This window comes from Brachyhypopomus gauderio, chromosome 14 (genome assembly GCF_052324685.1).
Source record: "Brachyhypopomus gauderio isolate BG-103 chromosome 14, BGAUD_0.2, whole genome shotgun sequence".
NCBI lineage: Eukaryota > Metazoa > Chordata > Actinopteri > Gymnotiformes > Hypopomidae > Brachyhypopomus > Brachyhypopomus gauderio.
Window position 1 is genome coordinate 15,151,266 of NC_135224.1, and position 120,431 is coordinate 15,271,696.

At 44.5% G+C, this 120,431-nt stretch overlaps 3 protein-coding genes across 5 annotated transcripts; 1 reads left to right on the top strand and 2 right to left on the bottom strand.

The window, feature by feature from the left end:
• Positions 1-22,099: 22,099 nt before the first annotated feature.
• Positions 22,100-66,998, bottom strand: arhgap21b (Rho GTPase activating protein 21b). 3 transcript variants are annotated; one of them, XM_076973750.1, is made up of 25 exons: positions 66,784-66,998; positions 65,772-65,888; positions 54,407-54,583; positions 53,922-53,943; positions 50,867-50,959; positions 50,695-50,773; positions 50,556-50,610; positions 39,522-40,998; positions 34,544-34,690; positions 32,982-33,081; positions 32,850-32,886; positions 32,545-32,670; positions 32,072-32,371; positions 31,268-31,329; positions 31,039-31,178; positions 30,677-30,819; positions 30,424-30,582; positions 30,176-30,254; positions 29,844-29,917; positions 28,863-28,952; positions 28,611-28,736; positions 28,473-28,514; positions 28,120-28,219; positions 25,437-25,468; positions 22,100-25,048 (listed from the first exon to the last, which is right to left on the bottom strand). In XM_076973750.1, the coding sequence occupies exons 2-25, from the start codon at positions 65,844-65,846 to the stop codon at positions 23,564-23,566; spliced, it is 5,220 nt and encodes a 1,739-aa protein (XP_076829865.1). In that variant the 5' UTR covers positions 65,847-65,888; positions 66,784-66,998; the 3' UTR covers positions 22,100-23,563. The 3 variants fall into 3 exon arrangements, with proteins under 3 accessions (XP_076829865.1, XP_076829864.1, XP_076829866.1); XM_076973749.1 differs by having other exon boundaries at positions 22,100-25,051; XM_076973751.1 differs by lacking the exons at positions 50,556-50,610; positions 50,695-50,773; positions 50,867-50,959; ... (2 more) ...; positions 65,772-65,888; positions 66,784-66,998 and adding an exon at positions 41,980-42,807 and having other exon boundaries at positions 22,100-25,051.
• Positions 66,999-70,934: 3,936 nt separating this feature from the next.
• prtfdc1b (phosphoribosyl transferase domain containing 1b) lies at positions 70,935-81,863 on the bottom strand. The gene is made up of 9 exons (XM_076972531.1): positions 81,425-81,863; positions 80,364-80,470; positions 79,380-79,563; positions 76,778-76,843; positions 74,445-74,462; positions 73,270-73,352; positions 73,114-73,160; positions 72,848-72,924; positions 70,935-71,394 (listed from the first exon to the last, which is right to left on the bottom strand). The coding sequence occupies exons 1-9, from the start codon at positions 81,479-81,481 to the stop codon at positions 71,347-71,349; spliced, it is 687 nt and encodes a 228-aa protein (XP_076828646.1). The 5' UTR covers positions 81,482-81,863; the 3' UTR covers positions 70,935-71,346.
• A 4,220-nt stretch (positions 81,864-86,083) lies between these two features.
• Positions 86,084-116,019, top strand: gpr158b (G protein-coupled receptor 158b). The gene is made up of 11 exons (XM_076972472.1): positions 86,084-87,511; positions 94,023-94,128; positions 102,787-102,889; positions 104,583-104,794; positions 105,956-106,024; positions 108,253-108,362; positions 109,281-109,519; positions 111,386-111,524; positions 112,942-113,047; positions 113,199-113,345; positions 113,570-116,019. Exons 1-11 carry the CDS (start codon positions 86,646-86,648, stop codon positions 115,331-115,333), a joined length of 3,861 nt encoding a protein of 1,286 aa, XP_076828587.1. The 5' UTR covers positions 86,084-86,645; the 3' UTR covers positions 115,334-116,019.
• Positions 116,020-120,431: the final 4,412 nt, after the last annotated feature.

The following is a 120,431-nucleotide window of genomic DNA, read 5'->3' on the forward strand; positions in this document are numbered from 1 at the left end:
AGATCATACTGTCTGTACACTGTGCTACAATAACGTTGTGTGCCAAATGTCCAGTATTAAGAGGCATTTCGAATCTAAACATGACAAAACGTATAAAGACCCGGCTGAAAGAGCCGAAGCCGTTAAACGTGCCGTGGCTAGTTATGCCAAACAGTCTAGCTCGCTAAAAGTATTTGTGAACAACCAAGGCCGAGTCACAGAAGCCAGTTATAATCTGGCTAGTTGTATAGCTAAGCATGGGAAGCCGTTTACTGATGGGGAGTATGTAAAGGAGGCCTTTCTCAGCTGTGCAGAGACTCTTTTTGATGACTTGCCCAATAAAGGCAACATCAAAACACGGATAAAGGACATGCCCACGTCAGCTTGTACTGTTCAGCGACGCATTGATGAAATGGCAGGTGCTGATTGACAGATGCTAGTGTTTTTAGCCTAGCCCTAGATTAGTGTGTTGACATGAATGACCTCCTGCGATTGGCCGTCATGGCAAGATACTGTGATACTACAACCGCGAGAGAAGAACTCTGCTGTTTACAGCCCATGCCGGACACAACCAGAGGCGACGGCATAGCCACAGTGATTATGCAAAATTTTGAGGAGAGGGGAGTTGTTATGAGGAAGGTGTTTGCTGTAACTACAGATGGTTGCATCGATGCCATCAAGGTGATTCTGGTTGAGAAAGGACAACACTATCCGCAACTGGAGGACGAGAAGTGGATTGTGAAACTTATTTCTTGTGGACATCACTGGGCACCTCAACAAGCTCAATCTCAGGCTGCAAGGCGCAGGGCAAACTGTTTTGTGATGGTTAGCGCCACTAAAAGTGCTCTGCATTTCTCTTGGTTAAGGTTTGTAGTTGAAGTGTCGCCAAGATGACAGAGTGATGGTGATTGCAAGATGTGCTGTTTGAGTATTGGAGTTAGATGAGTTATGATAAGCTGCCAGTGTTTGGCTGATTTGTATGTGCTGATTTGAGATTTTGCTTGAACAGCTTGTAACAAAGTTTACGTCAACATATATACCAGACCAAGATGGTGGCGCGAACACATCACGCGACCTTGCGTCTCCACCAGATTCTGCGATTTTGCACTATTTTTCTACTTATCTCGAGTCTGTTTGCACATAACAGTCTCGCATTTACATCATACACCCAGCAGGAACTTCTGGACATTGGTTTGCGTTACTCTGACAGCTTTGTCACCGACCTTCGACACATCCCGACGGAGATCCTTAGAACACCGGGAGCTGCATACTCTACCCAGCTGGGCGGAAGTAATCACAGGCGGCGTCGGGACCATAAACAAAGTCGAGGGAAGCGCGGAGGAGTGAGGGCCAGGCTAAAGCTAACACCACACCGGCTTTCGCTACCCAGCATCTTTCTCGCTAATGTGAGGTCCCTTGTGAATAAAATGGATGAGATACGACTCCGCATGACTTGCAGGAAGACACTTCTGGACTGTAATGTCAGGATTTTTACGGAACCGTGGCTAAATTCCAGCGTTCCAGACAATGCTATCGAGCTAGCCGGACGCTACACACTCCGGGCAGACAGAACAGCAGATGACTCCGGTAAGACCAGAGGAGGGAGATTGTGCATTTATATTAACAAGGCTTGGTGCACAAACGTTACCATTGTGGAGAAACACTGCTCAGCTGATCTTGAATTCCTCATGATCAAGTGTAGACCGTTCTATCTGCCGAGAGAATTCACTTCCACTATAATCACTGCAGTATATATACCACCGGATGCTAATGCCAAGCTGGCTATAAAAGAACTTTATACAGCCATTAGCAAACAACAGACTGTTCACCCGAAGGCTGCCTTTATAGCTGCAGGGGATTTTAATCACGCAAACCTAAAGACTGCGCTTCCAAAATTTCACCAGCATGTTTCCTGCAGTACAAGAGGAAACAAAACACTGGATCATGTATACACAAATATTGCTGGAGCTTATACCGTGACCCCCTTCCCCTATCTGGGGAAGTCGGATCACATCTCTTTATTCCTCATCCCAAAGTACTCTCCACTAATCCAAAGCGTGAAGCCGTCAGTAACAACTGTCAAGATTTGGCCAGCAGAGACAGACTCTATACTTCAGAACAGGTTTCGTCACACTGACTGGAGTATGTTTGCTTCACAGGCTACTTGTGGCTCTCACACAGACATTAACACATACACCTCCACTGTACTGGACTACATCAAAACCAGCATTGACGGAGTTACATCACAAAGGCAGATAATCACAAACCCTAACCAGAAACCATGGATGAACAAGGTGCGTCTTCTGCTGAAGGCCCGCGACTGCGCATTCAAATCGGGTGACGCACAGGCCTATAGTAAATCCAGGTCAAATCTGAGGAGGGGCATCAGAAAGGCCAAGTACTGTCACAAGCTAAAGGTGGAGGAGCACTTCTCCAACTACGATCCCAGACGCATGTGGCAGTGAGTACCAACAATCCCACCATAGTAAATGCAGACGTCTCCCTTCTCAACGAGCTAAGTAACTTCTATGCTTGCTTTGACAAAGACAACAGGGAGACGAGCACCATCATCAGACCATCAGCAGATCTCCAGCCCCTAACACTCACCTCTACAGATGTCTACAATGCACTGAACCAGATCAATGCATGCAAGGCCGCTGGCCCTGACGGCATTCCTAGGCATGTGTTGAGAGCATGTGCAGAGCAGCTCACCACAGTCTACACCCCCCATACTCAAATAGCTGCCCGCGGGCCACATCCAGCCCGCGGGCTATCTATTTCTGGCCCGCGAGCTATTTTGAAAAGTGTTTTTTTTTTTTTTTTGGAATCTTTTTTTTTCAATCGCGCTATCCGCTCCTACTTTGAAATCATGCGATCTCAAGACGCTGCCGGGGATTGCAACAACAAACACGTAGCAGACGCCCAAATGCGTTCGCCACTACACCCCCCCCGTCTACAGTTTACGTTCGCCACCCGTAACCGTCCCCTTCAGTGATTGAAAAAATAAAATGTGGCCCGCCATCATTTCTATTTGAGTATCCCTGGTCTACACTGACATCTTCAACCTGTCCCTCGCCCAGGCAGCTGTACCAACATGCTTTAAATCCACAGCCATTGTACCAGTGTCGAAACACTCCAACCCAATGTGTCTGAATGACTACCGCCCTGTAGCACTCACACCCATCATAGCAAAGTGCTTTGAGCGACTAGTCCTGGCACAATTGAAAGACTGCCTCCCACCCACACTGGACTCTCATCAGTTTGCATACCGCAGAAATAGGAGCACGGAGGATGCTGTCTCTATTGCGGTGCATTCTGTGCTCTCACATCAGGACAATAGCAACACCTATGCACGAATGCTGTTCGTCGATTTTAGCTCAGCATTTAACACTGTGATCCCAGCCAAGTTAATCAACAAACTTGGAGATCTGGGGATTGGCTCCTCCCTCTGCCTTTGGATTAAGGATTTCCTGACCAATAGGCCTCAGCAGGTTAGGTCAGGCCACATACTCTCAAAAACCATCTCACTCAGCACAGGAATACCACAAGGTTGTGTACTGAGTCCGTATCTCTACTCTCTCTTCACACACGACTGTTGAACTGTTCATGATTCCAACTCTATGATCAAGTTTGCCGATGACACCACGGTGATTGGTCTCATCACCAACAATGATGAGACAGCCTACAGAGAAGAAGTGGAACATCTGGCCGGGTGGTGTGCTGATAACAACTTGCTCCTGAACACTAAAAAAACAAAGGAACTGATCATAGACTTCAGGAAGGGGAAAGGTAACACACACCAACCCATCTACATCAGTGGAAAGGCCGTTAAACGGGTTGCCAGTTTCAAATTCCTGGGTATACATATCTCAGAGGATCTGTCTTGGACCACTAACACCTCCAGCCTGGTCAAGAAGGCTCACCAGCGCCTCTTTTTCTTGAGGACTCTAAGGAGACAACACATGTCTTCATTCATCTTGATGAACTTCTATCGCTGTGTGATCCAACTGTCCTGTCCAACTGTCCTGTCCAACTGTATTACAGTCTGGTATGGAAACTGCACTGTCGCAGAATGTAAGAGTCTACAAAGGGTGGTGAAAACAGCCCAAAAGATCATAGGAACTCCACTCCCATCAATAGAGGTCATCCAGAAAAAACACTGTCTGCGACAAGCTCGCAGCATCCTTAAGGACCTCTGGCAGACGCTTCAGGAGCTTACGGTCCAGGACGAGCAGACTAAGGAACAGCTTCTTCCCCAGAACTGTCTCCTTACTAAACTCTGTCCAACACTAACACTCACATACCTACACTCTGGACTTTAGCTGGACACATTATCTGTATCATCTGTTGTCACTTTGCACAATCCGTATTCTTGATCCCCACATACTCTCTATATTTGCACAAATGCACTGAATTACACACTTTCCTGTAAATTACTCTACCTGTGTATATGTATATATATATATATATATGTTTATAGTAACATATCCCTTCTGTACATCATGTTTATAACAACTTATATTATCTGTATATCTGGTCTACAGCATTGACATTGGCATATCCCATCTGTATATAGTGTTTATACATATTTCATCTGTATATATTGTTTATAATATTTATAGTACCCACTGCTTATCACTCTTCTGGTCAGATGCTAGACCACATTTCGTTGCCTGTACTCGTACATGTGCAATGACAATAATTTGAATCTCATCTCAACATACTCACGAAAAATAAAAATGCAACTTTTGACATTGGTTCCAGATAGCTGGACAAATGAAAGGGTACAGCAACCGTTTCCTGGTGCTAGCAAGTACATGGTACGCCAAGCTAGAGCCTTAAAGGAATTTGGTGTGCTTGCTGAGCCACCAAAGAAAACTGGAAAGGCTATCAGTGAAGTAATAAAACAAGAAGTGCTCAACATTTTCAGTGCAGATGACATTTCACTGCTGTGTCCAGTGGTGCTAGACAATATCAATTGGACAATGAAAATCTGATCGATATCTCGGCCAAGTTTAATGCTTATGCTGCAACACATTTCTAGTGTATAAATAACAAACTGCATAATTACTTTTGTTGATGTGTAACTTAATATGCATCTGGCGCCTTTGTGTAAATGACTTTTTTGTGTAAATATTGCATTTTAATTAATTGGTATTATTATTAATATAAAATTAATATTGAATTTAAGCACAACAAATTTTGTTTTGCTTCTCTTTTTTGAATGTTATTTTTCCATGATATTGGGAGATTTTCAGTGGTGAATAAAACCACTATATCAAAAAAGGCTATTCCAATTTTTCTACCACAATCAGCACATATCAAAGTATATAACAGAACAAAAAAATTGAAAAAAATAAATATAGGTATTTTGGGAATCGGTGTCCAAACAAGGGTACCGTACGTGTGAATTCAGATATTTGACAGCAAATTGTGCAAAAACTGGACCACATACAGGCAACTTAATTATTACTTCAACATTGCCACTGGAAGTACTTTGAAACATAAAACATAGATCAGGCTTCTTCTACTCCATCCATGAGATAATGACAGGTGAAAATGACTTTTTTGATTCTTTTTTTTCAACTTTGGGAATTTTTTCTATTGACAACACACAACTTACAGCACCAGTACATAAATTACAAGTATACAAGTTTCTAAACATACAAAAAAAATAATGCCTTCTAGCTGTACGTTTTAGAGATATTCACATCCAAATATTGCTATTTAGCCACTGTCGCAAAAGATGCATCTGAGGGTGGGGTTACAAAAACGGCTGTAACTCTTGAAATATTGAACATGGAACATAAATACTTTGGACTTTTCCATGAAACATATCTGCCTACAAATGGGGAAAGTTTGAAGCGATTTTGAGATGGTCAGGTGGGGACCATTGGTTGAGTTTATATGGAATGACCCTATATATTTTATTTTTTAAGAATATTTAAGGCCCTCACGGTTCCCCACTGCTCATTTATAAGTGTGACGACGGGTGTACAAAAACCAGTACACACCGCGTCAGAAAATGAAGGAGTAGACCCAAGTGCTGCCTAACACAGGCAGGATAATATGCCAGTAAAATAAGGCTGTGTACGTGACAAAACACACACATGGGCAAACAGATACCATGACAGAGAATCTAAATTGCATGCACGTAAACACACACATACAGAAGCAAAAACACGCAAAACTAAATTCAACCGTAATATTGGAGAAAAATCCAACAGAAAACAACGTGGAATACTCAACATATGAAAAGGCAAAAGAAAACTCAACCGTCTAAGCACGGGAGAAAAATAAAGGTAACTCAAAGAACATGGAATAAATACAACGCGTTGTGACAGAAATTGTCACTCTTGATTAGGTCATCCTTGCTCATGTCATTTAGATTATAAGAGATCATTATGAACTTTATGATTTAGTACATGTCATTCTGATTAAGCAGAAGGACTACAAAAATGAAGTAGTGTGATTCAGTGTAATCATGTACTTATGTTCAGTTCACGTTATACTGTGACCCAGGTCAGGGGGAGTGCAAAGGGTAAAGGCACTTTGTTAACTGGTTGTCACTAGTCTATTTTACTTGGGTGATTTAGCTGTCTCTGCGTTCAACTGATACATCACTTTCTCCCGCTAATCCTAGGGAAGTTCCATATTAGGACATATACATATGTGAGACAAAGCAGTCTGCTGGGTCCCTATGTTTTGGAACATACTGTGCTTAAGATAACCCGCTTGCTAGAATTGCTTAATTGTGTTTAGGATTGTATATAACAGTAGCGAACCGTAACCATTAAACCTGGGCCCGCTCCCATCCCCCCTGAAAAAAATTGTTTCCTCTCCTAATTAACTGCAATAAAGAAAAATAATAATAATTGAGACGACAGTACAGCTTTAGACATGAAATAAACAGATAACTTCTTAAGCAAAATAAGGTTTCACAGATCCATGTTCCTCAGGAGCGGAATATGTAAACAACGCGCACGAGGGCATCAAAGGAATGAATCGAAACTAGCTAGCGGTGGTACCCTAACGCTAGCTAGCGGTGGTACGCTAACGCTAGCTAGCGGTGGTATGCTAACGCTAGCTAGCGGTGGTGCGCTAACGCTAGCTAGCAGTGGTGCGCTAACGCTAGCTAGCGTCGCCACAGCAGGCGGAAATCATCATACAGTTAAGCCCGCCCACTAAGAGGAAAGATATGATTGGTCAATTTTACTGTCATTTGAAACTGGTATTGCACTGAATTATAACTGCCTGGCCCTCTGTAAATGACCAGCGGGACCACCAATCACCAACATTCTGCGGAGGCATCACAGTCCTGATAGGCGGAGACACAGGCTTCCACTTAACCCCTCACCTTCCAACACAGATTTAATAGACACGGTTGAATAATTTATTTGCTTATATTTTTGTAATTGTTTAGATTGTAATTGTCGATTGTCAAACTGTAAGTAGATAAAATATAATTGGATAAATTATATTGTATATATTTGTTTTAAGAATATTTTAGGCCCTCTGAGAGGGCGTAGAGGGTATATAAGCAGGGGGACTGCCACCTTGCTTTCAGAGTTGTCATGCTTAGATGAGACTCATGTCTGTGTCTGTCTTTTGTCCTTTTTAATGTTTTTATATCTTTAAATAAATTAATAATTTTAACCACGTCCGAGTCCTCATCCATTTTCAGAACATTTCAACGACAGCGTGAAAATGACACTAAGGACACCAGGTGAAGTAACTGGCAGCAGGTGAATGCCGCAACAAAATAAACCCCTTCCCAAAATAAATGAGTAAAGGATAGGAAGAGATATAGCTTGTGGAAAACTTGAGATAGGCCAGAGAGCGGCGCAGGAGAAAGATACTCGATTAAGTAAAAGTACAAAGGGAAGGGGGGAGAGAATGAGAGAAAAAAAAACAAGGTTTCGAGACACCTTTAACTTGAGAACGCAACTAGACTGAGAGACAATAAAAAGGGCTGAGAACGTAACGGTGAGCCAAAACAATTCAGCAGTGATCCGTTTCACCAAGCTTTCTCTATCATCGTGCTGCAGATGTCTATGCATATAAGGTGTATTTTTACATCTACACCTGATCTGCAATTTGACAGCTTAGATTCCGTGACTTTGACATATGATCACAACACGCAAAAAGTTATGTCCATCTAATAATATGGTGGTGAAAAGCAGTTAAGTTGAATGAATGTTCAACTTAATATAGCGCCTTTCTAGATACCCACGGTCGCTTTACACATTTTAACACAGGTACAACTTTTACACAACCAATCACACACCGCCGAGAAGCAGCGGTATTGTAGCAGCAAAACACCATGATTGAAGGCAGTTATCGCTATAAACCCTTTATTAACTCGCACTTCAGACAGAACCACAGCGCGTTACTGCAGTATCACCAGTTCATACAAGTGACATGAAGGAAGTATGAAATTTAGTAATGACGCTTGTTGATTAAACAATATTATTTAGCTATCTGATATTGTGCAAACACTATCCGGGCAGCCATTTTTTAAATTCCTCACATTCTTGTCATAGTTCACTTTAAAACTAGATATCTCAAGTTGTACATATAGGAAAATTATCACTTAGGTCTCAAACTGAAGTAGACAGTTGGGGCAATATATTGATTCACTTCAGGCTTATATTCCCATAATTTGGTTTTATCTGAGGGCCTCTATTACAGAATTCCAAATGTCCGAAAGATAAAAAAGCAGTTTTGACCTTGAACTTGATCAGTATTTATATTCACATAGTTATTCAATGCAGGTTCTAGAATATAACATAATTCACTAGGGTCTTTTCTGACAACATAGAAAAAATTGAGCACTTACATGCAAGTATTGAAAAGTTATTCAACTTTGTTCCAAGGTATGTCCAGTGCGCCACACCCATGTTCAAATATGACACACCCCGTACACACCCTTAGCCAACTAAGTTAACATGCTAACTAATTCCTTACACGAAACTGAGGAGCTATTACAAACAACAACGTTGGACATCTTAAGCTGGGGGTACACTGCGATTTTTGGCCCATTTTCAGCCGATTTTTCACTCGTGCGACTATTTTTGAGATCGGGCCGAGTTTTGGCTCAATCGCGTGTCGTGCATCGTATAGTTTACACAGGTAAACGAGGAGCGATTCACACCTCACGACCAACTCCCGATCAGAAATCGCAGCATCGCAAGAATATCAAACATGTTTGAAATTCAAATTGCTCCTCATGAGCGTATCGCACTGTTGAAGCAGCTCCACGAGCCGACTCTCCGCAACCTCTCACACTGCGCATGCGCGAACGGCAGAAGAGGACGTAAAATCAAGCAGACGGAGCAGCATGGCAGCGCAAAGACCGCATTTGGACCGCAGCAATGGAGGCTGAACTCTGGCAGGCTCACTCGAGCCTCTACGACATGACCGCACAGTGTTACCATGACCACAACATTCAGGAAAATAGCTGGAAGGAGATTGCTGCTCAACTGCAGCTACCTGGTATGTTTTTGTCAAGACTAGCAAAGTTGACATGTAGCTAAACTGTGTGTATGTGGTAGTTACAATTATGAAACTGCTATTAATAATTTTAAACCAACATTATCACTGCCAGAGCAGTATATGACACTGTCACAGGGTTTAGTATACTGCTGCTCTAGCCAAAGGTATGGTGAGTGTCATTTGAACATTTGAAATAGTATAAACAATATGATATTCAAACTTTTAACTGATTTTTGTCATAACTACATAACACAGTACATTTACATTTACTTGCAATAATTAAGTACTCGTGTCAGTTTTATTAGTGCTTGTACTTTTACTCAAGTCTGGGTCTCTAGTACTTTATGCAGGTCTGCTGATAACACGGTTACCAACCTAAAATTTGTCTAGATTGCAAAGATGTGCGCGCGCTAGGGCTGCCATGATTAGTCGACTAGTCACGACTGGTATCATGGCTACCCGGCTACGGGACTCAAAAGTGTGGGATCATTTTCCGTAGCCACGTTCCGAAACGGGTGCAATATCTGCAAGGCAGAACTTGCCTTCCACGGCAGCACAACCATGCTGTACGAGCACCTAAAGCATTGTGACAATGATGAAGAGGGACCGTCGTCTCTGTAATCTAAATCGCTAGCTGCTAAAGTTACCGTAAACAGAGCGTTAACTTTGTACTTACTTATCGTGGTAGCTGTAAAAGTTAACATTAGTGATGGCGATTTGTTTCTTTAGCCTTAGCACGCATTCCTGTGTTTTCTGTAACGTCAGTGAGACCAAAACTTTATTTTTGTGAATAATTCCTTATTCAGGTACCTACCTAATTTGATTTAAATGTAGCTACGTTTGATGCCAGAGACAAATGAAAAAGAAAAACCTAAAAAAAATAATTTTTTTATTAAAGCTAAACTTGGTTTTTATTTTAGAAATAAATCCTGTTTTACATACCGTGCTAAAAGAAACTTGTAGAAGCTACTTTTCTGTCTGTGATTGATTATGGTGATATATTGTATATGCATGCAGCATCCCACATGGAAAGGTGGATTCAGTGTATAATGACATTTGTGTACAAATTGTTAAGCCCAATTTCTTTAATTAATTCAAAACACAATACTTGTACTTTTACTTTCAGTACTCGAGTAATACATTTTAGAATAAACTACTTGCAGTACTTAAGTACAAAAAATGCTGAATACTTCTGTACTTCTAAGTAAAGTTTTTAAAGAACACTTCAACTCGTCATTTTTTTGATAGAGTATGGGTCTCTAATACTTTATACAACACTGGTTAACACACAACGCATTTGGGGAAAAACAGTCAAATACCATGAAACTGATAATTTTGAAAAATACCGTGATATAGAATTTGTCATACCGCCCAGTACTACACAATCGTCTGTAAGTCCCAAATTGCACACAGTCTGCAAATTTTAAAAAGTTGCCAGGAAGGGAGGACGAACCAGTGGTGGGATTTCCCAACAGTATGAAGAGAAGAGGAGAAGGCAGGGATCCACAGCTCCCATTCATAACCAGGTGGACTGCTTAGACAATACCTCACACTGGCCAATAATGTATGAAAAGAAGGGAAGGTGGAGGGTTCCTGGGTGCACAGGAACACCCAAAGTGATGTGCAAAAAATGTAATGTACATCTCTGTTTCACAGCAGAGAAGAACTGCTTTCTAAAGTTTTAAAGTCTCATTACACAAATGTAATCTGGCAAAAACCAGTTTTTGTGGCTTTATACTGCTCTCTGAGCACCATTCTATATGTGAATTAAAAATTTCCTCTTTAATTTTGTACCATTGTGGCAAAAAATATATATATATTAAAAAGTGATGTGGAATATTTTTTATCATGCATCACCAACATGTGTGCAGTAGAGGGTTAATGGCTCATACGATCTCGCTGCTTGTGTATTTCATAGCTTTAATATAGGGAGGAAGAAGAATATAAAATCTAACTTTAAATGTAATTTAATGTAAGAAGGTTCGATTCCAAATGCCACATTTAGGTACGTTCTGATGCAGCATTTTAGCTATACTGTACGTACAAGTCTGGAATGCAGCGTATGAACGTCATTTTGGAATCTGTTGGAAAAAAGAAACTTAAAGGTGAAGCGAAACAATGTTTTGCTAGCGTTTTAGCATTAATTAACTGCTTAGCATGTAAGAGCCTCTTAGAGACAATAAAGTGTTAACGGATATATTAGTGTACACAGAGAAGCAGCAACTTGCAGTGTAGGATGTGGGAGAAATAAACAAGATGCCTGAAAGACTGTGGAAGAGCAGAAGTGAGGAGGCCTTGAGAACAGAATGAGCCCTTTCAGTGCAAAATGCAAGGCAAGCCGTTTTGAGATAAGCAGGCACACAACTAGAGAGGAGCCAGGGGGGTTTCGAGTGAGAGCAGCAAAGGTGGGGGGAGTTATCGAAACTTGGGAGAGAAATAGAAACTTGGGGAGAGAAAGAGTATGAAAGGGAGGACATCGCCTAGCATGGGAACTTTTTGCTCGGACGCTGCCGAGATCCACTTGGGTTAGGTAGAGTTCTAGGCAACTAGCACCAGTGCACTGGAGAGTTTGTACCACGTATAATTTGGCTATATTGTACTCATTTATATTTTCATATAAATTGATCTAAAAGAACTTTTGGTGTTAAGACTTTGCTTGGGTAACTCAGTCAAAACCAATCGGTTCATCGGGGCAGTGTTGGGGCCTATCTGGGTCAAGAAAAAATATCCCAACACATCCAAGCATGACGTCCATCCAAGCAGGCGCGATTATGACGCGGGAGGAAAACTTGAGGGGCCAGGGAGCGGCGCAGGAGGTAAGTACTCGAACAAGACAGAGAAATAAACAAAACAACTGAAATAAGCAAGAGGCAGGGTGGTGAGACACCGAGCAAAGACAATTGCGAGAAAACAGGCTGAAGGTTGACAACATTAAAGCAAACAACTGTCATCCTTATAAACACAGGATAACAGGTGCATGCCATCACTGCTGATTAGCCTGTGGTCTGACTCGCGGGCTCCTCCTGGTGGCGACTGGAGGAGCCGTCCTGGGGCCAGCCCTGACAGATGGTGCAGGCTCAAGGCTCTTCTATAATATAACAAAATAAATTTTCCTGAATTCTAATGTATTCTTGAGTTGAGGCTTACAATCCAAGATGGCTGACAGTAGCATGAATGCATCAAATGTCCCAGGCATATCTGTACAGAGTTTCTACTCAAAAAGGCCTAATGAGGTAAAAACAGACTCTATTGCCCATATTTAGATTTAGTAAAACTATTTTTCCTTAAAATCTAAGTTTTTTTTTTTACCTCATAAACCAACTGTCCTCATATGTGGACGTTATGCAAAAATGGCAATAGGTTGAATGATATATCATCTCATAGATTTTTAAGCCATTTATATAAATAATAGTAGTACATTTGTACAAAATAGGTTGTTCCTGTAAAAGAATATGTATAATTTGAAAATCAAATTATTGAACAGAAATAAATTTTCCATTTATTTCTTAAAGAGAAATCAAATCTAAGGAAGAAGGGTTTTTTGTTATACATTATGTGTTGTTTTTCAACCAGAGGTAGTATAGATCATCAACAACACAAGGTTATTGAGGATATTTCTGAAGACAGTGGGTCAGAGTACAGCGACATCAGTGAAGGGGAATATGAACCAGTTTTGGATAAGTCTAGTTCTGAGGCAAGATGTGAGACGGAGTGAAAATGAGAGCGAAGAAGAAAATGAGGAAGGTGTAAATAAACGTCAAAGAAAACAGAATGTCAGAGGCAGGAACAGAATTTGGAGATGCAAAGATAATCATTACCAAGGGGTCCCACCTGTGTTCATGGGTAATTTTGAGGTGAAAGCACAGGGTGTGGAACCCATTGAGTTGTTCTCCAGTCTGTTTCCAGACACACTAATTGATGAGATTGTGTACCAAACAAACCTTTATGCATTACAGAAAGGAAAAGAAAATCTTAACCTTACTAATTCAAAGCTGAAAGTCTTCCTTGGCATTATTTTGACAATGACGTGCATACACTATCCCAGAATTCGAATGTATTGGTATTCCAATCCAGATGCAATGCCAGTCAACCGATTTGAGGAAATTCAACGATACCTTCACTTTGTTGACAACAATATAATTGCTGAGGGAGACAAGTTTTTCAAAGTCAGACCTGTACTTGATGAATTACAGGCATGATTCATTTTCAGCTGTAAAACCAGAAAAATTCCAAGCAGTAGATGAGATCATCCCATTCAAAGGCAAACACTCAACAAAACAATACACACCAAAGAAACCTAAACCATGGGGTTTCAATTATGTGCAAAGTTTTCAAAACTCTCCACCTTGGAAGGCGTTTTCAAAAAACTCAGTTTTCGGTGACCGAAAATGGGCTGAGGCCCTGTCCACACGACACCGGAGATTTTTAAAAACGGAGGTTTTTATCTCCGTTTCAGCCTACCGTCCAAACGATAACGCCGTTTTCGGTCACCGAAAACTGAGGTTTTTGAAAACGCCTTCCAAGTTGGAGACTTTTGAAAACTCCGGTCTCGGCATATTCGTGTGGACAGGGAAAACGCATGTTTAGGAAACCGCTGATGTCACATAGTGAGTCTGTGCATGTCTTTTTTTGTTTACATTCGCTCAGCTTGTTCAGCATGGATACGCAGCGGATACGCAGCTGATACGCAGCCGTGTGGACGGAGATATTTTTGAAAACGGAGACAAAAACCTCAGTTTTTAAAAATCTCCGGCGTCGTGTGGACAGGGCCTCATAACTGCAGAGTACTTGTTTGCACAGTAAGTATCAGTGATTACTAATTATATGTACTATGTAAATAAGCTACTTAAAAGGTTTCTGCATCTTAAAATAGATGGCTGAATTGGAAGTCAGAAGCATCAAAACTGCAAATGAGACTCTCTTTCAAAAGCAGTTGCTTTACCTGTGAAGATATCATGCAGCTGCATTAGCAGCAGAAGCTATTCTGCCGGTATGTTTATGGTTTGTTTAGTTATAAAACCAGCATCTTTTAAAATGTCAGTCTGTCACCCAGTAAAAATACATTATTTTAACGATTATTACAGAGACATGCAGCACATGATACAGATGTGCTGGAATGTCTGGAAAAAAGCTAGGTACATTCTGCATACTAATCAACATTTATTTTTCATTCAAATGTATAAATCAAGCCATTATTCTGACAAATTAAATTTAATTGTTGTGAACTTAATTAGATCCCTATATCCAGATGTCTCCACATTCAACTGGGTACAGTGTGAAACTTGCGAAAAGTGGCTGCATACAGACTGTGCTGGGGTGCAGCAAGAAAATCTCCAGAACACAAGTTTTAAATGTGGATGTGACATGCCTTCCCCTTTCCCATACACAAATAAGCGAAGGAGCCAATTACGATAATGGGAAATTGTACCAACCATGTTACTGTTGGAACAGCCATTTATTGAAGATACTTGTTTCATTCCAGTCTCCTTTCAGTTCTGAGTCAGAAAGGTGTAGGATGTTTGATCAGCGAAGAAGAAATTCAGGTAATAACCACACTTCCAATTATTCTTTTTCTAATGTTTTCTTCTGCTATGACTTGTATGTACAAGTCTTTAGTTATGCTTTTCTTTCTTCTTACTATGCCTCCATCGTTTTATTTTTCTAACCGAGAACTAATCATAAGTCAACATCATTACTGACCTCACTAATGCTCTTGTGGCTGACTGCAGCTAAATGCTCACACAAATGTTAACATGAAGTTTAAAGTCTTTCCAGCTTAGAGACACTCACTGCAGTAAAGGAGGGACAAACCTGTCAATACCTTAAATTTTGCACGAAACATTGTTTCAAACACATTACTCTATTTCTTTTTCCAGCTGTGAATGTTGTCAAGCTTTTCACACCTTTATGACTATATTCATAACTTGAAAGCACTGCCATTCCTTCAGGCACTGCATACATTTCAGGTTATTTAACATAATACAATTCATTCTCAATAGGAGTTACATAGGCAACTGTTCAGTGGCGAAAAGAAGTCGGCGCAAATGTTTCTCTGGAACCATCCCAACAAATGTATGAAGCTTCGGACCATTCTTAGGCCTAGAGTGTCTAAATTTAGCACTGACCGTTTAAGTCTGTTTTGGATAGGTTGTTTATTGAGGTTCAACATTGTTCCATGTTCATCATGTACAATTGAATACAATGTGAATAAAATTTGTGGTGTTTTTTGTGGTGTTTTGTGTTTTTTCCCTCCCCCAGATTGATGAGCTGTATGGAACAATTCTGGCAGTTCTGAGTTTGGACAAAATGGAACTCAGAAATGTTGATTATATTCTCGATGTTATGCTGCCAGAGGTAGGAAAATTCAATGATGACAGTATGTTTCATCAAAATAGAACTTTTATATTAACAGTACTCTTAACACTACCCTGCAAAATGTTTTATTAACTGCTAATGATTTTATGTCTACTACCACTGCAGGTGACTAGTGATACTGCACAGGCATGAAGGTTTTAACCGGTACCAAGGAGAGCTATCTTTGGCTACTTCAGGCATCATTGTTTGAAGATTATAAAAGGCAGTTTTTTTTTTGTTTGTATGTTTTTTTCCATTCCTCTTCTTTATCATATTATTATGACATAATTTGAAAATTCCTGTATAATGTTCATTTATTCACAACACTTTATTTTTTGTCTTATTTTACTGTACTTGTGATGCTGCAGACACACGAGCAGGAGACTAGGGTGGTAGCGGGCCGTATTTATTATCCATAGTGGGATGCGCTATAAACGCGAAAACCAAAACCTGGAGGTACAAAACAGGATTACTGATTTAGACAGTTAACTTAAACTCATTCAAGTTCAGGATTGTCCTAAAGGAATGTTCCTCAGCTCATTGCACAACCATAACTTGAGTTTTAAATTATCTAGTTAAACTGAGAAATCACCTATACTGAGCTATATTGTTAGCTAATAACCTCTCCTTCCTTGAGCTAAAAGGTGAGCAGAGCAGATGAAAACACAAGAACATACGGTACAGAAGGTGACCTACAGGGCAAAGTACAACAGCTTGTCTATTATCCATGTCTCTTTAAAAGATCGTCATAAACAGTTTGTACGTCCCATAAATAAAACTATTTTTTATAACACTGACCATATGCCGATGTTCTGCTGTGTGTACCGGGACACGAGCCGCTGTTCTGCTGTGTGTACAGGTGTTACACCAGATTCTGTGACCATCGAGTTTTGTTTTTGTGGAAGGGCTTACCACAATGTGTGCGTTAGTTGTAACTTCAATGCATCACCTATAAGTGTCGCTAATTGACGAAAACACATTAGAAACATGCGTACACCTGAGGTCTCACGTTCAAATCACATTTCGTACATCTGACCGTTTGCGTGAAACATGGCGTACGCGTTCGTACATGATGTCCCAGGTGTCAGTTGAGATAAAGACTGAACTCTCATGTGCTATATGGCACACCAGGTAAACAGTTTGACAACAGTGCTTAAAATGTATTTCTAAACTCCCCGTTGCAATACGTGCAAGCAACGGAATATCAAAGCCTTCCTAAACTCAGAGCAGCTCATACCAACCAAAGTTCTTAGTTAACCACTACTAACAAGCCAGCTAACTAGATAAAGTTCCCCCGCGTTATAACGCAACCACCGTTACGTAACGCAACGCATCAAATTTGGCGTGTAGCGCGTTGATTATTTCCCATAACTATAAATAATTAGCCGAATACGTGAATCTGAAGAACTTTGGATGCACTTACCTCGTTGGGCTCCATTAGTTCTCTCCGCCAGACCGCCAAAAACGCGACTGAGCAATACTTCGCCGCCATAGACGTGAACGAGAGTGAGGCAGCGCTGTGATTGGTTAAATGCGTTCGATTGCTAAAAGGTCCAAGTATGTCTCGCTGCAGCCTGCAGGAAGGCGGAGTTGGACATCCAACCCCGCCCACATCCAACTCCACCCTCTAATGCGCTCTCGTGCGCCAACCCACTACTTCTCCATTCGAGAACTGTGGCACTTGAAAATATGCATAATAACTCACAAGTGTTCAAGAGGCACGTCGTTGCGCTTAATTTACACATACCTCGTTTACTTTGTGTATCGTTCCACGTATGTTATTCATTATTTTTATTTATTGGGTGGCGAACGTAAAATGTTGACGGGGGGATGTAAAATGGACACAAATTAAGTATTATATCGCGATGATCGATCGCCGGTGGTTGGCGTCAGAGCGAACTAGTAACTCATTGAATCATATATGTGGATCTGAGGTAAATAAACTAGATTTTTTTCGGCGTGAGAAATCGGATGTGTGGTGTGAGAGCGTGTGAAGACGGTCAAATGCGTGTGTCTCACACTCGATGCGTGAGAGTTGGCAACTCTGCTACTATAAGTACACAATTAAAATGGTAATGTTTACTGTTTACTGATAATGTTGGTAATGTTGGTAATGGAGAAGGGGTGTAATCAGGGCTTAATTTGAGCCGGATCAGGATCCGGGAACTCTTTCATTTTGAAGGGTGCGTTCCGGGAACTGTCTGCCTCAATCCGATAACTTTCAAGCCTACTAATTATAAGTTATGAATAAATATGTCTGCGTTGAACCAATTAATTGAACAAATAATTCTATAAAAGACATTTTAAACACAAGATCCACATTCCTAAATCACATAAGAGCTCTCCTTTTTAGCGATGCCTTTCCATGTCTCCCCTATAAAGCTAGTTATACTTTTGTGAGTGACCATAGCGCGCGACTCCGCACACCTCGCGCGCGTCACATTCTTTGCAGTGTCCTCCTGAAACGATATGTGGTAGTATAAAGAAACACCCCTCAAACACAGGGGAAGGAACATTTACCTGACCAATTTTAATGTTGCTTTGTGTTTCAGATTTGAAAAGTGCTGGAATTTAGGCTAAAGTACTTGAAAATGCACTTAAAATGCACGTCGGCACTTAAAACAATTACAAAACACACGTAAATAATTTAAAAGTAATTTATATATATACGAATTGGCTTGTTATTTTGACATTTGTGCGCCTAAGCGTTGCGTTTTGTGTGCGATCCGGTGACATTGTTGGCCTCAGTGACCCCAATAGTATACGGCGCGAGACTGGGAGACTCTCACCATGGCTCTCTCATCCTGGCTGCACCGCGCTGGTGAAGTTCAAGTCTCGCGTGATAGGAATTTCTAAATAAAAGTAATAAATGCAAATTTACCGTTTCTACATAAATAACTACATATACTACTTATACCTTCACTCTTTGTATTTACGAAACATCCTACATGGCATTATAAGGATGTTTGCAAAGGATTTGAAAACTTCAATGCACATTAAACTTAATGTTTTGCAGATAAAATTCAGGTAGAAATACATGAAAACACACAAACAAAATATTTCCATTTAGAACTTTATTTTTGCAAAAGCCGCATGGCTTCCCCTCTTTAAACACTGTTCAATTTACAGTTGATTGGTATTCCCAATTTGTCAAGCATTGTTCATTGTTCCCATGCGAAGTTTACAATGCAGAGAACTTAACAGGCTATTCTTAAATGTTTTCCTCTCCATAAAGTAACTTTATGAACATATACACTGCCAATACAAGACTAGAATGTAAGATTCGTTTGTCTACAAAAACGAGGTATTTTAACTTACACTAAACGCTGGCGTCGGCCATCGTTTTGCACACGAACGAGCATGCGCGAGATCAGGAACGCGTTTGTACCACGGCCAGGCAGCCACGCACACGCAGCCACGGGGAGGTGGTCTCTTGACCCTGTGTCTCATGCCGCTGTTTGCGTTCCGGCATCGTTTGATTTACAAATTAAGCACTGGGTGTAATAGTAATGTTGGTGTTTAGTGTACTCAAGCAGCCCAGCCCACTTTCGCAAATGGTGACACACCTGAGCAACTCTAGTGATATGGCAGTGTTGTAGAGACCAAGAGTGGCACGATGAACACTATTCTGACCAGGCCCGTTGACAGTCTTGCTGGGGCCCGGGACAAGAAAGTTTCATGTGCCCCCCCCCCCCCCCCCCCCCCCCCCCGCGCACGTCATTTGAATTTCCTCTGTAGCAGACAATCCTTCTGTTAGGTCATATAGTATATAATATAGCCACACATCAAAGCTGTTTCTGACAGCTGACTGGTTTATACTTGACGCGTCGCCAGCGGCGCGAGGGTTCGCGCGAAAATGACGTAATCGCAGTGGCTCCGCCCGTACGCGAGGGCCTCGCGCGCTGTCGGTTCGCGTGCACCTCTCGAATTTTGTAACTTCGCGCGAGCCGCGCTTCAGCGCCATGAACAAAGTCATGTTTGTAGGGTTCATACACCTTTACAAGGTGGAATTCAAGCACGTGTACGTCACTTTAAAGGTCCATTTCAATATTTTCTAGCACGTTAAACTTAATTAAGTTAAATATTTATACATATACTCGAAATGATTCGAAATAATTCGCTTTTTATCACATTATTTAATGGTTGTTTATTTTCAAAACGCCCAATCTTAACGTCTTCACGAGAACTATTCAGTCAGACAGCTATTTGTTGTGAAACGAAGTAGTTACAATTTCAAGCATTTTTAAGTACTTTAGCCTAAATTCCAGCACTTTTCAAACCTGGAACACAATGCAACTTTAAAATTCGTCAGGTAAATGTTTTTCCTTTCTTTTCTGCGCTCCAGATTTCTGTATTTACTTTAACTATCCACCACTGTATTTCCCGCTGTTGGGCCAGTACCAGCCGGCTACGGTCGGTGCTGGATCAAACTATTTTCCAGTGGGAGGCGGGGGTGTATGCACTTAATGGAAAATATGCAGATAGGTAAAAAACATATATATTTGAGCCATTGAGCTTATTATGAGTACATAATTTTTTATTAATAAAAGATTTCAAGATTATTAAAAAATTATAGACTTTAAATAAAAAATAAATTGCTGGGCTCTTTAATGGGCCCCCCTGGCCCTAAGACCCGGGACAACAGACCCGGTTGTCCCCCCCTGTCGACGGGGCTGATTCTGACTAAAGCCTGGTTAAAATCAATCGAAATAATTCGCTTTTTTATCACATTATTTAATGGTTGTTTATTTTCAAAACGCCCAATCTTAACGTCTTCACGTTCTCTCATGTTTCGTCCTGGAATTACAAGAGGCTCGTATTTGTTAACGTAATTTCAACATTTTAATGTACTTTAGCCTAAATTCCAGCACTTTTCAAACCTGAAACACAAAGCAACATTAAAATGCGTCAGGTAAATGTTCATTCCCTTTTTTTTGAGGGGTGTTTCTTTATACTACCACATATAGTTTCGGACAACATTGCAAAGTCATATTTATGTTTGATGCCTGGTGTAAATATACGGTCTCTGGTCAGGTAAAATGTTCTTTCACCGGTTTTGCAGGGGTTTTTTATTCTCCACTGCCACCTATCGCCACCTATCGTTTCGGAGAACACTGCAGCGACGCTCGCGACGTTCGCGAAAGTATAAACGCCTACACCGCTCGCGCAGGGTCGCGCGAGGTGGGCGGAGTCGCGCGCTACGGTCGCTCGCGAAAGTATAAACCAGGCTTTAATGTGCTTAGCCGTTACTGTCTTATCATGTGCCTTTCCCTGTGCCTTGTTTTAGTAAAGTTGTAAAGGAACTTTACAACCACTGCTGCTACATTAATATTTATTTTATTGCTGTACCTTTGGGTAAGAGAGTAATGTAATTTAAATCATTTGTATGTCCTGTACATATTCAGAACTGACAATTAAACTATTCAAGAAAAATCTAAAAAGATTGTACTAAGACTTAAATTATTCATGTGGGATAATAAAGAAAAACATACATTTTGGTCAATAACATGTGAGTGTTTTTCTTGGCATCTGTTAAACTAATTAAAATCTGTAAGTTCTGTTTACTGGGAGCAAAAACAGTCCGAGTTTCGAACGTAACATGGGCGTGGCTTCGGACTTGAGAAGAGGGTGAAGTTGGATGTGGGCGGGGTTGGATGTCCAACTCCGCCTTCCTGCAGGCTGCAGCGAGAGGCTTCTCAAAAGGTTTACTTTCCCTGAGAAGCCTGGATGTTTAATCACAGGTCTGAATCTGTATTTCTGAGTTTTGAATCAGAGCGATTTGAATTTAAGGATCTGAATTTTTTTTTATGTGAAAAATGCAAGTTGTAATCTTAAAATGTATTTTTTTCCAACAGCAAAGTTCACCATCTCGCAAGTTCAAAACATAAAAAAGCATTGTTAAAATTCAAATTTATGAATTATGCCATTAAATATTAATATAAGTTTATTAAATGTATTGAAAATATAATACAAATATACAAAATTCAGATTCAAATACTTAGCTCCATACATGAATGCCCGTGCGCACTCACAGTAACTCTATTGCACCATCTAAAGGCAAAAAATGACCAGCTCTACTAGACTGTGTAAATGCCAAGCTTCATAGAGGTCTAAAAATACCCACTTGATAATGTTTAGATCACTTCAGCCACCATAAACAATCCCTATTCTGTAAGGTCTGTGTAAAAATGATGATTGTGTTAAGATTTTCCATGAAGTAATCACATTCAGAAGCAAAGCAGGACTGACTAAAGAAAATTCCACACTCTGGTTCATTGTCAGACATATAGCTTTTTATTTTTCCAGTGTTTTGAAAATACCTCCACTTTCTGGAGTGGACACAGCATGATACAAACAGTCGAGGAAGCTTTCCCCCCACACAGACACACGCACAGAAGGGGGAACCATGTCCCCTCCGAGATGGTTGGTATAGTCCAGTCCTGTCATCCTAGCCGGTCCCCTATCTACACGCTTGTATCATACAATACTTACAGAAGAAACTGAAATAATGAACATGATGGAAGAAATATGATAAAAGATGGAATAGATATGTACATTTAAGTTATTTTTTTACAGGACTATTTAAAATTCAAGTCAGATTAAAATACCAATTGCAAAAAAATGAAATTAAAACGGTACAAAATATGTTAAGACAAAAGTGGAATGCCAATGGAAAGGAAGATCCTTGTGACCCCTGCCCCTCCCCCATCTGTTAGGCCTGGAAACCCCACTGAGGTGAACTAGGAATCTCTCATCCTTTCACAGTACTTTAGTGAATAAGAAAGATATGGCACTCGTTGACTCAGGACCACAGAGATCCACGTCTTTGATATCACTGCCTTATGCCAACGTTTTTGCATGAGCTCATGGTAGGAACACATAGGAGACCTAGACCTGCATGTTGCATGAGAGGCGTTTGGCACTCCTTCAGGTCTGTATGAAAACGGGAGGAACTCTTTTCATCATAAAAATAAACACTATCCCACATCACAGCACACAAAGCGGTCCAGATCACAGGTCCAGAAACAGCCAGTGAGAGCGAGCAAACCATTCAAGTACAGGGGAGAGGGAGCTATATACACTTACAAATGATAACACGTACAATTACGCTTTTTTTTTGTAAGTATTACAGCAAGCAGATAAGATACATTCTTCATTTTGGTTACAGGAGGACCAATCATGATTGAGACCTCCTTACACTTTCAACAACAACAAAAAAAAGGCTTGAGCAATACTTTGACACTACAGTCCGTCTTTCCAACATCTCCTTCAGCCCTGCTGTGACCTACATCGTCATGTGCCTCTGAGAACTTTCTTTTGCCATTTTGTCTCTCTCTCTTTCTGTTTCACATTGACTTTCCAACATGACTCTACCCTCTCACAGCCTATTTTGAACATTAAGTCTTTCAGCAATACTGGGGATTCACCAGGTCTAAATTGAGACCCTGTGTCAGTAAGTCATTTCATTATGGGGAGGAAAAGTCGCTGGTCTTAAAAGCAGACCCTGGAGGTCAGCGGGAGTGAGTGTGAAAAATGTCACGACACTCCTCCTGACAGGCGTCACATTGGTGTGGTCCCTGGCAGTTTGCTTTGCTTTCCATGTATAAACATCAGCCTCCATGACGAGGATTACAAAGGCACCCAGTTGCAAACACACAGTTCGCAGCCCATGGTGAGGACCCTAGGAACACATGCCTGCTGCTTCCCCATTTCCCCCAGCAGAGGGCGCCCACAGTCACAGATACTGATAGAAACGGGAGCGCACCACCTGGGTGCCGGAGAGTTTATGAGGGTGGGCGTCGGACACCAAGCCGAGGCTCCTGCCCTGAGAGGCCGCCACCGGCGCCTCTCCATTGAGCATGTGTGCCGGATTGGAGCAGGAGGGCACGAGGGCGGAGTCCAGCTCCAAACCTTGCCTGCCGGGTTGATCCGCGGCGGCCAGGCTCACCTCGGGGTTGCTGGTGCGATGGCGCTCGCGCGCAATCCACTCCGTGATGGAGAAGTCTTGTGAGCCACATCTGGGTTTCAGGCGGTCCACGGCAGAGAGCTCAGTGCCGCGGGCTGGCCAGCCGCACGCGACCGACAGTTCGGCGAAGTCCTGCTGGCCACCCATGGTGTGGCGGCGGCGTATGTTGGTCTTCGTCTTGCGGCGTGACTCCGGGGACCTGGTGCGCTGCGCCCCCACGCCGAACATGTCATCTGCGGAGGCGCGGAGACGGCACTTGAGCCGATCTGTGATCTTGATCCGCCAGGTGGGCTCGGAGCGTTCCGATTCGCTGCGGGCCAGCCGCGGGCTGGCGGGCTCCTCATCGGCATGGGCGGCGTCGGTTGATGACTCGCTGTCCGTCTTCCGCCGGCCAGCTCTCTTGCGGGCAAGGGTGTCTCCGGCGACGATGCGGTGGCAGGGGAGGAGGGGGGCAGGGTTTTCGGGAGGGGGCGCAGTGCAGCCCACAGACGGGCTACTCTCGTCGGCAAGCCCGCCCTCTCGGCCCACGGCGAATACTGAGAGGTCGCTCTCGCTGTCCGTCTCCACATGCCGGCCCTCACTGACCAGCTCGCTCCTCTCGTCATCTGCCTCGTCGCCGCGGCTCTCTGCCACGGACCGCACCTCCGGGCTCAGGACACTTGACTCCACGCCCGTCAAGAAGGTCATGGAGGACGTGGTGGAGTAGTCAGAGGTAATGGAGCAGACCTCGGCCCCTAGCCCCGCCCCCTCCGGCCAGGGCCCCGCCGTCCTGCCTTGCCTGATTCTAGGGATGGAAGCACGGGAGCTGGTGCTGTTCAACGTGCCCAGGTCCGACACGCAGCCTTCGTCGTAGTTGGAGGGGTGATCCGAGAGCGAGTTCTGCCGGGCCGTCCGTGCGTGATAGCTCGGCCTGGGGGATTCGCTAGGTTTGGTGTGCTGCACGTTCCTCTGAGGAGGGAGCTCGGTCTGCTGACCATTGGCAGCTGCGGTCACCAGCCTCTTTCCTGCATCCCCATCCTCTGACCTTTGGTGGCGATCGCCATCACCAACCTCGGCCTCCGCCTGCTCGGGTTGGTTGTCGGTGGGCCAGATCGGGTCCGCCTCCTCCTGGAGGTCCTTCTTGGAGAAGACGGCGTCCAGGTCGTCGTCTGAGCTGCTTGGCTGGGGCTTGTTGGCTTTTTTGCGTTTGCGGCTGGCAAAGATGGAGGTGCGCAGTAGCTCTTTGCTATACTGCTCCTTACCAGACCAGGAGCCCTGCTGCACAGGCAACAGCACACAAACCACACGTCACATGTACTCTGGCTTTGGAAGGGCAGAAAACGCTTCCTAAAAGTTACACCTGAATTTTTTTTAACGATTATTAAATGACAGGCCTGTCTAGTGGCATTTGTGCAGCTCTGTGCTATAGCAACAAATTTTAATCTGAGCATGATTTACCAGGAACTGATGAGAGTAGCAGTATGACGTAACTTATAGAATAGAGATGGAAATAGTGAAAGTAGTATTTGTGAATGAAAGTCAGGATATACATAGGATCTCTGCTGAACTACTGATCATCTGAGCTAAACCTAATGTAAATAGAACTCTGGACTTGAACTAATGTATGTAATGGATTATAACATCCTTGTCGATACATACTCACCTTTGATTTGGCAGAGTCACTGGCGGTTGAATCTGATGTTGGCACGAACAAACAAACAAACAAACAAAACAGAGAACGTAAGTGTGTACATCAATGAAAGTGTGATAGCGGGCCAAAACCCGCACTACAGACAGAAAGCTACATAGCGAATCTTTGAGCACAAGAACAGCACAGACACACAGGAATCGAGGGACATGGACAACGCAGTGAAGCCATCACATGCAGAAGAACAGAGACGGTGATGCTTGGGAGGGAAGTGAGAAAGAAGAGAGACGACAGGAGGATGAACCCCGTAGCTGTGCCAAGACAGGAAGCAGCTCATGCATACACTCTCACAGACGGCATGTCAAAAGTTCAATCGCATATCACACACACGCTCGCCTTTTCAAAGACATTCTTTCCCAAATCGGAGGAACCACGGAGGCAAAGATGAACACCTGCACAGCTACACAGCAAGCGGGTGGGTGGTTTCATCAGAAGTGCTTGTGTTTTGCTATAGCAGACTGTACGCTGGAGTATGTGGGCACAGGAGGGGTTTAAACCTCTGCTAGCCTGTAGTGTGTCGCGTGGTCTGACTGTGAGCAAACCATATTCGCGGCACGCTCATCCCCTGTGTGTCTTCATGCTAGTTCAACACGGCAGCGCCATTAAAGGAACAGTTCAGCAGAAAGAAAACATGATGGAAACGCTCATACTGTGCTCCAACCCCGATGCAGTAAGTCGGCCGCGGGTTGCTCGTTTTGGCCAGGAGCTACAAGGCTAATGTTGATAGCCATTTCACCCAAACTTCTTACGGGTCCAAATCTTCACTCATATCTGACCACAACCAAGTAATGTAACAGGCTTGCCAACATAGTTTAGGGTGAATAAGAACCACTCTTGAGCTGAATAGTGTGACTTCATGTAGGCAGCCATTCCAAACAAATGGGTTTATTTTAAAATGACATAGCTTAATAGGGCTTGTATGAAGGATTTGAAGATTTGTATGTCTCTCTGAAAATGGGGAAATGGCGTTCGGTAATTGCTGGTTACAATTGCTCAGTAGCTTTAGTGCAAAACGCGTAGAATTGTATGATGGGTTACATTTGAGATGGAAAACTCCATTTGACCTTGTGTGTACCATTCCTTTAATGGCAGAGGTGTGTAGTGACCATATCCAAGCTGATAAAAGTGTATACTGTTAAAAGTCACTGCACTGTAAACCATGACTGTATAATCTGATCCAAAGTATGAATGTGACGACGCTCAAAATGTAGGGCTAATTATGGGGGGAAATGGACAAGGGGCAAATATTACTGGGGCTAATGATGTAAAGGAACAGACTGTGAGGTCCTGGTTGGCTGGCTAATGCCCCTTGCCTTCACTATTAGTCTGTGCTGGTGTGAGCGCTACAGCGTGCCGTGTGCCGCTTGTGCCAATCGCATGATTGGGTATTCTGTGATCATGTGATTGGTTAATCTGAGTTTGAGCCCACCCACCCCACAACCCTTTAGACACCATGACAACGATGCCACATGAGTGGAAGAAAAGCATGGAGGCCATACCATGCTAGAGCTCCTTACGGTCAGCTTCAGAGACAACGAGAGACAGCAAAGAGGCTTTTCAGACACATGACACCATCACCGCTCTGTATCCTCTCTGTTAATAATAGTCTTATAAGATATGAAACGTGCAACACCACGATGACAAATATCGACTTCTCTGACATTCATTCGGGGATTGTTTTCTGCTTTTCCTTTTTTGTTCGCTTTTGCGTTTTGTTCATTCTGTCGGGGGAGGGGGACAGGTCCCGGATTCGGATTCAATTTACAAGAACCGGGGGTTTCTGCAGACTAGGCAGCTACACTGGGGACAACACTCCTTCTTCCTACAGTCCCAGGTGTCCATCACAGACATAACAGAGTCCATCAGTGACATCACCGAGTGATAGACGCCGCCCACTTGGCCTGTGTCAAGATTGGGTAATGTGTGAGCAGGGCTGGATGGGCACAAGGGAGAAAGACTGCAGACAAGACGGGTCAGACGGGTGAGCCACATTTCGCTTCGCAGTTCAGCCGCAGTTTGCTTATTTGGGGCGGGTTTTCCCTCAAGTTTGCTTTTTGGGAAAAAACATGCCAGGTTAGTGTGAGGAAGGGGGTGGTGGGAGGGAGGAAGGAAAAGAACTGAGGGAAAAGGAGTGGAGTCGTAACGCAGGCTAAAGGAGGAATGGCATGAGCAAGGGATGAATAGGAAGAAAAGCAAGAACCGGGGCAAGCAAACCAAGGGGGTGGTGAAGAAAACCGCATTTCAACAGAAGACAAACGACGCAGCAAAAACCATGAGAAAGAGGACAAACCAAAGGAGGAGGAAAAGAAAACAAATCAAACAAAAACAATTCAGAAGCTTCACATATATACAGGAACTATTTTATCCAATTTGTTTAACTTAACCAGGGCAAAATTGTTAAAATAGTTCACGTTTACATAGGCACCAAGACATTCCTTATAAGCTTACTTAGTGTAAACATTGAGAAAATCAATGAAAAGCATGTGTAGCTGCCAATCGTGTGGGCTACTCAAGAAAAACCAAAGACCCAGAGCAGACGGGAACGCGTCGACGTGGGCGGGGCTGCCTCGCCGAGCGCGCCTGCCGTCCTGACCCCTCACTGGCGTGTGCCTGGCGCGGCCATGAGAGCGGGTCCTACCTGAGGCGTCTCCCGCCGCCGTGCGGCCGATGTTGCTCAGCAGGTGGTCGATGTTGGGGACGGGCTGAGACTGCACCGTGCTGTCCTGCTGGGCAGCAGCCTGTGGGGAGGAGAAGGGGGGTGGACGGGTGACGGCGGGGGGGAGAAGGGTGGAGAGATAAAGGTACAGAGACTAAAGGGGTCAGCGCGGAGATCAAAGCGTTTCAGTTGCTCGCGATCAGACCGGCTACAGCCAGCCGTTTAGTTAACTGCCCCTAATGACGGGGACGCTGTGGCTGTCATTCCTGACACAGACAGTAAGGGCTGTGGAGGCACTTCTCACGTGGCATACAGTCTTTAACAGGGATACTCACTACAGGGTCCTCATCTCCTTCTTCGGTGAAGAACCAGTCATACTGTAAGAGAATCGGATTTTGGTGAACATTTCTGAAATGATCAAAGTCGCTCTTAAAAACGCAGGCGGTCAGGCAAGCAGACGGCCCTGCTCTGACCTGCTGAATGAGGGTCTCCACAATCTTGTACTGGTCAGGCATGTGGGTGACCATGTGGGTCATGTTGTCTTCAGAGGTTCTGACCAGCGTCGGCCCAAACACGATCGCCAGGTTACGGGGCTCCATCTGAGAAACCAATACGGAGTAAATCCTCACCCCTCCGTACACTCAACTCCAGCACATAAAACCTCTCTAAAATTTAATTGTGCCCTACAACACATTGTTATGATATGTCCAAATAACTGGGCCTACCTTATTCTTCTCACAGTTCTCAGAGACGGTTTTCAGGTGACCGGAGAGGAACTTAAGGGTTTCGTAGTGATGGTCGGGCAGCTCGCGGATCTGCAGAGGAAGAGAATGTAGCAGGTATTAGGGATGCACCGAAATGAAAATTCCTAGCCGAAACCGAAAACCGAAAATGAGGAAACCAAGGCCGAAAGCCGAAAACCGAAACACCGAAACACATTATGCCAATTATTAGTAACATTGGATTTATGGCTAACCTCACTAAAATCAAGGCATTGCTATTCAAAGAATAAATCAACTACAAATACAAATAACTACAAAATATTTATTTAGCACTGACATTACAGTAATGCATATTATAAGATAAAATTAGTGGTGGGCCGTTAACGGCGATACCGCTGACAACGGCCGACCACTAATTAAATTAAACTCGCTTGCAGACCGTTTTTATCTGAGAGGATAAATATGTATTTTATACGAGTTAAATTTAATTATAACTGACTGGCCTGAAAGATAAATATAAATTCTCTCATAAAAACGTGACGCGAGTTGCAACAACATTAAACAGCTCAGGTAAACACACTTCTGAGAAATGTCGTCTGCTCGGTAAAACATAACGGGGCTCAATGTGCTCTATTAGCCTACGAAATCCCTACGACAGAGAACGGCTGATCGTCTAAGGCAACGAGTTCCATAATTTTTGGTGTAATGTCCTTTGCCTCGGCGCCATCACTGGAAAACTTTTTTGCTAGCTTTATCCAAATAAGCGCGTGCAGGTGGCGATTCTTGCTTGCGTCATCACAGCACATTGTTTCGGCCGTGTTGTTTCGGTGATGAAAGTATTTCGGCCGAAAACCGAAAATGCAAATTTAAGCCATTTCGGCCGAAAATTTTCGGTGGCCGAATTTTCGGTGCATCCCTAGCAGGTATGGTGCTTTCTGCTCACAGAGCCTGACACAGAGTCTGATCGTTGGTTAAACTGCTCACCAGACGCTTCAGGGTCTTCAGACGCTCCACGTTATCTTCCCTTCGATTGGCCTCGATGAAGTCGGAGTACTTTTCTGTAAACAGACAAGAAACCTGAACTAACTGTACAACAAAGCCCAGGCCATAAGCCAAACAGTCAGAAAAGGGAGGGATATAATAAAAACAACTTCCATTACCAACTGTGTCCTCTAGGTGCCGCCCTTACTCTGCATTAAAACTGAAGCATAAGGATGTTCAACTGCTTCAAAAGGGGAAATCCCATTAATTTCCCCAACTCTTAACTTAGGGCATGTTAACAAAACACAGAAAGAATTTATGTGTCCGTTTCATACCATTAGTAAACAGAGGATCTGGGAGTTTCCTAAAGAAGGACTTGAGCAAGCTGCTGATTACGTTGAGATCTCGCCATTTCTATGAGAAATACAAAGAGAAGAAGTGAGTGAGGGTGAGTGTGTGTATACAGCACAAGTGTGGACCACTGCACATTTATGCTGCAATTTCTGCACTGCCCGAGTGAAAGGCCACGGCTCACAACGATGATTCGGCCACTGTCACTGATGATTCGGGCGGGTCCACTCACATCTTCGTCCGTGTCGATGTCAGTGATGCCCTTGGTGTCCAGCTCCTCCTGCATGCTGGAGATGGCGGCGTTGTTGCCCGGGACCCTGTAGATGCCCGTGTACTCTAGGCCTCTCTCTTCAACCAGCTTACAGCACACCTCCACGATCAAAGGCACACACTGCACACACGCGCACACACGCACACACGTGAAAAACAAAGCAAGCGGACAGAGAAGCTTCCGTGTCGTACCAAACAGACTACGGGGCTCTTACCCTGTTGTTGTGTGCTGGGGGGCAGCTGTCCAGCCGTACGCCGAACGTGACCCCCGCCGGGCTCTTCTTCTCCTGGGGCTTCTTCTTCAGCCCTGGAAGGCCTCTCTTCCACGCTGCCTTGTCCCGCGGCGGACTGCTGTCATCTGGGACACAGTGGTATAAGATGACAACTTAAGAGGTCTGCAGAGGCACTGCTGTTTGTATACCCCTGAAAACCTGTCCCAGACTTCTGAAATGTATAAAAGTTGACCATATCCCATAGTGACATCAGTATAAATGTGTGTGTACCTCTGCTGTTCCCCTTCTGTCTGTATGTATGTATGTGTGTGTGTGTGTGTGTGTGTGTGTGTGTGTGTGTGTACCTTTGCTGTTCTTCTCCGGCTCAGTCCTGGGAGAGTGTGTACTTTGGCCTTTGCCGTCCGTGACCCCAAGCAGAGTATGTTTAATGCTGAGAGACTGTCGCAAGGCTTTGGGGGAAGGCTCGGTCTTGCTGGGGGGAGCACTGCCACACACACACACAAAAATTTGAGATGTGCGTGTGTGTGTGTGTGTGTATTATATATATATATAAACCTGCCAGCATGGCCTTACCTCATGGAAATGTACTCTTTGATCTTCCTGTTGATCAGGTCAGCGCTGGTCACGGCCGCGTTCTGTGGTGGGGACAGAGAGATGGTAAGGTAAGGAAAGGTAAGGAGGCAGTTGTGCCTGGCCTCGGAGAGAGGGAGACCGACAGGACGTCCTGATCATGGCCGCGGGGGCCTGTTGTTAAGGCTCACACCTTCAGCAAACAATGTCTGACTGCTCTTTAATGCCGTGCTGATCGATGACAAAAGCATTGTGCCTTGCAGAGGCGTGAGCCCGATTTACATGGAGAGCAATCTGATACCTAAAAGCTGTGTATTTCTCATAAGGATCTGAAAGAGACTGTTATCTCCCCTTAACCTGTAGACACGGTCTGCTTCTCTGGCTAAAGAAGCACTTGTCGGAGCCTTTACAAAACTCTCTTCATCATCCCACAGAGCAGAAAGGGGCCAAACCACTGCAACACAGTAGCTGTCTGAAGCGTAGTGCAGCATTAATATGGTATCATGGCATTAAGTCCAAATACTCAATAAATTACAAAACTGGAGTAACACTGGATCCAGAGGTTGAAGCACCACTTCTCCAGTATCTGGGACCATCAGCTGTATTTCAGCTGGAGAAGAAGCGGGTGAAACATGACTTTGAGAAGAAGAACTTCCAGAACTGTCTGGTGACTCACACGTAATCTGCGCTGTGCTTAAAAACATCATCAACATCACCACCAGCAGCTCCTGTCTGTCCCCGAGATGAATCACGCCACATCCCGGGACTGCCAGTCTCTAAACGCCCACGGAGACGGCGGACGCCTACCTCCTCGTCCAGGTTGCTGCTCTCCTGGATGACGCGGATCCAGGACAGCATGTCGTCGCGTCCCTCAGCCTGAAACAGGTACTCGCAGTCGGACGTGGTGAGGCGCAGCACGTTCTTGCGCTTGGTGTCGCTGTAGGAGATGTCGATCAGGCAGGCCTTGACGCTCACTGGCTGAGGCTCCTCCTCCAATTGACAGTTGACGTGCGCCAGCCCCTCCCTCCTGTCCTTATATAGGTAGAGGGCGTGGCCCCGCAGCACGGCGTACATTTGTTTCCACGGCCGCATGCCCCTACCCACGCGCTGCGGAGAGGGAGGAGGGAGGGTCCGACATGAAAGTTGCGCACGGCATCGTCAATCATATGATGGAGGGGGTGGGGGTGACTCTGGGATGGATGATATCTGACTGGTGCGAGTCTCCGTGAGAACAGAGCTGGAGACAAGTGAGAAGACGCGGAGAAGAATGTCCTACGTACTTTGTTTTTGTCCGTGTTGAGCTGTCTGAAGTGCAGCCATCCCTCCTTGGAGGAGTCGGTGAAGATGTCTGAGGAGGAATCTCGCCTGGAGCTGGAGTCGTCGGAGGACTTGTGTCCGTCCAGAGCCTGCAGCCACAAAGCAGGAGTCAGCGGAAAACCCAACCAGTAGGGTGGTTCGTAATTGGCAGCGTTAAGAAAATAGCGTGTGTAAACTACATGCATTCTTTAGCATATTAAAGATGAGTGGATTGCAGAGATGAGGGAGGTTGTTCGAGTGCTGTGCTGGATGGATAAGGCCATCTCACCTTCTTAAAGACCTTAAGACTTGTCTTGCTCGTACGCCTAAAACACAGAAACACAAGGTAAGGGTGGCCATGCAGTCCACTGCCTTCCTGAACATCTTGTAGATGAATCGCAGGTTGTGGTTATGGACTCACCCTCCTCCCTCCTCCCTGTAGTTGTCTAAACCCTCATCATAAGATTTGGAGCGTTCTGTTTTGGTTCCGCTTTGTTCCAGAATAGCATTCCTGAGGGACTCTGTGCACAGATACACAAACCCAGGAGAGATCAAACGTACGAACACGAGCGCACACACACACACAGAGGCAGAGAGGATATGTGCTATCTAGGGTTGCAACGGTATGAGATTTTCACGGTATGATAACCGTCTCAGAAAATACCGCGGTATCACGGTTATCACGGTATCACAGTTAGTTTGTATATTATTAAAAGATACACCGACCCTTAAAGAAATTACAAGTTATTTTTGTTCAATTAACTATTTATTGTAGAAACCTGGAACTATTGTATACAAAATGTGTCCTTTAAAAAAATAAGCTGTACACATGTTTATATAAATACTGCAAAATTAGAGAAACCTAAATCATGGATTTCAGTACAATTATTTAAGTTTAAATTATTTAATATCTGATAAACTCAGCCTGGGTCAGTGTCTGATCAACAACTGTTGTAAACGTCCGTTGTACTGCCAAGTTGGAATATAACCAGATACTGCAGGAAGAGAGGATTTATTTCTGACATCATCACAATAGAGATTTCTATTTTAAGGTTTTCACACCGAGTCTGGTTTTAACATATCAAAAACAGGTACGTTAGAATTTGAACGCATGTAAATTAATAGCGTCTTTCACATCCAGTGAAAGCAATGACCATAAAAAGCTAGGTTTATACTTTCACTAGTGACCGTAGCACGCGACTCCGCACAGTTCTTTTGTCTTACGTTAACAAATACGAGCCTCTTTTAATTCCAGGACAAAACATGAGAGAACGTGAAGACGTTAAGATTGGGCGTTTTGGAAATAAACAACCATTAAATAATGTGATGAAAAAGCGAATTATTTCGAGTATATGTATAAATATTTAACTTAATTAAGTTTAAGGTGCTGGGAAATATTGAAACGGACCTTTAAAGTGACGTACAAGTGTTTTAATTCCACCTTTTAAACGTGTATGAATCCTGCAAACGTGACTTTGTTCATTGCGCTGAGGCGCAGCGCGCAAAGTTACAAAATTCGAGAGGTGTACGACCTCGCGAATCGACAGCGCGCGAGACCCTCGCGCACGGGCGGAGCCACCGCGATTACGTCATTTTCGCCACTGATTTTAGTTTAGCTTTTTTTTTGTAAAAAAATGTGTTAAGTCTGATGCACTTTCTGCCATTCTCACTGCTGTGTGCTGAGTAGCTGAACCGGAGCGGAGTTGCGCATGCGCGGGTCAGTTTCTCCGCTGGCTTGCTTTTTACCGGTAATAAGCAAACGCACACGGTATGATAACCGTGCATTTTAATACCGTGGTATACCGTGAAACCGGTTACCGCTGCAACCCTAGTGCTATCACAATAACGAATGTATACACCTGTGCGTTTTCATTGTAAAGATTACTGTGTGAGACTACACGCCACGCCCCACACACACACACACACACACACACACACACACACACACACACACACACACACACACAGCACATCTTTGGTCACCCTGGTCGTGGGAGAGCTGCCGGCGCATGTGGGGGCTGGGTGTTTTTGGACTCGGGGTGTCTGCAGCTCCGGCCGGAGCCGTCGAGATGACAGCTGATGCGGGAATGTGGGCGGCGCCGCGGTCCACGCTCGGACTGGCGGGCTCATCTGCAAACAGCACAACGACAGGAGCAGCTAAGAAGCAAAACGAGGATTGCGCACACACATTTCTGTGAACTGTAAAAACATCTGTTAAACTAGCTGATCTCCATGCAATTGATGAACATTCCACATATGAACCTTCGGCCTGCTCTACTGTACGCCGGGGTCCCAGTCGGTTCGCCGCTGGCCCGGGTTTGTTAGAGTTCAGCAAAGATCATTAAGTAGCCAAGGAAACTGAATCTGAAACTTCCATGAAACCAACTAGCAGTTGTACTGATGATAACTTGGCAAAGTGAGAGTCTTGCTGCTTTTCTCCGAACATAGAACAAGAATTGAACGCAAATAACGACGGCTGCACACTGACGCAAATTGGAAAACAGTAACGTGGTTGTGGTTTCCTTACTAACAGCTAAGCTTTTTATTTTTTCTAACAGGTACAATGAACCCTGCGAAATTGGCATGGTGTGGCTGAGTGGACAGACAGCTATGATTTAACCGCACGCCCCCAGAACTCTCAGCAACAGTCACACTGGGAACGTCGAAGCTTTCCAGTGTGAAGCACTCAAAATTCCTGTGAATTGTACGGGAAAGCATTCGATGATTAACTCGAAAGTAATGTAGTGGCAACAGCGTTATACAAAATCTACTGACTCAATCCATTAACAGTTGATGAACTGCACGAGCTGCTTCAGGAAATGCTCAGGAAACTACTGTTTCTTAGGTTTGACGATATTGTTTTGGGGATTGCAGTCAATCGGAACGAGACCGATACTCGACGCGGTATCAGCCATACGCTAGCGATGCTCAAAGATGACCCAGTTTCTGGTACGGATGTACGCGTCTGGGCCTAAATTGCAAGCATGGCGTATGGGGCCAACGAACAGAAAGTTTCCTAGGAACGAGGGCGGTTTAATCTGTCCCATTTGAGAGAGCTAAAAAACTCTCGAGGTCCTGTGAAGTCCTGAGTTCTGAAAAAGCCCAGAGTGCAGAGCTGCTCTGTGCTGCCATGGGGCGGGAGCTGCTAAAATTAAAGAGCGTGCCCTAGTTCCAGCCTCCGCCTGGCTCCCGAACAGGGCCAAGGGGAAGGTGTTTAAGCACCCTGTGGGGCTTAGTCACAGAAACCCACCAAGCCCTAGAGCGCCGCCTATGGGCAAACCCTGGGACCCTGGCCTTTTGGTTTTGGGCTAGCGACTTGGCCAGCACTGCTAAGCTTGCCACCTGATCACAAAATCCAAGTAAATCAGTCACGTGCATAAATGTTATCATATTCGACTGATCCATGCGCTAAAAAACACACAACATTAAAATTTGCATTCATAGCTGAAGGATACATCTGCAGACAAATTATGCTTACAAATATTCACACCAGCAGAATATAAAAACGTTGAACGGATTCTACAGAAGGAGTTGGTATCAAGGACCTGAGGGCAAGCCACTGAATGACTAGCCACTGTTCAGAGGATGTCTGCCAAAGATGGCTGACTGGAATCTTCCAGAACATTGCAGCATTTCACATAATGTTCTCCAGTAGTCTGCCGGTTCAGTTCTTTGGCCATGTTCTTAGCCAATCAGGGATCAGCATGTTCCAGTGAGCTTAAGGGGTGGCTCAGCTGGGGTACATACAGAAACTGGGTGTGGGGGAAAAGATGAAGAACCTCAACAATGGAAAGAGGACTTCAAATTCTCCCGTACAGAAATAGCAGCTTGTTCTGAAGGCATGCCCTGATGCAGAAGGTTTGCTGTTCTCCCAGTGAGACCTGGTTTCACCAGCCTGCTGACTGGTGATGTCTCTGTGCACAAACCTCACTAACATCCAATTCCCACACTTTGGGAAGCCATGAGGGGTTCTGCCTGTTTGGGTTTTATCCATGCGGGTGACAAAAGTGGTGACACTTTTAAAAATTAAGACAATTAAAACAATATACTGTTCTATTCAAGCAATACCTACAGTACACAAAAGAACAGTGTGGAACAGGCCTAACCCTTCTCTGTCTGCTCTGGAGGACCCACGAAGTTCAGACACGTGTGAGAGAAAAAAAGCATTAAGGTAGTGACACCATTATAAGTTCAAAGCTGAAAACACAATCTTTATCGGAGTACAGCATGGAACATTTGCTGTTTCTTATACACATGCAAAGAATGGCAGTTTTCACACAGCTTCTCACCTCATCCAATTAATGTGCACAATGTATGCAACAGTTATATATTGTGATTACATCATTACTGCGATATGTCTTCCAATATATTGAAACATGGCAGTGAATGCTACTTAAGATTTGGTTAAAAACCAAACTAGATTATTTTGAGCAATATTGTTTACATTCGTTGAGTTATATGAATACTGTGATTCATCAAAACAGCCACAGGCCTGCTCAGGAAGCTCTCGGCATAACAGACATGTGCGATGAGTCCACGTTCGTGGAGTCACGCGCCATTCTACACTCCCTGAAGCCGCATGACTGAGGTGGAGTTCAGATCGGATAGAAACCTTCTACTGTGCCACTACATTGGTTAGTCCACATCGAAGGAGCGCAAGTTAGAAAGCAATCTGTAGCCTCGTTCATTCAACAACTTTGCCAAGACAACCGATACACGCTCCAGAACTGTCAGAAGCAGCAAGCATGACCATTCTTGAGCAATGAACTGTGACAGAATCCTTTGATAACCATCATGGGCGATTACCTTTCACATAAACAAATGAACATCTTACAGCTTACACAGGACTTTCTGCTTTAGTGCTGTACTAAGCAGTCATTCAAAATGTAAGGAGTATCCACACTGGGGTTCCAACTGACCATCCTGCTCCAACCGCAAGTAGAACCTCTGACATTCTTCACAGGGCACGCACAGGCCTGCCTCGCCCATCCAGACCCAGGGCCACCACAGTCTCTCCACCAGTAACATGCCTCCCATGTTCAGATGGGGAATCGTAGAAACCAGTGCATATCTGCGCTCTCCGCAATGACCCGGTCCATTCAGTCATGTGCGGAATATGGACTAGACTAGACAGCTAAACCCACAAACGCTAAACACGCATCCGCTGTCTCCGCTAACACGCACCGCTTAACGTCCAAATAAACCTGACAAAATCATAGGAAAAGGACGAGGCGCTTCTGAAAGACCGAATCCGCCAGAGACCGCAGAGCCAGGAGTGCTTGAGGGCAGCAGTCCTGGCGGAGCGGACCCGCCTTCCAGCGGAGATGATGAATGGAGCTCCAATCGTCCGCGGCGAGAAGCGACATGACGGGCCGGGACTTCAGAGTCCGCTGAAACGAGCCATTGATGGCGGCGTGGGCAGCTGAATCGGGGGCTGTGTTCTCGGGCTGCTGGGTGATGGATGGTGTTGCTGGGGCTGGCTGAGACATGGCATTGTGTACACCTGCTACCAGGGCACCAACCACTACGGAGCCCACAGATCTGACCATCAGATCAGCAGCAATACGTCTCCATTGTTTTACATTTATGGGTCAAACTAGTGTTTTTTACTGGGAATTGCAGTTGCATTTAAAAGACCAAAGATATCACATATGGTCTTATATGCAATGTTATATAATTCACACAATGTTGTAACTTAATACAAACCACTTTAATAGCTGGCTGGTTCTTAATGCTATGCATATTTACCTCCACGGTTAACCATAAAGAGGAGACACCTGCCTGCCTTAATACTTATACTTCCAAGATGTCATACAATCTTGGAATGTCACTTCTAATGCATGATCACAAATTTAAAAGACAAGAATCAAGAGCGAGTGAAAGCCGAGTACTTGTATATGTACTCATTCACTCATGCTTGGGATGGGTGTTGTCTGTCCCTTTTTAGGTTGTCTTTTGGTTTTCTTAATTCCATCTTGTCTGGACTCTGGAATTCTATCCTCCGTGTCCACATCTCTAAATCATCGACACTAAGCATCATTATGATGTCAGAGCAGAAAAACAGGTATTATGATATCATGATGTTCCATTGCTAGGATGGAAGAAACATGCATCTGCTATGAGCAGTAACACACAAATTATTTAAAATCATACACTGATTGATTGATTGGGATTTTTAGATTATGTCTCTCGCAGTGGACATGCACCTAAGATGAAAATTTCAGACCCCTCCATGATTTCTAAGTGGGAGAACTTGCAAAGGGTGTTCAAATACATATTTTCCTCACTCTTTACACACACACACACACACACACACACACACACACACACACACACACACACACACACACACACACATACACAAAATCTATTTTGTTATGTTTTATAGCATATATTATAGCGCATGTTATAGCAACAAAAAAATTACAACAAAGCCCCTATGGACTATCAGGCAGCGGAGCGGTTATTGATCTACAAACACTCAACTCCTGGAGCTGCCACAGCTGTATCATCATAGGGACCTAACGGTACATGTGCGATCAATTAGCACGAACCAAACTGCTCAGCCTACACATAGGGTCTCCGAGCATGTGTGGCTGGACGATCTTGCGCTAGTCACACACACTCCTACTCGCCGATGCTCAAGCCTGAGTTTGTCTCACCTGCGTTTCCCTTTCCTTCAACCTGCCCTGCAAATGTTTACACAGCAACAGCAAATACTCAAAGCCTCTCATTTAGAGCACAAATGAAAGACTGCGATTATGTGCATGTGTGGGTTTGGATACATTCAAATCTGTATTAACGTACTACATCTGTCTGGCTGTCTCCCCTGCCTCACCGACTACATCCACCCAATTACTCTTGCGCAAACCAGCGCATGTGTTGCACTTGCGTAGCACTACATCACTGGCTGAAGCTCGTTGCCTGGCGCCGTTGCCATGGTGACACAGGCTGCACTTACCGATGAAGGGGATGGAGTCGAGCGACTCGTCCAGGTTGCTGGAACAGGCGGAGGAGTCGCGCCGGTCGTCCAGCCGCCTCATGTGCATCTCGCGGCGAGTGTCATTGGGTAGCCAGCACACGGCGCCCCCTGCTGGCTCGGACGCGTCAACGTCGTTCACAGCCAGGATGTAGGAGGGGTGGCGCAGAGGTTGGGCACCGTTCTTCCCCGCCGGCTTGTCCCGCAAGACCACGCCTGCCGCTGCGGCGTGCCCGTTCACCGGTAAACCCTTGAGGTCCCGCGGCAACGGCCTCTGCGGAGGAGTCCCTGCGTGCTGCTTCTGAGCAGGAGGGGCGGAGCAGGAGGTGGACCTCTGCCCCACCGACGCCTCCCTCCCAGTCTCCGGGCTCTGCATCGACTCCGCTCGGACCCTGGACCGTTGTCCAACTGCGGGCGTGGGAATGTGATTGCTCGCGGCAGCTCTTTGGTCCTTCGGCTGGGGCTCTTTGGCCTGGATTTTTCCAACACGTGACAGTCTCTCGGAGGGAACAGGAGGGGGTGGGACGTCCGTTCTGGAGCTAAGCTGGTGTGGAGCAGCCCTGCTCCTGACGCTGCTGGAGTACGTGACGGCATGCGGGTAAAGCAGGGCTCTCTGGGGCAGGGCCTGGCGGCTGGGCCGCCCCCCTCGCTCCGCCCCGCCGTAGCCCCTGCGTTCCCCGTGCCGATGGTCTCCGTGCTCGCCGTAACCCGGACTCAGCACGCGGTTCTTCCGGAGGAGGCCGTCGGAGGAGGCGCTGCGGGGGGCCCAGTCTTGCGTCCTGACAGTCCCGCACGCCCGGTCCTGCGAGGAGCTGCGTGGGGGGAGTGCGGGCGGCCCTGCGCACCAGCGCTCGTGGGAGGTGCTCCTGCGTCGGAGCCTCCCGGGCCAGGCGAGCGGGGGCGGGCACAGCGCAGCTCCGCGGTTGCTCTGGGCCGTGGCCCGCAAGCTGTCCAGCCGTTCCTGGATGGTCCGGCTGTACGCATGGAGGCCTTTGTGGTCGATGTATTCCCTGTATGTCTGGTACGTCCGCCAGTCGATGTTCTGCTGGGCAGCGGGAGAGATGTGGACAGGTGGTGCGGCGTACGGGTCTACGGGGTAACCCGGCGGGAAAGCGTCGGCCTTGCGGGGGTGGAGGCGCGGAGGTCTGCCGCCGGCCCCCATGTGCCCCGGGTGGATGTCGCGGGGCGGCACCACCACTGTCCGCACGCTGTCGTTACACACGTATACGGCCGTCTGCGGAAGGGGCGCACGGGGCAGGGGTGGCGGAGGCACGGGCATCTCGACGCAGTAACCCACGTCAGGTGCCAGGGCCCCTGGGGGCGGCATCTCCACAGCCTCAGACATGCCGAGGGGTTTACAGTCTACTCGCTGGTAGCATATGGACGGCGGCTCCGGGATGTGACGAGCATGTCCGCTGTAGGCGTCGTGTCCTTTAAGGTAGGCATCCTGAGAGTACGCCTGTGGAAGAGAGAGAGGGGCTCATGTCAAAGACAGAGTCAAAACACACACACACACACACACGCTGCCGGAATACTCGCCACTCATCTTTGAAGATAACCAGAACCAACAGATCACTGCAAGCGCTCCAGTGCGGGGGAGGTTCGTACTGCAGCTTGTGTGTGGGAGTCTGACAGGTCATGAGTGTGAGCAGCAGCGCTTTGCCAAGCTGAGGAATTCTACACCACTCGCATTCTAACCAGCAACTCAATTTTTCACAAGCACTAAAGCGCTAATCAAGCGGAGAACTCGCGCACTCCCAAACCGCAAGGCAACTTGAACAGCTGGAAGACTTGTAGATTCTGCAGATTGAAGCAAGTTATGGGGGAGGAGGGGGAAAACGTTACTAAAACAAAAATCTGTCAGCCATTACTGCAACACAACACACTGTTGCTATCTAATCATTCTGGGGATTCAAACAGGTAGCCACTTCCGCATAAATCCCACGGTGGTGGTGGTCAGATGATTCGAGTGTTAGCCTCCATTTCATGTTTCACAGCCTCAACTGCCAAGCCCACAAACAGAAAGCACTGGTCGAAGCCCAAACTAAGCCCACAGCTTTTGCTGAATGTTCTTTGTTTGTTTGTGTACCCACCGGTCGGCTCACCGCCCGCGTACGGAGGCACACAGATGACAGGGATGGCCGGACACTTCTGCTAGCCACTGCGCTAAATCGGACCTCGGTTATCATGACTTAAGAGCTACAGCTGATGCCCACATGCCACTGCCAACAGTGGAGTAGCCTGCTAAATCCAGCCAAAGCGTTAGAAATAGGACAGAATAACCAAGTTACAGTATCCATTTAAATGCGGTTGGTGTTATCACAAGCTTCCTCTGTCCCTTGTGGCGCTGGCTACCAAGCGAGTGTGGTGGACTTTCACCTGGCATACCTGTAGGGGCACGTTCCACTTGTTATGTACACCTGAGCAAGTTGAAACAGACCTGATTGGCGGAGAGTCCCGGGCCCCTCCCTCGGAGAGGCGCCGCGGGAGTTCCAGAGGTCGAAGTTCGGCAGCGAGCAGCGACAGGTGAACGTGGGGCGAGGTTCTGGAAACACGCCCGTCAACGCCAGCTGAGCAATGCTGCCTGGCCCTACGGCAAACAGGTACTATGGGTCGTGCGCAGCTGCAGGCAAGACGTGGCAGGAGGTGCAGGCGAGGAGCGGAGCGGCGGCACAGGAGGAGGCGGCGAGGAGAGGCTAACGCGCGCGCGACACGCGTGGACGGGGCGACGGCGTCTCGTCCGTTTACGGCGCTAATCTCCCGTGAAAACTGCAGCCATTACATCACGGAGCGGCACGAGTTGGGGGGGGGAGGAGACAGGGAGGGAACAGCGACAGAGGCACACACACATCAAAAGATGGCTAATCCAAAAAAGGAGTTAGTCCGAGTCCAGCCTCTCGATCTCCGTCTCTCCGCTTTGTTGGAAGGTTCTGGGCGAGGCGGTAAAAACGCAGCGTGGCGGCGTGGCGGGCTGGCGGCGAGGAGAGGCGTGGGGAGGCGCGAGCGTCGGCGCCAGGGCGGAGGTGGCCGAAGGCGGGCTCCGGGAGGAGCGGTGGTGGCGACCGTCGCCTCCCCATCTCTCTCTCGCTCTCGTGCCCTGCTCTGCCCGCAGCCGGATTACGGTCGGCGCTCGCGCACGCTCGGGAGCCCCGTGCCGTCGGTCGCCGTCTCCGGCTCTGCGCGCTGGAAGCTCACTCTCCTGCTCCTCGGAGAGCTGCAACCATTCACATGACGGAGGCAGCAGCTTGATTATACATTCTGTTCAGATGGAACGGATCCCCCCTCCTCTACTGCCTTCCCGCCCCTCTCTCTCTCTCCCTCTCTCTCTCTCTCGCCTCAGTCACACACCAACACGTTTGCGCGCGCACACACAGAGAACAATCAGCTGATCCAGGCTGCACTACCATGCCTCTCTCCCCTTTCCTCCTAGTGAAAATGCTCACGTCTTCTCACACACTCTGTGAGTGTCAGCCCCTCCCTCCCTCCCACGGCCACGCGCGCATCACAGAACTACACCACGGCAACAGCTGTGAGCGAGCAGGAGAGAGACGGTAGAAGGAGAGGCCATATTTACAGTGGCTGGCTCATCACTGGATGTGCAATTGGCTATTATAAGTACAATTGCTTTGCCTTAATAGTCAATTGCAGAGAGAACACACTAAAGGCCTGCGTTTTGTCCAGTTTACATACAATATCTCGCCCAAATAATAATAGCAATAATAATAATAATAATAATCATGTTTTACTGAGGGAACTGATGTCAGACTTGCACTGAGCAGTGTAAGTAAATTCAGCTGTATGGTCAGAAGTATGAGGGCCGCCTCATTCTCAACAGGTGTTTGAAATGTGCAGACAGAGACAGGCATTAGAGTGGGTTGTCCTGAAGACAGCAGCACCACCTACTGCAATGAGTCAACGGTGGTGTAAAGGTGGAGAGGGGCCGATGGTGTAGGCCTGATTCTCAGGGTTTGGGGAGACCATACAGTATTTATTACACATCACTGGTCCGCATGAAATGTAGAAATTGCATCTTCTTATCTTCTAAGAAAGATTATAAACCAGTGTGAATGTCCTTCTAAATTTGAAAGACAATGGGCAGAATGGAAAGTGTGTTGGGGAAGCTACTCTGTTGTGTGGAAGATATTGTGCTTACAAAAAAAGCAGGCTGGGATCTAGAAATAACAAAATAAAAAAAATACACAATATAAAAAAAAAATCTGTTTCTAATATAGCATCATGCAGTTGCTGCAGATTTGTCGGCTGCACTTGCATGATTCGAATCGCCCGTTCGATCACATCCCAAAGGTGATCTTTTGGATTGAGATCTGGTGACTGTGGAGTTAGGGGTGGGCGATATGGGGAAAAAAATAGTATCATGATTTTTTTCATAAAATCACGATTTCGATTTTTTATCACGATCTTCCATCCAAAAAAAAAAACAAAAAAAAAATTGGGGCTACAAAGCTTTCTTTTTAAGCAGATTTAAATGAATGATATTGCAATTTTCCATGTGCAAACATTGTAAACAAAAAATGTAAACAACACACGTGACACTGTGTCACATAGGGCTACGCCCCCCTCTCCTAGCTGTCACTCCGGTTTCCCTGTTCCTCATGTCTGTTGTTCCCTGCTCCTTGAGCCCGCCTTGTTGTGTGTTTCTATGGTTTCCCCACGTCTGCCACGCCCATGTTGTTATTGTCTTCACCTGTTGCCATAGTTGCCAGGTTTGCGGTTTTCACGCCAAATTGGGCTTGTTTGAAAATCCAGCCGTGGGTAAAAATTCTGGGGTCGCGGGGTGTGGTTCTTTGGGCTACTTTTGAGTTGGGCCACCACGGGGGTTACAAGTCAACACAAAGAATCGATCGCGATATAATACTTAATTTGTCTCCATTTTAAACACTCGCGCCCCCCGTCAACTACTTTGGGCTTTGGGCTTGTTTAGGCTGCTGAAGGGCGGGTTTTACAATGACTTTGTGCGGGATATTTTTGTAGGACCTGGCAACCCTGCCTGTTTCTAGTCTAGTTCAATGTATTTATATTTCCGTGTCTCCCATGTCGGTATCGGTCATTTTGTGCTACTTACCTGTTAATTCTCTTGCCTCGTTCGTGCTCTAGTGGATTTAACTGTTTCCGTTTCGTCTTCGTCGTAAGTGCTGTTCAGCCTAGTCTTCCCCTGCCTTGTTTTGTTCTTTGTGCCACCATGCCCGTTTATATTTCATGTTCGGACTGCCTACCTGTTATGACCCCTGCCTGGTATTACGATTCTGTCCATTCAATAAATCTCGCTCTCCTCAACGAAGTAGTTACAATTTCAACCATTTTCAAGTACTTTAGCCTAAATTCCAGCACTTTTCAAACCTGAAACACAAATCAACTTTAAACTTCGTCAGGAAAATGTTCCTTCCCCTGTTTTTGAGGGATGTTTCTTTATACTACCACATATAGTTTGCGCGAGGTGTGGCGGAGTCGCGCGCTATGGTCACGTGTGAGGCGGCTGCCCGCATTGCTTCACTTTCGGCATATTACTTGGGATGTCTACGTCTCAAGTGATTTAATAAATTTGTTGTACTGGCATCGGACGTTTTCACGTGTTCTTTGCACATTTTACATATCGCTGTAGTTTGGTCTTGGTCAGTGGAAGAAAATCCGAATCAGTTTCAGATTACAGAGGTGGATTTCCTCTTCTTTACCAGCTCCTCGGTTTTTACCATATACAGTCAATGGTTTTTACAAACACAACATGGAGGCGTGGAAGACGCACAGTTCGCTGTGATTGGTCAGTCATACGCCCTACGTCTGACGCATCGGTGGGAACCAGCATAAAAAAGTCATTGCGCTGATTGGCAAAGGCGATCTATATGATTTCTCTAATTTGGTAGATCGCCTGCGATTCTCCACTCATTATCGCCATTCACGATTTTATATCGTCATATCGTGCACCCCTATGTGGAGTACAGTGAACTCATTGTTGTGTTCAAGAAACCTGTCTGAGATGATTCGCGCTTTATGACAATAGCCATCAGAAGATGAGTACACTGTGGGCATAAAGGGATGGACATGGTCAGCAACAATACTTAGGTAGGTGTATGCACTGACACTAATAGGCCCAAAGTGTGCCAGGAAAATAACCCCCACACCATTGCACCACCACCACCAGCCTGAACCAAGGCAGCATAGATCCAAATTCTGACCCTACCATCAAAATGTCGCAGCAGAAATCGAGACTCATCAGACCAGGCAATGTTTTTCCAATCTTCAATTTGTCCAATCTTGGTGAGCCTGTGTGAATTGTAGCCTCAGTTTCCTGCTCTTAGCTAACCGGAGTAGTACCCGGTGTGGTCCTCTGCTGCTGTAGCCCATCCGCGTCAAGGTTTAATGTGTTATGTGTTCAGAGATGCTCTTCTGCATGCCTTTGTTGTAACTGGTTCTATCAGCATGAACCAGTCTGGCCATTCTCTTCTGACATCAACAAGGCATTTGCACCCACAGAACTGCTGCTCACTGGGTATTTTCTCTTTTTCTGACAATTTTCTGTAAACCCTAGAGATGGTTGTGCGTGAAAATCCCAGTAGATCAGAAGTTTCTGAAATACTCAGACCACCTTTCTTGCCTACTTTGATGCTCCATTTGAACTGCTGTAGACTGTCTTAGCCATGTGTGCATGCCTAAATTCATCAAGATGCTGCCATGTGATTGATTTGACAATTGCGTTAATGAGCAGTTGGACAGGTGTACCTAATAAAGTGGCCAGTGACTGTGATATATATATATATATCTTGGTGAGATTTCTCGTCTCGTGAGATTTGTGATCCAGCAAGCAGCCAAATTGACGTCGGAAAATACAGGTATTACTATTGAAGATGCCCCCGCCACTTTCAAATTGTTTGTTTGGCAGCATTTTGGGTACCCGGCGGAAATGATAAATGGCAAGAGAGTGACTGATAAGACACGGACCATATGCAAATATTATATGAAAATAAAGGTCTGGTTAACGATGGACCAGAGTTACGACCGACTTTTTTTTTTTTTTTTCACGTGGAGGAGCAGTGGCAGCACAGTGGAGTGTTGTGGACGATAAGCTGAGGCAGCGCAGCCCATCTCGGCAACACAAGATGGCAGTTTTTTCTTTACTGTATGTACGATTTAGCGTATCTAATTCTAGGGTCACGCTTAACGACAGACTTTTCAGTCTCTAACCCCGTCGTTAAGCGGGGACTCACTGTAATATTGTTTGCGATTGATATATATATATTAGTGCAGTCAATATTAACGCCTTAATTGTAGTGATTAATTTGAAATAAATAATAAAATCGAAATTAACGGGGCTGGCCGTTTTCTTCTTGTGGAAAGCTGACCTGTGACCTATGACGTGTACCGCCAAACCACACTATCCGAAATGCCGTACTTCCCTCCTATTCAGTATGCCAAAGCAGTAAGAGATAGCACATAGCATGTACGAGGTTATGAAAAGTGCCCAGTCGCCTACTGAAAGAACGCACAGGTTTAACAGAACGTTGAGCAGAACGTACTGCATTGAAATCTAGTGCCTACTGCTTACGCATGGCATTTCGGATTCGGAAGTTTTAGGTGGAAAGTATCCCTGAAAACAAAAGAAATTAGCAAAAAAGTCTGCAAAGCAGAATTTAATTATGACATAAGTCATTCATCTTTGACATATAACCTCAAAGCAAAACACCCTACCAAAATTCTCTTTTTTTATCGTTTCTTGTTCTTTATATTTTGCACAGTTGATGTTTACTTTGTCTGAAATTAGCTCTCCTAATTAGCTCTACTAATAGTCTGAAACTAGCACATAGTTTACAAGAGACACACACACAGTGGGGTGCAAAAATTTGTGCACCCTTGTTAATTTAATAAAAAATAAAAAAAAAAACCAAAAACTCAATATTTAGTTGATTCTCCTTTAACAGAAATAACAGCCTCTAAACACTTTCTATAGTTTCTACTGAGAGTCTGGATTGTGGCTGAAGGTATTTTATTCTTCTTTACAAAACATCTCTAGTTCATTCAGGTTTGATGATTTCCAATCATAATGTTTAAGAAGCGCTCAGCCATGGGGGTAAACTAAATTTGGCCCCAAGTCTAAAGCTTCACCCACCTAGATTACAGAGCATGGCTCTTGTGATGTTTACCTTGTTAATGGCTTATCTGCAAAGTCCCAAATAAATGTTTAAACAGCCCAAATAAAAAGTAACCCCCAGGGTGTCGCCCGCCACCGGCCTCACGTGCCCCGGTTTATGCCCTGCTTTACAGCAGCACGGGTGTTCTCTCCTGTTTACTGGGGTTGTTTTATAGCAGGTTTAAAAGAGTATTTTACACGCACAGTCATTGCAGAAAATTGCACTAAAGAACACCCTGCGTTTTGTTGAGACACAGAGAGCTGCAGCTCCAGGCTTCATTTGTGTATGGACACAACAGGCTTTGTGCAATATTTCCCTAAAGTTGCATGAGGCTACATCACGTGTTCAACGTCGCACTTGGCAAACACTCCAACGACAACGATAAAATGTCAATAAACGGCCCACTACAATGACACGACTCAGCATATCTGACACCACTATAAAAGCCACACAGAGACTTAAGTTCAGCTACAGATTTAACATCGATGGAACTATTAACAGTTAAGTTCTTAATTAAAATTCTCTAAAATGGTTTATATTCCAATTTGAAATTTCCTGAAACTAATCAGTTACTCGTGATCCATTAGCAAATATACAGTTCCTTCAAGGGTGCAGAACGAAAGGCCTTGAGTCTCATTGAGCGATTCAATAACAAATGTCAAGTGAGGACAAAAAGACAAAAGAGAATGTCCCAACATTCTGCAGATCTGTAAGTAACGCATGGTATTCACCTCGTTACATAAACCAAATCTAGACCGGATGGAACAGCACACCTTTTTGTATATGGACATCGATAGAGAGCTAGTGGGTAAATCCGCTCTGGCTAAAATCAGTCAGGGGAGAAGAACCGATTCCCTCTGCTTAGAGGACCCATCAAAGAAGATAGCTGCTGTGTTTTATTAGATTTCCCTGGCAGGACTCCCCATTCAACTGAAACTGGTAATAGCACACCAGCCACAATCAGTCTAAACAGTTTTACACACTGTTGCTGGAGCGTCTGTAAAGAGCTGCAGGATTTGCTATGTCGGTTCAGGCATGCGCTGCAAGCGAGTGGTGAGGACAACGGCAGTGGGAAGGAAATAACACTGGATCTAATCTAGGAATGAGAAACGTTTAGAGAACGCCAGATATGCAAATACACGGAAACAGGATTTCTGCTTCCCATCTATGTTACAATCGCTGGATCACGTCTTTGATTTCTTCCTGACAGAAACGACCTGTTTAAAGTGGGGGCGGAATATATCATAATGGAATCATGTGACCCAACCTTACACCTGACCCTTAGAGTAGCTCATAGAGACCAGTGTGCCTTAATGCAATAAAGCAATATACACTGACTAGCCAATTTATTAAGGAAAAAATGATTGCAAAATGTCTTTCCCCGCAACCTTCTACCTTAGCAGTCAGTCTCACACCACAAGAACATGTTTGTTGGGGCTGGTTTGGGTGGCTGACAAACCCAGACCAGCAGTGTGAGTGACATGTATAAAAAAAACTCAGACAGGCCTGCTTGTACACAGGTCACACAGGTCACTGTCACTCACTGCAAATTTGTAGCATGAGCCCCTCCTGAATGAACCTGTGAACAAATGCAGACGTTCCGAATTAAATGGGTGGTGAGTCTACACCCTTATCCATTCTGCGATCACAGAACATAGATACAAAAGTTGAAAGTTGTTCTAGCAGGCTGGCGCAACAGGATTCCGCCTCTGGTGACTGCGGCAGCCGGAGTTAATTAGAGCAGTGAAGTCCCAGTGCGGCCTCCACTGCCCTGGATACACGCGCACAAGGGTTTCAGGGGGACGCCACCGAATTTCAGCTGTGCCACGCGCCACCTTCCCTCTATCTAACAGGAACACCCCGATACCGACCGCACAGCCGGGCGCGTTTCACACGCGCGCCTCGAGGCGCAAACTGCCGCGTGAGGAAGGCAAGAGCTGGTCGCTGCCGTAGCCTTGCAGTCTCGGACACACCCACACCCACACCCACACACACACACACACACACACACACACACACACACACACACACCCACACACCCACACACCCACACACCCACACACCCACACACCCACACACCCACACACCCACACACACACACATTCTCATGCGTGCTGCAGTTCTTTGATGCCAACACAGTTTTCCTGCTCAGCTCAGATGCAGTTTAACTGAATTTCTTTTTTTTTACCAGAAAATAACCAAATCAGTTAAGAGCAGGACGACTGGCAGCCCGACACCTTTGGGGAGAAGAGGAACAGCGCTGAGGCCTGGTGGAAAACAATGAGCTCTCTCTCCATGTCTCTCCCTCTCTCTCTCCCTCCCTCTCTCTCTCTCCCTCCCTCCCTCTCTCTCTCTCCATGTCGGTCTCTCTCTGCTTCAACAGTCGACGGAGTCATAAAAAAAAAAATAAAAGAGTTCTCTTTACAAACATTGAGGAGTAATCATAACGAACACGCAACAACTCCTGCGACCTGCTTGGTTGGACCACTGATGGTTCTAGGAAAGGAAACGCACACACGTGACCCACCACGACCCACGTGTCTTGGAGCAGTTGGTGGAGGAGGTGGTGGTGTGCTGGGCTCCAGGAGTGGAGCATTACCTGGTTAGCAGTCCCATATAGAGCCGCTGCACAATCGCCCAGGAGGAGACGGGATGGGGAATTCAATCGCCCCTCCACAAGCAGCCAAACAACTCCACCCACCGCATGAACAAATGGGGCGGGACCAGATCTACTCATGCCCACCGCTGCCATCCTCCTCTGCCCTGTGACAAGTGTGCTGGGATTTTTTTTTACAGGCTGTATGTAATAATCGTGCCGCTTTCGGGATCAGTGGATCAGATGGATCAGCGGGGGTGGCGTGCGGGAAGGACTCACCAACTGCAGGATGTCCTCGTCCTTCGGCATGACGCACAGCTCCAGGAAGGTGTCGCTAGAAGACGAACGCGCATGAGGTCAAAACCACGGGCCAGATATGTGTGTGTGTGTGTGTTATGCCTCTCGCCTCTGCGCTCACCTGTTCTGGACGAGTGAGATGACCTGCGAGTAGGTCTTGCCGATGACGCTCTCCCCGTTCACCTTCACGATCCGGTCTCCTGTGGACGGACCAAAGGAAAGGGGGCGGGGGGTGTTTTAGGCACGTGGTGGGAATGTGGTCGCCGCGTTACAACACTTTGGGCGGTGCGCACCTGTGCAGAGGCCGGCTCCGTGGGCGGGGCCTCCTTCCTTCACCTGCTTCACAAAGATCGTGTCCATGGGTTCCGGTCTGTTCCGCGGTCGCCCTGGCAGGAGGAAGGATAGTACATCAGCAATGGCCCAGACCTCAATAAACCCAGCTGTGAATAATGTGGTAGTCACAAGATAAATCCGGTGATAAATGTTTCCAAAGGACCAGCTCCAAGCTAAACTTTCTGACTGCTCATAAAGTGTTACAGCATTGATCTGCTACTTTTCTGTGTAAGGCAGTGCAAAATTAGCCGTCAAGTTTCTCCTCACCTCTCGGGGGAATTAAACACTCAAGTGTCACTCAAACCCAATTATCCAGATCAGATAGAGAGGTCAACGGCCGCCACAAAAACCCCTCAGGGTCGCAGCCATCGGCTACACAAGAAATGGACTGTAGCATTCCTCCGTTTGAAGTTCTCGGGAGTTGCAAATGTACTAATTTACCAGGCTTCCCGTCAAAACTGAACCCTTTTGCTCAACACCACACAGCCACTCAAACACGACTCCCCATCAACACACCGACTGCTTCTGTAATCCTACAGCAGCACTTTGTCAGTCCTCCATTCCCAAACAGAGCAGAGAATCTGAGGCGAATCTGAGCTGAACCAGCCGAGTCCGTTTAGCTGTGACAGACTGCCGCCTGAACTGTTTCCAGGGTGGGGGGGGGGGGGGGGGGGGGTCCGATCACATACAGGCGAAAGCATTTTTAACAAAGCAGAATGGGCCGCTTGTGTTTAGGGAGTGCTGTGGAGTGCGTGGCGTGAAAAAAAACTTCTGCCGAAGTCACAGAGGGGTGACGCTCCCTGGAGTTGCACGGAAATCACAGTGAACCCAGAGGGGGTTCGGACACTGCGTGCGTGTGTGCTGGCAAAGACAGAAAGCTGTTTGCTAATTCTGTTCCTGCTCCTCATCTCTTAGCAGCAGCTCACAACACAGAGGGGGGGGGGGGGGGTGTGTGTGTCAGACAAGAGGGAAAGGGCTGAAACTGAACTCTGCAACACCAGTGCAGTCAAAACCACGACATGTGAGACTACAATGCCAAAAGATGTAACTCAACCCCAGTACAGCATGAAATACATGATGCTATATGATATACATGATGCGGATTGTCAAGAAAGGTGTATGAATATTAAGAGTTCTTCATACTTCTTTATAGTGCCAGGGGCCGTGTGTGTGTGTGTGTGTGTGTGTGTGTGTGTGTGTGTGTGTGCGCTCTGTTGGGAAGACAAAGTGGGGCATTTAATCTAGATCCTGGAACATTAATCTCATAGAAATGGAAAGGAATGAGAACAAGACACTGAAACTAGTGTTTAACACAGGCCACAAGGCCACTCAATACACAAAGCCATTTAGCTAATTACAGTATAAAGCCAAAGATTGTTTACGTTAAACAAGTGATCGAAGTGGCCAGTTGCTCACCAAGCGCTGCTCAGAAATCGTCCTGCATATAGCCCAGTTTCACACGCCCTCTTGTGTTCAGAATTAGCTAATGCATGCTTCAGGCACATTTGCAACTTTGTTTGCCTGAAAAACCTTGAAAATTCAGATTTTTAAAAAATATATTTTTTAATCTGCAGCACATTAGCAGATAATAAACAGTGAATATATGATTTAAAGCAGCTGAGCGTTGAAAGCCTCCAACAGAGGGCGATGCCATCACATGTATTGAGCCCTTTGAAAAGCCCTGCTAAAAGCACGTCAGATAAATCAATTCCAAAGCCGTGATTCACTGGCCATCTGCAGATCACTGCACCTAAGGAGCAGGAAGGATGTCTTTAAGGCCACTAACGTGTGGGAAGCTAATCTAGAACATTTCAGCACTGTCTTGGTTGCAGTGAGGCAAACCATACAACATAGATTCCTCATTCCTCCTGACCCCCGAGTTCCTGCAGAGTCAGCACACTCAAATGGCCTCACACATTTGGCAAGGCTACGGGCAACACACACACACACACAGCCAGGAACAAGTGGAAACACTCGGGTCAGTGACACGTCGACAGACTTTTATAGTCCCTAAATTATAGTAAAAATTCCCAGGCCTTTAGCACTAAAGTGCCATGTTGCACAAGTCTGAAACAGCTTGAGTTACATGACTGCACTGGTGTAGCACATTTCAGCTCCTCACAGGCTTTGTATGTGCAACATATGCTGTTGGTTCTGATCGTGCGCGTGATAAAAGTTAAAAAACAAACACAAACCACCCCCCAGGTAGAGACCGAACAAAAAAACTATTTTCCTGAGTGCAACTATTTGCAAGACCACAGAAAAGCGCAGTTAGGATCAACAGGCAGACAAGACTAGAACTTCAAAGGAAAGCAGACACTGACAAAGAGGGTTTGGCTAAACAGGAATGAAACATCAGATCAAGAGTTTGCACAAAAACAGACAGAGAGAGAGTCAGAGTAAGGAAGACAAAGGTGGCTATGCAGGTTGCCCGAGGCCTCCCGCGCGTGCGGAGCTCCAGCGGAGACGGTAGCGCAGGCCTGCTGTTGCTGTAGGAATCACCCAGCTGATCTCAGCCAGCTGTACAGGAGCAGCACAAGGCGCAGAGCAGACTGGCCTCCAGCACAGACGACAGAAAGGACCCGGACAGGCGGCTCTACTCGCACGCAACTACGCTCGTCTGATTGGCTGAGCTGACGTCTGAAATGACGGGGCAGCTCGTATTGCACTGCTCGTAGTAATAATAATAAAACACAAACAAACTCACAGGGAGTGACACAACCTACAAGTTATTCTTGTAGCTTCAGACGATGGCAGATACCGCAGGCAAATGGAGGCATGGGCAATGTTTGCATACTGGGTGCAATGTTTTCAACAGCACAGCATGTCTTTTCTGCTTTAAAGTCCCAATGTGTGTACATGGGTACCCAAAGTTTTTTTTTTTTTTAAACACCTATGTACACTGACGAGTAATGAATTAATTGTGTCCAACAACAGTCACACGGGTAGTATCATGCTCATAAGAGATTTACATTAGTAATTAAATAGGTATGCAATAAGAGTTCAGAAACTCACCTCGGTGATCACTGTCCTCCTCCTAGAATCAAAAGAAAGCAAATGTTCATTAGAGACGCGGTAGTCCTGTCTTAGACGGAGTCAGAGCCTAAGACAGGAGTGTTCTACAGGCCTACAAGCACTCCATGCACATAGTGCTTTCACAGCTGAGAGGGGGAGCTGAAATTCTAGGCTTAGCCAGTTTGTGGACACCACTTTATACACGTCAGAGATTTGACGTGAAGAAGAGTTTTCATTATTGGAAAGGTGACTCGCAGACGGGCACCCAAACACATGCAGACGCACACAAAAGACCTTCAAAATGTGGCTGTGCAGTGTTAGTCATGCCACCTCGCAGTCTAGACATCAAAAGAGGACTTGCGGCATTTTTGCGACAACGTCACCCGATCCTGTCGGCTACGAGCGGCTCTTACGTCAAGGACCCGCTCGTGCTCGGGACGTGACATTGACGGTACCGGTGGCGGCGCTGCCCAGAGGACGCGTACCTTGAAGGTGGAGTGCATGGCCGACTCGGGCGGGTAAACGATGAAGTGACGCAGGGTGAAGCCGAAGCCGGCCGGGGTACGGAGCAGGCGCAGCGTCTTGGGCCCCGCCCACCCGAAAGGCTCCTCCTCCTGCTGGAGGAGCGCGGCGGTCGGGGACTCGCTCCGTTCCGCCACATCCTGGAGGGGTGGAGAAAGGACGGGTTAAAAACCACACAGCAGAGATAGAGTGGTGCTTCAGTAGAAAACCTCTTAACCAAGAACCAAGCCCATTAAAAGAAATGCAGTGATAGGGAACAAACTATGTGAAAGAAGCTGCCATATCATACATGAAGGCCTCAGAGAGAAAGGGTGAAAACCCCTTTAGTAGGTAGAAATCAGAGTACACAAACACAAAAAACTGACCTGCCTTATAGAAGACCAAATCAAGTAAATGAGAGACCCTCAAAAATACAAAGGAGAATAGCAGTAATACAGTTTTATATGCCATTGTGTTATTTGACTTCAGTGCGGACAAACACCCTGATCCTGGTTGTGGTTGCTCTTAGCTACACCAAACAAATTCTAGACCAACTGATGCTACAGAAATGTGGGGGACTATTCCCATGCTCCCATCATCTAGGAGACGTGTGACAACAAAACACCCAATCCGTCCGTCTAACTGTATAAATAAACTAAATAAAGTCATTACATAACTCAAGAGAGAATGCAAGTGACCTTGTGTAGATTACGACAACAGTAACCTACATGGTGCCTGTTAATGTCACTGGCAGTCGCGGTTGTCTACTTTCACGATGTTTCAAACATGCGGATTATCTTTCGTGACTAAGGTCTCACGGTGCATCCGGCAGACACTCCATCAGTTCGTAAGCCATGGACCGTGCTGCTTGGAAACAAGTCCTCGGCCTCCCACGGCTCTCGTGACATCACATTTCCAGGATGACTCAAGAATGGGTATTCGGCTCAGGCCCCGAGGCTGTTTGCGAGTATTTATAGGCCCACGCCTCTCTGCCGTTCACACCTATTCCGCCAGGGTCGAAATCTCCACTGTGACACAGCGGCGAGAACCGCAGGACTGACTCTCTCGCTCTCGCTGTGTGGAGCGTGCCTGTCCCCCGTGCGTCGCTCAGCTCGCAAACAACCTCTTCTAATCTCCTCACGTGAACTCGCGTGAACCACGGAACTGAGAGGAATCTGCAGAGCCAGTATCTTGCCTGTAATCTGGCAGTCAGTGAAAAATACAGGAAAAATATTGATGTGAAGCACGTAAGGCTCATGAAAAATAAAAGCAGGAGAAGAATAACACTGGTGAACTTCTGTGGAGAAGGGCAGCCAGGCAGGTCTGTTGCTACCTTCCAAAACACACAAGTAAAAGTTAAGCTCCATAACTGCAGCGAGCCAAACCATCTGTCAAGAATTCAAAAGGCCAGAACTGCAAAACCCTGTCGTGGTTCGTCTGTGAGCTCACCTCTGGCAAAAGTGGAGGGGGAAGACCACAGAAAAAAAACCACAGAACCCCCCCGACGCTATCTGGCGTTTGTGCTGAGAAGCACATGGTAAGGCCGCTTCCTATAACCCATACCACCCGGCATGCGGGGGACTCGCGGTCGCAGCACGAGTCAAGAGTGGTTAAAAGCGGACGCGCGTAGCTCAACACTCGAAGTTAGTAAGCGGCGAGCGTGACATGCAAAGACAACGACGACCGGGTGACGCTGGAGAGCGCGAGATGCTTTACGGCCGCATCTTATCCGACTGGTATTAGCTTACGGTCGTTTACCGGCAAAAACATCACCAGATCTGGAGCGCATTTAAAAACAGGAATTGGAGGTGTCTTGGGTGAAATAACACGCTGTGTTACTTAAATCGGCCCATATTATAAATCAATGCTTGTGTGGTCTCGTATTACCCTCCATGCTTAAGTGGATGAACAGGAAGGGCTTTGTGGAGAAGAAAACAGCCACAAGGTTTTCATAGGGGAGTTTTAGTTGCTGTTTTTGGGAGCACCTTCACTAGATCCTGAACAAACCTGTCCATTGCCAACTTAAAGTAACAGCTGTATGCCACTGTCCCAGAATACAGTGTTTGTTGCAATAAAAAAAATGAAGTCCTCAGTGAACCATTAAATATTACACCTGCATCTGGGATTGTCTGGTTCAGCGTTATTTGGGAATTTCCCAGTTTTGCTCTGAAAGAGGGAAAACAGGCAGCATAGCCCAAGCTAGCCAAGATGCCACTCATGCATTTTTTAAAACCAACCCCCCACCCTCGCAGTGGTAGAACACCGAAAATCAGAAGAAATGTGGATAAAGTTGCCATTTTGGTCGGCGAGCTGGACAGAGAGCAGCTAGACGAGTGATTCAAAACAGAACTGGAAGCCAACGGGGGAAAACACAGCTGGCCAGTTCTGTTGGCAATGTCGCTCCCCCAAAGAGTGCAGTGTCAAAAGCTAACGTCATAAAGCAACAGGTCCCCCGTGGACACCTGTGCAGAGGGCTCCTCTTTAAACAAGCACCCACTCTAGCCACCCCCACCCCCATCTGCTAGAGCAATACTAGTGATCAGGATGCATGTTTCCTATGCCGGGGCAGGTATTGGTTTAGGAGGGCAAACACTTCCAGGCGTGCCCTGTGACACAGCGAGGCAGGCACAGTGGAATTGCAAGATGACTGACTCGAAGCAGGAATCTGGGTCCGGTCTATTTGTGTAGGTGTGTTTGTGTGCAGTTGCTTTTCTCTGTGACTTCCCCGGCTACGTCACTGTTTACACAACAAACAACGACACATGAAAAACAGATAAGCCCCTCCCCCTGCCCCACACACACCAAATACAAATACAGACTCAAGCCACAGTAGGCCAGTGTTTTTATAAGCTCACTGTCGCTGTAAGGACACAAGCACACTGGCACAAATTATCTGTTTCATCAACAACATTATTCATGATTCAAAATTCTTACATGTGATGTCCTTGGATTGGAGCACAAACGATAAGAACCAAAAGAAATAAATGAAAGACAGAATCATATTCATTACCAAAAAGCCCCATAATTACAAAATAAATGTGAATCTATTCACTAAACGCTAGGACAAACATGAAAGGGGAACGAAACCATCACACCCATTAAACGCCAAATGAAAAGCATTTAACACCGCATGGTTCACAACAGTTCACCAGCACTCGTAAACAGATCTGACTTCCTGGAAAGTTCCTAAGAAATGTAAATATTTGCTAAAAGCCCCAAGTGTTAGGTTCATACACCTCGCTGGGGGGAAGGAGTGAATTCTGTCTAGAGTGGCGATGGACCATCATTGAGTTTCTTGGGCTGAAACCATAGCCATTCATTAGCACCTCATTGCACCCAATATAGATAGTAACAAACAATAATTATATCTTTACACATGAATAACAGTTCAATCTAGAATTAATACATGCAGTGAGCGTAAGACATGCAGACACTCCAAAAATGAAGGAATGAATCCATCATTAAATTGATCATTAATTAGTTTGACATCTAGTAACAGGTATTTCAGACATGCCAATTATTGTAAACATACATAAAAAAAGTGAAATGATAATACACAACATTATTACCTAAACTTTCTCAAATGTTAAGTGACCTGGTGTGGGTATAAGAAAACGTACTGGTGGAAACTGAAGTCCCAAGAAAAACACAAGAGCAGCTGCTGTCTGCGCACTCGACGTGGAGATCTAAACGTTTCCCTTCATGTGAAATAAAAATAAACCTTTACAAAGGTATTAGGACACACTATTAAAACAGTTGTATATATTCATAATACTTCTAGGAAGGTGTCTAATATCGTCGCCAAACACACGTACAAAACTACCAACGGAACGTTCACATGGCTGCAATTCTGCTTTGAGACATGGAACGACCATGATATCTGGAGAAAACCTGCTAACTATTAAGTTATCACTAAGATAGCTAACGTTCAAAGGAGATGACATTAGTTTGCCTGCACGACGTCTTGCAGGTTGCTAGCAACAAACAAGCGAATAAGGGTGCAGCTTTACAGGTCAGCTAGCTTGCCGGGTAGTTTTAAGAGAAATTAAAACCATACAAGTTGCATTTTGTTTTTAAAAACCAATTCAAATCAAAAGACAAAACCCCAAATAGAACAGCGCATATTTCACACAGTGTACACAATTCATACTGAGGAATTAAGACCCTCCTTAATTTTCCAAAAATAAGATCTGCCCATTTTTCGTATTATTACATAGCTGCATTCCAAACAGTTTGGATTAGTTTAGCTAGATTAACATAACCCTGATAGCATGACATGCGCACTGCCCAGAACTCCTATTCTGCATCACTGGACCTTTGTATTCAAGCTTAATGAATACATGCAAAAAGCAGCATACTGCCCATCTTCAAATCTCCTGTTGTAAGCGTGCTCCTAAATTTGAAAACACCGTTTGCATTTTTAAAGTAGAAGGAGCAAACGCAAGAGGATGCCTGCGCTATATGAACATCCTACAGTCCATGTATTTTCTGTTTATTACTGAGCTCTGAGGTTAGTGGGCTTTTGCGAGACCAGTTTCTCACGTAAATGCTTGTTAGCTGTGTAGGAACAAACGACATACACATCCAAACACAGCCGTTATGGATTGCGCCGGAGTCACATTTGACCCAGCCAAATGCATCTTCTCCAACATGCTAGTAGTGAGTGTAGCTGCACACTCAATCTCCCTTCCAGTGATCTTTACCTTTCCCAACTTCAGTGGGAGGGGGAAAAAAGCTTCATTTACATTTATTCTTGTCTCTTCCCCAAAATGAACTAGTTTATCAGATGTTTCTCAGAGCGCTTTGGCAGTAAAGGCAGTGAAATATGACTTGTTTAAAGAGCATTACTAAATGGTCATAATCCATTGGCTTGCAGTCTATAACTCCCAGTGGAGTGTTCATCTGCAGCTCACAGCAGACAAGTCTCATGGATTTTTCATAAATTGTGCAGAAGGTCGAAAAGATTCCATGTTCAGGCACTTGAACAGCATTTGTCAATAACGACATTTTTACAGGTGTATTCAGGGCTACACTTTACAGATCCTTATCTGTCTAGTTCAGTTTGGCAAACACTGCAGGCTTTAAATGAGACATTAAGCAGGGACAGTACCAGTGCAGGATTACTGCGGTTTACACCAATACTGACACAGAAGTGCAGAAAATCACAAATGAGGCCATATCCCTTAGTGGTAATCCGTTAGAAATTAAACACAGCATCAATCGTGCTAAAACCCGGAAGGGGGGTGGGGGGGGGGGGGATGATTTACAGGACATACTCGACGTTGACTTGTTCAAACAGATGGCAGTGAGATCACAAGGTCTGACAGCACTCTTACACACACACATATGCACATTACATGTATTGTAATCGGGGCAGCAAAAAGCACAGGGTAAGCGGTATAGCAGCACAGCCAGCCACCGCAATGACACTGCTTTGAGTTCCCAAGAACACCTGGCTAGTGGCAAACCCTGCTGTGCCACTGAGCACCATTGGACCCCTCACTGCCGTATACACTGCTTAGCAACGCAGGCCTGCTGCCATCACGGGCACTGTGAGGCAGCAAAATGGCATTTCAACACTGTATGAAAAGTGTAAAGTAAAAGGCCCACATCAGCATGCTGCCAACATGGGCATTTTCAGACTGGCCATAGACCACACATTTAGCCAGGGTGCAGGTGCTAAACTGCATTCTGAGCAATGGATGAACTGCTGGCATCTTTTATAAAGCCCGAATGGAGTGGTGCACTTGAGTATCTTAACGTCCAGCCAAGTAACCTGGTCAACTTCCAACACATTTAGTCATTTACATAAAGTCTGCCAGCATGTGGACAGAAGAGTTTAATTAGAATTCACTACAAGTATAGGACTGATGTTTGAACTGGAGCAAACAGCAATGTTAATGCTTGATTTCTTTCTTCTTTTTCAATCGTATTTCTAAGTCAGTTCTATTCTGAAGAGTAATCTCAGAATACTGGTCATTGGACAACACTCCGAGCAACAGAAATTCTTGAGAATAAAAATTTGCCCTGGTGTAGTTTGCAATGGTTACAGACAGTACCGTAGTTTCTTGTAGTCTGCCGTGTCGTACCATGACATCTCAAAATCAAAAGATTCTTCTTAGAAGCTGCAGTCTCACTTTCAGATATCAGCATGTATTTATTTAATCATTTTGCAAGGTTGTCTTGGTACCTTGACCTGCTAAAGCTTCGTCTTCTGACACACAACAAAAAGAACATGTCATAAAAGCCAGACCACACCCACCGATACATTCTACACTCATCCGAGACGATTCGGCACACACGCGGCACATTCTCAAGAGCTCTACAGCACGCCAGAGCGGCCCTTCATGTCTGGGAACGGCAAGGAGCCCTGAAGAGTCGAGCCGCGCTGCGACCCTGCCAATAATTAATCGCGGGAGTGCCGACGCATCTGCATAGCCCCCCGGGTATGTGCGAGGCTTCGCCCTAGTGCACTGGCCAGTTTCCATGACACAGGCGAGAGCAGGCGGTGAGCTCCACAGCTTCTGAGGTCTTCCGTGAGCCTCTGCAAAAGGGTGCTTGATGAGGATTAAGAAGATTGGCGGGGCCCTCGACTGCTACTGCGCCAGATCCCATGCAACGTACCGTCTCATCTCCAGGCCCTTCAGTCAAGTCTGCTGTGGAGATACAGCGGAGCACGTTCTCTTCAAAACACCATTACGTCTTCTGGTAGGACGCAGAAACATTTGGCTACAGCAAAAATGCAATGTGCAAGAAACCCAGGGCTGTGGAGTTCAGTCAGCAAAACTGACAGCACCTGAAGAACATGCAAACTGTGGGTTTGGAGTTTTTGTCACTTGTTCCAGTCAAAAACGGTGAAGTTTTTGTTCGAGCAAAATCTTTCAAACTGCTCTTAAAAGTCAGTGGAAACAATTTTGCGTCCATGTGAACAACACATCCACGAGATCACATACACTGGATCAAACATTTTCCCTTATGAAACATACATAATCCACACTGCATGGGTCAAAGCTTCATTTTCCTCAGCCTGCCTTCTCTTAGACATCTGGCTTAACTAAAACCCATTTGGGTCTCTTATATTGAATTGAAGATGCATTTTTCCTCCCAGACAAGGAGTTAATCATATGACAACTGGTAACAAGACACACAGAAATGGGTATAAGAAAGCTTCATAATGAGGACCAGGACCTGAGAGTTGGGAATGCTGGAGCCATAAACCAATTTCCACTGTGACTCAGGGACAGGAAACCTTTAAGAAAACATGTGCACAGAATGTGTGATAAGCCCTTTGAGGGTGATAGAAGCCTGGTTGCTTAAAAAAGAGCTAAAGTTATAACCCAAGAAAAAAGAGAATGAGAACACCATAAACTAAAGTCAGTAGAGCTGCTTTTCAGGCTTTCAAGTACCAAAGAAACTACAAACTGATAACTATTAATATGATAATAAAGAATTGTTACGAAAATACTTGTGTTGTCAAATTGCAAGTGAATTAACTCTCAGTGGCAGTGTGCTGGATCCAATCTCACAAAAAATGCCAGCCACGCATTCCTTGCTTAAGATATTCCAACATCTTCGGCGGGGTCAGTGAGGACATTGTCGAAGTGTGAAGCCTTGTCCAGTCACACATTAACCTGCAAGTATTCAGTTTTAGAAACATTAATGGAGGCACCACTGGGGTGACTAATCTAGGAGGTGTGTGTGCACTGTTGCTCAACCCTATTCAGTTTAGCATAATTTCTCCTGATTCCACCCACCACGTCCCGAAATACAACCAGGGCGGCCCTGGGAAATGTTTGGAAATAGGAGCCTCTGACATGTGGAAGGTTCAGGTTGGTGGGATTCAGTGTAATTATTTCAGCTCTCCTACATATGGCAGCCCCTGTTATGATCGCAGTTCAAGATATTAAATATTTCAATAAGCTCCTTCTGAAAAACAAACATTCTTATACAGATCTGCTGTATAAGTGAGAGAAATAGAATAAGGCATGTACAGCATGTCTGTACAGTGTATAAACGCAACAGTTAAATCACACACCTAAAGCTATAGGAAATCCATCTGAAATGAACCAACATAGGGCCGTTGTTCCGTATGCTGGGAGCAAAAGGGGGGAAAACTCCTAATGAAGGATTCATTCCAACCTGTGTCAGTCGTACCAGTTCTGCCTGGAATTTCCGGACAATAGCTTTATTGTGTTGATGTGGACCGAGTCGTCTCAGTGGGCGACGTCCATCACTGTTACTGCCTGACTACAGAAACACCACAGGCCTACAGAGAAGCTATCAGCTCTTTAAGAAATAAATAGGTCTGTGTCTGTTAATGAGTAACAGATCTAAGCATAGAAAGAGATTTCTTTAAGAAAGGCATTCTGTTAATCACTGATTGAGAAACCCATGCATTCATCACAGTCCTGACTGGTCCCATTTCCAGAAAAAAAGAGACTGGCACTGAGAGGATTGGCCAAGGTTTGCACGTGCAGGCAGGCAGGCACACACACACACACACACACACACACACAAACACACACACACGGCAAAATACATACACTTGGATCAGGAAAGGCTTAGCCTTATTAACCAAATAGATGTAATCTGAGATACAATAGCAACTCAAATCAACCCAAACATGGTGGTCTAAGTCAGCCTCTGAAACACCACCATCATAACGCTAACCTGGACATCTCCATCCCAGGACGTGCTGCTGAAGTCCCACAAAGCTTTCTAATACTCTCCCTCATTAAACCCTTAACTGAACTGCTCAAATTAACATCTGGAAATTTTAAATCTGTGAATATTGTTTTACTTAACAGATTGGGAAAGTGTTTGTGAAAGACAGAGATTCATTATCTGACTTTTTGGGCTTTACTCAAGGTTTCACTTTTTAAGATTAATTCTTTACAACTGACTGGTGTAAATAAATAGACTTATCTTAGAAGAAATGATTATGTTTTACAACTTATGCACCTCTGTAACACTCAAGCTTACGGTTCTGTTCTATGCACTGACAGAAGCATTTGTCCATGAGTGAGAATGAACACATTTTGCTTTAAACTGAGCTTTCAGTTTGCAAAAAAACAAACATTCCCAATATCATTTGCCTGTGTTGAGTCAGGACAAATGTGAAACACAAGTTTTAAAACTACTCATCAGACCGGAGGATCAGATTCATTTTCCTTTGAACGGTTCAAGCGTTTTATTGCATTTTATTGTGCCATTTACTTCCAGCTCTCTTTGAATATAGTGCTTTTTGCTGTCCACAACCAACTGGTCCACCACAATTTCCTTTTAAAGCTCTTATCTTATTCGGTTCAAACTACTGCAGAAACAACCGTAATAGCCAGTTGTTCGTTGTTCCATCTTGATGTTATATAGTTCTCATGTGTTTTTTTTCCGCAGGAATGCCCTCAGTACACTGTCTCGACCTTGTACGTGATTGCTAGTGAAGTATGCACACCTCTTCATCAACAAAACAGGTCGCAAGTGATGCATGCAGTGAGCACGGTACTCTAATTCAGAGTTGTGCATTCTAATAAAACCAAGACGGACAGAGCCTGCTTCAAAGCAACCGTCACCATCCCTTGGTCCTTCAGTGTGGAGTACACAGGCAGCACCACACAGATTAAAAGGTGAGGGAGTGATGCGTTGAGAAATCAGCAAATACTATAAATAGATGACCTTCAACCCAACACGAAAGCAGGCAGCGGTCTCCACAAAGGCCTCCATTCAGAGGCGGGGTCAATAGCAGCGTGTAACACATGAACACTGCACTTAACCTCTCACTGAGGAGGCTGCACTAATATCATACCAGGCACAATAACCTATTCGTCAACAAAAACAGCACTGTTTACACGACTTATTCATTAAAAAAAGCAAATAAATAAACAGAATTTAAAGATCCACTGAGAAAAGTTGCTGAAATTTTTATGTCCACAAAGGCCTCAATAAATGTCAAAGCTGCACATTAATATTCGTTATGCTAAACAGCAGAGCCTTAAAGATCCATGATAGAAACGTGGGCAAAAGTTCTGCGCGGCCTACATGAAAGAGTGACGGATGTTAGCCCGGGTGCCCAAGGGCTGCTGTTCTCTGCTACTGAGCCCCGTGGCTGAAGACCACGCTGGCTGTGTTGTTGCCGGGCCAAACACAGGCCACCAGAGGTCCCCGCCGGAAGCCCAGGAGGGAACATGCCAGGGAGTTTCCTTCAAGAGTTCCTAAGTAACTTCAGTTTGCTGTGGAGAAAGGATTCAATCTCTTCCGCTTTCTTTTAAACCGTGTGCTGTGAAGCAGCGTGGAAGGTTTCTCACAAGAGAGGCCGGGTTCTCTCTGGAAAAAGGACAAGGGATCAGTTTGACCTTCCAACACCTTGTTTTAAAAGCATAAGTCAGCATTAAAACAAAGAGAGTCAGAGCTCACAAAGAGAAGGCATTATCGTTAATATTATCTGCCCGTTACAGCTGACACATTCTAGGACGCTTAGGTGCTTTCTTCCATGGGGCCAAATGTAAGGCAGAGTTATCTGATACCATGGTGCAGTCAGCAGACCACCGGTTTGTTTTCTTTAGACAGACTGCTTAATATGAGCAGAAACTATGGAATACAAATGTACCTCCCATGATCTACCAGCAACAAACTTGTAGAACCTCCAACTGGTCCATAAAGGCGATGCACCTTAAACTACACATTATTCTGTGTCGAATCGTCAAGATAATTCAGTGCATGGGGCTTCTTTTAACACAACTGAACGCTAATTCAGTCCCACTGGACAAGTTGATACAAACTGATCAAGCTTCCACTTCCCAGTGGGTGGGAAGCAGGCACTGTTTTTGACAGGTGGTGGAAGCAAACAGGCTTACTGTCATGGCTTCAGGCATGAAGCTAAACACACCAGCTGAGCTCCAGTTTGCCATGGCACGCATCACAACATCCAGCTAGTAAGGAGAGGTTTACTATGGTAAACTAAGCAAATGAACCGGTTACAACACCACGATTATCAAACATCACAGACATCAGACTGGACCCACAACCCATGTAAATCCTGTACGTTTCGTAATTTTGTGACCGAAATGAACAGCTCCTGAGTCAGGAATTTACTGTAAGACTGTTTATGCAACAGGACGATTCAGGTTTGATCACGTGTTGAACACTGCAACATGTCGAGGCTGAACAAGTGGCAGGGACATGAGGTAAAGGAGTGGAGCAGAAGCAGGAAAGTGACATCGTCAACAAAGCATTTCCTTCACTATGCAACTTTCCAGGGAAAACGTTGTCGAAACGTACTACAATTTACATCAGCTGCTGGACGGTATATCATACACCAACATAGCAAGGCGTCTACATGTAACATCGCTTTACCTGGCACAGTGGGGTCTTAGTGGAATAAATCGTCTCATCCTCGTCGTTTGGACTCCCCCATCTCGTGGCCATCATTTCACTTCACGTAAATGGCGATTTGCCACTTGTAGCCCACATCTAGGTAAATGTTAAAGTAACCAATCAGATTATTGTGTCAACATCCACCCTGCCTCCACTACTCACTTCTTTTTGGTGAAAAGGTGGAAGGAAATAAAACATTCTCGAGGTTTTATTCAAAATCAGCGTATCGTATGTAATTACTTTAGAGTTATATTACTTTAGAGATCTAAAGTTATCTTCGCACTTCACTCAAATAAACATTTTACTAGATACGGGAGACACAAAACACTGACTAAATAAAGTCCGTTCAGCACTCTTCAATTTTCAAAAAAGTAGGTTTTTATGCGCCAGTAACATTATTTAACACAGTTACGTGGACATCATACAGAATAAGCGGGATCCCTTCAAAACATGTCCCAAAAACGCCTGAAACAGCAGGACACCCGAGTCCATCTCCGAGTGCCACATGGCTACGTGCGAGCCCCTGTTGAACCAGGGCGCTTGTTCAACCACTGTTGTCTACACCTTCACACCCAAACATCCACAACTCTTTACACGAATCACAACAGCCCAAGTCGGTGATCTTTCTAAAATATAAATGACTTGTGTACATGAGTCAGCTCCGGTTATAACTCCACGAATACCACAGGCTTGAGGGGCTTGATCCCACGGACCGCCAGGTTGGGAAAGTTTCGTAAGGATAACTGAAATGAGACTAGTCCTTTACTGAGTGAACAATTACAACAAAAACACTCAAAATCTCTCCCTCGCAATAAAGGACAAGTATACAGTGCTGGGATTTACTCTGCGCCTTTTCTAATATGAGTGAGTTTATGATTTATACAACAACCAAGACAAAGTAGCTAGCTCGTTAGCTGAAGGGCTAACTGGTATTGTACTGGGGTTAGCGAGCTAGCTCGGGTTAGTTGTGGGGTGGTTAGCCTGCACCTACCTGTTGGGAATGAAGCTCTGATGTAACGTCGTGAACGCCCATTGAAAATTAACTACAAATCCTCAGTTCAAAAACAAGGGTGTCCGACTTAAAGTTTATCGCTGACATATTCCTGCTTGCAGTTCTTAGACGAGTGAAAAGGTTTAAAAAGTTGAAGAGTTCCCAGCGCCGACCGAAACACACGCGCGGAACAATGTTGGAATTGTGCTCGGGGGCTCGCGGAATCCCTGGAAGCGCCGCCCTCTTACTGGCTCGGGGCACAACCGTCCAATCAGGTCCTACTTAATATTTCGGTTTGAATTTTAGCCAATTGGCAAGGTTGTTACAGACAGCCATTTTCCCTAAATTCGGCGTGTTTTTCTTTCAGGTATGTTATTTTCAGAAAGTTTTTGGTGCATTGTAAGCCGTTAGTTACTTAATTCCTAAAACAATGCTGAAATAGTAAGAAATGTGTAGTTTTTAAATGAATGTTCAACGTACTGTACATACATAGTAATACATCATCCCACTTGAATCGAAATAAAAAGTCATCCATTGTGCAAAGGTTGTGTTTTATATTGTTGGTTCAGTCATTCTATCATACGTTGCCCAGAAGTATTTCTGACATCAAGTTTTTGTTTCTACATTTTCTAAATATAATTTCATGAAATTTCAATATAAAACATTAAATTATTTTGCTATTTTTCCTTCAAATTTTAGTTGCTGTGAAATACCTGTGCAAGTGAGAGTCTAAAATATCCGACAATATTATTGGCAATTTAAGAGTGAAAAGGCAAAGTAAACCTGATCCAATTCCTATCATATTTATCTCAGCATCTCCTAACCTACTAAACATGAAGATGGCCGGAGTGCTTTCATAGGGAATAACCGTGTCAAATACCTGGCACTGCCTTTCAACTGGCTGGCACTCTATGCCAAACGGATTTTTATGGACCCACACTGATCTGTGGCATATAGCACAACTGGGGTTCGAACCTAAATCCCAACTGTATAATGTGATTTATTATTATTTTTTGTGTTTTTCTCCATGTATATCCTCTGGGGTAAGCGAACGTGATTCTTGAGATGTTGTAAACTGTTTGCCAGAGTTACTTCATCACGCTAAAACACCATGCAGCTCTCTCCTAACAGGCTGTCAGCCATTCCATCAGTAAAGCCCTTACAGGCTGTTTTCGTTACATATTTGTAATATCCTCCACACTCCCCAGCACTTCATCTCCGCGCTGTCGTGTTCAGCTGCGCGTGCTACTCCGTCCTTCCCACTCTTTCAAGCCCGTCTTGGCATTAGCAACTGCTGGGTCGGATAACCAGGGTCACATGCCATCCTGGTTCAAAGCAGATTCTGCAGGCTGGGCAAGGCAGGACTGGCGTGTGATTGGCAGGCACACTGGAATGTCTGTCAGGGTACAAGTGATCGACCACACAAGGAACAGCACTCTACTGGTCAGAAATCACCCTGCTAGTATATTTGTTACTAGCAAATATAGGGGTTAGGGGGTCATGAGGGTCATAGATGAAGCTACTATGTGAGTAATTGATGCCATAATAACTGATGGTATCTTGATATGCACAAGAGCTATATTTTTACCACTTTTTATTTATTTCGGGTTCATCCGTAGATGTGTCGAAGATGTGTAGTTTTTATCAATTAACAGAACATGTGGATCGCTACAAAGTAAACCTCAATGGGAGAGTTGGTTTCATTGTGTACGTGCAACATGTACCCAGTGTAGACACACAGAGTGACCCTGAAAAGGGAGCTTTCTAAAATGCGGTCAGTTTCTAAGGGCCTGGACAAATGTTCCTTTCATTCGTAGCTGGCAGAAGGGGCCACCTGTTCGAGGGATTTGGTAGCTTTTGTGCTGAAGTCACAGTGGCTGAGAACTTTCACAATGTCCCTGGCCAGGGGAGTTCCTCTCCCAGTGGCCCAGCTGGGAATACAGCTCTGTGCAGACCAGACACGGGCCTGTTCTGGGAAAAAAAAACAAAAACCGTCAGCTGCACGACATCTTTCCTGTGACCAGTCTGGATACAAGTGGTGTCATTCATCTGAGAAATGTAATAGGCTTAATGTGATTAGAATCAGAATCCCTCCTCATCTAGAACTGCTCTAGAGAAGAATTCAGCTCTAGAGAAGAATCTGTTTCATTCTAAAAAAAAATGGTGGGGGCAGGGGTCTGTCAACACTTGATACATTTCAGGAAGTGCTTTGTTAAGTAATGGCTGCTGATTTTTTATTTTTACATAATTGGGTTATACATACACATCTAAATTTCAACCCTGAATTCCGGCTGTTTTAAGTTACAGTTTCATACCTAAACTGCCCTCCTACGCTGTGGCCAAATCATACACTAGTTAGTGACAGTTGCGATGGTCCGGGAGTCAAACTGAGGCTGTTAAGTGGCCAGACACAGAACAGGCTGTTTTGTTTTCCTAGCACAGTGAAACCTGGTCCTTCTGTTCAAACGCCGGAGTCATGTGTCAGCTGTGTGTAAAAGGGCCTGTGTAACACACACTGCAACTCCTCTCCAGCTCCGCTGTGGGCATGGCTCCGTCCCTGCCCCGGCATTTGTTTACACTGGATATACCAGGTCCTTAGCATATGGGAATGGGAAACCTACAGAATACAGACATGATTTTTTGTTGTTATTTATTTAGTGTTGTTGACCCATTTCTGCCTTCAGGCAATTTTCAACATCCAGATCCAAAGTTCAGCTTCCAGAATTGTTTCCAGTTTCGACTAGAATTCCCCGGTCCTTGCTTTTCTACCATTTGTACGCGCAGAAAAAATTATGGACAGCGACTCTTAAATGTCAGCGGCCGGCAGTGTTGAAACTGGGAGGAATCACCCTGAAGAAAACAACAGTGGTTGATTATTGTTTCCGAGAGGGCGACAAAAAATGTCGCACTTCCAAACTGTTTGTGCACACTCTACACCCTTTACCTATAATTACCAGACATGCTTGAACACTCCAGATGTTGCGAGCGCGGTTCACCTGCATGTTACTCAAACAAGTAAATGGTCGGCTTTAAACATGGGCTTAGAGGAGCAATGCGTTCATTTCCACTGGTGAGGCCTTCCCACCAAGTGGAAGTGGTTAGCCTGGTTTTGGGTGGAGGCAGAAGCTTCCCATTTAAAGCCTTTCCTTTTAAAGTGAGAGAAACCTCAAAACCTCTCAGATCAGCAGGGAAGCACCACGTCTATAAACATCAGACCGTGGGTTAGAAGTCTTCTCAGCTCCCCCTGAACTAGGTTTAAAAAATAATAATAACTACAGAGATCTCAAATCTAAATGTGGAAGATAACACTGAAAACTAGAAGACCATCTGTAAAAGAAAACATGCCTTTGTAAATCCACTGTACAGATCACCTGCTGATTTCACCTTCTCAACTAAATCAAGTCTATTAAATAGGGCAGTTTGCTTTGTGCATTTTAATTTGGTTTTTGGGACTGAGTCAGGCCTGTGCCTGCTGTCCTGTGGTAACGGTGTGAGAGAGGGCTGGTTTAGACGAGAAGCTCGTCTAGGGTTGAATCAGGTCAGACACACATCTCTGAGAACATGACCATGCCCTGATTCTCTGTCAATCAAAGCTTATCGATGAGCGACCTAAATCCAGCCATCCCGTTTTTTATGATAAAAGCCTATTGATGTAGAAGAGAAAGAACAAGGTTTTACATCAGTGAGATGTTTACTCTGTTCAGAGTAATGACCCTGAAAATCTCATGAGTGACACTTCACTCGCATCAATGTGCTACTGGCAACACTGCAAACAGTGAAATTAAATTACAGGCTGCAGGACACACACTTCACCTGCACAGGACCAAAACCAGAAGAGGGCTGCTTTGTGTGTGTGTGTGTGTGTGTGTGTGTGTTACATAATACACACCAAAACAAGCTCAGGGCTCCTCCACAGCTCTGCTTTGTGTACACAGGTGTGTTGCATGTTTGATTTCTCCCACAGAGCCTGTGTGTGTGTGTGTGTGTGTGTGTGTGTGTGTGTGTGTGTGTGTGTGTGTGTGTGTGTGTGTGTGAGAGAGAGAGCAGGACAGAACCATTATACACCACCAGTTCCATTCCATTATACACCACACCAGTGTTGGATATACTACTAAGAAAAAGAAAGATAAAAATAAGATAAAAGAATTTCATTTCAATGTTTAATGTTTAATACAGTGGATAAACACATAAAATGACACATAAAAACAAGTAAACAATACAGCGAGTAAAGGAAATGAATGAGTTCATTTAGATCATTAGTTCACAGAATCCATCATATTTTACAGTCCTGAGCATAAGTAAAACAGCCCTTATGAGTAAGTGTTCTAACAACATTAAAGTTCAGGATCAACTGTACCTCATAATGGAGTCATACCTATTTACGCTCCCCTGTGGAACAGTTCCTGGGAGGCGGCAGCAGTAAAGACTCTCTGATGTGGAACGGGACCCCCGAGGGGAAATGTGCTTTGATGAGCTGTCTGATAACGCCTGCATCACATGTGTGCCCTGCTGAGAACCGCTGAACCTTGCAAGTAAACACACACGATGGCGAGTCGACCTGCTTCAGACCTTATATTTCTGTTTTCCACTCTCACTAATCACACAGATGTGCTGCAGGAGATGAAAGAAAAAAAAAGACAGAAAAGGTAATATTTGAGATTAAACAGATGAGATTGAGAATATTGCCACAATACAAAAGTACAATGGGACAAATAAATTAATATTGAAAGGGTATTTTGAATTGAGCACACTCAGCATCATGACAAGAGGAGACAGATCACCATTATCACTCGGCCTGTGAGACCACACTGTGCGTGATGAGTCTGATTGGCAGCTGGACTGGCCCCGCCCACTAAGAGCAGCAAATGAAGACATTGCTAGAGTCTAAATACCAAAGGCCGCATGTTCTGGGCTGCTAAGACGAAATGCAGCATTCTTTAATGACATGGCTCTAAAACTGGGCCCAAACCCAGGTTGTGCTTTAAAAACAATGTCAAGCGGAAATCATAATTTTCCTGCAATGGAAAAAATAAATCTTTTCTGAGTGAAACAGGAAATAAGGCAGGAAATAATGTGTGTCCGGACTTTTTTTTCATCGGGATTTGAATGGACCATGGAAACAGCATGATTTTTTCTCTTTTCTTAATTTCTTAATATTATTTTCCCCACATTCATTTGGCATGGGTTATAGCAAAACATTTGAAATTTATCAGGTAATTGTAAGGCATTGCATTTTGCTAAAACATTTGCTTGTGGTGTTATGTGTTTATACTAGGTATATGAACACTTTGAGCGGTTCAATTTTAATGTCAGCTTGACTTTAAATCCAAAAACAAGCAACAAAATAGCATTGCCCTGTATTAATTGCATGCCTCTTTGTGGAGATTGTGAATGGTTAGCACCCTTCTGCCCTGATCACTGCCAGATGCAAGGGTGAGGGTGAGCTAACAGCTTCCTGGAGAACTGAGTCAGAAGACCTGGGGTGTGCCCTGAAGATGGTGCCATTCCTTATTTAAGCCTGCGTCGCATAGCAACCTGCTAAAATCAAGGCGAACCAATCAGGTCTCTGTGGGCTTCTTCCATGTAACCTTACCACCCCCACCTAGCTACACATTCCTCGGAACGTGCGTCACACCCCGACGGTGGCCAGAACCGCCATCGCACTGCGTGGATAATGCCGTTATGGAACTTCACACAGGACCGAGAACCTTCTGAGCAGACGTCGCACGAAGCTGACCTGGACGTCAGACACAGTAAACCTAGGGCAAACCTAGGGCAAACCTAGGGCAGATGGTGAGCTTATACCACCACCAGGGCAAGTGCATTTGAGTATAGCCTTACTAACAGCAACTCACCATCTCAATTCCTGACATCTTAACCCCGAACACAGTCCTTCTAAACTGTAGACCTGCACATTGGTTCACACTGATTGAAAGGTCTTTTCTTTTTTTACTCACTGAAACTGAGAGACCATTACGTTTGCATGTATGTACAAGCTGATTTATTTGTTGCACCTGGAAGCATCTCATTGGTGACTGTGGAGCCTGACAGAGAGAACACTTACACTGAGATCCCGAAAGTACTCATTGTAGTCCAAGGCATAGCCAACCACAAACCGATTAGGGATCTCAAATCCAACATCTGGAGTAGAGATATTCGGTAAGAAAAACAATTCTCATCACAGAAATGTTTGCTGGAATGAACCTTAAAACCACATCTTCAAATCAATTTTAATAATCAGAATGCTAAAAAAGACTATTATTATAATTGTTATTGAATGTGAGACACAAAAAAAACAGGTAAACAGATACGATGACGACAGTGACTTACAGTCCGGGAGACACCCAGAGTCATTCGGGCTCCTTTTCACCAGCAAACTGCAACAGGGAAAAAGTAGCATTAACTGGCCTGGGCTAGCATATGCTGAACATGCTAATCCATGCTAATTGCCTGATCCATGTGAAGTCATCAGGCCCGGGTACCCACCCTGCCACTCTGATCATCTTAGGTCCGAAGGACTCCACATGAGCCAGGAGGGCCTTCATAGTTTTCCCAGTGTTCACAACGGCCTGCGTGATGGACAGGAAGGGGTGTGGGGTGTAATGTTAGGCACATGCACGAGCACATATGCACGTGTGCCAGTATATATGTTTTTGCATAAACACGTGTGCAAACAAACATCCATGCTCATGCACGTGTGCGAGAGCACACAGGTCCGCACGCACTCGATGCTGCACAAATACACACACACACACACACACACACACACACACACACACACACACACACACACACACACACACACACACACACACACACACACGATGTTATAAAATCGTGCAGACAGTGAAAGACAGATAATCTAATACACACACACACACACACACACACACACACACACACACACACACGATGTTATATAATCGTGCAGACAGTGAAAGACAGATAATCTAATACATACACATACACACACACACACACACACACACACACACACACACACACACACACACACACACACACACACACAGAAGCATGCTCTGCTGACATAACATGTTTTTATTTTTGCAGTCCTCACTGTTGCATGGGGAGGCTATGCAATTCTACGCATAGGCCAGCAATCTGGACAACAATTTTTGAGGTGCTTTTCCTTTTTTCTAAAAAGGAGATTTGCTCAGTTCCTATGCTCTGAACCAAGACGTGAGGGTTAATTAGATCCAAATACCAGCTTCAAAACCAAGGCAGATTTTCCAAAGAGTCTATCTGGGATTTCCAAGAGACATCAAAGGGTTCAAGAATGAGAAATGCTCCTAGCACGGTGGCTGCAGATTTACAATGTTATTTTTGCCCTAAGTGTTAACTTCAGAAGGAAACAGGAGAACCCTTCAACTAAAAATGACTTCCTGTCCTTAAAATGACACAAGGGCAGAATAACCATGAGGACGACTTGGTATAGAAACGTGGTGAAAAGCCCCAGTAATGGGAAACGTTTGGAGGAAAAACTGCGGTGTTATTTCCCCCCGGAATAAAGCATGACATAACTTAGGACTTTAAGGTTTGACTCTGTTCTGTTCACTCCTGACGACACCAACATAAAGGCAGGACTACTGGGAGAGATGAGGATGAGGAACAACCCAAGAGAAAGAAAAAATAAAACTTACCTCCACAATGAGTACGTTCTTCAATAGATGAATGCAAAACAGAGAAAAAGATTTTGTTAACCAACCAATTAATTCCAGATGCATTTCTCTTGTAAGATGCACCAATAACCTAATAACTACAAAAGTACAACTACCTTAATAACCAAGTCATAATTACAAAATCAAAAATTCAGGTTCAACAAGGATAAATGCTCACTGTATTAGAAATGCCTAGCCTGTAACTGACCTCTCTGGACACTCTATTTGGTGCAGCTATCGTACGGGTGCTTTTCCTGTCAGGAGTGTAGTGACAGACCGCCACCGTTCGTAGCTGGTCGGGTTCTGACCACGGCACCATGGCATACTGAATATTATTTGAAGAGTATTTATCCTGGATGCAGGAGACAACAGCTGGCGAGCTAGAGAATGGCTAATGCAAAACGTTGCCACGGCAACTGATGTTCTGTACGGTTTACGTGAGGAAGGTGTTTGTTGGTGTTTCACAAAAACACCAGTAGAGTGCAGCACAAAAATATTTGATGCTGACTGGAACGAGAAAAAAAAAGAAAGAAAGGGGGAAAAAAAGCATTAAAAGCCCATTTCAAACTGGCCATTAGAAAATGATGCATTAGGGGCTTACACCACATGGATTAGCTGCAAATCTGCTTCACAAACATGACATGTGGACATCATATTCTAATCCACACTGTTAATGGATGTACATAATCTTATTTAGACGCTGCCCAACTTGCATCACTGAGGCCAATAAAAAACTCTCCTCTTTTGCTCCCATCACCACAACGACACGCCCTGCATGGCCAAAACGAGACAGGAGGCAGGACAGCTGTGCCATGCGCCTACGCACCGGCCTTACAGCAATTCAATTTGCAGTGGTGCATGGTGAATGGGAGACAGAGAGAGACAGATAGACCGACAGACAGAGAGAGAGACAGACTCCAGAATATTACTGCTCATCTCATCCATTTACCCACTGCTTCTCACTGCACCACAAAAGCTAATCTGCTAGAGTATGCCCCAGAATGCTTTGCAGTTGGGAGGAGGAGGCAGACCCATATAGGCAGGGAGGAGAACGGAGAGGCTGCTGGGTAACGTGTTAAACATGACCACTTACATCAGTGGTGCAAAACATACAGCCCAGGGTGATGATATGAAACCGATCTATAATTAACAGTTAACTATGGATCTAATAATGCCTAACATTGTTTTTTTATTATGCATTTGGTTACTTCAGAGTATGCTGAATATTCAGAGTCAGTAGAATAATAGTCTCTTCTCATTCCATCTATTGAAGACACACACAAATAATCTCCATGGGCTGAATTACCTAAGCAGATAAGACCCTCTATCCTATTATAAGACGCTTAAGTACAACTAAAACCACCATCTCCCATCTTGACTCTATAATCTCGATTCCTAACTATAAGAATTTAACAGATCAACTTTAGACACTTTAAATCTGATTTCAATCGGCTTTTGTTAGTCAGCCTCAGTTGAACACTAAAACAATAAATTGATGTTTGTTTTACAATTTATAGAAAAATAACAGTATGTTAAAGTGGCTCTCATTTCTGCAGTAGTTAAATTTGGATTTATTACTGTACTGTGGAAAGCATTACAATCCTCATCTCACCGGGTATCCCAAAAAACAAACCTGTCAACAAAATCAGCATCTACAACTCATTATGTGTGGTTTAAGGTCTATTATTGATGTTTTATTTTTAATTTTTTACCCAGATCAGTTTGCTTGTTAAAATGAGGGTAAAATCACCTGATGTTTACAATGTACCTTTGCACTGTGAACAGAGCTTCAATATGAAAATATGATGTAATGTTTGAGAAAGAGATGACACACTAGCGAGAGACTCCTCGCCCACGAACACCGGAGGGGACGCAGAGGTGAGTCAGACTGCCTCACCCTGCAGCTGAAGGTCCACCTGTCCAGCCAAGCTCCAGACACGAAGACACGACCAGACACAGAAGCTCACCACTATGGCTAAGAACACATATCTGTAACCCATGTGATGTAGTGATGACTCAACAGGTACTTTACTACCAACCTGTAGATAAGATGGGCCTTTCCTTAAAAGCTAATGTCTCTCTCTCTATGAAGTCATGGTTAAGCGGACATGGACACCACCACACAGATACAACACTATCCCCTTTCAGAATAACTTTTTTTATCATACTTTGTAACTGAACAGCCTTCACTACCACCTCTTAACTACCAGGAAATAACTCTTTGACAATTAATGAGGCAGCTCCTGCTTGCTAATGAGGAATTAAGAATTGCTTTATGACAACATTTTTAAAAGGAGTTTTAATCATGCCCTTACCTTTCCACTCAGCATAGAGAGACTCTCGGCTCCTACGATCTGGAGGTCTTGTGTTGATTGGTCATTCTAGTTTATCACAGACAACTTAGGATCAGGAGGGTGTTGGTCTTTTTATTTCAGACACGAAACTTCCGAAAGTCAACTAAAACCGGGATAGTACAAGTTTCACTTAAAAGCATTCATATGTGATTGAAGGCAGTCTCTCTGTTTACACATTGTCTAAAGAGAGAAGATATACTACCATCTGCTGGACAAAATATACATTGCAATGGAAATCTTAGTTTTTAAATATTGTATTAATTCACCAATCAGCTTGATTTAAAAGTACAATATTTCAATGACACACAAAGTAATTTAGATAAAATAAGACCAGGACTCGGAGTCAATACCTCTGACTTTAAACACTTTCGTGCTTTTCCTCAGACATTATCTCCACCAAGGGAGCCCATCTGTGGTTAAACTCTGTAATACCAGTTCAGAGCAGTATTAACTGTGCTTATCTGTTAATTGTGTACATCTTTTTGTGCTTAATTCGTGTGCAAGCTGTATTACTTATTTCCTCTTTTGTTGTTTGTCCCAACTGATCTCTGGTTTCCTGAGTGCTAGTCCCCCTGGTTCCCACCACAATAAAGAGATTAACACAGAGTAACTGTCTCGTTCCCTCATGAACCTCACACTGGTGTCAAAAGTAGGATACGGCCATGAAACCCAAAGAGCATCAGCAGCACACTGAGGCCCTCACTGACAAACAGTGAAGAAACCAGTGATGCCAAACTGCAATACTGCGATGCCTGTCCAACAGACGCTACAGCCAGGGCACCTATGGAGAGAGCAGGCGTTAATGTGTTGGGTCCATTCCCCGAAATTTTGGCCACGGTCTATTTTATAAATCAATACGTGAACTGTCCCTAGCCAGAGCGTCGCCACCAATACCAACAAGATCTTGAAGAAGTTTTACAGGCTTGAGTTCCCAGAAGAGCAGCCGATTTCCAGGCACAGAACAGAACGTCCGTCAAAGGAGCATTGACGACACTTCATTCGCAGAGTGGCAGGCTGGCGGTGCGGTTTAACCAAACCCTCACGATCCAACTGGATCTCATCACCGCCAGCCTCCAGTGCGACTTCCCCAGGTCCTGCAGGCTTGTCCGTTGTCCATAACCAGAGAGGCAGCCCCCGCAGGGAAGAGACATCCACTGCCTGGAGACATCTGCTGCAATGGGATCCCTCTGACCGTCAGAGCTAGAGTCTGCCCGTACAACCATCGGCAAAAAAACAGACGGTGCCGCAAACTTCTGGCCGAGCACCTTCGTGATGACACTCTCAAAGGTGGCGTACCAATTTCAGACGCAACAGACGACCACCATCATCTACCCGCACCAGCACGGCTCATACGGACTCGAAGGAAAACACCAAGCGGCAAACCATCCCACCGCAACCCCCCCCAAAAAACACCCCAGCACCCTGCAGCACAGTGCTGTTTCCCACTTACCTGGAAGTCCTTATTCTGGATAAGGTCTATATTCTAGATATGGTCTATATTCTGGATAAGGTCTTTATTCTGGATAAGGACACTGTTTGTTGTGGCAGTGGGACAGCCACCCCTTCATAGGGATGTTGTGTAGCTCCAGAGGACTGAAAGTGTGCAGGTGAGGGAGAGAAAAGGGGGGCAGAGATGATGTAACGCTGCACCCATGGTGCAACATGATGGGTAAACTGTGTAACAGTGTGAGTGATCTGTCCTTATCTGTCTTAAAGGACCAATAAGTACATTTTCCAATGATTATTTTTCACGTTAATAAACAGCAACTATACCGACACCTTGTGGCCTGGAGGATTCGGTACAATATCCATTTAAAAGAGACATACTCTATGGAGCAGACGTACACCTGTTCATTTGCAGACTATAAAGCAAGTTGAAACTTTATCTCATGTGAGCTGCATTTTACAGATAAAGTAAAGAATAATCACTTTCAGAAATACTGTTTGCTATTTTTTGGTGGTAAACATGACTTGCTCCTACCTAAACTTGCTCTTTTAAATGTGCATGTGTTGTGTTGAATGTCCACATCAACGTTAAAGTTCTTACGCAATATTCTGCTGTTGTATTCTTCTTGTTATGTAACGTTTGTCATTACTCTTGCCCAAGCACTTGTGCTTCTTGAGTGCTAGTTGTCTTTGTTAAGACTTCCTGCCTCAATAAAAAGCCAGAGTAAAAGCTGTGCCACATATACAGTCGTCCCTAGCAAACATTATCTACAGATTTTCACATTGAGTCTAGTATAGCAGGAATACTGTACTACAAGAACAGCTCTTGGATATGAAGCATACTGTATCCTCATAGTAGCAGTATGTCTAATGCTAACTTGTATAAAGTGGTATAAATTACAGTTACTTACATATGTGGAGCACTATGTTAGAAGCTCGAAACTGGTAATCCTTTAGATCTCATATATTAAGACAAAGACTGCCCTCAGTTCAATCACACGGTTTTTAAAGTTACTCAATGTAAAATTGGTTTTTAAAAAAGTAATGTCAAAAATGTAAAAAATAAAAAAAGGCTATCAAAAATGCATTTCCAATTGGATAGGTAAGGGGAGAATACCATGTAGCTCTTCAGCCGTATGAAGTCCACCCTCATGAGCAGGGACCTGCTGGAGCCGCATCCCAGGGCCTTGATCGCCTCCACCAGGTCGGAGCAGAACTGGTATCCCCCCTTCAGCACGCACAGCACCACAATGTCATGGTCACCCAGATCGTCCACGATGTTCCTCGCCAGCCTCTCGGTTCTGTCATGGCAAGGCACGGTCCAGATTCAACACATGGAACATTACTCAACTGGTGACAGAACTGTGAGTGTGGTCCTTGGTAAGGGATAAGGGGTCCTGTTTGGAGGTCTGACTGAACATTGCCTTCATAGAAAAAGCAACACAACGCAGATAAATTGCCTTTGCTTTCCATGTCTGCTTTGGTTCAGACAGGAAAGGCATGCTGCCCAGACTCCGCCCACTCAGGAGTAGCTTTTTAGAGCTTAGATGGTTTATGCTCCAAAAATGAAAGAAATTTCAGAACACATATTAGTTCAACCTAATACACCCTTCACTTGAGATTCATATTTATTCATGTATTCCGTCACAACAACATGAATTTTAGCCTTACTTAAACAGAAAAAGTATCAAGTGTTATGGAAATCTTATAGCCTACCTCTTACTTTCTGATGCAACATTAACTCCTGCATAGAAATATCTACGCATGAGAATAAATTATTCATTATTGTTTACAAATACTTATATTCAAATACCAAATGACTATACGTTTGACAGATACTCTCTCAGCTTTAAATGGATAATAATTAGCCCATCAAAAACCTGTTCATGACAACAAACAACTAGCACCATATTTCCCCGTCCCGGTTGGACCAAATGGCGAGTTCAGTTCTCCCCGAACACAAATGGGGTTGTATGCGCTGGCACTGGAGTGTTTCAGTAGCAATATAAAGCAAACAGAGCAGAATATAGAGCAGCGACTGGCAAACGTCACCTCTAACCCCCTGGCCCACCTCAATATGCTACTACTGAGAAAATGTTACCGGTCCATGATGACACCATGAGGAATGTAAACACACTCCAGATCCCCGGAGTAATGCGCAGGATAAGCAAAGAGTTCCAGGCGATACCCCGGCCAGTCATCTGGGATCTAGCAATGCATGAAGAAGCAAAGTTTAGCACATAAAGGATCCATGTCCAATTACTGATCACCTGCAGCTTCTCATTAGAAAAAAGTAAAATTGTGACCAGACCTGTGTAGTTTTTAGATGTGACCAGGAGCATAACAAATGTTCTGTGCATGCCTCTGAATAGTACCAAATCATTTCAGTCTTATAATTAGGGCCAGTGTGAGCTCAGATTATCAGTACTGAAATTTAAATCTCACCTGAAACCTTGACTAAAACACTAATTGTTTTTTTTCTCAAGATATCCGTGGATTAAAGATACTCTGTTTCTTGGGGAATCAACCTCAGGCATGTCTTTCCACAGAACCGAGACGTCACTAGGCGGAGCCACTGACAACCATTTGTTGCATCGGTCCAACAACAGTTACTGCTTGCTATTCAAATGTTATATCGGCCAAGCATGACAGTAAACTTGTCTCAGGGCTTACTGAAATAAGCAAATAGCGCCACTTGATTTCAAAATACCTGTTAACGTATGAGGAAACAACAGAGTCGAAACAGCAGGATTGTCCTCAGTCGCAACATCAAAAAATCTTTTGCCTACGCGTATTCACTTATTTATCTAAAATTAGTCATTCAAATGCTTATTCCTTTATCCTGTCCCGATGTGCGGGGAACAGCTTTGCCACTGATACACGGAATATTGAACCACAATATACAATTACACAAAACCACTTTAAACATTTTTTTTCATTAAGGATACCAATCTCGTTTTCATACATATATTCAATATAAAATTCTCATTTTCCGTGTCTGACTTCCACGTTACGCAAGAACAAAGCACAAAAGTTTCTTGACCATGGTACATTTCTAAACCTTACGCGCTTCGCCTGATGACCAGTCACCAAATATTTGGTAGCCTTCAAAAATGACGATTAAAAGGTCGCAGACTGTGGGGAGGATTTATGATTATTTACCACAACGCCTCTGTTCCCGCCAGTAGTAGTTTGTTTGTTTTCAGTCGGCTCTGCCATCTTGGATTTGCCCTCGTTAACATTCCAGTGGCGACAACAGCGGAGTGTTTCAGAATCTCATCATCTTCACTACAGGGCGGGGGGAGACCTCCACACATCCCTGTGCGATCACTAGCCCGACCAGTTTGTCTTGTTTGTTGAAAGCGATGTCATGTAACGTTGTGGTCTGGATGACGGTTTATTTAGTCACAGGGCGTTTTAGAAGACCGATAGTTACAGGATATGTTAAACTTTGCTTTAAACTTTGACGCCACTGAGCAGACAATTGTATGCGTAACTTTATATTAGAGTGGGAGTATTGTGTTTTATTAGACCTGTCAGTAAGACTACAGGAAGGCTGCCAACAGCGATTAATAAGTTCTGGGTGATTCCTAGCATCTCCTGTTTCTCCCACGATAACAGTGGCGAAAAGGTTATTCGCGACCAGCGGTCACGTGATGGTAATGTTTTTTTTTTTGGTCACCACCTGCTACTTGACCGTTTCTTTCTAAACGCTGGATGTGGTGTCTGTACTGTCTTATCTGACATCGCCGTTTCATGTGCGAAGTTTTTTATTTAAACATGGCAGTTCATAAATAGGTAAACCAGTTACACTTAAAATATTTGTTTCTCTAATAACTGAATTTTATCTTAACTTTTCCTCCTCTGCGTCTCGGAATCATCTGGTTTTCCTGGCAACGCCATTCATGCCGCGTGACCTAGTTTTACTTTTCAAATCCATAGTGGTGGGCGGGCAGACTTCGGTTTAGCTCAACGTCACGTTGGTGAAGACAGGTCTACATTTCGGGGCTTTCTCTCCTTGAATATGAAATATTATTTTTCGCTCTATAGCCTATGTACATGTACATCACTGCACATTCGTGGCTGTGTCATGCACTGCACCGTGGCTACAAGAAAATACACGTCTACACAGTACCAATACATCGGTGGATATATGTGCAATACTCTACGTCTTACCTGAACTCACAGTTCAGTATACTGTATCTCTAATAAAGTGATGTAAATCACCAGCTTCCTCAGATCCACTCCAATAATTTAAGGAACCTGCTAAGGCAGTACAGCTTGGATCTTGTTTCCATGGGCGACAAGGAGAACTCCAGAGCTATTTTTAGCCATTCTGAGTGTTATCCCATCCTTGCAGTGCACGCTGCCAGAGACAACCATACCTGGGCACTGACTGATGTGTTCCTGTGGCCCTATACACTCCAAAGCAAGAGGTGGAATTTAAATGCTACCTGGACATGGCATTAAAGCAGTCCAGTTCTGTTGAGTTGTAATGCTTTCTGAGAAAGCAAGACAGTGAAATTTGCCAAAGAGCTTGTTAGGGAATATCTGTATAACCTGTGCATTTGTAGCCTATATGTGAGACAGACTGTGTTTGTGGGTATGCCATTGAGAGTGTCTGATAATCTGTATCTGCTTTTAACATATATTAATATCTCTCATTTTACCATTACTCACTGGACCCAGACAGCCTCTTCAAATGAAAATCTAGTTTAGGCAGTAAAACACTGGAAATGGTTTGTCTTGCATAACACTTTGTATAACACTTGGCCTTTGAAATACCTTCTGCATTCTTTCTATATATAATTTATTGTCTGACTGATATGATTGTTCATTGTGTTTTTTTTATCATCATCACTTTTGGAAAATCGTCACTTTTCTTCTGATGCACATCTGAGGGCTTTAAAGGCATAAAGGAAGCAGCAGTAGTCTCCTTCTCCACGTCTTCATGGCATCGCGGAATCACATGTCCCACACCAGTCTTTGTACACAGTGTACTGCCGCAACTCAGCTGACAGGCTCCTCAGACAAGGTAGAGAGAGAGAGTGAGTGTGTGGGGGAGTGCATGTGGGGGAGTGTGTAGGTCAGGCGCTTTGAAGGCGTGAGCGTTGGCACCCTAAGGGGAAAGGGTTCCTCTCAGTTTCCACACTTAAACATGAGGTCTGCACCTAGCTGTTCACGCCTACAGCAGCAGACAAAGGCGCAGATGCTGTGGGCTTCATTTATAAACACTGTGGGAAATCTGTCCTTCCTGCAGTGTAAACGGACAGACACCTCCACAGATGGCAGAGTTAGTGGACCCCAGAATTGCTAAAGAGATGCTAGGTTGTCAGTTCACAGGGAGAGTGCCACCCTTTTCTTTTCTAGCACATATTTTATTTTATTTAGCCATGATCCATACACAAGGGGACAGTATGAAATGCTGGTTATTTTTATATAAAAAAAGATGATCACACTTGAAAACATTTTTTACATCATGCCAATGATATATTGAATTCCAACCTATTTTAGCATTATTGATAGCATTAGATTCTTGTCTCAGTTTTATTTTAATCCATGGAATTCGAACAGCTCATGCAGGAAGAACTGAATTGAAACTTCCATGAACAGTGCAGGAATATTTGTAAGAAGGCGTCATATGCAACAAACAGAGAGTGCACAGCATTCTAGCCTTTTAACACAAAGATTAGAAGACTTTCCTTTAAAGTTTAACATGTTACTGTGCACAAATACAAATACAGATATTTGAGCAGCTCTCTCATTCTGAAATCACCTTGTGGCACCCGTTGAGGATAATGACATTAATATAATGCCTGAACAGCCCCCAATAAAGAACCACAGTGTTGAGTGAAGCTAAAATGCAACCCTACATGCAAATTATGACTGAAATGAGCAGATATTAATCTCAACCCTCTAAAATGATCATGGTGATTAAAATAATGGTGATCAAAGTAAAACTGAACCCTCTGAATTTAGTCGTTACTGTCGTCAGCTGTGACGTGAGGCTGTGCTAAACCTTAAGCAAGATGAAATGTTCAAATTCTTACACCTCACTAAAGCTCAACCCCCTAAAATCTCAGCGTTCATTATATCTTGTCAAGACATGGCCAGTACCCGGCCAGCCCTAACCCATTCCATGTCCACCAATCACAACACATTCACTTCCCCTGCTCTCAATCTGCCCAACTGACAAATCACCTGCATCTGTCCCTTAATTACATCATCATATTTAATCCCCACAGGTGCTCACGTTCAGTGTCTTGCACTAATGGTCCTTACCCAGCAGATACTAAGTCTCTTATTTTTGTGAAGTCTGCTACTCTGAAGACACGCTTTTTGTCTTTATTGGTTCTTGGTTATTAAAATGCTTTTTGAGCTACTGTTTTGTAACATCATACAGCTGTGCTGATGCTCTGAATGTATGGAGGTGGTAGTCACTAGTAACTAGAGAGGAAAATTCTATTTATTTCTAATATTTCAACTTATTTTAATTCAGGGTGGGAAACTTGGGTATTCTCTCCTTCAAAACTAGTTTTCCATCGCAGAGCTATAAAGTGCATCTCACATATTCTTGTCATGTTGGCCTTTGATTTCCTTTATCCCAGCCAGAGAATGCATATGTCCACCAGAACGCATTTTATTGCCATGCTTTTACAGCTCAATTTCTCTCAGGCTTTCCAATAATAAGCAATGCTTCAATACAACCCAGACTCATACCTTCAATTTGCTGTCTGCAGCAAAATCAAATGTTAAGATAAGATCTGCAGTTTCTGCTTCCTTGAGTTGAGAAGGTCAGAAAGTTGGGTTCTGCTAAAAAAGAAAATGCCTGTGGTAGAAACGTCCCCCATAACTGAATAAGGACTAGGTTGTCCTTTTAAACCGTGACCATTACACACAACCCATAAAAGCGCTTTACTTCTTTGACTTCTAGCCACAGTGGCATAAGAACCTGAAGTGGGAAAGGTCATGACTGACGTGAGTGTGCTCTGTAGTGTGCCCACACCACCACCCTTGTGAAGCATGTCAACATAGCACTGCTGAATGCGAATGTTTCACACCACCCTGAGAGGTGACACTGGGACAATGAACTACAAACGGCAGTGTGGAGACATAAGGGTCCGATACACACCAAGGAACTGGCCTGAGATCAGACTAAGGAACTAAGATTATAATAATGAACCTCATAGAAATCTAGAAAGTTTGCCTGAGATCTGACAGCAGCTGCAATAGAAAGACAGGCACAATTGACTGTAATTTCTGTTAATTTTTGCTAGTGTGCAGTTCTAGCTGAGAAGGGTTCCTGCTGAGTGCAGTCTCAGCTGTTGGTCTGTCAACAAAATTGCTTTAGGATCAACTGTTCATTTTGTGACAGGGAACAGAAGGTAGTATAAATTAAATAGGATGTCTACAATAGACAACCAGAGCAGTGAGTTAGCAAACTGTGACAAAGCAGCATTTTAGATAAGTGCAATGAGATTTATCTACTATCGTATATTAATTGCAAATATAGCATGGGTCATAAATGTTATGATAGCCACGTTTTCTTGATGCTTTTGTTGCTTTGTCTAAATTAATATTTTATCCCCAGGAGCTTCTCCTTTCTAATTAATGATAATAAATTAGAAAGATGGCGTGTATTTGATGTCCATATAGCCTCAGGTCTATGAAAAGTAGAGTGTTGTCGCGAGGACCTTACCTTGTTTATTATTTCTGCATCTCAATTGATTTGTTTTTGTCTGTTCTGTCGTGATGGTGTTCAACCCCGGCTTCATGGCAAACGTACCGTTGACTGTCAGCCCGTGCTCCTTTCAGCACTGGACAGCTCCCGTTCACTTTACCCCACCCTGATACGTGACTGACAGAGGAAGTGGCCATTTATGAGTCCTATGTAGTTTAATGATGGGAGTGGGAATTTGAAAGCTGCTGCCTCCCATTCTCCATCAAGCATTTATCGCTGCTAAGGGCAGAAGAGTGGTGCGAGCAGGCAGTAGTCGCCAAAGGAAGCGAAGTGAGAGGACGATTCGGAGCGCTCCGACCTACCTGTATGTGAGGCGGTCGATCAGTATGGAAAGACGTCAGGCAGATTGTTCAGGATCTGAACAATTTTTGCCCGGTTTGGCAACAGACAGGATTGGCACGCGAGGTAACGACTGGGCTGCGAGCACGGTTCCACAGGATACCACTTAACACTTCTGAATGTGGGCAGAGAGATCGACGCGAGGATTAAAAAGTGCAAATGAAACATGGAGTTAGGCAACTTTTGCGAAAACGCAACTAACCGTTATTTGAAGACGAGCGTGGCTGGGTTCAAGAATGATTATGCTTGTTAAATGGATTTAAACTGAGCTGACCGTTCACCGACACGCTTGGCCATCGAGGTATGGGTGTATTCCTGCTATGCCTTCTTCTACTAACGGGAGTTGTCAGCGGGTCAAATTACGGCTATGTGGAATGGTCGGATAGCGACAAAGACCCAGACATCAGGGCGAAATACGATGTTTACAGCACTCCCGATTATACCGAGCCGCTGCTCCGCCCGACTCTGCCCAGCAGCCCCTCAACCGAGCGCACGGTGGTGGCGCATAAGATCGAAGAGGACCTACCACGGGTGGTCACGGCTTTCTTGCACACGGGAGATTCTTCCACCCTCGAACACGTCAACTGTTCGCGGCGTTACGAGCTGAGCAGCCTTCGTGGCGGCGCTCACGTCGCCTCGCATTACTCCCTTCACGCCGTGCTCGACGCGGTGGTGCACGCCGCCAACTTTTTAAACGTCCTCCTGCAAGCGAACAAGTCGCGGGAGCAACACCTGCAGCGAGATGTTCAGTGGTACTACGCGCTAGTACGGAGCATGCTGGAGGGGGACCCTAAAATCCACCGCGCTGTAGTCACACTTTACACGGAGTCTCCGACACCTGGCCCACACGTGTTCCTCCAGGCGACCAAAACCAACACGGACGTCGTGCTCCAGGACCTTTCTGCCGTCGCTCACCATCGCCTTAAGAACAGGACACCCGAGTCAGAATGGTTCAATGAGTTTAGAGATCGCAAACGACACAACTTGATCAAAATAGCACCGGTACGAGGCTTTGAAAACACACAGGACGGATACTTTATTGATAAAAGTCACATCAAGTGGTCGGCGCCGTACCTTGAATGCCGCCATGGGAGTTTCGTTCCCCACTGGCTCTTAACACTGTCCACAGGTTTTTACGGGGTAAGAACGAACGCAGCACCAGAGTTCAGGTGAGTCCGAGTAACTTCCAGTACATGTTTATTCTGTTTCTTCCCACATAAACCACGCGTTTCAAACGTACGTAATTGAACACTACTGTAATACACATCAGTCGTATTATTATTAGTCGGGTATTGTTGGTTGGGTATTATTGCTATTTCGCCAGTTTAACGAAAAACGCGTTGATCCCCTCAGGCCACCGTAAACCGCGCGCGAGATCACATAGGCTATTGTGCACTAAAATAAATCGTGTTGTTTCAGCTGCCCACTGTCATTCCCAGTGTACGGGGTTTTTCTCTCTTTCTTTTCAATTAGAGAAAAAGAATTGTGATGCATTATGAACACCGTTCAATTTCAACGGCCTATTGAGATATAGAATTAAGTCTGAAAGTTGCGAAACATTAAGAGGACAACTTTAAAAGAGCCATCGCATGCTCTTCTCGCATTTGTAAATGGTCGTTTAAATGTAATACAGCTTGCCCATAGCCTTCATCAGGTAATGTGAATGATCTGTGACTTCTGTCCAACTCAGACCTCTTGAGGATTAAAAAACTGACCAGTGTACCCTGATATCCCAAAGCTGAGTCAGGAATGCAGATTGTGTGGACGATTATGAACAAGATCATTCGTGAGATACTCATTTGGTCTTCATACACTTTAGCCTCTGTCCTCAGCTATTGCCAACTGAAATATATTTAATCAAAATGTCATACATGTGGCCTTCAGATAAAAACTTGCTTTTGACAGAGACAGACAGACGAATTTATGTTTTAGCACTTCTTGGGTATCTCCTTACAGATCCCTATCCACGTTGTTATAAAATCAATCAAGTAATGAATAAATAATAAAAGATGCCGACTACTAATAGGGTGTTTACTTGATACCTCCTTCGTCTAGGGGCCCTTAGTCTTGATTAGATGCGGTGAAAATTCTTATTGTGGATTAATTTCAATACATCTGAAGTTAAAATACGGTGTTAAAAGAATAACCAGCTGTCAGATGGAATATAGGCAGCATTTCATTCGGTGCATTATTTTGAGCTAAAAGCTTTTCCTCCCTACTTACGGGAGGCTTAGCTGAATCCTGACGCTAAAGCATACGCGAGGATAGCTTTTTTCGCCGTGAGCTCTTGGCTCGATATTTTGATTCGTATCCATTTGGATAGAGAGATACGGAAAGGAGCAACCGAGCTGTTTATAAACAGTGTATCAGTCGACCATTTAAACCTATGCGGGAGTGAACAGAATAGACAGGTCATAGCAAGAATGATTTTAGTATGAGGTGAGATTGAAAAACGGTTGAAATAGCATAAGCAGATGTCGACTGTGTTCTTCGTATTTAGAGATTTCGATCTAATTACACAATAACGCACACGCGACAGAGAACAGCGAGGGCCAGGAATTTCGGTTCTTGCTTTTTCTAACACTATATTATTAAAGTTCGCGTCATTATTTTGGAAACATTCGCCCTTTAGAGATCACGTTAGGACTTTGCCATTAGCCCATCTACGAGGCGGCCTCTGACAGTTGAAGTATTCGCCCGCTTTCGAAAAAACGTCTCCGCTGCATCAGGAAGGTCTGTGGGGAAGGCGCGTGCGCAGAAACCGCGTACAATTTTACTCCTTTCGCGTGCACGCGCTTCACGTAGGCATATGAACACTTAAGACTGAAGTCGCGTGTTCTGCTGTATTCAGGTATTTCTTCGCTGTAAACACCAGAACATAGTGTAAAGTCTAACAAAGAATAACAAGATAGTATTCGGCGAATCGAATACGTAAAAGACTAACGATGACAATCATGGGAGCGCTCAGCTTAAATTCCCACATGTGGCATGTTACAGTTATTTAGGATAACTATGTTATAAAAAGCTTAGTTTGATATACAAGTCATAATTCAGTGTATTCAATGCAAACACAATGCTTGCCAAAATTACCCTGCTGCCTCATTTCTCTCAAGGTTTGATTCAAAATTAAAGTATTTTTTGTGACTTATCTTGGAGTCTAAGTTATATCAGGAAGCATTTTTCTATAAGTTTATCAGGACGGAAAATAAACTGTTCAAAAGAAGTAAGGGAACACTTAAATCACATATGGGATCTCCATGAACAAAAGATACAAATTGAAAATCTTTACTCATATAAATTGTGTACTGTGCAGAGAAGAAAGCTGATACAATTTGTGTGACTTTCACAACTCATGATGTGACTCCATAGTTTCTATGGCCTCCATGAGCATGTGCTCACTCCCAGGAACGTCTGGGCATGCTCCTGACGAGACGGCAGATGGTGTCCTGGGGGATCTCAGACCTGGATCAGGTCATCAATGAACTCCTGGACAGTCTGTGATGCTGTTTAGTGCTGTCAGATGCACCGAGAGGTCCTAGAGGTTCTCAGATGAATTCAGGTCTGGGGAACACGAGGACCTGTCAATGGCATCAGTGTATTCGGAATTGTCTACAAACTTTGGCCACATGAGACAGAACGTTGTCCTGCACCACAAAAAACCAGGGCACCAGTGTAAGGCTCTGATTGACTTTGAAAATGATTTCATCCCGGTACTTAACAGCAGTCAGGGTACCGTTGGCCATTGGTTTGTGCGGCCCTCCAAGGACACGCCTCCCTAGGCTGTTGCTAACACACCACCAAACCCATCATGCTGGACGATGCTGCGGGCAGCGTGACGTTCACCATCACAGCGTCTCCGGACTCTTCCACATCACAGCGTGAACCCGAGCTTGTCTCTGAAAAGAACATGGCACCAGCGGTGGACCTGCTAATTCTGGGGTTCTCTGGTGGAAGCCAGTGGACCTGCATGGTGCTTGGCTGTGAGGTCCCAGCAGCGGGTGTCAGGCCTTCGTGCTGCTCTCACGGAGTCTATTTCTGACAGTTAGGTCTGAAACATGATGGAGGTCATTTTGGAAGGCTCTGGCAGTGCTCCTCCTCTTCCTCCTCAGATGCTGGTCCTGCTGCTGGGTTGATGTCCTTCTGCATCCCTGTCCGGTCCTGCCCTGAGACAGAGCGACATGACACAGTAGACCTTGTGACGGAATGTATGGACGTATCCTTCAAGAGAAGCTGAACTATCACATCTGCAGAACTATTCTCTTTTGGGGAGTTGTCTTGCTGTCTTGCTGTTGCATCTCTAGTGCACCTGTTGTGAAATTGATTTACTGGTATATGATTGCTTATGCTTCCTAACTGGACAGACCGATATCCCTGAAGTTGAACTGACTTGGCTGAATGTCCCACTCTCACTGCTCCACCCAAATCCACCTCCTTTAATATGTCGGCACGTCCTGAATTTCTACCAACCCCAATTGCTAGCCTGCTCATCGAGAAGCCGTGAAACCTCTTGCGATTCGATCCTTTCATGTCTGGAGTGTTTTCTATCATCACACAGATCATTAAGTCTTCCCTTAGGTTTTTTCAACAGCGTTTTATGGGGACTGGAATTTTGGCAGTGCTGTTTTTACACTTGCCAAAATAATACTCCCCCATTAACTCTGGAACTACAAGATTTTATCATATCAAATATAGTCTTGTGATTTACCTTGGTATGCAGGATACACCATTTGTAGAATTCTTCTATAGGTTTATCAGCCAAACTAAGAAAAATGCTTAAAAATACATCTGATTTGAATCAAATCTTGCAGTTCAAAGTGAGGCAGGAGTATAATTTGGGCAAGTAAAACGTTAGCATTGAATACACTGAAATATAAATTTGAATCAAACTCTGCGTTTTCATGTAGTCACCTTCAGTATATGTATTATGCATGGGGTTTAAATAGCTATAATAACTAGGAGGGTAACAAGAGGCAGGCGTGATATAAAATAGGGCTAATAGAGAGGCGTGGCTAAAAATAAGGGAATTGACATGAGCACATGGCACAAACACGCAAGCACATGGCGGGCTGAACCATGTGGGTTAGCGTTCTATGGGGCGTCTGTGACACGTACTCGTATGTGTGTCAGCAGACCTGGGAATTAAAGCTGAAAGCTGTAATTCCCTGTTCATAATGTTCTCATGATACTCATCGGCAGCATGTATATGTATTCAATTCGTAGAGTATTGTCAATGCCACTGTGTTCTTTATTTGACTTTATACCATATTCTGGTGTTCACGGTGAAGAACGCGTAAAGTTTTAAAAGTACATAAAATACAGCAGAAAGTACAAATGTAGTGTTTTGCTTTCATATGCCTGTGTGAAGCGCGTGCATGTGAAGGGGGAACGATTCTGCTGGGGAATCAGAATTTGGCATAACACCTGCACTGGATGATGTCATGAAGCCCCTATGCATGACTTCATCATGCGTGACCGTTCGTAGCAGAAGCATTTTCCCTTCATCAGAATCGCTGAATTGTCCACGATGAGCTCAGTAGGTCTGCATTAGTCTTTTTAAGAGCTGTTTCTCACCAGCATATCCTCTTTGATGTTGAATAACACCCTGGGTTATAGTTTGATCCTGGGCAGATATTGCATGGTGATCGGACTGAGCTGCGTGAAATGAAACATTTCGCTTTTTGGTCCTCTATTGTGAGGGAATAGTCCATCTTCCTAAGTGAAAGTATGGATAGGAGTATCATTAGTTAGTTAGATGTACTTCAGTACTGCCACCCCTTCCCTGCGTCTCTCTCTCTCTCTCTCTCCCTCTCTCTCTCTCTCTGCTGAGAGATAGAAAGAAAAATGACAGTCCCATGTGTTTGTCCCCATTCCGAGCTGACAGATGGGCTTCTCCTGCTTCCGAAGTACTCTCCGACTTTTTGATAACGGAAGGAGAGAGAAAAGGATTGGCAAGACACTTGGGCTGTAAACCCAGTCTGAAATGCAATCACTGTCAAGGCCCATGATCTTCATTTCAAAACTGCTGACTACATCACAGGAAGGAGCGCAGCAGAGCTAACACGTCTGTTAAAGTCTCCTCGCGGAAGACGAACTTCACGCATGCACCGCTCTCCTGACCTCCAGACAGCGCGAGCGCACCGTAACCTGTATTTGCTCAACTTATTGAATCCATCCATCCTTTCATCGGCGTATCAGAGAAAGAACGGGCAAGTTAGCTCATGAAGGACGAGACTGTCATCTCTCGCGTCAAGAGGAGCAAATCCTCCACTAACAGACATCATATATGTTCTGTCCAAACCTTCGCCACCCCGTGGGCACCACACTTCTAATCCCTCAGGCAGTTCACAGGATGGGGGGAAAAAATGCCCCGGGCAGGAGAAAGAAAGTAGAGGAGAGATAGTGAAATCAGACAGGCCGAACGAGCTCGAGGGCAATGAGGACATGTAGCCTGCTGGCTGTTTTACGGGAGCAGGAGTGGCCACTGGTGGTGCGTGTTTGGTGTGCTGTGTTCCCCATGATGCACTTAGGTGTGTTGAACATTATTAGCTATGAAGCTTTTAGTTTTTGAGCCTGAAAGATTCAGTGAAGGTTTTTAGCTACTGCATTTTGAAAGAGACGATTCCGGAATAAAGGATCAGATTCCCTACGATGGTGGAGTTATGCCTCGGATCCTTTGGAGTTCCGTCAAATCATTTGTTCAGTCGAACCATTTGTTCAGACTGTGATTTTTATGTAAATTTTTCCAATTATAAAACACAAATTTTGTAACATATCTTCAGCAAAAGATCTTGTTTTACACCAGTGCTATTGATAGAATGCTGCTACACACTTGCATATTTTTATCTATTCATGTCTCTGTTTTTCTGTATATATATTGTTCTGTCCTTCTTTGGTGTGCTTTGGTGTTTTGTGTTGAGCCTAACCAAAAGCATTTAAATAAATGCTTATGTGACTTGAACTTCAATGTTTGAATCCAACTTACATCATGCAGTGCTAAACACTGCAATGATGCTACATGCAAAAACTGTTTCCCAAAATATCACTGATTACTAAAGTAGACCAATGAAAACATAATTACAACACCATTAGGTTCATGTCATTTGCCATCTATCACTGCAAAGCCAAAACACAGCTGCCATGAAATGAGTGATCATAGCAGCCATCATAGCAGACTCCTTGGAGAAGCTCTCTGTGACCCATATGAGCCATTTGTGGTTGAAATAAGAGGAACCGGCTCTAATGGGACACTTTCTGACCTGAGGCTGATCTTCTGGTCCACATGGGCAAGCTATGGGGCGGCATTAATGTAGCTCAGCCACATAAAACCGTGGCAGACGGTGCTGGGTGGAGGAAGCTTCCCACAGACTCCCATCCACCCGCCAGCATCAGACGTGGTGGATGTCCGTCTCGGAGAATATGTGGGATTGGGGTTTTGAGATGCTGATGATGGGTTAAAACACTTTCCATGTTTCTTAGCAGTGACGAATGTTCAATCCAGCCTGTGATGTAATGGAGGCTCAGCTCCTCGTCCCCGGTGGAAAATGACAGAGACGCCCAAGACACTGTCAGATTCTCGGACAACGTCAACGTGTTTATGGAAGCTTCCAAGAGGACGTAGCTTCTAACTCTCACTGTCTCTGTCCCTCTTCTTTCTTCTTCTCTTTCTCTCCCTCCACATAGAGGAGTGGTGAGAGTTGATGTGAATCTGCAGGACGTGGACATCGACCAGTGCTCCAGCACAGGCTGGTTTGCAGGCACCCACCGTTGCAACCTGACCACCACGGAGGTGAGTGGGTCCGTCTTCCCGCACGCCACCTACTAAACACAACACGAAAATGACAACTAAAGCGAAGGCCAAAACGAATGAACGATGAAAGCCAAAATCCAGGACAAAGCCTGAAGTGTGACGCGCTGGTGCTGAGAAGCCCACATGCTCTCCGGCATGCTCTCATTTTTCAACGACGCCTTGTAAAATAAACACTGTACATGTCTGCCCTTAGGGAGATCCATCTTCTCCTGGAACTGTCTCCATGCATATCTTATATCCCTGGACATTCAATTGGCATGCATTTTAGACTGTACACTTCTAGGTTAGAACTTTCAGGTTGATTTGACAGGGTGGTGTTCTGTGCTTGCTTTCACCTTGAATTTATGATTTTTTTTTTCTAGACCGCTTAGGAGCTCATTATTTTTTTTTTGGGGGGGGGGTTATTGGGGGTGGGGGGGGGTGTTGCTCTGCTGTACATTTAGTGACCGTTCGGAACTCGGATCAGCCTGGCTATTTTTGGAGAAGCCACGCGAACGATAACACTGGCGGAACACGAGATGGCCTGGGCGACCACAGACCGGCCCGCGTGCATTAGACATGGACAGAAACTTGGCGGCAACGGCGAAGAAATATTAATCTCTGCCGCTGGAGAAAGAGAAGAAGGCTGGTGACCACCAGTAATTCTTATGGGTCCTTATTAGGCAGTGGCTGCTGCTTCTCAGTGGTGTGCTGAGTGGATGTGAGAGCACTGTGCAGTGTGTTGATTGTGAAGCATCCTTGGGTACTGAACAAGGCGCTACGTAATTCTAACTTCATATAATAGGTAGAGAAGGTTGATGACTGTTGAATGCTGCATAATAAACCTCATGTTTGTCACGTATTTGCCTGCTGTTGTGTCTGGCCTCTGCATGACTTGATCTTCAAATCTTAAGTGGAGTGCCGAACATGTCTGGGCCCCAGGGCCTCAGCACAGTGGGCAGAGGTGATCTGGAGATGTGTAGAATGCTTGTTAGGGCTGAGCGTGTGTTGCAGCAGGGACCTGCCTGCCTTTGCATTATGATCCATAATAAATACAGGGTAATGGATTGCAGTGCACTCCCTGAATTATTCACTGTCCTCTTTGCACGTGTGGTCCGTCTCTCGGGAACGCCGGACGAGAAGCAGAGAGGAAAGCGCTGGGAAACATTTGTTCCGAACCGCTAAAGAAATCCACAGTTCGGAAAAAGGCTCCATCTGGCTGAAGTGTGAAAGAAACTGTGTGTGTGTGTGTGTGTGTGTGTGTGTGTGTGTGTGTGTGTTCATGTTCATCTCAAAACAGACGACAGAGCTGCGGTACTCAATCTGTGCTTTGTTGTTTAGGATAAGCAAAAAAATGTCATGGTTTGGCTGCTATTCAGAAGGGAGTGCCCACCCTGTTAGCATTAGGCTGGCCCACGTAAACTTCACAGCACATTTGCAAATGTGGAGTGGATGATAGCAACTATTCCCTTCTCCGTGTCTGCCAAAACAAACACTGCAGATGCAAAAAAAAAAACAACCCACTGAGCACACCACACAGTTGAGGAGCACTAACACCCAAAGGCCTTTGTTCAGGAGAAGTGACCGTGCGAGGCTGATGCAGGAGATGAGCATTCAAAAACACGCAGCTTTATTTACAATAGCGGCTACGCAAAGTAGTGCTTAACAAAACATATAACACTGAACACTGAATGGAAAGTACATATATGGTCACGAGCAGATGCAGACTACACATACACCCGAGGGGAAGGCTGTAGCGTGACTGTTTCCATATATAGATCTGTCCCTTATAGGGACTTTTGATGTTCAAAGGTCTTCAAAACAGCCTGTTCATACACTCTGATCGGATAAACTCACACCACACTGGTACTATCAATTATCGGGCTTATTAATACTGTTGTCTGCATTCCAGGGACAGATGTAAGTGGTGGCCATGTGTGGGTGTGTGCAATTATAAAGGTCTGAGAGGACATTCCTGACTGAGCAACAAACATTCCTTGTACTGAACAACAAACATTGTTGCTAAGATAAAAGGCATCACACCACTGTTACCGGCGGCTCTGAAGTCCGTAGGAGTGCGGCCTGCTTTTTTGCAGTCTGGGGTTTTGTCATTTAGCAGGTCCTCTCTTTCAGACGTTTCACAGAGTTCAAGGGCATCAGCTTCTGAATACATTCGTCCTGCGTCCTGGCTTGCTGGGTTCTCAGCTTGGCTTATATCGTGAATTGGCTCTTTACTTGAGGACAAATTTGACTTGGGTGGGATTGTAGTGAGTATTCGTCACTGATTTTTAACGGACACCAACAAAACTTCTGTGAAATTCAGTTTTCCCTCATAGCTCAGTGTAGCTTGTCCAGGGATTCCTCCTCTGTTTGATGAATGAATAGCTGTTAAAATGGCCCCTCTCTTCTGTACAGTTTTCAATACTGATTAGATCTTTGCACCCTGTATATACCCCACATGACTACAGATAGTCCTGAACCAGAGCCCCCCTGTATATACCCCACATGACTACATATAGTCCTGAAACAGAGCCCCCCTGTATATACCCCACATGACTACAGATAGTCCTGAACCAGAGCCACCCTGTATATACCCCACATTTCTACAGATAGTCCTGAACCAGAGCCCCCCTGTATATACCCCACATGACTACAGATAGTCCTGAAACAGGGCCCCCCTGTATATACCCCACATGACTACAGATAGTCCTGAACCAGAGCCCCCCTGTATATACCCCACATGACTACAGATAGTCCTGAACCAGACCCCCCCTGTATATACCCCACATGACTACAGATAGTCCTGAAACAGAGCCCCCCTGTATATACCCCACATGACTACAGATAGTCCTGAACCAGAGCCCCCCTGTATATACCCCACATGACTACAGATAGTCCTGAAACAGAGCCCCCCTGTATATACCCCACATGACTACAGATAGTCCTGAAACAGAGCCCCCCTGTATATACCCCACATGACTACAGATAGTCCTGAACCAGACCCCCCCTGTATATACCCCACATGACTACAGATAGTCCTGAAACAGGGCCCCCCTGTATATACCCCACATGACTACAGATAGTCCTGAACCAGAGCCCCCCTGTATATACCCCACATGACTACAGATAGTCCTGAACCAGACCCCCCCTGTATATACCCCACATGACTACAGATAGTCCTGAAACAGAGCCCCCCTGTATATACCCCACATGACTACAGATAGTCCTGAACCAGAGCCCCCCTGTATATACCCCACATGACTACAGATAGTCCTGAAACAGAGCCCCCCTGTATATACCCCACATGACTACAGATAGTCCTGAACCAGAGCCCCCCTGTATATACCCCACATGACTACAGATAGTCCTGAACCAGACCCCCCCTGTATATACCCCACATGACTACAGATAGTCCCGAACCAGAGCCACCCTGTATATACCCCACATGACTACAGATAGTCCTGAAACAGAGCCCCCCTGTATATACCCCACATGACTACAGATAGTCCTGAACCAGAGCCACCCTGTATATACCCCACATGACTACAGATAGTCCTGAAACAGAGCCCCCCTGTATATACCCCACATGACTACAGATAGTCCTGAACCAGAGCCCCCTTGTTTATACCCCACATGACTACAGATAGTCCTGAACCAGAGCCCCCCTGTATATACCCCACATGACTACAGATAGTCCTGAAACAGAGCCCCCCTGTATATACCCCACATGACTACAGATAGTCCTGAACCAGAGCCACCCTGTATATACCCCACATGACTACAGATAGTCCTGAAACAGAGCCCCCCTGTATATACCCCACATGACTACAGATAGTCCTGAAACAGAGCCCCCCTGTATATACCCCACATGACTACAGATAGTCCTGAAACAGAGCCCCCCTGTATATACCCCACATGACTACAGATAGTCCTGAACCAGAGCCACCCTGTATATACCCCACATGACTACAGATAGTCCTGAAACAGAGCCCCCCTGTATATACCCCACATGACTACAGATAGTCCTGAAACAGAGCCCCCCTGTATATACCCCACATGACTACAGATAGTCCTGAACCAGAGCCACCCTGTATATACCCCACATGACTACAGATAGTCCTGAACCAGAGCCCCCCTGTATATACCCCACATGACTACATATAGTCCTGAAACAGAGCCCCCCTGTATATACCCCACATGACTACAGATAGTCCTGAACCAGAGCCACCCTGTATATACCCCACATTTCTACAGATAGTCCTGAACCAGAGCCACCCTGTATATACCCCACATTTCTACAGATAGTCCTGAAATAGGTGACATGTTTACTTGCCTTGCTGAACCGCCCACCTACAGGCAGCGGCGTGTACGTATTTATATCCCAACCCCACTGTCTACCTCTCTGCTTCTATTCTTTCCTCGGGAAGCAGCAGGTCTCGGTTCAGCCCGTGGACGGGTTTAAGTACTTGCTGGACTTTCTAGTGCCATGACCCGCGAGTGATAACCCCCCCCCCCCCCCCACCCCCCCCACAGGACAGCATCGTGCCATGGCTTCCGGCCGGAGTGCGTCACGTGGCTCTGAGCGGGAGTACGAGGGGGCGATCTGAGCGTGCAGCACTGGTGGATAACAGCTTCTACGCTCTTTTCACCTTTCGAAATACAGACTGTGCTCACCTTCTCACCGCCGTTCGTACCTAGTAGGACCAGATAGCTATGAGAGTTCAGGAACTTCAAGGTTAGACTTCAAACAGGACTAATAAATAAAATTGTGATGCCCATGTGTGAGGACAGAAAGTGTCCTTGTTCTCCACTGTCTTCATGTCAAGAAAAGGGGCCCAGGCTAATATAGGGGTGTAATCTTAGGGCTCAAGCATTCCTTTATGATGTTCGGTCCATATCTCACGGAACATTAAATGTGTTTTGTGTGGGGTCTAGTGAATAGCGGAAAACATAGCAGACAGGATTAGCATTCATGACACGTGCACAACTGTGATTTGACAGCATACACTCTGGGGAGAAGACAATGGGGCATTCTTTGATTTATTTATTAGCGCAGTGGAGATAGCCAGGTCAGCACAGGCCAAAGTCCCTGAAGGTGTGCTGTCATAGTCGAGCATGCACAGGCACACACACACACACACACACACACACACTCACTCATAAGATCACACACACAACCACAAGAGCACACTCATCACACACATCACACTCATTACACACATCGCACACACACACACACACACACACACACACACACACACACACACACACACACACACACACACACACACACATCCAAATATATCCCCCTTTTCCTTTCAGTGTGGTGCCTGCAGACAGACCTTGGCACCACACTGAATGGAAAAATCCATTGGATTTACTCAGCTGAATTGTACATATTGGTTCCACATGAATTGTTTGCGTTATCAGTCCAAAATACATTTGCTTTGCATCAACAGCTGACCTCAGTTCTTGGCCCATTGCATTCTGGGTTCAAACAACAATATACTCAGTGACTCAATCCTCTTTTTCAGTGAAGTCACTGCAAAGTACAAGTATTTGTGCAAGGGTGTCATGAATCAGACATCCACCTGATTTATATGTTCCTTCTGCAGTTAGTGGGGAAGCTGAGGAGGTGTTTATTTCTCTGATAATGAGTGGCTTTTAAAGCTCTCACACCTGAGATCTCCTCCAGTTTCTCAGCAACAGACTCAAAACATCATGACGATTCACATTATAGCTGTACCAAGCACACATTATAATCCACCAGTGCAGGCACTACCACTGTATTCTGAAGTCAGTTAACTGATTATAGCTTTTCAGCTCTTATCTGCCTGGATAATTTTAATATATATTTAGACAGTAAAAGGATGTCAATATACACACACAGACACACACAGAATGAAGAATGGCCAAAAATCCCTATAAACACACTCCTAAACCTTGTGGACAGCCTTCCCAGAAGAGTTGAAGCTGTTCTTGCTGCAAAGGGTAGACCAACATCATATTGAACCCTATGGATTAAGAATGGGATGTCACTTAAGCTCATATGTGAGTCAAGGAAAGTGAGCGAATATTTTGGCAATACAATGTAAATATATCATTTTATGTGAATAACTGCAGTGAGTTGTTCTGCAGTGAGATTTGTAGAGGTATAAAAATTGCAGAGAAATACACAAAGTTTCCATAAAAACAGAACATTCTAGACATATGTAGTTCATCAATTCAGAAGCACTTTGCTCAAACAGTTAATGAAGGACCTCTGTCATCTTTCTCTGGAAACTTTATATATGTATAAGAATATTCTAAAAATGGAATGGAGATAGAGCTATTCAGCAGGCATATCTAATACACTGGTCTTCGACAAGCATGTGCAATGATAATAAATGTAGACTAAATGAAATGGGTCTCCTGTGGCCTGGGATGTAGAAGACATCATAAACATAGTGTGTCCCTACGGGGAGACAGGAAGTTGTGTCGGAGCATGAATTAACATCCAGCCCTAATCAGAGCCTTGCCTTTTTTAAATTAAATACACTCCCTTGAACCTGCCTGCTGAGACTCTGATGCATGACTCCTAGACTGACAGGTGGGTTGGGTGGCAGCGTCACTGGACTGACCAATCAGACTGTGTATGTGGGCGGGGGACCCTGCTATTTAAATTCAAAGTAACCCACAATGTAGTTTCTGCATACCGAGCGGCCAACAGCCACAATATGACCACTTTAGCGTGAAGTGCTTCGTGTTTCCAGACGAGGACTCTATTTTTTTTTTACCTTCAAGCTTCCTAATGATCTCAGACAGCACAGCAATAAAACACAAGGCATTGGCTTTACATGGTGGGAGTCTGTATGGTCTGCTCTGTCAGGCTCTCCTGTTTGTAACAACAGTGAAGGGCTTCTGCTACAAGTAGGCGTCTTTATTTTCGCCAGCATGAAATAACGGCAGAGGCGTGCCGAGGTCACGTTTGCTGCCCTCGTCCTTTGTGTGTAGCGTGCGCAACCAAACACACGCACTCTCAGTCCTGCAGGGAGACTTCGTTATGTAACTGCTGTCTACGATGTATCAGACGACTGATACAGACCTGAGTTCTCCTGAACTCTAAAGAAGGGCATTTCGACTGCTAATCTTTGGGATCATTCAGCAAACAGAGAAGGAAGACATCATCTATATCAGAACTTTCAATTGCTATTATCTTTCATCAGATTAGGTGGGAGGGGTTCAACAAAAAAAGTTTAAAAACTGGTTACTGCTGATTACCCATGATTCCATGCTTTGATTGCATGAGTGAAATTTGCCCTCATATAAAGCAGGTCCTGAGAACTAATATGGGATTCGGTCTGCCGTCTCAGTTTCTCATGTCACAGACTCCGTTTGATCCTTTTGATCACATCTCCCTCTGGGAGCACCTATCAGTATTTGGCGGCTCTGGTTCATTAACTACTGGCTGCTTCCATCTCACTGGCAAACTCCCGTCTCCCATTACCGGAGAATACGAAGACTCACACAACCCGTAAAAAGTGCCGCTATTTCTCCCAGGTGCATTTTAGGGTTGTTTTGTTTCCATTTCTGTCCTGGCTTTGTTGTTTGAATTCTCAAAACATGATTTTCAAAAATTCTCGATCAAATAATGGCACTAAATTCAGGACATCCATCCAACAAACAAACATAACCTCAAATGTGCTAGAGTACAGCTCCGCTCTCCCATGTGTTGTTTAGCCTGTTTGATTCAGCATTTTCCCAAAGAGCAAATACCTTACATAAGAAAACCTGGCCTCTTATTATTTGTGACCATTTCAATATTACCTCTGATGAATGCAACATTCAAATGTTTTAGGGGTTACAGCACCATGACAATTGAAGCCTTTCTGATGCTGAATTTATCTACAATGACTAAATTCTAAATTGTGTTTACAAAAGCTTCTAAATTTGGGCTCAATTCAGACCAGCAACATGTTTGCTAAATATGTACACCTGGGAGACTTTTTTCCAGCACATTTTAATTGTGCAAAGAAGTCTAATTCCTAATTTGGATGTTAATTAGAATTTTATGCAATGACAAAGCAAGCCACTGTCCCTAGGCAGTAGAGCTTAGACTCATTAGCTGGCTCAGGGAACCCAAGTAACTAGGCCTAATATAATAATGAGGTCAGTCAGTCTGGCTTCAGAGAGAGGAGAGCAAATAACACATGTGAATGAGACACAAACATTAAAATGTCTTCAGTATCTTGGACCATATACTGGATTCTTCACTTTAACAATCTTCTTGTCTTTTTGTGCTATTAGCATAACCAAGCTGTACGGGTACTTCTTTGAGAAGTAAGTAAAATAGGGACCTTGCCCAATGGAGCAGATAGATTGAGGTGCTCGCAATGCTGAGGTCATGAGTTCGATTCCCACAGCGCACAGATGATGAATATGTAATATATAAGTCACTTTGAATAAGAGAGGCTGCCAAATGAAACAAGTAGATGCATTTTTCAAATAAACAAACGACAACATATCCTCTTGTATCCACACGTATTGGCACAGTCATCTCACCAAGATGCTTGACTTCAATGTAAATTTCTAAAACGTGCAGGTTTGCAGTTTAACCTTGAATGTTGTCAGCTTCACCTAGAGGGACCAAAGCACTAACACCATGTCCTGTCTCCGCAGTGCAAACCCGTCACGGGACACGGCTTCGTGCTGGACAACTACAGGTGCCTCTGCAGGACTGGCTTCTACCACCCCAGCCAGGTGGTGCTCAACGGCTTCTCCAGTGAGTGAAGCTCCCCTGGTGCCTTCCAGATGGGTCACGTGTAGAACCGTAGGGTCTGTCCTCGGCCGTGCGCCAGACGAACAGTGGCCTGTACCCACAAAAAAAAAAAAAAAAACGGATGGGGAACTCGACACGGGTGAAGTTGATACGGGTGGAGCTGCGTTGTAGTTGCAGCGTAAAGGTGGAGGCGCGTGGGGGTGGGGATGACAACTAAGAGGGCTTTTTAACGACAAGGCACGACGCGATCGTATTTATCCTGCTTGGAGATGGGGAGAGGTTAACGATCACTCTTCCATGTTCGGCGTCTGTATCCAGATCATTACCTTTGTGAGCAATGGCGTTTATCTGCACACAGTCATAATTAGCCATCGGCGATGTTACCTCACCAAATGAGCGCCTTGTCACTTTGCCTCGGCCCATCGGTCAGTAATTACGTCCCTGATGCGCTGAGCTGCAATGGCTGATTTTCCCATGGTGCATTACAGAGGCAGAGCATCAAATAACCATTTGTTTCCCATCGTACTAATCTAATTTGTTCTGTTTTCCAACCCCTGGGAGGCAGAGAGAATGAGACAAACATTTCAGGTTCTGTTCATCCTTATTTACATTTTTATTACTTGACTTTTTTTCAGTTCTCACAGAACGCTATATGCTTTGTATTATGTGAGTTTCAATTTTATTTCGATGACACTGTGAAGTAAAAAACAGGAATGAGATATGGTGTGCATGAGCACAAACACACATGCACTGTGTGTGTGTGTGTGTGTGTGTGTGTGTGTGTGTGTGTCCATATGTGTTATTTGCATGTGTGTGAAAATGCCTGGATGATAGCTGGAGACTTCTAATTCATGGTGATGATGGTTGAACATTTAAAAGCTCTGCAGCAGGTGAATAAAAGCATGGAACAGGATTATATGTCCTGCCACCGTCTGATACACACACAGAGCAGGACATAATATCCTGTCACTGTCTGATATACACATGCACAGCAGGACATTATATCCTGTCACCATCTGATACACATACGCACAGTAGGATATTATATCCTGTCACTGTCTGACACACACACACAACAGGACATTAAACCTTTGCCTCACATACATGAACTCATTCCCGCTGAATCCTAGTTGCTAAGGGTGCCACTTGAATCTACCGAGTCCTCCCCACACACGCACAAACACACACACATACACACACACATAGACACACATACACACACATTAACAAACTAAAATTAGCTCATGAGTCACCAGTGAAACAACTGTGTTTCTTAATGAAGTGATACCAGTACACAGATGCTTCGCCTGATTGACATGTAGGAGAAGAATGAAGATGTTTGAGGCAGATCTATAAGGCAGATCCATCACTTTATCCAAGTCTGTAGCTCACGCAAAGCGCTTACACACTGTGTTTAATTGAGGGTTTGAGCAATTTGTCACTCAAGCGGAGAAGACACATTGCAGGTCAGAGCAGTAATGTGTCGGGCATTTAGGTTTTTAGGGTTGGACTCCCTTTCATTATGTACTTGTATAGGACTGAGTACAAGACCATTGTAGCATGAGTCGATCTCAACTGATGATAAAAATAATAACACTAGTTGTGTATAGCGCCTTTCACTCCATAGACTCTGTATGTGGAACCCTGTTATTCCTTTGCCCCTCTTGCTCCTGGGTGCTGTGTCCCTGCACGCCAGAGGCCCGTGAGGGTCCCTACGTCGACGAGGCGGCCGAGGGGCCTGGGAGGTGTTTGCCCTGCCACGAGGGATGCACGTTCTGCCACGACGACGCGCCCTGCGTGGCACGAGAAGACGGAGCCCTCCGCCTGGCCGTCATCTCCTCCCAGGGTCTCTGCATACTGCTGACCTTTGGCAGCATGGCGGCGGTCTACCACTACCGGCGGAATAAGGTGGGGTGCAAAACAGCCGTGCAAAGTCAGTCCTTAAGAACTGTGTTATATCATACATATTATTAGGAGATTTTATAATATTAAGAGATTTCTCCCCCTTCCCTTTTGTTGTCACATTGTAATTTAACGTATATTATTTTTAGATGGGTCGCTTTTTATAAGATAGCACAACGATGTATACATTATTCATTTACAATGACCACCAACTTATTTAGAAACACCTGCTCTGCATCTGTATTCACTAAGCTGTTTTGACACTAGTTTGACCTGGGTTGGCCTTAGACACTTAGGTAAGACAGATGGGTTAAAGTCTGCAACTGCTCACCTTTACGGGGTTTCTATTAAAGGAGAGTGAGGGAGGGGAATTCAGAGTTGTGCTGAACTGTTCTGTTTTGGAGGGACTTCAACTAAGTTCATTTTTCTGTACCCAAACCATAACAGACCGGCAGTGTTTTTAGGTGAACCTAAAATCAAAACATGAATCTGAGTGAACCTCTAATGGTAGTGCAAAGGAAACCTCTGGAGAACCTCTAGACAGCTGTTTGCGAAAGTCTGATATATGAAGATACTTACTGCTAATGCAGTGCCAGGAAACGAATCCCCACTGGTGTCTTTCACTGGAATGGAACGTCTCGGCTCGATATTCCTTCAGGTGAAGCTCAAACCGGAACCATCTCAGGATTTCGTCTAGCTCATTTGTTGTTATAGGGCCCAAAGGACAAAGGATTCATTCTAATTGGCATAGAAAGTGGCCCCTATACACTAAACCTCCTACAGAGGGAACATTTGTAATCTTATCATTGCAATTTATAATCATGACACAAGCACAGTGACAGACGCGTTGTGTGAATATAGAGTACAGCTATTAAAATCTGCTCCAAATTGATGTAAAAGCCACAGACGCTGTGGACACTACGCAGTGTCAGCCTTCCCATGATGCATCAGCAGGGAGCACTCTGAGCTCTGGGGATTAGAACTTCCCCCCTACACCCAGGACTGCTGTCACATACGGTCTTTGAAGGGTTTGCACTTTTTCATCTCCCTCTCGCTCCGAAGGCTTTCTGCCTTCCCCTCTCTTGGCTTCTTTGTGATCTCCTTTCTCCTTCTCCCTCTGTCTCTCTTTCTCTGTCTTCCTGATCCCTCTCTTTTTCTCCTTTTTAGAGAATTAAAGCCTCTGGTCTTATTCTTATGGAAGCTATCCAGTTCGGAGCCGTGCTTCTCTATTTCCCCGTAAGTTAAAATCTTTACAGTCACAATTGCAAACATTCTCAGCCCTTTCAGTCCATTACAAAAGCAGCACTAACTCATCATGTTATACAGTACGATGGATTATTCCAGTTTTCGATTATCCTTAAGACCCGACTCCCTCAAAACATGAGCAGCTGATTTCATCCTACCGTGAAAATCTTATTGATGTACACCATATTCTTTCATTCCACCGAGGCCTCTTCTCTTATTGTTCAGCTTGGCTGGTCCCAGAGAACAAGGATAATATATTGTCTAGCGTATTGTGTAAGTCTTTTATACAGAGTCTGTATTATCACCGCACAATGACTTGGAATCCCTGCTCAGGAATTAGCACCCAGGGTAAATTTGCTGTTCTCAGTTGCCGAACGATTTGATTTAAATTCTGTCTAACGTGTCCTTTAATAGTGAGATTTCTAGTGGGCTTGCAGAAGATGGATGTCGCATAATAACTCGATTACTCACGATCATGTCACACTTGGGTGAGAGAGTTCACCAAAGTTCACTAATTGTCATTAATGGTTTCCTTCCTTTTTCCTGCTGCTTCTTTGCTTGAATGTTTTTCAGTATCAGAAGTGAGAAGTTGTTCTTTTACTAGTTTTTGCTGTATGAAATGCTGCACAAGGAAGATGTACAAAATGCTACATTGTTTCTGCCAGTTCCGTACACCATGATCTGCAAAGTCTCCTTTCTGTACGTGTTAACCAGAGGTGATGATGGTGTTTCTCTGTGGCAGCTGGATTCTCATCCTGATGGATGTGTTAAAGCATGCTAAAGCTTCCAGCTCTGTTTCCCCATCCACAGTGGGAGGTATTAGCCCACCTGCTGTCTGATAGAGGGAGAGGAAGGAAAGAGGGTGTTTCATCATAGGACATGGTCCTGATGTTCCTCTCTCAAGTTATTTCACCATACCTTGTACCTTGTAACACTATTAGGTCATCTTAATTTAATGATCTCATTATCTGACAGAAAGAAATGTATACATTCTCTATGCGGCAAGGGCAGGAAGATGCTCCGATACACACATTATCTAAGGTGTACCCAGTCAGAGGGTGTGTGTGTGTGTGTGTGTGTGTGTGTGTGTGTGTGTGTGTGTGTGTGTGTGTGTGTGTGTGTGTGTGTGTGTGTGTGCCACTGTACTGCCGCAATCTTCTGCTCTGCTGTGGAGTGCTATGCAATTTTAAAGAGTCCATCAAGTACTACTGCCATTCGTTTAAAAATAAACACACTGATTAATTAATGCCGAGGTGTCTGGGTGAGCCCCACTTTCCTGTCTTCTGTCTCACTGACCAAACACTAGCTCCCCAGCCCTCTGGGGCGGGAACCTAATGCTGAAAGGAGCCTAGTTTTAAACACACCAATAAATGCTGTCATTTAAAAAAACTTTGTTTAATGTTCTGAGCCGAATCAGAATATTTTCTTCTTTCTTACTTTCCGTCTCTTGGATCTCACTCGCTCAGCTCACCTTTTTAGCAGTACGACACTGTATACTGTCTTCTGCACATGATAATTACATCCCATAATTTGACGTTAAAAATGCATTCCAGTTATCACGCCTCCACTCAAGAGTATTTCTGATTATGATGAAGAAATGCCTTTCTACAGTGTTTTCTAAGCCCGAAAGCCTCAACTAAACGACTTTTCATTTTGGTTAGAAGTTGGAGCCAGTCTACGAAGACAGGGTGTATTTTTAGGGTTTTCCATGCTCTCTTGGCAGCTACAGGCGAGCAGACGATGGATTCCAGAGTGTGCAAACTGTGCCGAAAGAGCTTTGGAGTAGGGAGGGTTTTGGTGAGGGAGGTTAAAAAATCAGCAGCACCTTCAAAGGCTCACACAATTTGAGATTACAAGCGATCAGCCAAGCAAAAGTAATATCACGGTTGCTTTTTATATTTTGTAACATTCTTTGGTGTGGGTTTTGGGGGCTATAACAGTTTACTGTAATAGTATAAAAGCTATAAAACCTCACACTGACACCTTTCCTTTAAAGGCTAAGTATGCAGTATACCGTGTCATCATTGGTAAACATGGTAAAACCACATCCACATCAATGTCTAGCTCTGTAGGACCTTACACGTGTTGTCGCCATGTGTGAAAGTTTGTTTATACCGCCGTTGATCGTCCCTTGTGAACTGATCCAATGGCGGCCTATAACAAAGCGTAATTAGCAGATGCTAACATCAATGCTAACACCTGTGGTCCCTTCCTCATAGGTAATGATCCTTTACTTCCATCCGAGCGTGTTTCGCTGCATACTGCAGAGGTGGCTTCGCCTCATGGGCTTTGCCACTGTGTATGGAACGCTGATCCTCAAACTGTACCGGTATGCTTCCATACAACAACAGCCACGCGACAAACATGCTAGCTACAGACATTGCTTACACAGGCTTCTAAACTGTTCACCTTAAAGAACCAATGAAAGAAGAGATACCGATGCTTTGCTTTCCAAATGAAAGGCTGACCCACACAGTTGTTCTTTGCGAGGCGTACTAACTGTGTATGAATCCAATCGGACAGGCTCCTCAAGCCGCCCACGCTGCTTTTGTCTAGAGGACACTTGCAGGATAGTCTAGCAACTGGGAACAAGAGCATAAAAGTGGATTGAGTAACGAAATGGATTGACAGAGTACAGACAGGGAAGGACATACATTATGATCCCTCAAACTCAAAGGCATATTTCATATTAATAATTGTTGTAATTGTTTTCAGTAATACAAAACAAAAACCAAATGTTACATTTATGTTGATGCAGAATTAACAAGCAGCTGTTAATTACTGAAGCTAATTAATGCATAAAAATTATTTTCAAAGTTATTTCTCACCAGTATCTTGAGTTGTGATCACCACTTCATAAATTCAAGGCACTCTGGATATTAAGTTTATTTCAATATAATTTGTGCTCTAAACCTGCCACACACATTTGAATCTTGAATTTTGGAATAATTTCCACCACTTCTTAATCATTTTGTTCTGACAAATCAAATCTTGCCAATTTAAACATAAAAAGGCAGTAGTAAGAAAAGACAGGCAGAAAGACTGTATTCATACTTGGCACGTAATCCAGACAACTGCTTAGTCCCGCTGTGAACCTCTTCCAGATCAATTATTCTGGTGCCCAGTAATCCTGCCTCATATGATTACAACCCTCCCTGGCAAAACCGACTACATTTTCACATGAATTGATGCCAGAACGAATGTCCTTTTTCTTGCTTAGAAGATAGGTGATGTCTTTTCCTTCCAGGGTGCTGAAGGTCTTCCTGTCACGCACCGCCCAGAGGGTTCCATACATGACCAGCTGGCGGGTGTTGCGGCTGCTGGGTGCCATCCTGCTGGTCGTCCTCTGGTTCCTGGTGGCCTGGACCTCAGCCGTGTGCCAGAGTCGCGATGCCCACCTTGCTCTCATCGCCGTGGGGGTCACGCCGGAGGGCCTTCAGTTCAGCACATGTCTGCTCGACTGCTGGGACTACATGATGGCTGTTGGTAGGTGCTTTTTTAGCACGGGCTATCAATAAATAGTCATTTGATGTGGTTTATGCGAAATGAGCTCCAAGCACACTTTGTGGGAGTTGTTTCAACTGCAGTGTGTGGATTCTGCAGTTATTAGTGTGTTTTGAGGTCTGCATCGAATTAAGATTTGCCAACACTGGAGATATAAGTGAGAGAAAGTTTTTGGAAACTACATAAAACAAACATGGAGGCTTTTGTAGGATTTCACATGAGTACCATTTGGTTAGCCCCCCACCACCCCCCACCCAACACTCCCACCCCCTCAAATAAAAATAAAAACTGTGAATTCCCTCTTTGCACACACAGCATTGCCAGCAATTCCAAACTAGCAAGCGAAAAGCAGAAGATATTACGGTCTCAAGGCTCAAAGCTGCTGCTTCAGGATATGGAATCTAATCCTCCAAGAGCAGTTGAGACCCGGTGAAGCGCATAGCTGGGAGACTGGGCCTGCTGTCACTCTCCATCTCTCTCTCTCTCTCTCTCTCTGTCTCTCTCTCTATCTCCCTCCTTACCTTTCTCTCTCTCTCTCTCTCTCTCTCTGCCTGCCTCTCTTGTCCCTGTCTCGCCCTCTTTCCTGTCTTCCTGCTGACAACCTTGAGAAAGCAGACAGTGAGAGGGTCTGCTCAGCTCGTGGTGTAGATAAGGTGAGGGGAGTGGTGGCACATCTCCTGACAGTGAGCGTTGCTTATGAATGAGCATGAGCAGCTCTCTCGCTCTGTAGTGGTGCAAGAACTAGCAGAGAATGGGAGATGTTGACAGTGTCCTTACTAGCTCAGCTGCGGTTATTAAAAAACCTCAGTAGTCACAAATACTGCATTCTTTCATCTGCGCAGTATAGCATACCGCGGTTCATGGATCATGGTGCAACGCTATCATGCCTTCATTTTCTCATGCACTGATTATTGTAATTCTTTCTTGGTCTCCCCGCTTGGGTTTATCCAAATCACAGGAGCTAGAGTCCTCAGTCATATCACCCAGCTCACATTACCCCTGTACTACATGAGCTTCATGGATTAGCCATTAGTACCCTTACTATGTCCAAAACCTCCTAACACACTCAAATCTTCTCCATGCACACTGTCCCTCTGATCTTCTTCATCCACACTGTCTCACACCCCCAGATCTGTTGTTGTTGTTGTTAGTATTAGTAAATGATTGAAAGCAGCCACCTAATTGAATGGTTTAAGTGGATATGTGATACAATGAGAGACAATCAGTCATGGTTTGCTATTGTAAAAGTGTCTGTTGTAAATTGACAAGTATATACTGTAAGATCCTGCTCTTTACCCAAAACGAATCTAGGGGAGTGTCTCTATTAGCAATAATGAAGGCATGATAGTGTTGCACCATGATCTATGAACAGTGGTATGCTATACTGCGCAGATGAAGGCATGCAGTCTTTGTGACTACTGAGGTTTTTAATAACCGCAGCTGAGCTAGTTGACTGTTGATGTAGTTGACATAGATCTCTGTGTTATTCTGAGATCTTAATCTGAAGACCTACTCATGTGACCCAGCATCCAAACAAAAGGCTTTTTTTGAGCTGTGACATATAAGGCTGAAGGACTGAATTAAAGTGCAGGTTAAATGAACAAATTCTGCTGGATATGTTGAGTCAGTGGATCAAATGCCAGTGAATAAGCATTCATTATGTGCCAGTGAACTGTCAGAGGAGCCAGAGAGGAGCAGATGTGTGACAGGAAGAGGGCAGTCACCTTTCAAACAGTAGGACAAACACCCCCACCAACCCACCCCCCACCAACCCACCCCCTGCTTCCAACCACGCTGAATAATCAGTGTCCGTGTGATGCTCTCTCCCCGCCCACATGGCTGTGCTAGCGGAGTTCCTCTTCCTGCTGTGGGGCGTCTACCTGTGCTACGCCGTGCGAACCGTGCCCTCTGCGTTCCACGAGCCACGCTACATGGCGGTCGCCATCTACAACGAGCTTCTCATCTCAGCGATTTTCCACATCATTAGGTGGGTGACACTTAAGACTGTTTGAGGACAACGAGGATGACATGGTTCCCATAAGCACGGTGGTTTGTGAGCATGCAGGAAGTAACTGTGTCAACTCCCAGATTGTGGCTCATACAAACGGAACAAAAACAGCTTGCGTTTTCCAATCAAGAGACAAAAATCCAGTGTGAATTATTTTCAGTGTTATAGCTAGATTAATTGTTCTGCAAGAAGTAATAAATAAATCTTTTACAGCTGAGCACTGACATTCATGTTCCTATAGGTCAGCTCATGCTTGTTTACATTTCTCTCTCTTCTTCAGTGATTAATTGATACATTAAAGGCATATAACGCATCATCCGAAAAGCATCTTTGGATCACGGTCTTTTAACGGTTCCCAAAAGAATAACGGCTGCTACAGGCAGAGATGTTAACCTACTTAGCTTAGATGGCATTGGTAGTGTTACCAACAACTGAATGAGGACAACACTGCGAAGCTTACACTATGCATTGGTGGATGCTTTGGTTAAGGGGATCATAGCTAAGACTCATGTAATTGCCACATGGTCATGCGTCAACAGACATTTGCTGTGAACACTTTGGGAGATACTGAAGCTACATGACTTCAGCACAGATAAGCCAGTCGAAAGAGGGTGAATGAAATGTTCCTGCTCAAGAGATCTTATGCATACCTCTGCCAAGGCTTAAAATTATCCCATCGTGCCCCTGTTTCCATCTCACGAAGAATATTCCAACTTTGATACTTTGATACTTTTGATACTTCTACTGCTCCATTTTGCTCCTTGGTGCCTGACTTTTCCCTCTTTGGAGCGAATCATGTCAAATTTATTCTGCTTTGGAGAGACGAGATAAGCAACAGCAAATTCTGCAAGGCGCCCACATCTGGCCGCGTGGACATAAGCAGACTTATGTTGATACAGTGGGGGAAACACAGCTCCTTAGCTGTCTTCAGAGAAGCGAACCACATCGGTGTGTTTTAAAGGTGTTATAAAGAGCGAACAATTGCCCCCATAGGGTGTATTGTTTTCCAAATGCTGTGGGTTACCCGCTGCCCCTGCCTTTGAAGTGAGGCTGCAACTCCTGCTGGGATTGGAGATAAGCCGAGGGCTTCAGAGCTCTGCCAAAGCAGGCCTAATGTTCTTAATGAGGAAGAACCCTGTTATTCTGTACTATAAGAGTCAAGAAGTGTCCTTAGGGGCCATGGACTTGATCCCTAGTGAATAAGAGTATAGTGCTTCAAGGGAGTTTCTTTTAATGATACACAATTTCATTATAATGTTCTTTAATTAATTGGACATTAACATTGTATTGTATTACTAGCGACAGATCAAAGAACAAGTGCTGAACATTGTTTGTAGGCAAGATATCAGGTGTAGCTTCTTCAGGTTCTTCAGAATTCTTTTGGTCTACTTTGCAGATTTACGCTGGCTCCTGGACTACATCCAGACTGGATGCTTATGTTATTTTTCGTCCACGCACATCTGACTGTGACAGTGACACTCGGTTTGCTACTCCTCCCAAAGGTGATTTCTTTTACTTCCTACCCACAACCACCTTTCTACAAATGTGGGAAAATATGAAGTGAAAAAGGATTCACATTGTCTGAATAATATTTTGTCAGTGGTTGAGATGTTATGAATAAACTAAAGTAAAGATGGCTTCCTTTTGCTGCAGTTTCTGTTCACTGGGACTCACATGCAGGAGGACATCACTACCGAGGCCTACGAAGACGAGCTGGACATGGGCCGGTCTGGCTCCTACCTGAACAACAGCATTACTTCAGCTTGGAGCGAGCATAGTTTGGACCCTGAGGACATACGAGTGAGCATCCTGTGCCCTGTCCTGTTCATTTAAAAAGTCTTATCAAGGTGTATTTTAAATGGATGACACAAACCACTTTAGAGAACTTTGTAGTTCACACTAGATTTTAGTCACTTGGTAGTGAATTCAGCCACTTAGAGAATTTCACTGAAAAGCACAAATTCAAGCTGAAATATTCTTCCAAAGTAGGATACAATTACCAGTCTACCATTTTTCATTTTTAGGAAGAGTTAAAGAAGCTGTATTCTCAACTAGAAATCTACAAGCGGAAGAAGATGCTGGCCAACAACCCTCATCTACAGAAAAAGCGCAGCTCCAAAAAAGGTATAGGACGCTCGATCATGAGACGGATCACCGAGATCCCAGAGACGGTGAGTCGTCAGTACAGCCGTGAGGACAGGGATGGCAGTGACCACGGAAGCAATCGCAGCACCCTGCGTGGGAGCATTTTCGAACTTCCACACGGTGGCAAGTCCAGGGAGGAATCCCTTAAGAGCAAGGTGTTCTCTCTAAAGAGATCCCATAGCTATGACCACACCTGTGACCAGGGTGCGGATGGAGCACCCGCTGACAAAACGGAGAGCCTGACCACCGAGGCATCTCTGCTGGACACTCTGATGGGCAGAAGGTCTGCAAAGAAAAACCCAGAGGTACCAAAAGTTGAACCTGCTGAATCCACAGAGTCAGTCCCCCTGGTATGCAAGTCAGTCAGCGCGCACAACTTGGCGGCAGATAAGAAACCTGTGCACCTCCGAACTTCAATGTTGCAGAAATCTTTGAGTGTTATTGCCAGTGCCAGGGAGAGGACTCTGGGACTTGCAGGGAAGACCCACAGCATCGAGGATACCAGTAAAAAGGGGCTCAAGGCCAAAGACACCAGGATGCTCTCAGGGGTGGAGGAATCACCTGAAGGGTTCCCAAAGATGATCGCTAGCCAGTCTGTTGAATACACCAAAAGCCCGAGCAAAATGGGAATCATGAAGCAGCATGTGAGTGGCAGTCAACCTTCCATTTGCTTTGAACCAGGCAGGAGCAAGGACCTGTATGACCTTTCTGAGGTTTGCCCATGGGAGGTGGAGGAAGTGGCTACTCCATCAGATGGGAAAGGCCAAAAGCATGTTTCTATCGCTCCAAGCGAGAGCACCACAGTCCATGGGAGTGTCTCCAAATGTGGACGTTCTCAACACAAACAGAGGACAGTGGTCCAGTCGCCCTCGGACCGTCGCCGTTCCAGAGATAAGGGTGGCAGCAGGGAAGAAGGGAGTGCTAAGCAAGATGGGAGGAAACCCAGATCACCCCTTAACCTAATGGCACACAAAGCAGATGCGTGCCCTTGGGAATTCGAGGACACGCCTTCCAAAGCAATGCAGTCTGCAGGCCTGTCCCCTGAGAGGACCAGACGCAAGAAAAGTGTCACTCCCACAGATGGAAAGCCCAAGATTATACTTTCAGACATCTCCAGGTCCACTGGAAGCCTTCTACAGCCCCCAGCACTAATGGTGGATGTTTGTCCGTGGGACTATGATCAACTACCGTCCCCTGGCCAGGAGAAAACCTCTAGCCCTACACACCAGTCAAAGAGAAGGGATTCTGGCTCAAAAAGAAAAGGTTCTTGCTCGTCTAAGGGCAAAGGCAAGATTAAAGAGGACAGTGGGCAAATATCCAAAACCAGGGAGAGAAGAAGTTCTTCAGGCAAAGCTTTAGAGAAAAGGCGGATCAGCCAAACGTCAGATAGTGGCCAAGTTACCATGACAGCATCTGGCAGGAGGAGGAGCTCCACACGAGAGGCTGAGATCATTGACAGTAGGCATACTGAAGTGTGCCCTTTGGAGACAGAGTGTGTGCTGAGCACCACCTCAAAGGACCGCCGCTCCTCGACAAGGGACCGCCACACAGCTCCTCAAACAACAACAGCCACTGCCAGCAAAATCAACATGGTTGAGGTGTGTCCATGGGATTTTGAAGAGTCATTAGAAAACAGTGCATGAAACTTTTGCACATGATATTACACACATTCTAAGGATAATTCATTATCCTTGAAGAAATAGACTTTTTCTGTTCCGACATAAAGCTCTCCAGTCCCTGTGCTGACTGAAGGTCATGGTTGGTATATGTGAGGAACTGCCTTGTATTCACACATGACTGATCCGTTGTTTTTATTTTTTTTTAAGACAAACATGATTCATTCAGAAAAAATTATGCTGAAAATATTTTGTGTTGTGTTTGAGACAAACTGTAATTAATGCTACTTTGTTGTTGTTCGATTTTGAGATATGGAGAGAAATTATCCTGATCCAGAAACTCAGACCATTACAAGCCAATTGTAACGGCGGGTGCAGGAGGCAGGCACCACAACGTTAACGGTGAACATGGAACGTTTATTTGAATCAAAGACGTGAAGCTCCGTGTGGAGCGCGAGCAGCACATACACAACACTCGCGCAGACACGAAACTTTAGACAAAGACGAGCACAAGACATTGCGTGAGCGCACATTAAATAGGTGGTTAACACATACCCTCGTGATCTCGAGACAAGGCACAGGTGCGACTACGAACACGCTCACAAACAACCCACACCCACGGAAGTACTAATATGGACATAACAGCACGCAGACAACGTAGCGGCACGCCCACAGGGAAGGGTCCGGAGCTGTGACCGTGACACCAATATGGACATTTTTGAATGTGTTGTTTATACTCACTAAACAACAAAGCATTTTAGGGGCCAAAACAACTCTCCTAACTCCTGAAAATCATGTACTGTTTCTGTTAATATGGTTTGAATCTGACAAGGCATGCATTCTTCTAAACCCTCCCTCTAGCTTTATAGCAGGTTAAGGACGAAGATCACCACTTTGTTGTTCTTATGTCACAGCTTCCATTTAAATCTAAAGCTTCTTCCATCCCAAACAAACAACCACAAACAAGCTTAAAATGGCACTGAGATGTGATGATTGTTGGGAAGTCACTAGAATGAGAATCCATCATTGGATTTTGCAGGGCTGGATTCACAGAAGACTTGAGACTGTGTTTGAAACAGTTTGAGTGCATGCCCCAAAGCTCTGAGAAGAATCCATGCGGTTCACTAAGACATAATCAGCCAGTGAAACAGCGTAGCAATTTAAGGAAAATGGCTGTAGTGGATTTGACTGTTGAAGGCTTTGATCAGCTAGCAACTTTCACCAACTGACTGAAGAATAATGTTCACTAGAGATGTTTGGCTAGAGAACAAAATAAAAACTAGCTACCTACCCACAAAAGATCTCATCCATATCTCATCCATAATTTGGCAAAAATGAAACCTAAAAATGAGCCTTAATTAAAGAAGCCTCATTACCTACTTACTTGAATGTGCCATCTTCAGAGCTCTTGACAAATCATGATTCCTCTGTTTTGATAGAATTCCTCCATATTGAATATGGTACTTTACAACTTGCAGGGAACTGTGTGTCTTTAAAATACAGGTAGCCAAATTTACTGCCTGGCAATTTGAACAGCACTACACAATGTCTTACAGTCTACAGTGCAACTCTACAGCAGGGAATGATTCCAGACACACTTCCTGAGACGTTCCATTCACTAGGCCTCAACATTACTTCCAAGCTGCTAGATTTAAAATTAGATCGTGAGGCACAAGATCCAGACGGCTGGAAGTGCGAAAGGAATAATAAACATTATTACATTTAAAAATCCATTATTGTTTGATTCAAACTAGAAAGATAAGCTGCTCAAATTAAGCAAAATGTAAAACACTGTGCAAAATCCCTTTATTTGTTTATTTTTGTTTCATTATAAATTGATTTTGGTAACATATATGACAATCTAGGAGCCTCAACATGACAATTGACAATTCTTTGTCTTACCAAATAATTATTACATTTAAAACTATTTTTAAAACTAAACAATCTGGTGAATATCTGATAGATGTCAGCATTTGCTTCGCCCATAAAAGATTTAACTTTTTATTACACACAAAAATGATTGCACATAATAGAACAAAATGTAAAAGGTGTCTAAATATTAATTATTCTTTATATTCTCCAATCAGTATTCAGTGGCAAACATGGACAAAGGAATATGACTGGAATATTTGTTAACATTTGTTGCTGAACTGCATGAATGTGCTAATTTGTTGTTGTGTTGTTGTTGTGATTTTGCATCAGTATGAGTTACTGTAATAACACCAGTGTCCTTTAGACAGGGAATATAGTGATTGCTGTATGGTAGTTACAGTGGCTTCTGTATTACAGTGAATATGTAGGTCTGTCTATGCACTGCACACAAAGGTCCTGATCTTTTGGACTATAATGAGTCTCTATTGAGTGTTCAGGGGACAAGATCCTTTCCTAACTGACTGCATTGTGGCAAATCTCAATATCAAACTGTTGCATCCAGCCTGGGCCCTCTTTATTGTCAAATGAATATTGTGCTCTTCTGTGATGGCATGGACATGAAATACATTTGACCTGCAATAAAAGTTTCTGTTTCAAGTTCTTACTTTTAAAAGCATGCCGTGTCATCCCAACCTTGAACTCACTGTATCTCTCCAAAGCAATTACATTTTTGGTGACTGTGAATCTTCCTGGACTATGCTAAGTGTGCCGGATTTAGATTGACTGAGAGCTGCTTAGATAAGAAGGGGAAACGTCCAGCAGTTCCTGTTTGACTTTCTGGCACATATTATGAGGGAACGTTTTCCTGGTAGTTCTTATATATATATATATATATATATAAAGATTTTATAGTCAAGTTTGTGCATGCCTGTCCTTTGTAAATTAATACCTCACGGCAATTGTCCTATTGACTAGTATAATTATAATATTGAATTGTAGTTTTGAAGGTTTGTATATTCTTTCAGTGACTTTACAGAGGGAAGAGATATCAGCAAGAGTAGAGAAGAACATGTAGTTCCATAAGCCCCTATAGCCTTCAGATTAGACAAAGTGTCTAATTAGGAGTCTGTATGAAGATACTTCAAAGAATGTTTTACAAACCCACATCTAACATATAATGTTTGCAGAAATGTGTCGAAATTACTGCTGCACACTTCTGTTCCACAGGACATGGTGTGTTTCCCCAGGTCAGACTTGGCCTATAGCATTCTTTAATACTCATGTAATGATTCTGTTTGTGTAGATGGCTAATCTTTTGGAACCATTCTATTGACAGGGATTTGTCGCTGAAGTGTCAGAAGTGTGTGTGTGTGTGTGTGTGTGTGTGTGTGTGTGTGTGTGTGTGTGTGTGTGTGCTCACATCAGACAAAAATTAGAGTACTGTGCATGGACTCCACAAAATAATGAAGTAGTCTGTTCACCCCCAGTTCTATTTCTTGGTTCACTGCTCCCCAAATGCAGCTTCATGCTGCTCTGATGACAAACAGAGGAGACACACTTAGTCAGGATTTAAAGAGAGTCTCACTGAAACATCTTTTAACTCACAAAATCCAGTTTTCAGCACTGCATTGTATTACACTGTTTAATACACACAGAGAGGTTCAAGACAGCAAGGTTTCAAGCAACATTTGCATTATCTGGTTTCAGTAGCCAGGCAGTACAACCCAAAAAGGCTGTGACTTTCGAGACAGATATTTAGTATCAAACGGAATGGTTCAGAGGTGCGTTTCCATCCAAATTCATACACAGTGAGAGTCTGGAGGCTGTTTAACGAACAGCGGGCATGTTACTATTTTTGTTGGAATTATTGTGGGAACAGTTTGCTTTTATCAATACAAGGAACAAATATAGCAGAAGAGACATCATTCTTTGATTGGTCCCTCTGTCCCTCGAAATAAAATCACTATTGAAACCCACAAATCTATGACCAGAATTGCTTCAAAAAGGATTACAAAGATAGACTATTAAAGGATTCTAAAGAGGGACTTATACAGGGACTAGCTCATGAATATAAATAGGAAGATATGTTATGACCTGTTGAAAGCTGTTGGGCCAGATTCCTCCGTGATCTGCTGATAACGTACACACCAGAGAAGTTATAACTTATAAGCGATGAAAGTTGACAAATTCATACGTTTAAAAACATCCTTTTGTGAACCTTTCCTTTGACAATTTATAAAACCGAATGTGTGAAGTCGAAGCAAGAAACAGCTTTGGTATTTTTTAGGCTCCAGCTTCAATTAAGGTGTTCTCACTCTAATAAGCAGTTCTACCAGTTTTCGTGTAGTAGTGCAACATTGCATTGCCCCCTTGTGGTTAAACAAAACACTGACTGAAGAGCAATACATAACGAAATGACACCAATAGAAATACGAGTACAGATCAAATCTACTGATCAGCCATAAAAGGGTGTCAGTGGGTGCGCTGCTATACATACATAATAGTCATTATTCAAAACTCTTTCGTATGGTTTGCAACCTTACTCCAAATATAGAACACAAGAATTTGATGGTTAATTATGCAACTCTGTAATAGATCATTGGAATAACTGTGTGAAAAGGGTGTTTGTGTGCTGAAGTGTTATTGTTTGGTCGTTTAGGTTGCTGAAATCTCCAGCTCTTAATATTTTAACATAAGGCTCAGAAATGTTGCTTCCAGTCTAGATCTCGAAAAAGTTCCAAAACAAATCTAGAACTGCAATTACATTTTTTGCAATTTTTCGTTTATCTTAGCACGGAACAGTAAAATACTTTAAGATAGGAATTCACACCCACAACCAGCACAACCCGTCAATAATAACTGATGAATGATAACTGTTGTGCTTTAGCAGAAAAAGAGTTAAATGGTTGAACGTGTATCACACTGAACCCTCTCTCTCTCTCTCTCTCTCTCTCTCTCTCATTTAAGATGATCGTAACACTATGATGCTTTTGAGCAGAGGTGTCAATTCCAGGTTCAGAAAGTAAAAGTCCTCACCAGGATTTTGCTCAAGCTTGCAAGCAAATTAGTGCAATCCAGGTAAAATTAGTGGAATCAACACAATCCAAGAAGCCTGAGCAAAATCCTGGTGAGGACTTTTACTTTCTGAACCTGGAATTGACACCTCTGCTTTTGAGAAAGGTCAATATACCATCCGGGACCGCATGATAAAGGTACCGTTCTGATGATGTTCTTTGATGTCATGCCCAGTTAT

Bases quoted from the DNA above. Each gene is read 5' to 3' on its own strand.
- prtfdc1b (XM_076972531.1), bottom strand. From the start codon at position 81,481: ATGGCAGAGCCGACTGAAAACAAACAAACTACTACTGGCGGGAACAGA. The intron at 79,564-80,363 runs GTAACATTTTCT...TTGCCATGACAG, and splicing joins CATGGTGTCATCATGGACCG to AACCGAGAGGCTGGCGAGGA. The intron at 72,925-73,113 runs GTAAGTCACTGT...TCTCTACTCCAG, and splicing joins CTCTGGGTGTCTCCCGGACT to ATGTTGGATTTGAGATCCCT.
- gpr158b (XM_076972472.1), top strand. From the start codon at position 86,646: ATGGGTGTATTCCTGCTATGCCTTCTTCTACTAACGGGAGTTGTCAGC. The intron at 94,129-102,786 runs GTGAGTGGGTCC...CTGTCTCCGCAG, and splicing joins GCAACCTGACCACCACGGAG to TGCAAACCCGTCACGGGACA. The intron at 109,520-111,385 runs GTAGGTGCTTTT...TGGCTGTGCTAG, and splicing joins GGACTACATGATGGCTGTTG to CGGAGTTCCTCTTCCTGCTG.
- arhgap21b (XM_076973749.1), bottom strand. From the start codon at position 65,846: ATGATGGCCACGAGATGGGGGAGTCCAAACGACGAGGATGAGACGATT. The intron at 31,179-31,267 runs GTAAGGCCATGC...TGTGTGTGGCAG, and splicing joins AAAGAGTACATTTCCATGAG to TGCTCCCCCCAGCAAGACCG. The intron at 30,820-31,038 runs GTACACACACAC...ACTGTGTCCCAG, and splicing joins GCCGGAGAAGAACAGCAAAG to ATGACAGCAGTCCGCCGCGG.